Below are 130,365 nucleotides of genomic sequence, written 5' to 3'. Positions count from 1 at the left end.
AGAGAGAGAGCCAGTGAGAGAGGGAACACAAGCAGGGGGAGTGGGAGAGGAAGAAGCAGGCTCCCAGCAGAGCAGGGAGCCCCATGCGGGGCTCGATCCCAGGACCCTGGGATCATGCCCTGAGCCCAAGGCAGACGCCCAAGACTGAGCCACTCAGGCGCCCCTGCCTGCATCTTCTGAACACGTTCTAAGACATTATCATACAGACAGAAAGTACAAAACCTCCCCTCAAGAAAAGTTTGTATTTTGCTTTTGTTTCTGTGGTTCTTATTACGGTGGGACCCTGGAGCTTATGTCGAGAACCTCTGGAACTCCCGAATGTGTCTTCCCCATCACAGTTCTGTCAAGTCAACTGCTCCATGTTTGTGCAGAAGGAGACAAAGCTGGCCATGAGCCCAAATTGGTTCGAGTGATCAAGCCAAAGCCTGCCCCTCAAAATAATGAGCTTTTGAAGAGGCTAAAACTGTTTTTATTCTTACAGTGAGCAGCCTACTTAGAATGAAAGGATAACTGACTTCAAGTTAGGAGTCAAAGCTAATATCCACATCAAATGAATCTGCCATAGACAATTAGAGTTGCAAAAATTAGAAATGATTGTCATAATTTTGCCCTTAGAGTTTAACCATTTGTGACAGGGAGTTTCTTCAAGGTTACCCACTGTATTTTAAAGGATTACACTGCTTCTGTATAAAATGTTAAATGCTTTTTTTTTTTTTTGGAAAAAAATTGAACAAGATAAAATTCTCATTTTCTACATCTCATTGAGAAAAAGAGAACAAGACCATATGTTCCCATTAGCATAAAGAGATTTTCTTTTCAACTGCCCTCTCAGATCTCTGATAGGAGACATTATGTCTGGGACAAGTTATCAAGGGAGCATCAGAAGTATTTTGCAGCATGACATAAACAAAAGCTCGGCAAGCAGAAGGGAGAAGAAAACTGTAACCACAACAGCAATAATGAAACAACGTAACATTTTACTAACCTTTCAAAGTGTCCAAGATTCAGGAGTGGCTCTAAGCTAGTGAGTCATTTTGCTGGGTAAGATCAGAATCAGAGTATTTCCTAACAATTCTAAAGGCAAGTAAAACAAATTATGAAAACTTGCAATGATAGAAATATTAAAAATATCAAGGGAAAAAGAGCTGGTATTTGAAAGGGCACGACCTAAAAAAAAATTTATAGCTTCTGCCATTTTATATTACATATTATAACAAATCTGTCTTTATCTCGAAGTAGACTAGCCTGGATAATAACTTTTACCTAGCTCTAATTTATATGAATAGCATTATGGAAGGACAAGATTTCTAGAAGAAACCATTTATCTATGGGCTAATGTTTTCAGGATGGGGAATTTTTTTATATATACTTGTTGGGAGACAATCCTCTGTGGGTCTTTCACATTTCTGCACATACTATAAGCGAGGTACTGATTGCCTTTTGTTCTGGTCAATCTCAAAGATATTTGTGGAGTGAACACACTTGGAAAATAGAGACAGTGTTGCCCTTTGGAGCAAAGGGCAGATTTCCTTATAGCCCAGAAGAGAGATAGTATCAGCCGCTGGAGCAATGGGCGGGCACACGTCATATCCAGTATAACAAAGATGACGTCTCCCTCTGGAGCGAAGGCCAGGCATGCTTACTACTCATTATAAAAGATGCTGCCTCTCTAGGCTCAGGGTCTTTCTCCTACAGTGCAGTCACCTGTGTATGACAGCTGTCACCTGGCCCTCTTTATGTTTCCTGTGAGAGATGGGGCTCGGGGAACCCGCCCAGAAATGCCGATACCCTGGCTATGGCTATTGCTGTTCTTAAGCTCTGATACGGAACTCTGGTGGTTTCTGCCAGCATCCGTGACAATGCGGCACCTAACTTGTGAGCTAGCAAGCGGAGTACAAATCTCAGAACCCTCACAGTTCTTGACAGTACTCACATCGGTATTTACCTTGGAAACGTAGTGGTCTCTTCTCTGGAGTTCTGGTAGGTAATGAAAAATTTCATGTGTTTAAAATGGATGATTTTTCAGGATGTGTAGCATGCGGACGAGATACAGGTGTCTGAATAAAATCGGACTGACCAAGCCAATAGGCTCTTGCAGATTCAGAAATTCTATGCTGTCTGGGTCCGTGGAGTCGATGCAGGTTAGGGACTAACCAAACTCCTTTGAGTCTGAGATATAGTCCATAAGGCTGCTTTGTTCATTGATATAAAACATATTTCCAAGCAGATCTAAAGTTTGCTGGAAAAGAAGTGCCATGTCCCTTCTATATACACATCAGGTGTAATAATTACAGAGATAATGAAGTGTTCTCAAGGGTCAGTGTGGTCAAGTCTGATACATGCATGAGCACTTTACGTTTGATACCATGTTGACCATTCATTTCCATTAGTCAAGGTCTCTCTCTTCCGGGTAATGCTAAACACTGCAAATGTTTTTCTGAAGGATTGGCTTTTTCCAGAATCTATCCAGACCACTTCTTCTCTGTGGGTGGCTTTTTTTTTTTTTTCCCTTGGACACATTGCAATTCAGCTAATCAGGTTTCAACTTTCTATGTCAATATCACTTTCTAGTAATTCCATTTCATTGAAAAGAACAACCTTTGCACATTGGCCGGACTTGGTTGTTTCCCCATCTTGTCTGTCACACATTGACAGATAAAAAAAAAACAACTAGTTTCACCAGCTGTGTTTTCACTCTCAGAGAGCTCAGAGCTGTTCCACCTTACTTTCTAAACACACGGAGTTAGCTGTGGTCGTTGTGGTTTTCACCCTTTGGTTCTCAGAGAGAGGTGCATGGGCCGCCATCACCGCCATCACCACCATCCGGCATCCGCTGGAAATTTATTTTTCATGAAGCAAAATGGATATTTTTCAATAATTTTAACAACCCTCTGGAATTCGCCCTAACTACCCATTGGGATTTAGCTAATGTGTTTGAACGTACACCAGAATCACCTGGAGAGCACATTTAAACAAAGACTACTGGGCTTCTCCAAATTTTTTAAGATTTTATTTATTCATTGGACAGGGAGAGACACAGCAAGAGAGGGAACACCAGCAGGGGGAGTGGGAGAGGGAGAAGCAGGGTAGCCCAACGCAGGGCTCGATCCCAGGACCCTGGGATCATGACCTGAGCCAAAGATAGACACTTAACGACTGAGCCACCCTGGCATCCCAGGGTGTCTCTAAAATTTTGAATTCACTAGGTTTGGGCCAGAGTCCTAGAAGTTGCAGTTGTAATAAATTTCTCACGTCTGGCAGCAAGCGAGGTGCCCTAGGAAGCCCTCTGTGCTTAGTCACTGGCTGGGGACAGCCCAGGGCAAGTGTGTCCTCAGCTCATACACTGAGGTCCATCCAGAATGCGGGGCTGTCCATCAGGTCTGCACCCTGCAGCAGGACAACTGACCAGTGCATTTTCATGGCTACTGGAGTTTTCAGCCAAGTCGTTTCAAAAGCACAAAATGCATAACTGCGAAACCAGTATATGCCCCTTCTGTCAAGCTACATAGTCATCTAGACGTAGTGGCATCACACCTCGGATCTGCGACGTCGTCTTTCTCATACTTGGAAATCTCGGAGATGAATACAAAAAATGGTGACTAAGGTATTTGTAAAGTAATTGAGGGCTGAAGTTTTGGAAAATATGGGTGGATCCCAGAATATTGTAATATATCACGTGAAACAATGGGTGTAATAGCTTGCACATATTCAGTGCATGGGTTGCACGCATTGTCATTCTCATTCCACCATTCATATGGTGTGCTGTACACTATAGGACAAAAAGCCACAACCCCGGTCAGGCAGTGCCTTTCAGAGCTCTACTTTGCAGAGCTCTCGGGTGGACCCAGAAGTTCACATGAACGTCGTTAATGACTTTTTAAAAAAAATAATAGACTTCCTGTTTTAGAGAAGTTATCGGTTTGTGGAAAATTTGAGTGGAAAGTACAAAGAATTCACAAGTACCACTTCTCCTTGCTTCCCACCTCCATGGTTTCCCCCATTATTAGTGTCTGGCATTAGTGTGGTACAGGTGATGAGCCAGTCCTGATACATTATTATTATTAACTAATGTCCATAGTTCACATTTGGGCTCACTTCTCTGTGTTGTGCATTCCATGGGTTTTGACAAACGTCCAGTGACATGTGTTGACCATCATAGTAACATACAGAAGAGCTTCACTGCTATAAAAAAACCCTGCGCTCCACCCACTTCTTTGGCCCTTCTTCCATTCTTTTCCCAACAAACCTCCAGCAACCACCGACTGTTTTACGATCTCCATTATTTTCATTTTTCTAGAAAATTCTCACATAGTGGGAATTATATAGTGGGTAGCCTTTTCACATCGGTTTCTTCCACTTAGCAATGTGTGCTTAAAATTCTTCATATCTTGAAAGCTCATTTATTTTTGTCATTGTGTGAACGCAACCACAGTCTCTTTATCCATTCACCTACTGAAGGACATCTTGGTGGCTTCCATATTTTGGCAGTAATGAATAAAGCTGCTGTAAACATTCATGCGGCAGTTTTTAACTCATTTGGGTAAATACCATTAAGTTTAAGGGTTTAAACCATTCATATAAATACCAAGGAGTATGTTTGCGGGTTTACATGGTTAAGAGTATGTTTAGTTTTGGGTGAAATTGCCAATCTGTCTTCCAAAATGGTTGTACACATTAATGACTTTTTTCCCCCCAAATAAGAGAGCTATCGTGTGACCCCTTTAAAAGACAAAAATAATCCCTCTGTGAATCACCTGCTGTGATTTTCTCTTGAGGCAGTGGAAGGAAACGATAAAGTAGGGAGTTCAAACAGAGATTTTCGCTGCTCCATTCCAGACCCCCAAACCTTTCTAGTACAAAACAAGCCTTTAATCACAAGTGGGACTTTCTGGAAAGAACCGAGTCATTTATAGCTGTTTTCACTTTACCCTAAGCTATTAATTAACATCTTTTTGGCAAGTAAACTTTGAGACTCTGGCCTGAATCAAAGCCTGCATTTGCAAAACTTCTCGAATGGCATTGTTGGTTGTTTCTAAATACACGTTCCCTGAAAAAAGCAACAGAAGGTGATGCTGGATTGTAAGAAAGGTATTAATTTTCTTTTTCTAGCTTTTCAGCCAGTGAGGATATATTTTAAATCCTTTTCCAGCCTCTGAAAAAAAAAATCCCTATGAAGAGAAACAGATGGGCTACCCCACCTAGCACACCTGTTTTACTGGTTACTCTTAGGCAAAGCTTCAGACATAAAAGACTCACACTGATTTACTAAAAATAGCTACATAATTATAAAATGCATGTGCCTCTACACAGTGCGAGGGACTGAGGTGTTTTCCATTGTTAAAAAAGTACTATTGTCATTAATAAAAAAAAAAAAAAGATTTTTCCTGAAAGTGAGGAGAGATCGTCTGCTTTCTTGTTCAAATTATAAAAGTCAAGTATGTTCAGTGTAATAATTTTAAGAATGCAGAAAAATATTAAGAATATGACAAAAACCATGCCAGATTTCAGCACCTCCAGGTAATTGCTGTGCACATTTTGAGTAACATACTTCCAAGTATCTTTTGATATAGAGGCTTACAAAATTAGGAGAATACCATACAGATTGTGCTGTAATCTGTTGTTTAAAATCTGCATCGTGTTCTGTAAATCTTCCATGTTCAACACACATGCAATTCATCGTTGTTGTTTTTTTATGGCTGCGTGATATTCTGATGTATGACTATAGGCTAATTTATTTTACAAACCTCTTACTGATGAACCATTAGACTATTCTAAGGACTTGGTGTGATAGTCCCCCAAAATAATCTTGAGGATTTACTTTATTAGCTTCCTGAGATATCAAGTTAAAGCCTATGCAGTTTTTCGAGGTTGTTGTGTTTTGCCAGACTGCCTTCCAAGAGGTTTGTATCTATCTAAATCCTATCGACATTACAAAAGAGTTGGCATTTTTCTCTCCAGCCGACGAACCGTGGACATTTGAAAGATTTTTTAAAGGTTCTTGTAGGTGAAAAATTCTGTGTCAGTGTTGTATCTCCTTACATGTCTTTAAGTTTGAAGCAAAGGCTGTTTTCATATGCCTATTGGCCATTCGTATTCATTTTATCCTTCACCCGTATTTCTATTAGAGAATATTTCTCTTACTGACTGAAAATCTCACTATATATTAGCCTAAGCAAAATGAACGTATTGAATTTCTAAAGGAGCTGCTTTTTCTACATTTCTGTTTGGAAGCTTCAAGTGTAAAATGTTATCCCTACATGTACAGGCAAACCACTAGAATTCTGCTAAGAGTTAAAAAAACAAAGAAGAAGAAGAAAAAGCACGTTGCTAGGACAAAATGCTTTAAAAGGCTTTGTTTTCTCCATTCGGGAGAGAGTTCAAATGACAGCAGCAAAGAATAATTTCTAATAGTCGTTATGGAAGGAACTCGGTGAGTCCCTAGCAGTGAAAAGCAAGGCAAACCAAAGAACACAGAACCAATCTAGGTCCGCATCCGCCTGCTTTCAGGCTATGGTCCCTGTGAAGTCTTGCCTAGGTCTCTAAAATGGCAGGATGTAGTATCTCTCTCTGTCTCATTTACACAAAAGAACCTGAAACTCAAGAGGTAAATGAGGACAACGGGATGCCGCCTTTGTGAAAATCCTGTAGCCACCTGTGTCCCCACTTAGACTTTAATTAGGGGATCACATCACATCATGTCGGGAGACCAAGCCACCCTGAATGACTGCTGCTCCGCTGTTTCCCGAGGAACACAGTAAATTCAGACGCCCGCTAAGTCTCGAGGGTCTGCGTTGTGCCAGGGTCTCTAAAGAACGCGATGTAGAGGCAGACGAAAGGTTTTCTTATTCTCTCTGAGCCTTAGAAATCACCCTTCCAGGCTTTGCAGATGAGAGTCAAAAAATGGAAGAACAAAATATGTGGGATGTAATACAATGTATGCAGATTTCTTATATAGAAACAGTGAGTGGAGACTCGGGTTTAAATTCTAGGTCACCGAGAAACAGATCCACGAGAGAATTTCTTAGGCCACATCTCGAGGAGAGAGGAAGCATGTTACTTAATTTAGCTCTGTTTTCACCCCTTTCAGTGGAAAGAATGAGCTCTTCACTCCACGGTATGGCTTGACACAATACAGGTTCAAAGACAGATCCTTGAAAGGCATGGGATCATTCACGTGGTAAAGCCACAATAATGCAAGATGAAAAATGAAAGGGTGATTTTCTTCTGCCTTTCACTCTGTCTTTTAGAGAAAGGATGGGGAGGGGGACCAAACGTGCGTATAAAATCAGAATAAAATGCAAAATGTGCATGCGTACAAAATCCTGTCTTGTTCACAGGGTCACTGCTGGTTTTATAAGGATATCTTATTTCCTAATTAGATTGACAGCTCCTTTTGGGCGGGGATTTATCTCATAATTGTCTTGTATTCTCTCACAACATATAAAACAAGTATTTCTTTATAGATTGCTTTATAAGGCTTTGGGCAAATGAGCTAAAAGGATCTACAGTTGTGTGACACAGTTTACTTATAATTATGCCTTGAAGAATATATTATAAACTCCATCAAAGAATTCTGCCAGACAGGGTGGATTACAAAAGACTTGAATCAAGTTGCATTTAATAATTTTCAGAGAGTATAGTGAATCTCCTAAAAATAGGCCATTATGCATTTTGTGTGTATCGTGTGTGTGTGCACGCATCTGTCTGCTTTACGAAACTACCATGGTGGAAAATCAGTTCTGGTCCCAGATATGAAAAATAATCAACAATATAAACACCATTTTGTAACAGTTTGAATCCCAGGTAAGAACACATGATGAAAAACCTTTATTTTTTCTGCAAAAACAGCAACCAAACGGCCAGTTGACCATCAGCGATTTGTTCTTGCATGAAAGGCTGTCATTAGACATATCTCTAAAGCTAAACTGGAACTTCTAGTTTTGTTAGCCTCCCTTTGTAAGTACAGCCCTTTATAGTCAGAGGACCCAAGAGTGTCTTATGTTCCTGAAATATACACCCACACGCCCACACTTGCTTCAGATAAGAGCCGATTACAAGACATTTACTGCATGCATTTCTGTTACAGAGGGTTTCCTTCAGACGCTTATATAAATCGGTTATAATCTGAAGTTTTTGTAACAATTGTGTTAACGTCATTATCCCTTATGGACATTTCATAATAGATAAAGATGTGGAATGTTCCACTAAATACAAAATAATTGTAAAAACATTGAAATACATTGTGTGCTATAATAGACTTTTTTCGACAAATATATGCAATAGCCTATATATTGAATTGTGCATTAATTATAAACAAAATATGCCAACTAGATTTGAACACCAGAATTCTAAAATAAAAAAAAATAGACTGATTCTTATAATTACTACAGTATAATATTGTGAGAATTTCCAAACATGTTTTGGCTGCCAGGATTTCAGGACTTTTAAAAAGATTTTTATGTTTTATTTGAGAGAGAGAGAGAGAGGGTGATCACGAAGTGGGGAGGAAGGCTAGAGGGAGAGGGAGAAGCTGACTCCCCACTGAGTAAGGAGCCCAAAGCAGGACTCGATCCCAGGAATTATGACCTGAGCCGAAGGCAGACACTTAACCAACTGAGCCACCGAGGCACCCCAGGAATTCAGGATTTTTCAAAAATAAAATTGTACAAGGCACACGGGAAAACAAAAAGTAATGAAACCAATGATTTGTATGATCTCCTTTTCCCTAACACTCTATTCTCTGTCAATTAAACAGATTCGGTTTTCCTGTTATTTTAGAATAATTATAATGACATTACTATTTATTAGGCACTTCCGTGCTCTGTGCTGTGCTATACTGATCCCTTAAAACAGCACCGTGAAGTAGGTATTACTTCAGCCATTTTACAGATACAGAAACTGTGGCTTAAGAAGAGTCAGTAACTCGCCCGAGGTCACAGAGCGATCTGAACGACCTGGCTGAGATTTCCATCTAGCTGTTCTCGCTTCGCTTCGCAGTCTCTGCCCTTGGCTCTTATCATTGCTTCACTAAGTACTAATTGAGCATAGACTATGTGTCAAGCCCTCTGCTAGATGCGGAGGATAACGTAGTCAACTAAAAAATTCTGGATCTCAATGGGGATTAGCAAGAGGGACGAAAACAAAAAGTTAAAAAGACAAATGGTGAAAATAATCACCTCCGTGTGAAGTGCTCTAGCCCAGGGATCTCTGCCTCCTGGGAGGTGGCATTGCTGAGTCCGATCTTTCTCCGTAATAACACCGGCTCGTCGAGTTCATGCGGGAGCAGCTCATTGATAGTCTACTGCACCCTTGCAGTTCTTTTTTTTTTTTTTAATATTTTATTTATTTATTTGACAGAGAGAGAGACAGCCAGCAAGAGAGGGAACACAAGCAGGGGGAGTGGGAGAGGAAGAAGCAGGCTCCCAGCAGAGGAGCCTGATGTGGGGCTCGATCCCAGAACGCTGGGATCACGCCCTGGGCTGAAGGCAAACGCTTAACGACTGAGCCACCCAGGCGCCCCAGCACCCTTGCAGTTCTAAAGCAGGTTGAAGTAACAAATACAGAAAAATCTTTGATTCGTATTACTGGCCAATCTATCATCTGGCTCGTCCCGTCCCTTCCACCATGAAGGACACATATGGAACGTGTCTGGAGGGAAGATCCACATTCCATATCAGAGGCTCCCTGCCCACCTCAGGAGTCAAGCTTCCCTCCACGTGTCCAGACGGGGTCTCGGATCCACCTGGTGGACAGTCAGACTTTTAAAATGTGTACACCGGAACAGATGGTTATCAGTTGACAGAGACAATGCCTATCTCGTTTATGGATTATTCTATGATTTTACAGGGGCCATATTTTGGAATAAGTTCCAATTACTTCTTACGTCAAGGGCCACACCTCTGAGAACACGTCAGTCAGACTCAGGGCTCCCTTTTAACCTAAGACTGTTTCCTCCCTTGAAGGGCACACCTCATGACATCAACAACATTCAGGCTCGCTTTTTTTTTTTTTTAAGATTGTATTTATTTATTTATTTATTTATTTATTTATTTGAGAGAGAGAGCACACACAAGTGGGGAGGAGGGGCAGAGGGAGAAGCAAGTTCCCCACCGAGCAGGAGCTGGATGCGGGGCTCGATTCCAGGACCCTGAGATCAGGACCAGAGCCGAAGGCAGAGGCTTAACCGCCTGAGCCACCCAGGCGCCCCTATTGGATTGCTTTTAATCACTTGACAGGTACCTTGTCCATACGTCCCTAGATGGCCCCCCAATGCCTAATTCGCATTAGTAGCCTTCAAAATACCCATTACCACCCGGAGAACCCAATCCAAATGGTCTCCACATGTGCCCTAGACATTACGACCTTTGTAATAGTCCAGGAAACAAGCCACAGCGGTTGTATAAAATCTCTTTTAACCTTCGTCCTGCTCGGAAGATGCCTCAGTGTGCCGGGGCTGCCATATCGAAGTACCACAGGCTAGGTGGCTTGAACAGCAGGAGGTTACTTTCTCACGGTCCTGGAGGCGAGAAGTGCAAGAGCCAGGTGTTGGCATGGCCGGTTTCTTCCGAGGCCTCTTTCCTGGCTGGTAAGTGGCTGTGGTCTCTGTTTTCACGCGGTCTTCCATGCACGTGGGCCTGTGTGTTTGGGTCTGTGTGGGTCCCTATTTTCTCTTCTTATAAGGAAACCAGTTATACTGGAGTAGGGCCCACTGTAATGACCTCATTTAACTTAATTACCCCTTTATAAGCCCTATCTCCAAATTCGGTCACATTCTGAAATACTGGGAGTTAGGGCTTCCGCCAGATGAATTTGCGGGTGGGTGGGGTGAGGGCAAATTACAGGGACTAACAGGAGCATTGACAAGATATGAGAGCATTCCCTATCCAATCTGTTTTTCAGTTACAGAGTATATAGGATTTTATGGTAAGTCCTCAACTCCTAATACCTGCTAAGGTTGGCCTAGAGGTGGCATTGCGATATCCCCCCAAAGAGGTAGTCTTTACAGAGGAGGGCAGCTTCCTCCAGCACAGTGTTTGCTAGAGAGGATTGTATGCCACTGGACAGGAAGCTAGGTGGTATAAATAACGTTGAATCACATAGTGAAAGTGACCGAATTCCCTTGCAGCTCTGAGGAAGTCATCTGGCCGTCTTGAGTTTCTTGGTAATGTTTTTAACACTTGCAAATTCCTCCCTACCCATTGCTTCCCCCACCCACCCCCTTTTCCTTAAACAAAGAGAAATCAGGCCCCAGGCTCAAGAGCCTTTGGCAAGCCACAGCGCCCATCCCTAACTAAATACTATTTTTGTTGTGCGTTCGTTTTCATTGAATTGATGAGGTCACCCACCATTCCATTTGTGGCAATTCTGTTTTCCCATTAAATTCATGATTTCTTTTTTATGTTACATGAAGTCCTCAAGTTAAAAAAAGTGACTCAGTTGAAAGAAAAGTATTAATGATCATGCTTATGATAGACACAAATGGAAGGATCAGAAAGGCTGTTTACCAAGGATCGAAAATCTTAGAGATGCTGCTTTCACATGTAAGATAAGCAGAAATATCGGTCTTCCGGTTTTTGAGTTGTCCACGAGGGGACGCTCCCTAAGAGCAAAGGCACTTCTACAGCCAACCTGAGCCATCACTGTCAGTAGTGTGCTCAACGCTCGTTTCTAGGGTCCTGCTCCCCTCCCCAGAGTGACGGAGATAGTGGGTCACAGCTGTCTTCCCCAGCTGTTCTCTTGAAAACTCCCCTACCCTGGATCCACCCGTAGGGCACAGGTCCCCCCTCTGGATCCTTTCCCTACTTCAGTTCCAGCATTGACATCAGTAAGGCCCTCGTCTTCATAAAGGAGCGGCTCATAACAGAAGCTGAGTGCAGACGTGGGTAGAAGAAGCACCATTTCTGGCTTGGATCTGGAAACTTCCAGGAAATCCCAGCCTATATTGGATTCATAGTTCTTTTCCAAGCTTGTTCTGTCTCTTCGTCACACTTTTATCAATTGTGGTTTCGTTCCTCGCTTCCCTACCGGATTTCTGATTTCACACTAATTTTCGGACTCAGGTAGCTCAAAAAGGAGCTTGGCCTATGTTTGTGTTTGAGACCTTCTGGTTTTGTAAACTGTTTTATCTGCAAGAGTCAGATACTTTCCCCAGTTGAGGTTGGTGAAACAGTCTTATTTATATGATGGTTTTAGAAGAATTATGCATCCATGGGGGAAATGTATTTTAAACAAAGAGAACTGTTTACAAAACAGCATTTCTGGTAAAGTATTACTTTTTTCGAAGCACTCTATGTATACATATATTATATATAACAATTGATTCATAGGTAATTGGAAAACTATGCCATAATGTTAGTAATGGTTCTTTTGCTGAAGAGAGTATAAGGGTTTTTAATTTTATTCTTTATAGTTTCCTACATGTTCTCAGTTTTCTACATTTAATTTTTATTTTGTTTAAAATTTTCAAAATATTGGGTTTTTTGTTTTGTTTTTGTTTTTTTTTAAAGATTTTATTTATTTATTTGACAGAGACAGCCAGCGAGAGAGGGAACACAAGCAGGGGGAGTGGGAGAGGAAGAAGCAGGCTCCCAGTAGAGGAGCCTGATGTGGGGCTCGATCCCATAACGCCGGGATCACGCCCTGAGCCAAAGGCAGACGCTTAACGACTGTGCTACCCAGGTGCCCCTAAAATTTTCAAAATATTGTTAAATTTAAAACAGACCTCAGGCGGGGAAGCAAACAAACACTTCTATTCAAATGTTTCCAGGTCGAAGCCTCTACCATTCAAGGCAACGGAGCCACTGCTGGCCAGGCTCTCTGAGAAATTTCTTTTGCCCTCTGCTGAGAAAGGGATGGGAATGCTTTGGCCAGTCCTGAACCATTTTCTACCAAGAAGCATGGTCTTAGCTAAGATACAGGGTCAACAAAACAAAACACATTTGGCTGACTTTCTTAGCACTAGGATAGGTGAACTCTTTTTTTTTTCCCCCAACAGATGAAAAAACAGTCCTAGCTTTTATCACAGGATTTGTGAAGCCAAAAGAACAAGTGAATAGAGGCAGGCACATAGATAGAGTATCAATAACCAGATACTTTATTTTGTTTCTTTATGGACCATTTGTTTTGGCCTCCCACATCATAAAGGTCTTTCCGTGGCAACGGTTCTCAATCTTTTGAACCCCTATCATCCAGCAGACCCAACATGGATCCAAAGTGTAACTAATTTTCCACGAGGCAGGCAAGGGAGCCTCATAATGGTTGTAAATCAGAACGTGGAGTGATTCTACTTGGATAAAATTATTTCTAGTTGCTTCTGATATCTCCCCCCCCCCCGAGAATTACTGCTCTCTAGTATTTTGTTGCCTTTTATTGTATATTTATTAGCTCAACATCACCTATTAAAAAAAAAGCTTTGCTGTCTTCTGCTAAATACTGTTAGCGTTCTCCCTTCACGCTTCCTCGCTGTGTCCTTTTCTGTCGTGTCTCCAAAACCCACGTGCTTCAGGGAAAGGTGACTTCTTTTCCAGCCTCAGAGCTAGGCCTGGTTGATTTAAAGATAATCTCAAACCCTTGCCACAGTGACTGGTTTAGGAACAGGGCCTGGGCAATCAGCCGTGGCGTTTCCCCAGCCACGGGATTGCTCAGGAATGAGCAGTGGTCAAGGTGAGCCAATGGACTTCAGTGGGTTGGAAAGAATTTCCTTATTGTTAGGAGAAAGCCCCCAGAAGAGACAAGTTCTTTCTCTGAAAGGCATTTTGTGCAGCGGGGAAGCCCGGGATAATTTCAGGCTCTCCCCAGTGAAGGAAGCAGACAAGAAAATGAAACAATTCTAATTGAAGAACACACACGAGGAACTCACAGGGACCACCCCCAGCCTGACACCCCTCCTGCCGCTAAAGCCCCAGTGGCAACCATTCCTTTAGTCTGTAACCAGTGGGGGTAAACTTCTCCATCCTTACAGCTGAAAGCATCCTAATACTGATACGATGTACGTAATATTGAAGAATTCCTCAAAATACAGGCTCATGATTCTAGTGTGAACTGAGTTTCACTTTATAGATTGGAATGAATAGGGAAAGAGAAGCTGCTTTAGTCTCTAACTATCGATTTAAGTTAACCCCCTTAAATAGCATCTTAAATATTAATACTAAACGTTTCCATTAAATACAGCATAATAATACGGTTTGTTATAAGAAATGAGGGCTTTAGCATCACAAAATGCCGATGATCATGAAACAAATCTCAATAACAGGATTTGTGCTTAAACTATGTTTTACCTATAATGTCCTTGAGATCTAATCTTAAAATATCGGTGCCGGTAAGTGATTAAGATACATTTCTTTGTGAATAATTCATGTATCAGATCATGAAGTTGAATTACACTGAAGAGAGATTTCAATAACCATTTACAGTATCACAAAATAAGCCTTATGTTTTTTTAAGGTGATGTCTTTTCAGATCATTCATTCAATCCTTTAAGTTTATTGAAATATTTTAAAATAACAAATTAAAACTCTAAAAATAAAAGCAGGCCAACTTAAAAAAAACTCACCTTCTTCCCTCTTTGGTGAAATCATTTCAAAACTTGTGAGTCTAAGAAATCAGTACCTTTGGGGCGCCTGGGTGGCGCAGTCGTTAAGCGTCTGCCTTCGGCTCAGGGCGTGATCCCAGCGTTCTGGGATCGAGCCCCACATCAGGCTCCTCTGCTGGGAGCCTGCTTCTTCCTCTCCCACTACCCCTGCTTGTGTTCCCTCTCTCGCTGGCTGTCTCTATCTCTGTCGAATAAATAAATAAAATCTTTAAAAAAAGAAAAGAAAAGAAAAGAAAAGAAAAGAAAAAAGAAATCAGTATCCTTAAGTGCGTGGGAAGGACAGGTGATAAAACAAAAGAAAAACAACAAAAATAAAAACAAAAACAAAAACAAAAACCAAACCCAGATGCCAGGTAACCTACAGAATTCTTTTCTAGAAGAAACATAAGTGCATTGAAAGTGTATGTTTTTGAAGATTACTTAGGTACCAAAATAGTTGTGGAAATGCCGAGCTCCATTTCAATAGGAAATCTTCCGCCCTTCAAAGATGCTTATTTTGAGGTTTTTCCGCTTTTTTTCTCCGTTAAACTCAGCAGTATCTATGTTTCAGACTACAGATTCACGGGCACTTTGGCATTCATCCTCCATTATTTACTTATATTTAATTTGCTAGATTCGTACATTCCTACACATCCTAATAGCATGTGGCCACAGAGGAAATAAAGTATTCAGGCTGGCTGAATATTGACCATCTAGACTTAAATGGATTTCTGTTTTGCTGACACAAAAAAGTAGGAAAAAGAAAGAGCAATGCTGAATGAGAAAACCCTTAAATTAAGGGGGGAATGTATTAAATTAGCTCTATTTTTTTTTTTTTTTTTTTGTTTATGTGTGGAGGTTCATGTTTGAGACTTCAATCTGGAAAGCTCTATCTGATAGGGTCCAAACAGCTAACCTGAGCCTGTTCGAGGGTTTCTATTTACAAAAATTGAAAACAGTTTAATACAAAGACTTTCTTTCGGGGGTAGGACCTGCACACAAAATATCTTGATGAGTGAAATTTTAACCAAAGTGAGTAACATGTCTGCTTACTTATTATCTTTGGATAGAGCCGACCTTGATCTGAGAGGACTGGGAGACAAAAACGTATAGAATAATTTTGTCTTGCTCCTGGTACCAGACTGAAGTACGTTGTTTGTTTTCAATGGATTTGAAGTTAATGCATTCAAGGAACTGCTATGAATTCTACCTTTTCATATCAAAATGATAACATGGGGCACCCATACTCACGAGAACCAGGCTGGGTCGGGAGAAAGTTAATTGATCTAGCAGAAACGCTTTAGGGAAAGGACAAGAAGAAAAGAAACCCAGCATTTGTGTAAGATGAGCACTCCGTAGGCTCTCGTCTCAGAAGTGGTTAAGTTAACTCTTTGGGTAGGGCAATAATTGGGTCCATTGCAACGCATTTGTTACACCATTGAATGCTTTTTAAAAGGAAGGAAAGTGGAGTATCCGATCCCTTTTCCAAATCTTAAAAACTTACTTTAATCTTAAAAAAATCACCACTGAATTTGACGGAACGTAGATAAATGACAAATTTACTTAAGCCTTCTGATTAAATTCAGTGGGAAACTTTCCAAGATAGACAGTGATGTGAATTTGGATATTTGAAATTTAAAGAAACCCCTGGAGATCTGATGGTGTGTTTGGTTCTGTATTGGTCCAATTACGAAATAGGAGAAAGTCCTTGAAGACTTTTGATGTCTACATTTAAAACACGGAAGCTTAAGAGTTTGACAAAGGTAGAGAGCCGCTGGCCAAATCTAAAAAAATAATATAACGTTTTATTTTGAACACATGAATATTCCAAGAAAATGTTTAATATTTTTACATTTTTCTTTATAATAGAGGATATTAGTCAAATAGATCACGTGAGGTCAGGTTTCAAGTCCATCTACGAGCTAAAATCCATCATAGTTTTGCCCATTTGTGCAAGGAGTATTTATCGAAAGCCTGTTGTGTGCCAACTACTCTTCTAGACCGTGGGGATAGCGAGTTGAACAACCAAAGTCCCTGTCTCATGGAACTTCATTAATAGATTGTACTTTGTCGGCACTTGTGCTATTAACATAGTGAGTTGTTGATCTAAATAAGGATTTGGGATGCAACGTATCAAAATAGTGTTACAATTCCCAACCAGAAAAGAATAATGAACAAGTAATACAATGTCTTTTTGTCTTTATCCTGCTGAATAGATATCATTTTGGTGTGTTCATATTCCTTGATGGAGAGAACAGAAACTGGTTTGTGAGTAAACATTGTCTGGATGGTGGACAAAAGTATAACATCCCATATCTTGGTACGATGCAAATGTTATCTAAGTAAGAATTATCAGAAATGGCTGATGAATGCATACTGTTGCAAACTTATTTGGAAGATACTTCTCATTGCATCTCCGAGCCTTGGTTTAAATTCTGCAAAAGTTGAGATTTTTAAAATATTTCTTTCTTTGTCATTTTAAGTATCCTTCTCACTCCCTGATGAAGGAATGCTCTTTGTTTATCAGATTTCTGTAGCACTGCCAATGAGAATGCTGATGAAATATACAAGTTTCGTGTTTTATTTCTCTTTTTTCCTTTTCTTTCCTTCAGTTTTTCCTCTTTCTCTTCTGGACCCTTGTACAATAATCACATTTTTCAAGGTTAACCTACTCACTCTCATCCCCCATATCCCTGTAAAATCATCTGCTTATAGAACATCTTAACCTTCAAGTTTTTCCGAAAGTATCACCATAAATCTTTCTTTTCTCCTCTAGTCCAATAAATCACTTCTTCTCATTTTGTTAGCAAGTTTCTGAAATCAAATAGACTGCAAAGTGTTTCCTAATGCATCAGATAGTGGTTGGTACAATCTGAAAAGACAGTCTCGTAGCTACATTTCTTAATCTGCGCCAAATTATGGATTCACCTTTGTCCTCTATACACGCAAGACTCATGTCTCTATTACTATCCATCACTGGTGCAAATACAATTCTAACGTCGTTGTAAATTTGGCTTCATTTATTTAATGAGAATTTCTTGAGCCTCTGCTACAAATTTACTTAAGACACTCTTCTAGGTCCTAGGAGTATAGTAATGAACAAAATAGACATGTTCTCTAATTTACTGGAATTTGCTATTCCTGATTTTTGGGAGATTACATATTTCCGGCTAATGTTAGGATAATCCAGTCAATGTTGACATTGCAGATTTTTAGCCAAAAGTTAAGAAAAAAACAAAACAAAACAAAACACTGCTTCTTACCTTGTGATCAACTCTTGTCTGGGACATTCATCCTTTTACGATAAAAATTTGTAACAATTTATAGAGTACACTAACATCCTGTTATCACACTACAGGACCTCACAGCTAAACACCCAACCATTTACATCTGAAGTAAGAATACTCAAGTCAGCTTTCCTGAGAACTTCCTTCACCATATTGAAATGACAACGACTTCAACGCATAATTAGAAAGATAAAATTAATCTTCTCCAAACCCTTGGAGCACTTTGTGGAAGTAGGACATTCTTCCCTTTAGATATTGTCTTTCTCCCTTTCACTACCGTGAGTAGTGAAGAGAATCTGGCTCAAGAATGTTAGTGATGAGCTTTTCAGCAAGTCTACCAAATGACCCCTTAGCTGGAGAGGAGGGTTGACATTGATGGAGGTTGGGTGGGGAAAAGGCTGCAGATGCAGACCAAAACAAATTTCTTTGAAGTCTTACGTTTTTTCTTTTTTAAGTCCTGTAGAAATGTCTGTTGTACCCATATATAGCTTCATCTTTTAATTTCTTACCATCAACTAACATTGTTGTTCTCCGATAGGACATAGAAGTTTCTTTTTTTTTTTTTTTTTAAGATTTTATTTATTTATTCGACAGAGATAGACAGCCAGCGAGAGAGGGAACACAAGCAGGGGGAGTGGGAGAGGAAGAAGCAGGCTCACAGCGGAGGAGCCTGATGTGGGGCTCGATCCCATAACGCCGGGATCACGCCCTGAGCCGAAGGCAGACGCTTAACCGCTGTGCCACCCAGGCGCCCCAAGGACATAGAAGTTTCTACTCTAGTTTCCTGGCCCAGCTCCATGGGCTCAGGTCATATGTGCACCCCAGTTTGAAATCACTGGGGTAGCTTAACACAAGCTGGCAGAAGACCTGACCTCTCATTATTATCCAGTTGTTCCAGTTATCCAACTTCACATTTTCTCATGTGTTATAAAGTAACGAAATCCCTGCTTTTCTTTCCACAGTGTTGCTGGGAAGATTGGAAGACTTGATAGGATATTATTATTTTTAATTTTTTTTTTAATTTTTGTAATTTTTTAAGATTTTATTTATTTGAGAGAGAGAGAACACAAGCAGGGGGGAGGGGCAGAGGGAGAGGGAGAAGCAGACTCCCTGCTGTGCAGGAAGCCCAATGCAGGGCTCGATCCCAGAACCCTGGGATCATGACCTGAACCGAAGGCGGACGCGTAACCAACTGAGCCTCCCAGATGCCCCTATTATTTTTTATTATTATTAAATAACTGGTTTGTTTAACATTCTGCAATTGGGTCTGGGTCGAGGTACAGACAAAACAGTTCCATTTTTCTCTAGTTACTGCTCCTGCCTGTGCTCCGCTGAGTCCCCTCCCAGACCTTAATGACAGCTTGATCATAACTTCCTGATCACTCCCAGCTATTAAAATATAAGTTCAGTCCAATTTAACCCATTTTAAAAGGTCACCTCATATCTGCCTGAAGTCTCGTCTCTTCCCCTTTTCCCTGTTCAGCAAAGTTTCCACCTACGGGATTTGAATGGGGAAAGAAATGGAATCCACTTTTCACCCTCTCTCCTCCCTTTCTTTTGAGACCTTTACTCCTCCAAAGAATTGGGATCCAAGATGGAGAACAGCTGCAAATATCCCTAACTTCGCAGACGCAGGTGTGGTCCTGTCTCCTCGGTTGCTCTTTCTCTGTTCAAGATCTATCCGTCTCTGATGTCCTGTGAGTGGCTCCCAGATAAATGCTCTTTCTCCTAGGACGCACACGGGAATTATATCTAGAGACAATGTTAGTGGAGGTGGCATGAGGGGGCTTCCCAGTGCAGTGTGTTGTGTTCTGAAAGCTCTGCCCTCACTCAGTCATTTTTGATTCCTCCTGCTCAATTGCTTCTGGAACCCGATCAGTTCCCATCTTGGAGTCTACCCCATAGCTTCTCAAGGCTGCAGCCTCGTCTCCTGGTGGCTTGGCTCTTGGACGCCAGAATGGCTCAATGGACGTGACCTACCACCATATTCTTTTCATCCATGGGGATCTCACACATTTTTGACACAAGAAAATATGATGTAGGCTGCTAATCTCTCTCCCTCTCCCTCTCCCTCTCTCTCTCTCTCTCTCTCTCTCTCTCACACACACACACACACACACACACACACACTCACAGCCTCTTTCTCTCTCTTTCCTACCTACTTAAGTATCTGTGGTGAGTTGCTGATGGGCAAGCTCATCCTCTGTGAGAGATTCTTGTTGACTCATTCCTTTTTCACTTGGCCTGGGCTGAAGAGGGGGAGCACTTTCACCCTCTACGATGGGAAGGCCCTCCGGCTTATCCCTAACCACCCCTCCACCCATCAGGTTTGAACATAGTGTTAGGTACCTGTTTGGCTGATGGTCGTGCTGCACCAGCGTGGTCACCTCAGGTGAGGCGCAGGAGAGGCATCTGGGTCTTAATTGTCCTGGGTGCTCTTCCGAATGAAGGACATACGACACCTCTTTGTCATCCTTTGAGTCACGGGGGACAACTGCAAGGCAACAAAGTCCCCCATCCAATATCCTGTCACCTGGTACGCTTGCTAGACTCTGCCTGGAAGCGGACCCATTTTTGCAAATGAAAAATTCTATGTTGGCAGCAAAAACCCATACAATCATTTAGGAAGGACAGTTTACTGGTTTATGCAAGTGCCAAGGGATATCGGCTGAGCTATACCACTTGTGAAATGAGGTGACTAAGTATGCTAGCTGCTGGCTGTGGGGGCTGCTTATGCTATCACTCAGGGATGTGGGTGAGAAGTTGAGGGAGCCTTCTGTCTTCTCTGAATCCAGGCCATATGTTTAGAGCCTTTCTCTGAATTCAAGGGGTGTGGGGGGTGTGGGGGGGTAATGGGTAATGATTGTCTGTTGTTGTAATTCCTGGTTGTTCCTGGTGGCCATAACACAGACAGGCAGGAGATCATTTTCTACCCTTTGGGTGTGCTTGTAATATCATCATGAGCCCAAACCCCTGCTCCAGAGATATCTTAAAGTACAGAAGACTGTGTTACTGTTTCGTGGGGTCAGACTTCTGTGGCCCAAAAGCCCCAGAAGGCTGGGGAATGTCTCCTCCAGACAGCTGAGTAGGCTGAAACCAGCTCTTCCTCCACTATTGACTTCCATGTTTCAAGAGGAAGCTTTTCAGAAGGGAAAGAAATCGACACACATGAGACATTATGTAATGGGTGAATCAAAGTCCCACGGAGTCACAGAGCGTGTCTCCATGACACAGGGCCCCAGTGGCAGGGCTTTTTTCCAGCATAGAACATCTGTTGCATCCTTCACCCCTAAAATGGCGTCCTCTCAGGGCGCCTGGGTGACTCAGTTAAGTGTCTGAATCTTGAGCTCAGCGCAGATCCTATCTCAGGGTTGTGAGTTCAAGCCCTGGGTTGGGCTCCGTGCTGGGCTTGAAGCCTACTTAAAAAATAAAAAGAAAATGAAATAAAATGAAGTCTTCTCAAAAGTCTGCTGCTTCTAGTATGCAGGCATACTCCTGCATTCTCCTAATGGCCTCGTCTTTCCAGAGCAAACCTGAGCAGCACTTTCTGTTGGCCTGCAGCCCTTACCCACAGTTGCAGAACTATCTCTAGCTCTGTTCTCTATGGAGCAGGAAGCGTCCTCCCACCGTCTGCTCTGTGCCTTGCCTCAGAGAGAGAGCCACTGTGACACACACCACGACTCAGTGCCTCCAAGCCCGTTGCAGCCTAAAGGAACCCCACAGACCTTACTTCACAAAGGAGGGAGAACAAGAAATGTGGCTTTTCTTCAGACTCTTACATTGGACTGCAAGCTCCTCCTGCCCAGGCAGAAATTCCATCTCGGTCACCCCTGGGGTTCCCCACTGCACACACAAAATGTTGTATGAAGGCGTTTGGGTTCTTACATCGAGCAAATATTGGGGAGGGCTTGCGAGGTTTTGCCCTTCCCTGTTACTGACAAGTCATCCATCATCCAAACCTCCGGGGTCTCTTGACTTCTAGTGAGTTTGCTGATTCTGTGTCAAATTAGGGGCATAAGAACTTGTGCCAAGGATGATAAATGGGGGGCTAGGCTCTCCTTTCCCTGGGGACCCCACAGAGCTAGTCTTCGTTTCTGCCCCTTCAGAAGCTTCTGCCAAGGAGGGGAATGGGGGTCCCCAGCACATTGTCTTTCAGTCCTCTCCTTCCGACTCAGAGGGAATATCTTCTCCTTTCCAGACTCCTGTGCTTTTGCTGCCCTTCAGGGATGCCCATTAGAACCACCTTCCTGAGTGTAGGTCAGAGGTAACTAAAGTGTGTTCGGAATAAGTTTTGGTTGGCTCATGTAGTTGTTGTTGTTTTTAGCTGAAATTAGTTACCAGCATTTATTATTTTGTTAAAGATTTTCATTAGTTATTTGTCACAGAGAGAGAGCCCAAGCAGAGGGAGCAGCAGAGGGAGAGGGAGAAGCAGACTGCCTGGTGAGCAGGAAGCCAGACTCAGGGGGCTCCATCCCAGGACCCCAGGATCATGATCTGAGCCGAAGGCAGACGCTTTACCAATGGAGCCCGCCCTGGGCGCCCCCAGTAACCAGCACTGAAAAATCAAATGAGAGGGGCGCCTGCGTGGGTCCCTCAGTTAAGTGTCTGATTCTTGATTGGGCTCAGGTCATGATCTCAGAGTTGTGGGATTGAGGCCCGCGTTGGGCTGTGCACTGAGCCAACTCCCTCTGCACTTCCTCTCTCTCTCTCAAAATAAATAAATAAATTATGAAAATCAAAGACGTTCACATTAACCTCTACGATTCTAGCTTCTTAGGGAAATATAGAAAACCTGGCTTTTACCAGGTGGCCGTAAGCAGCTGGGCTGAGAAGGTCCGGCCTGCTTTGGGCAGGTGCGGCCCCGCACGTGGCACGGGTTAATTGCAGCCACGTGACCTGAACGAGCGGGTGACTGTGGGGCGCCCCGCTGTGGCCTTTCCCAGGGGCCAGGGAGAGACACTGTTTCGGGAGGGTAGCACCCTCAGAACATAAATAGAGGCCAAGGTGAGGGAATAGAAAAAAGCTGATTTTCTTTGCGGCACCACAAACGAAACATGACAAAATGATCCATCTGTCCACATCCACCATCCCAATGGCCATGACCTTCAGAGATGTCATCATGGCCCCGGCTCCTCACGGAAGTAACGCCAGTTAATCTTCACCAACACCTAATAACCCTGTTTCACAGATGGGGAAGCCGAGGCTCAGAGAACAGCGACATGGCCAAGTCACAGAGTGGAACTTGGAACACAGGTCAGTATGGCTCTTCACTACTGGGCCACCTTGCCTCCCCTGCTGTGGACATTAGTGACTCTTCTTTGGGGGAGTGGGGGCACCCAAATTCATTGCCAGGTTTAATGTTATCTGATGCCGATTAGAAGTCAAGTCTTGTTGACGCTAAATGAGTAGAGGTCATGGCCTCCATTCTCCCTCCCTCTGCCAGAAGGAGGGAGGTCAGGGTCTGGAGGGTCAGGGTCTGGCGCCGTGCTCTTGGACATCTCAGGTATTCAGTAAACGTGCTCATGTTGTTACTTCTACTAGCTTGTCTGACATTGTGCTAAGTGCACGTGTGTGTGTGTGTGTGTGTGTGTGTGTGTAGAGAAGGGACAAGAAGAGGGAAGGGACAGACAGGGGAACATAGCTCCTGATCCTTCCTGTCTTGAGCCATAAATGTTGCTGGATAGATAAAAAACTGGAGACCTACTATAACTAAAGTGTTTTTCAAAAATGTTACATAGCTTGAAAAAGAAAGACTTAACGTGAGTCAAAATCCTTTTTTTGTTCTGTTCTGTCGTTTTATTTTTTCGGTAGAAATCCATAGAAACAGAAAGCTACCTAATATGATAAGCTTCTAGGAGGACAATTTAAATTTGCATGTTTATAATCAATCTCACCTTGTCTATTAGACAACATTTGTGTATCTTATGAGCATTTATCTAAGTAAATTTAGGCTAAAATATGATGGTTTATGCTAGAACTGACGTTACTACTACTTAATATCATGTCTGAAAAAATTAGATTCTAGAATAACAGATAAAGAGGCTATGATGGAACAGATAAAGATGCTGGTGGAGTTATGATCCCATTTCTAGATGGGATGTATGTGGAATTTTATGGTATTAACTTTGTACAGTATGTAAAAAAAAGAACTCACTAAGTTGATGACTTCAGAAGCTGTGATAGGATTTTGAGAGTAATTGTGTTGTTCAGAAGAGTCCAGATAAAAAAAACCCTATGCAAATTTTACTATGTGAGAAAGTTTCCTAGTTAATTGTAATGGTTTGTCAGATTTTCTTTTCTGATTTGAGATTATTGTCTGACATTCAGTGATGGTTTACAAGCTAGCTTGTCAGCCTGAAATGTCGTAAAACAAAACAATGAAGGGTATTGATGGCAATTCCCTACTTCTTGTACAGCTACTAACTTAAGGTCTGTTACTGTTTATATAAAAAGATAATAACTAACTGGCATTTACTACGTTTATGTCCTGAACTAAGAAATTATGTATACTACTATTGTATAGCTGAAATTGAGGCTCAGAGAGGCTAAGTGACTTGCCTAGGGTCAGCTAGCATGTAAATGGTAGAATTAGGTCCTAAACTCTGATTTCCAGGGGTATGCTTTGCGTTGGAGACCCTTGGTCTCATTGCTTTGGTCTCCTTCTGTCTAGGGTTTAAACTAAGCAGTGTTTTACACCATAATAAGCTTGTATCTGGCTTGCTGTCGTTGATCCTTTTGTGGGTCTCGAGTATTGTCAATGTGGACCTCTTCATTAGACTGTTCAACAGGTGATATGTTAAATAATGACATTGGTCTTGTATCAACAGCATTTAGACTGGTAAAATCCACAGGGTACATGACCAATTTCTTTAATGAAGAGTTTTAAGGGGAACAAAAAGTGAAAGTGAGTACCTCTACTTGAAAAGATATGAAAGACATCAACCAAATACACTGTTTTGGAACCACTTTGGATCCTGATTTGAATGAAAACAACTGAAAAATAATTATTAGACAATCAGGGAAATTTGAACAATGTACACTTAAGGTTTTAAGGAATTATTTTTAATTTTTTAGGTAAAATAATGCAATTGAGGTTAAGTAATATATCAAGATGTTTTATGTTTTAGAGGTACATGTTGACAGAGATGAATTGATACGATGTCAGGGACTTCCTCCAAATTAACGGAGCAGATGAAGATTGGTCATCAATTGATAATTGTTGAAGCCGTGTTTTGGGTACTTGGTGTTTCACTGTATTATTCTATCTACTTTTGTGTCTGTTTGACATCTTACACATAAGAATGCATTGTTCAACGGTGAACCCGAAGTAGATCATTACTTTGGTTTTATATTGCATAATGCCTCATTTCCGGGAACTCCGAAGGGGACGGAAAGGGTCTTAGGAGTCGTCTAACCCCATGTGCACATCCTTCTCCTTTCCTTTTGGCACGAATGGGGGTGGGGTGGGGATCGTTTTTTCCTTCTCGTTCACCCCTCCCCACCCCCACCCCGCCCGAAATCCACTTTCAAGCCAGATAACCTCCAAAGGATTTCTAATCTTTACTAAAATAAAGCCTGAAGGTCGGGAGGGGGGATGCCTTAATTTCGGTCTTGATTGCGCTAATTAGTTACCCAGTTGTCAGAGGGGGCCGGAGAACCTATACTTTTAATTTCCCTGCCCACGTGACAATGTTTTTATTTCAGGGTAATTTCTAAAGTACAGGAAATTCTCGGAGAGTTTACGTCACCGCCAGCAGTTACAGTAATTACCGTATTGACGCTACTTGTTTTCAAAAACGTGAACGTTTGCGGGGCGGCGCGACTCCTAGCTAGGCATTTTTCAGTTCAGACTTAAATCGTTATTAAATCATTCTGTGATTTCATTTTTAAGCAGTCGTGACGCTGGGGATCTGAACGGAGCTGTGGGTGTGTGTGTGTGTGTGTGTGTGAGCGTGCGTGTTCTCCATCTCCATTGCTGTATTTCCCAGGTCTTGTTTGCGGGTGAAAAAGCAGAGAACACACCACATTCACACTCCTCGTAGTGGCGCTGCCGGAAGCGTTCGCGGCAGGAGTGCGCCTGCGCAGTCGGGCCCCGCCAACGTGCCTGCCTTCCCCCGTCCGGCTAGCAGGGGGCGCTGTGAGGCAGTGGACTAGTCTCCCTAGAGCTCTGGAACATAGCATAAAAGGGCAGGAGGCGAAGCGGGCGGAGGGGCGTTCTATCCGCGACTGCCCTGGTCTCTATCACCCTTTGTCCTCCAGCTTTCCCCCGGCACTGGGCCTGCGGGCCTGGTTGCTAGGCGGAAGTGGGGCGCCGCGGCTGCCGCTGCAGCTGCCCGGGCGTTTGGAAAAGCGGCAACGCAGGCGGCAAAAGGTCCTCTGGCGGCGGGCTCACCTCTCCCTGCAGACAGGCCGAGCGGCCTTTGCCGTTGCCTTGAGTCGGGGCAGGCTAGGGCTGGGCTGGCGGCCCGGGGCCGGGGAGCCCGGCGCGCTGCAGGAGGGGGCAGGCCCGGGCCGCGGAGCGGGGTCCCGGCGTCGGGAGCCGTGGGCGGGCGGTGGGAGCTCCGCCGGGAGCCCTGCTGGTGGTCGCGGGCCTGCCGCGTCTCACCCGGGTCCCTCTTCCCCCAAGCAGACCCCGCCTGCGGGCCGCCCACCGCGACCATGGTCTCCAAGTCCGACCAACTGCTCATCGTCGTGTCCATCCTAGAAGGTGAGCGGCCGGGGGCTGGCTTTTGCAACTGCTGCTGGCAGAGTTTTAACAGAGCGGCGTGCGACCGAGGCTTGGTTAACCTTAAGAACTTTGTCATCTTTGCTTTTGCGCTCCCCCAGGTCTCGTTCACAGCTGTGAGTCTGTTAGGTCTGTGAGGCCGTGAATTTAAACACCTCTAAGGGAGCATGAGAGCTATCAGGGATAGGTGGTATTTAGCGTGAGTAGCCAGAGCCCCAGAGAATGTAGGAAAGACGATTTCCATCAGAAGCAGCATGTTGATGACTTTTATCTGTGAGTTGTGTGGGCCTGCAAAGCACGTTCTGTTCAGCGGCCTCCTGGTGATACCATTTGTGAGTCGAATACAGGTTTTCTGCAGTATTGCGGGGGGCCATTCCCTTTGCGAGTCTTGATAGGGGACTTAGAGGACTAGAGTTGTCAAGACGGTCTGTTGTACGTGCCTTGAAGTCCGGTAGGTTGAATAAATGACATTTGTCTATTGGAGGCTCTTTGAGTGGCAGGCACTGTCCTGGGAATGGAAGGGTAGAACAGCCCTAGTCCTAAAAGCTCAGGGTATAGCATGGAGAATGTGTGTAATTCATCAGGGTTCGGAAGAAGGAAAGGCAAGCTCTCAGGATGATTTCTCAGCGGAGGTGACATTGATTTGGGTCCTAAGGGATAATGAGGTTTGTGTCTAGGGAAAAAAGGAAGGGAGGGCTTTGAAGAGCAGAGAGCACTTAAGGTATGGAAAAGCAAGGGCATTGTCTGCAATTGCTTAAATTCAGGGTGGTTGGAGAGTAGGTGGCAGAAAGTGGGGGGCATAGGAATTGGTAGGTAGAGTGAAGATAGGTTATGACTAACGTGACAACAGTCATCTTGAGTGGGCCAGAGGAATGGCTGGCTTTTTTTTTTTTTCCTTTTTTCTTTCTTTCTTTCTTTTTTTTTTTTTTTTAACCACCTAGTGGAGATCCTTTGTGGAGGCTTGGCACTGTTTGGGGGATGAGAGGGAATGAGTTGTAATGAGTTTTGGAACAAAACTGAGCAGAAGCTGTAAAGTGTTGGGTCATTTTTAACTGGTATATTACTGATTGTTTAAAGCCCGAGGATTGAAATCCTTATAATTTGGTTAATAAAAGCTTTTGGACTTGGTACTTGCTCCCTGTAGCATAGCAGCAAACCGACATAGAAGGCACTTTTTCCCTTCAGGGATGTGCAGGGAAGGGAACCTGAATTCACTCCCTTCTTGGGGAGATCCGATTCATCTGCAGGACACAGTATGGCGGAATGCTTTATAATATTAAAAACACTGGACGTGGGCCGTAAACATAGGTTTTGGGGGTGAGTGGGGATGATGGCTTAAGGGCTGTGAGTGGTAAGTAAGGATGGAAGAAAGTCCTTGCTGGCGGTTAGATAACCCAGGCCAGTGATGGAGTAAGTATGGTGGATGGAATGGTGAAGAAGCCTGCAAGATGCCCGGGGTCAAGGGAGGTGAACGTTGAGGAATATTCTGGTAAAATAAGCTTGTGTAGCTGGAGTGGATAGAGCTTGGAGGAAAAAGAGGGAGGCAGCCCGTATTCCTAAGTAGGAGAGCATTATTTGCCAGTTTCGTAGTGGTGTGCAGGGAGGGAACCTGGATTCAGGGATGTCAGTTAGGTGTTGCCACACACATAGCTACCGCTGGAGTGGGGACCTCCCTGCAAAGTGTCTCGTTTTGTTTGTTTCCATTCATCGTAGCCATGCTGTTGCCTTAAGCCCAGAACCTGAGTATCCTCATCTTCCTGGGTTCCTTCTCCAACCCCACCTTCCAAACTGAGTTTTGTTGGGTTTATTTTTAAAATAATACTGGGGGCACCACGGAAACTTCTAAATGAGAATTTTTCCGCTCTGAGCACCCTGCTTTGCGGCCTCGTTATGGACCCAATCTATTGTGGTTATCTTTTCAGTAGTCTGTTTCACGAATGGTTTGGTTTTCCTTCTCAGGGAACTTCTGCTCACAGTACTATCTAGGGTCATCTTTTGAAATGCAGATCCAATTGTCTTCAAATCCTTCGGTGTCCTAAAGGATAATGTCTATACTTTTTAGAACAGGATTCATGGCCCTTTACGAGAGACCACTTACCTACCTTTTCAGCTTGATCTCTTCTCCGGCCATATGTTCCTGTGTTCCCAGCTCTTTACTTCTATCGAGCTACCTGCAGGTTCTTGACTGCACCTCTAGAAATGCCCTTTATTCAAAAGAAAAGGATGAGATTTCTTCCATGACTAAAACTGGGGCTGTGTGCTGGATTCCAAGGGTGAAAAAGATGAGGTTTCTGTTCTCAGAGTATTGTCTTTGGAATGAGGCAGGCACCTGTTCGTTCTAACGCGTATTCTCTGGTCTCAGGCCAGTTGGAACTTAGGGTAACGTGGCTGACAATAAAGGTTGTTTTTTTGTTTTTTGACATTGATGAACTTAATTGGGGGAAGCTGGTGATCTTTTAGAGCGGCTCAAAATGATGACCAGAGAAAGGCCTCTGTGATTGCCTATTTCGAGAGCCGTGCCCTCTGTGCTAGGACTCCTAAGTGGGGAGTTGCAGATGAGAGCTTCAGGTAGAAAGTCACAGGCTGGCAATCGAGATCTTTCTGAGCCCTTCCTTACGTGTAGCTTGTTCCAGGGTGAGTAGCAGCTGGCATGTATTTACTTAACAGGGGTCAACGCTCGTCTCCTCAAAATGCCCCTCACCAGACCTGTAAACAGGTTGACTGTAAGATCCTTGTTCTTTAGTTCTTCAGCTTCCTGTTCGCAGCGTCTTCAGTTTGTCTCTTTTCACTAGACCTTCCATGCCTTGAGGGCAAGTACTCTGTTTGACTCTTTGCATCCCATCATTTGACATGGTTAATACCTGGCTCTGCTCTGCCTTCAGTAAACAGTGAAGGAGTGGAGTCAGGCAGTACCAAATCTGATAATTTACAGAATTGGCCTTGAGATTTGAGTGAATGAATGAAAACACGTGTCTGCTTTTCTCCGGCTGATTTGCTGAGTGTTCTCAACTGTGTAAACAGGAAAATTAAGATGCAGGTTGATTGGCTTTTGCTAATTTGATTGTTTCCCGACTCTCTGGATGACTTCACTGCTCTGTATTAACAGCTGATATAGTAATAGCTAATATTGGTGGAACCATGTTTTTGTTTAATTCTAAACGTCACTGAGATCATTGCTGCTCAAAGGGTGAATCGAGGACAACAGCATTGACATCACGTGGGTAATGAATGCAGCCTCTCAGGCCCACCCTAGACCTAGTGAACCAGAATCTATACTTTAACAGCGTCCCAGATGAGTCTTGCACGTTAACCTTTGAGAAGCACTAATCTACAACTTGAAGCCTTCAGTTTGATCCCTTTCCCGAGGACCATGAGTCTGTGTTAGTAGGTAGTGGAATATATACGTCAGCCTGACGCAGGTCAGTTTTTAAACCACGTGCTAAAAGATCCTATTTGATTTTTGTATACTTGTGATTAACCTGTATGCTCTTTTATTCCAGGTCGCCATTTCCCCAAGCGTCCAAAGCATATGCTTGTGGTAGAAGCAAAGTTTGATGGAGAACAGTTGGCTACTGACCCTGTGGACCACACCGACCAGCCAGAATTTGCTACCGAGTTAGCCTGGGAGATCGACCGGAAAGCCCTCCATCAGCACAGGTGACTCTTATTTTCAGTTGGTTCTGCTCTGTTTTTTAGGCTCCTAGAGATGAAGAAATTTATCTTATTAAATTATAGTAACAATGATGATAATGTTCGTTTAGTGGTTTTCTTATGTGCCAGGAGTTTTTCAAAGTACTTGGCAGTAGTAATTGATTTGAGCATTGGATCAACCCTATGAAGCAGGTGGTTGGATTTCCCCCGTTACAGGTGAGAAAACTGAGGCCTAAGAAGGGAAGTAACTTGTTGTAAATCAGTGAGCTGGATAGCAGTAGAGTTTAGCCACTCGAGCTCTGGAGCCTACATTTGTAACCACTACACCTAGCTTTTTCTGAGAGAATAGATATTCTAGAAGGGAATAGATATATTCTAGAAGGGCTATAATGATGCTTACCCACTATGAAATAAGGGTTGGAGTTTATGTAATTTCTATTACTTCATTTACTATCTACTTGGCCTGGCTTGCCAAGGATATATAGAGATAACGTTTATAGTAATTACATAGGGGACTCTTTCTAATTCATTTTATACTTAATTTTAGACATGAAAACACTTGGATCAGTACATAAAACAGGCTTAAAGTTAGAACATCTTATTTCATGAACTCCGATAACTAGAAACCGGCAAGAGTACAGATACTTGTATTTTAAAAAGCATTGAAAATACTTTTATTTGGGGAAACAAAATCATTCATGGCTGTGACTTAGGACTAGAGCAAATAAAATTACAAAGTAAAAATTCTTAGAGAAGATCAGAATTTTGTTTTCAGTGACTTCTGGAATAGTTTGTGATGTTTATGGTAATTAATTCCTAAGTTAATTTCATTATTTTAGTGACAAAAAGCTTTAGCTTATATATTTGTAGTTTTATGTTTGTGTGACAGTATAAGGAAAACATTTTGAAATCAATTTTGAGGATTCATTGTAGTTTTTTACTTTAAAAGAGGTCTTTATATTATAGAAGCTTGAAAAACACTGCCCTACAGCATAGCTTCTCAGATGAGAGACCAAGATTTTTGACGGGCTTTGAATATTACTTGGTATAAAGATAAATAGGCATAATTAATAGTTGGTGTCAGTGGAAGAAGTTTTCAGAAAATATAGAATAGTTTTTGGTTATCCAACAAAATAATTGTTTTGATAGTGGTGGGCAGCTTTTTCAAAGCTAACAGAACATCAGGAAATACTAAGCAGAAGCTACTTTATCCGTAATGTAAATTGTTACCTTACAGGTTGCAACGAACTCCTATCAAACTGCAGTGTTTTGCCTTGGATCCTGTATCTTCAGCCAAGGAGACTATAGGTTACATTGTTCTAGACTTAAGAACTGCTCAGGAAACAAAGCAGGTACTAGCCTCTTGATGTTTTGTTACTGATTCTGTTAGTTGACGATTTTTAGTAGATACCAGATTGATGGAAAGGACACGGAATACTGGACCTGAAAGGTTGTGGGGTGGGTGGGGTTTGAGGCAGCATGGTAGTTCTTAGGTTTCAGTCCCTTCCAAGCATGCAGGCTGGAAGTCCAGGAGTCTTCCTCCTCGCCTCCCTCTTCAGCCTCCGTAGCCCCCCTTCCCAGTTGGTGTCGGGCCTCCAGCTGCCCCTTCCTGATCCAGCTGCTGTTCTGTATTCTCGCCACCGCCCTCGCAGCCTGAGCCACTGTCCTTTCTTAACTTGGCTGTGGTAGTAGCCTTCCGATGGGTTTCTCTGCGTCCCGCTCCTTGCTTTCCTCCTGTAGCAGAGCAAGTGAACTTACCGCACTGCGCTTCGATGACCAAAACAGTATGCTCGCCTCCCACAAACTTGCACACGCGCGCATGCACATACACACACACGCACACACACACAGAAAGAAGGAAAAAGAATTCAGGGTCTTGATTCCTAGGTCAGTGTTTTCTGTTACTGAAAATGTCTCTTCCATCTTTTTATAATCTCTTCTAACCTTATTTTATGTTACTGACTTTGGAAATGCTCACTTCCAATTTTTGTTAATAACTTTGTTTTGTCACAACTCTCTTAAGAGAAGAAAGTGGAAAAAAACCACTTGTTTTTTGAAGTCCTTTATTCCTGATTGGAACCCTAAAGTAGGATTCTGTGCAGAAAAATGGATCTATTTACCAACGTTTTCGCTGCTGGTAGTCATGATATAGAAATGAGCCCGTTAGCTTAGCCCAAATTTGGAATCCTTCAAAAGAAACTGAAATTTTAAAAAATATTTTTTAAAAGAGAATCTGCCTCTCCTCCCTCCTTGGGTACTCCTCAGCTCTCTGTGCCCAGGTTCTGAAAAAGGTTTTCTTTCTTGAGTTTTAGCCCCATAACCATGGTTGTGCCCCTGATGTTGCCCTTAACTAGCTTTACTACAACTGGAGCAAGACTCCTGTGCGGAGGCTTAGGTTACAGACAAGGTGAATTGTCCTAGGGGTAGGATCCCTGGGAGGACGTCCTGCCTGGGAATGCTCTTGACATTGCCCCCCTCCCCCGCCCAGGCCCCGCCCCCAGGCCTATAGACCCTTTGTTATCATAATTGTTTTTTTTATCTCTATCAGAGATAAGGAGAAATGTCTCAGAACTTAAGAGTTTTAGGAAAGCCAGATGTTGTCTTGCTTTTTCTCTCCTGTTTATTTGCAGAAGTATTTGAATTGGTGAGTAGAATATAAGAAGTTCAAAATAAATTGATTCTCCATAAATGAACGTAAACACAGAAAAACCCAGATTTGTTTTTCTAGGTTAGGTAATGGAAAAATCAAAAATTTTCTGAGTCGCTGAAACTCTTTCTCAGGCCCATACTTAAAATATCTATCATAAAAAATACAGCAAGGGACTCTGAGTTTTTCCTTTAAAAATACAAAACAAAACCTTGGGTGTGGGTTTATTTAAAGGCTAGGGCCTAGTTCGTCCTACTTTACTTACCACGCGTAGCTGGATACAAAACAGCAGCTTTTGGTTTTTAATCTGTATAAGCACCGGTTTGCGTGGCTTTATGGAATAGCGCTCAGAGTAAGAACACTGTGTCCGTGAATTGCCGTGGTGACCCCGCAGGAGTGAAACACGGGGTCCTGGGCCATGATAGGGCAGGCTGGCTTGGTTACCAGAATTTCTCACAATTACTGTGGGAGGGTGGTGAGGTAATTTAGAATGCTTGATTCTGTGAGAAAGCCTTTATATTTTAGTCAGCTGTGTGGTTCATTACCCAGAACTCGACACCAGGTCTCTCCGCTTTTGTGTTTTGTTAGTGTTTTTGTTAGCGCTAGCTTTCCTTTTCCCTCATTGGATACATGCGGAACAAAGGAGAAATGGGGGCCCGCAGCAAAGGTATACCAGAAAAAATGAAAAGATGAGGGGTTAGGGAAATGGAAAATGGGTAGTCTAAACTTATTTTTTCCAAGAGGAAGTTCAGTTAGGTTCCTAAGTAGGATTACATTCTTTGGCAGAAAATGTGAAAAATATTTTAAAAGCAGAGAAAGTACTCAGAAACTACAGGAAATATATTTGGAACCTTCCAGAATGTTGCCCGCTGTCGTCGATTTCATATTAATTATTGAGGTGGTTTTGCTTTGTTTTACTCTCCAGGCTCCAAAATGGTACCAGCTGTTGAGTAATAAATACACCAAGTTCAAGGCTGAGATACAGATAAGCATTGCTTTGGAAACAGACACAAAGGCCCCAGTGGATAGTTTTAAAGCCAAAGGAGCCCCCCCTCGAGATGGAAAAGGTTTGTGCATCATCTCTAAGGACATTGTCTGAAAAGTTGTCACTGTGGACTGGGACTTCAGGAACGGTGAGCTACGGCGTGATAGGCAAACACACATAGGACCGTGAACCGATTTTACTCAAGCGCATCAGACACACGTGCGATTATTAAACACGCAGCACTTGCTGCTCTAAGCTCTTGTTTACAAAACCGAGAAATAAAGCAAGATGTTCTTTTCTTTATTTGGTATATAACAGAGGAAAGCAGAATTTTGTTTTCTTAAAAATTGATACTTAGGAAAATCTTCTTCCTAGAGTGAGTGCAGGAAAGCCAGAAACTTCGGCTGTTCTCTCTTCCCTCAGCTATTAACAACACCTTCCTTTTTTTTTTTTTTTTTTAAATAAACTTTATTTTTTAGAGTCTTTTGAGGTTCACAGCGAAATCGAGTGTGAAGTACAGATTGTTGCTGCATACCCCCATCTCCCTGGCCACAGAGCCTCCCCACCATCAACATCCCTCACCAGAGGGGACACTTGGTAAAACTGATGAACCGACGTTAACAATTCACGATCACCCAAAGTCCATAGTTGATACTAGGATTTACTTTTGGTGTTTGTATTACAGTGTGTAAGTTTAGACGAATGTGTAATGACACACCTGCGATTGTAGTGTCCCACGGAAGAGTTTGACTGCTCTAAAAATTGTCTACTCTGCTTCTCCCTCCCTCCTACCTAACTCTGGCAAACGCTGGTTTTTGTTTTTTAATTGTAGCATAGTTGACATCAATGTCCTATTAGTTTCAAGTGTACAACACAGAGGTTTGACAAGTCTGTTCCTTACGCTGTGCTCACAAGCGTAGAGCCCCTCTGTCCCCATACAAGGGTGTCACAGTACCATCCCTGCGCTGTACCTTTCGTCCCTGTGACTGACTCGTTCCGTGACCGGAAGCCCGTACCTCCCACTGTCCCTCATTCAGTGTGCCCTCCCCGGCAATCATCAGTTTGGTGTCTGTTGTATTTACAGATATGATTCTGCTAGGAATGTATTTTGCATCATCTGCCAACAAAGACCGTTTTATGTCTTTATTCCGCTCGGCACGCCTTTGTCTCCTTTGTTTATCTTCCCCCATTAGCCGGGACCTGGAATATGATACTTAGAAACACTGATGAAAGGGGATCTCCTTGCCGTGTTCCTGTAGGGTTTTTATGGATGTTCTTCGTCAAGTTGAGGAAGTTTCTCTCTACTTGTAGTTGGCTTAGGGTGTTTTATCATTACCGAGTGTTGGATTTTGTCACATGCTTTTTCTGCATCTTTCGATGCCGTCATGTGGTTTTTCTTCAGCCTGTTGATCTGACGGATCATAGTAACATTTTCCAGGGTTGAAGCAGCCTTGCGTACCTGAGCAAAATGGCATTTGGTTGTGGTACGTAGTTCTTTTCATGCATAGTTGGATTCAGTCGACTAATATTTTGTTGAGAATCTGTGCATGTATGTTAATAAGAGATAGTGGTCTGTTGTTTTCTTTTTTGTAATGTCTTGGTCTGGTTTTTGACATCAGGGTAATGCTGGCCTCTTAGAGTTAGGAATTATTACCTCTGCTTCTATCGTCTGAGAAAGATGAGAGAGAATTGGTATATCTTCCTTGAATGTTTGCTAGAATTCACCAATGAAGTCATCAGGGTCTGGTGCTTTCTGTTTTGTAAAGTTATTGATTCAATTTCATTAGAAGATACAGGCCTATTCAGATTGTGTGAGTTTGGGCAGACTTTGTCTTTCAAGGCAATTGGTCCATTTCGTGGAGGTTATCAAATTTTTGCGTGTAAAGTTGTTCTCCTAGTTTTCCTTCAGTATCCTTTTAATGTCAGTGGAATCTGTAGTGATGTCCCTTCTTTTGTTATTGATAATTTGTGTTTTCTCTCCTTTTCTCTTAGCAACATTGACTAAATGCTTAATGGTGTGATCGATGTTTTTGGAGAGCCAGCTTTTGGTTTCTTTGGTTTTCTTCATTGATTTCCATATCATTGATTTAAGCTCCAGTTTTTATTGTTTCTCTCCCTCTGCTGGCTTTGAATTTAATTTGCAAAAATTTGCTGCTGTTTTCTGTTTTCCTGAGATAGAAGCTTAGATTTTTGTTTGGTTTATTTTGTGTTTTGGTATGCCTTGTAATTTTTTTGTTGAAAGGTGGACACGATACACTAGCTAAACAGAAATGGGCCTTTAGTAACACAGGGGTAAGGTGTTGGGAGAGGGGAACCTTTTTGTAGTCCTGTGACTGAGTCTCAGTGTTCGGGTGAACCTGTCCCCCTGCACTGCTTTGGCTTGTCCGATGGCAGATTGAGGTGGTACATCTCCGGCGTGAATGTCACAGAAGTGATGCCCTGCTCTCCTCTCATCTTTGCAGGTGGCATAAAATTTTGGTTTGTCCCATTGCTGAGGATATGGTGATACTCATTTTGGTTACTTGATTAACATGTAGTGTGTATCTGTTTTCAACTTTCGCCCGTCTCCATATAATTCTTTGAGCTTTTTCTTGGTTTCTGGTGTAGGAAGACGGTACAGGCTGATGTTCTTTCCTATCTCAGCCCTGGATTCAGCTGTTTGTTTAGGGAACCCTGCTTCCTTTTAGCAAAGAAAGCTGTTTAGGAGTCAAGGTCCAGGTGCAGGGTATGCCAGTTGCTCTTGGGGTGTTCTGCTCCCAGGGCCTTCCAGTGAAAAAAGTGAGGGAGTAAGTTCATGTATGTACACACACACACACACACACACACACACACACACACACGAACATGGATATATATACACGCACCAGCCACAGTTACATATATACCTTTATATCCGTGTTTATCCATACGTTTAGCGAACCGTGTACATTCACATTGACACCTTCATTCCCTCCAGTCTTACATAAGGTTTATCCTAATTGTTGTCCCTTTCCATACCTGTAACTCGCTGACACCAGGAGACCTGTCATAGTTACACTCTTTGCACTTCTGAGCTCTGCTGACCTTACTATTTTATGGCTGTCTTTATTAAAGTGATAGATGCTGTGTAAGGGCTTTACTTTCATTATTTAATTTGATCTTCTAAACAACATTATAAAAGCTTTGCAGAACAAAAATGGGAACAAAAGGAAATCCTGTAGTTTCCCCGTAAAACTGGTAAATGGCTGAATTGGGATCGGAACCTTGGTCTGTTACTGGAGTGTCTGTCTGCGGAACTGTTGAGCTCTGTTTAGCCAGTGCTGCAGTAAGCTCATTTCTTCGGGGTTACCCCCGCGTGCTGCCCCTCCCCCTCGCCCCCCATCAGAGTCTGAGCTGCCCTTTCAGCAGCTGCTTAGGGAAATGTTTGGTTTTAAACTTTTCAAGCCAAACGTATAATTTCTCAGGCTGCAAAATAGGAATCTGGAGAGGGTTGCTTACTGCTGAGGGTTGTGTATATCTGACGTGTGCATTTTATCACGTCCCCAAATTGTTTCATGCTTTCCTCCTGTTCTTGGAAAACTACCTCAGTGTTTGAGCGTGGCGCGCAGGAAGGCCAGGTGTTGGGGCTCCGCTCCGTCTTCCTGCGGGTCAGTCCTCAGCCAGGAGCCCGCACACCACGCCCCCCTCCCCCGCCCCGTGCTCCTAGTGCAGTTCCTTCTGCCTGGAACACTGTTCTCTGTCTCCTCCCTTATTCCGTTCCTTCACCTCTCCCTTCTTAGCTGCACGGGGCTGATGTTTCAGTTCCCAGTTTAGATTCACTTCCTTCGGCAGACCCATGATGCCTCTTCTCCGTGGTTTATTCAGTTTTAAAATGTTAACCGTATTTTGACTTAGAAAGAAAATGGTGGTTAAGTAAGGTTTCTTGGGAGAGTGTGTTTAAAAAAAAAATTCACAGGAAACCTTACTGAGGTACTGACTATATCCGTGAGAACTGCCAAGCAAAATACAAAGCATAACCAGCTTTCAGAATCTTAGAGTGGTTTACGGCAAACTCTAATGTAGTTGAATTGTGGTTTCCCCCGTAAAGTACCTGCCGGCCTGTCTGGACTGGATCCCAAGGACATCGTGGCCGTGCTGAATGAGGAGGGAGGCTACCATCAGATCGGACCAGTGGACTATTGCACCGACTCCTTCGTTCTGTCGGTGACCATCGCCTTTGCTACCCAGCTGGAGCAGGTGAGACTTGCCCTCTGGGGAGTGAGTCACAAAGAACTGAAAACAGTGATTTTCTTTCTTTCCTTTCCTTTCTTTCTTTTTCTTTTTTTTTTTTTTAATTAAAATTTGCCTTTTAGGTATTAAAAAGATTTGCAAAGTGGACTTTTTTTTTTACACTTTTAAAAAGATGTAGAAAAATGTTTTCATTCATATCAGAAAGTATTTCTGCTTTAAGAACAGACTTAATTGGTATGATTTTAGTAGTAAGAGAAAAAAATTAAAATCTCTTAGGATTTAGAAGAAAGCCTGTCATAAACACTGTTTCCCACTGCGTGCTATTTTAAGGACTGGTCTGAAAGGATTTTTTTTCCAAGTGTTGAAAAAGTGACTTTTCGGAGAATTGTTCTATGTTGGGAACACTCGGTCTCTGTCATACTTCAATAGGTATCATCTGGGATTAGATTTTACCTTATTTACAAACTAACAAATTTGGTAATTACTGCTTTTTTGTTTTTTTAATGTTTTTTTATTATGTTAGTCACCATCCCCGCTTTCTGATGTAAAGTTCGATGATTCATTAGTTGCGTAGAACACCCACTGCACCATGCAATACGTGCCCTCCTTACTACCCATCACCAGCCTATCCCATTCCCCCACCCCTCTCCCCTCTGAAGCCCTCAGTTTGTTTCCCAGAGTCCATAGTCTCTCATGCTTCATTCCCCCTTCTGATCACCCCCCCTTTCTTTATCCCTTTCTTCCCCTACCGATCTTCCCAGTTCTTATGTTCCATAGATGAGAGAAATCATATGATAGTTGTCTTTCTCTGCTTGACTTATTTCACTTAGCATTATCTCCTCCAGTGCTGTCCATGTTGTAGCAAATGTTGAGAACTCATTCTTTCTGATGGCTGAGTAATATTCCATTATATATATGGACCACAACTTCTTAATCCAGTCATCTGTTGAAGGGCATCTCGGTTCCTTCCACGATTTGGCTATTGTGGACAATGCTGCTATGAACATTGGGGTGCATATAGCCCTTCTCTTCACTACGTCTGTATCTTTGGGGTAAATACCCAGTAGTGCAATGGCTGGGTCATAGGGTAGCTCAATTTTTAACTTTTTAAGGGACCTCCACACTGTTTTCCAGAGTGGCTGTACCAACTTGCATTCCCACCAACAATGTAGGAGGGATCCCCTTTCTCCACATCCTCTCCAGCAATTGTTGTTTCTTGCCTTGTCAATTTTTGCCATTCTAACTGGCATAAGGTGGTATCTTAGTGTGGTTTTGATTTGAATTTCCCTGATGGCTAGTAATTTTGAACATTTTTTTCATGTGTCTGTTAACCATTTGTATGTCATCATTGGAAAAGTGTCTGTTCATATCTTCTGCCCATTTTATGATTTGTTTGTTTCTCGTGTATTGAGTTTGAGAAGTTCTTTGTAGATCTTGCATACCAGTCTTTTATCTGTAGCATCATTTGCAAATATATTCTCCCATTCCGTGGGCTGCCTCTTAGTTCTTTTGACTGTTTCCTTGGCTGTGCAGAAGCTTTTTATCTTGATGAAGCCCCACAAGTTCAATTTAGCTTTTGTTTCTCTTGCCTTTGGAGATGTGTCATGAAAAAGGTTGCTTTGGCCGATGTCGTAGAGGTTGCTGCCTATGTTCTCCTCTAGGATTTTGATGGATTCCTGTCTCACATCGAGGTCTTTCATCCATTTGGAGTTTATTTTTGTGTACAGTGTGAGAGAGTGGTCAAGTTTCATTCTTGCATGTAGCTGTCCAATTTTTCCAGCACCATTTATTGAAGAGACTGTCTTTTTTCCACCGGATGTTTTTTCCTGCTTTATCAAAGATTAGTTGCCCAAAGAGCCGAGGGTCCATTTCTGGGTTCTCTATTCTGTTCCATTGGTCTATGTGTCTATTTTGGTGCCAGTACCATGCTGTCTTTGTGATCACAGCTTTGTAGTACAGCTTGAAGTCTGGCATTGTGATGCCCCCAGCTTTGTTTTTCCTTTTCAACAATTCCTTGGCGATTCGGGGCCTTTTCTGGTTCCATACAAATTTAAGGACTATTCCAGTTCTTTGAAAAAATGTCATCGGTATTTTGGTCGGGATAGCATTGAAAGTGTAGATTGCTCTGGGTAGCATGGACATTTTAACTATGTTAATTCTTCCGATCCATGAGCATGGAATATTTTTCCATCTTTTTGTGTCTTCCTCAATGTCTTTCAAGAGTGATTTATACTTTCTATAATATAAGTCCTTTACGTCTCTGGTTAAGTGAATTCCAAGGTAACGTATGGTTTTTGGTGCTATTGTAAATGGGATGGATTCCCTAATTTCTTTTCTTCAGTCTCATTATTCGTGTATAGAAATGCAACTGATTCTGAGCATTGATTTTTGTATCCCGCCACATTACTGAACTGCTCTATAACTTCTAATAGTTTGGGAGTGGATTCTTTTGGGTTTTCCATATAGAGTATCATGTCATCTGCGAAGAGAGACAGTTTGGCTTCTTCTTTGCCGATTTGGATACCTTTGATCCCTTTTTGTTGTCTGATTGCTGTTGCAAGGACTTCTAGTACTATGTTGAATAATAGTGGCGAGAGTGGGCATCCTTGTCGAGTTCCTGATCTTAAGGGAAAGGCTTCTAGCTTTTCCCCATTGAGAATAATATTTGCTGTAGGCTTTTCATAGATGGCTTTTATGAGATTGAGGAATGTACCCTCTATTCCTACACTCTGAAGGGTTTTAATCAGGAAAAGATGCTGTATTTTGTCAAATGCTTTTTCTGCATCAATTGAGAGGATCCTATGGTTCCTGAGTCTTTTCTTGTTGATATGATGTATCACGCTGATTGATTTGCGAATGTTGAACCGCGCTTGCATCCCAGGGATGAATCCCACTTGGTCATGACGGATAATCCTTTAATGTTATGTTGGATTCTATTAGCCAGGATATTGTTGAGGATTTTGGCGTCCATATTCATTAGGGAAATTGGTCTGTAATTCTCCTTTTTGGTGGGGTCTTTGCCTGGTTTGGGGATCAAGGTAATATTGGCCTCATAGAATGAGTTTGGTAGCTTTCCTTCTGTTTCTATTTTTTGAAATAGCTTTAGGAGAATAGGTATTATTTCTTCTTTGAATGTTTGGTAGAATTCCCCAGGAAAACCGTCCGGGCCTGGAGTTTTGTTATTTGGAAGGTTGTTTATCACTGACTCAATGTCTTCATAATTGGCCTGTTTAAAAAATCGATTTCTTCCTGTTTCAGTCTTGGTAGTTTATAGGTTTCCAGGAAGGCCTCCATCTCTTCCAGGTTACTTAATTTATTGGCATATAGATGTTGATAAAAGTTTCTAATAATCCTTCCAATTTCATTGGTGTTGGTCGTGACCTCTCCTTTTTCGTTCATAATTTTACTAATCTGGGTCCTTTCTCTATTCTTTTGGATAAGTCTTGCCAGTGGTTTGTCAATTTTATTGATTCTCTCAAAGAACCAGCTTCTAGTCCTGTTGATCTGCTCTACTGTACTTCTGGTTTCTAATTCATTGATTTCTGCTCTAATCTTGGTCAACTGCTTCCTCATGCCTCATTAGGCCTGTCCCTCTGTTGCTGTTCCAGCTTCTTGAGGTGAGAATATAAAAACTGTATTTTAGATTTTTCTATTCTTTTGAGTGAGGCTTGGATGGCTATGTATTTCCCCCTTAGGACTGCCTTTGCAGTATCCCATAGGTTTTGGACCGTTGTGTTTTCATTCTCGTTGGTCTCCATAAATTGTTTAAATTGATTTTTGATTTCCTGGTTTATCGAGTCATTCCTGAGCAGGATGGTTCTTAGTCTCCCAAGTGTTTGAGTTTCTTCCAAATTTTTCCTTGTGGTTGAGTTCCAATTTCGGAACGTTGTGGTCTGAGATATTTTGCAGGAGATAATTTCAGTCTTTTGGTATCGGTTCAGACCTGTTTTGTGTCCCAGAACATGGTCTATTCTTGAGAATGTTCCATGGGCATTAGAATAGAATGAGTATTCTTTGGTTCTGGGGTGTAGTGTTCTATATATATCTATGAGGTCCAACTCGTCGAGTATGGCATTCAAAGCTCTTGTTTCTATATTGGTTTTCTGCTCCGGTGCTCTGTCTGTTGCTGATAGTGGAGTGTTGAGGTCCCCTACTATTAATGTATTTTTATCTATATGTCTCTTTATTCTGGTTAAGAGTTGGCTTGTGTATCTTGCTGCTCCCCTGGTGGGGGCATATATATTTATAATTGTCATATCCACTTGTTGGATACATCCTTTAAGAATAATATAGTGCCCTTCTGTGTCCCTAACTATAGTCTTTAGTTTAAAATCCAATCTGTCTGATATGAGAATTGCTACCCCAGCTTTCTTTTGAGGTCCATTGGCGTGAAAGATGGTATTCCATCCCTTTACTTTCAGTCTGAATGCATCTTTAGGTTCAAAATGAGTCTCTTGTAGACAGCAAATGGATGGGTCATGTCTTTTTATCCAGTCTGCAACCCTGTGGTGTTTTATGGGAGCATTTAGGCCATTTACATTGAGACTGAATATTGAGAGAGATGATTTTAATGATGCCATGTTGCCAGTAAAGTCTTTGTTTCTATAGATTGTGACTTTCTGTTCTGTATCACTCTTGGGGCCTTTTTACCTTTATAGAACCCCCCTTCATATCTCCTGTAAGGCTGGTTTCGTGGTTACGAAATTGGTCAATGACTGGCGATTCTGGAAGGTCTTTATTTCTCCATCAATTCTGAATGACAGCCTTGCTGGATAAAGGATCCTTGGCTGCATGTTTTTCTCTGAAAGAGCTTTAAAAATGCGCCCCCCCCCAACCCTTTCTCTCATTCCAGGTCTGTGTAGACAGGTCTGACGTAATTCTGATACCTTTGCCTTGGTACGTGAGAAATTTCTTTGCCCTGGCCGCTTTCAATACTGTATCCTTGCATCTAATATTTGCGAATGCACTATGACGTGACGTGGCGTAGGTTTGTCGTGGTTGAGCTTGGGAGGGGTCCCCTCTGCCTCTTGGACACGAATGTTTGTTTCCCTTGCTAGATTAGGGAAGTTTTCAGCCACAATTTGTTTAAATATCCCTTCTAGACCTCTTGTTTTTCTCCACCCGCTCTGGGATGCCGATGATTCTGACATTGGAACGTTTCATTGAGTCAGTAATCTCCCGTAACCTACATTCCTGTGCGTGGATTTTTTTGAGCCCAGATTCTATTTTAGTTTTTTCTTCTACTAACCCATCCTCCAATTTGCCAATACGTTCTTCTGCCTCATTGACCCTGGCCGTCAGAGCCTCTAGTTTTGCCTGCATTTGGCTCATAGAATTTTTAATTTCTGCCAGATTCGCTCTCATTTCTGCCCTTAGAGATTCTATATTCTCATTAACATTTTCGTTAATACTTTTTTCAAGTCTGCACATCATCTTGACCATTGTTACTCTGAATTCCATTTCTGATAATTTGGTTATATCCATATCCATTAGTTCTGTGGCAGAGGCCACAGACTCATTGTCTTTGCTGGGGGGAGGATTTCTCCTTCTCGTCATCCTGATGAGGAGAGGTTGCGGGATTGTCCAGAGCCCAAATTATTGACCGGGACCCAGGCCGTGCGCCCTTGTTTTATAGGGATCTTAGGGATGTGGGCTTCTTGATTTTTCAGCCTGCCTTCTGGGGGAGGGGCCTGCCGCGCCGATACTCAGGCAACCCTGTTTGGGTAGAGTCTCCGTGTCCCCTGCGAGGGGGGATGGGGATGGGCACTCTCTGAGCCGGTATTTCCAGGCTTTTGTTCTCTGGCGGCTTTCCCTGGCGGTTTGCTGTGCCTCTTCTGAGAGTCAGAGCAGCAGTGGCCGAATCTCAGCCTCTGTCTCAGAACAGAGGGATCGCGGACCGTTCTCCACTGATGTTCTGGCCACTTTAACTCTGTTACTGTTGGTGCTGCTCAACCCTGCAGCGTCCCGGGATGTGCGCCCCACACCCGGCGTCCCAGCCCTCACTTCCAGGGCCGGCGCGTCTCTGTCCTTTGTGTTTCTAACGCCACCAGCCGCCCCGCGCGCGCTCCCGGATCTCCCGGTCTCAGTCTGGATCTAGTGAGCACACTGGGATTCCGGTGTTCCGCGAGATGCCTGGTGGCGCGCGCACCCGGCTCACGGTCTCAGTCTGCTGTTTTGCGGGTGCCGTCCGCGAGCCCGCCTGCTCTCCCGTGCAAGTGGCTACCGCTTCCCGGCGCCCGAACGCGGCGGCTCCCTCCCCCTTCCGTTTATCTTCCGATATCTGTGCACAGTTTCATGGCTCCCCGCCTCGTACCTCAATACTCAGCGCTGGAGATGTTCATTTGTAGAGATCCAGATGCATCTTCCTGTGTCTCAGGCTGGTTCCGTGGGTGTTCAGGCTGGTCTGGTTCCTATCCAGCTCGACTCGGGGGACCGGCTGAAAAAGGGGTCCCCTACTCCTCTGCCATCTTAACTCCTCCCCCCGACAATCACTTCCGGTAATTACTGCTTCTCGGATGGTGCCAGAAGACGGAAGGTTCTTGGGTCAGAGACAAAGGACTATACTACTCTCAGCACAGCAGACAACACGCACATCTGTATATTGTCTGCCATCTTCCTTGCCCCATGTTCCAAGGGTGACACAGAGGGGCCCAGGTGGCTGCCCCACACAGAGTGGGTTTGTGCCACGGCTGAGGAGCACAGAACTTGGGGAGTAGACCACTTGAATCGTAAACAGTCCTGGTCTCTCTCCGGTCTCTCTCCAAGAAGACGCTTAATTCCTCGAGCTTACCAGCTGCCCATGCAGCCCTGGGAAGCAGCCTGGGGGACAGTGGTCTGGGCCTTGCGATCTCGGTGCCTCAGCGAGAGGTGCAGGGACGCTCAGGACCCGTGCCAACATTCCCTCTTCGCAAAAATGGCTCAACACAAAATGAGCTGTTACTCCATGGTCTTTCTCAGGATCAAGCCCAGTTTTCTCGAGTTTATGTTGGTCTATAGCAATTGAAATAAATTAATAATTTCAGAAATAGAGAATTATGGCTTATGACTTACATTTTTTACCTTACTGTTGACTTTCTTAGAGGTACACAGCTCCCACACAGTCCACATTTAGAATATTAGGTAATGATTTTTCTCAGGAAATATTTACAATTTTGTCATAGCAAATTCATGCTTCTGCCTTTCTCCATCAGTTTCTCTTCTGCTTCATACAGCCCTGCTTATGGGTTGCCCCAGCTTACTATGCCGTTTGGCTGGGGTAAGGTCACATGTCCACTGTCCTCATTAACCACATCAGGGGACACATTAGATAATGAGGCCACTATACTTTTACTGTGTTATTAAGTAGGTGCAAGGCATCTTACATTACTACTTTATTGTTAGTTTTTTTCAGCTCTAGGGAGGCATCATTGTTCCTCATCACTTACTGTGTGTCCTGTTCCGTGAAGTAGGCATTTTGCTAACTACCGTGTTCAGTCCTCCCACAACTTTAGGGGATGATTATTTTCATTTTCAAGATCACGAAACCATTTCTTAGGAAGGTTGTACAGCTAAGTAAATGGCCTAGGTATTTCTGGAAATAGAGTCACTTCCCTTATTCTCTCGTTGCGGTATTAGGCTCTCTGCTCTCTTGCGCAGTTTTGGAGTACGATGCATTTGCGCGGGTTCTCTTTCTCACCACTCACTCACTGCTGACTAGCTAGCTCCTTCCCCTTCGGCACTGTAACCTTTCGGAGGCTTGAGGTTTTTCAGTAGTAGACTGGTGATAATACCAGCTTTCCATATAAGCATGAGGGAGGAGACAATGTAATCAGAATGTCTCCCACATAGTTTGTATGTGTGAAGCTACGTTTGTACGATAACAGCTTGTTGGGAGTAATTGGCCTATTGAATCCACAACTAACACTAAAACAGTTCTTGGTAATACAAGGTGACTCACTGGGACCAGTCGCTCAGTTTAGTTTTAAGAACTCAAAAACCAGATTGACAACTAGCTCTTGGCTCTCCCTGCTAAAAAGGAAGCCAGGCAGGTTTCTCTCAAGAGTAAACCGAATTACCATGGAACCCAGCAATTTCAGTGCTAGGTGTGAATCAAAAGAACTGAAAACAGGTGTTCAAATAAAAACGTGTACGGGAATGTACATAGCAGTATTCACAGTCTCCAAAAGGTGGAAACAACCCAGATGTCCATCAGTGGCTGAGTGGGTAAACCAGATGCACACCGTACGCTGGAATATTGCACGACTAGAACGGAGTGGGGTACTGTCAGGCGCTGCAGTGCGGGCAGACGTTGAACGCAGGCCGAGTGAAAGAAGCCAGACACTCAGGACCACATGATGTGTGACTGCACTTCTATGAAATCCACTAGCACAGGTGAACCCATAGAGACCTGGAGCAGATTTGTGGTTTCCTGGGGCTGGAGGAAGGGGGAAATGGAGACTGCTTCATGGCTGCGGTGTTTGTCCTGGGGAGGTGAGCGCCTTCTGGAGCCAGATGTAGGGACCAGTGCATGCACGGCCTTGTGAATATACTCACTGGTACTGAGGTGCTCGCTTTTTAATCGTTACAATGGTACATTTTCTGTTGCGTGTACTTTACAATAATTAAAAAATTGAGCCCAATAGTCTACTCATCTTTTGATATTATTTAATATTTGTTGTTTGCTTTTTTCATTATTTACAGACAAGCCAGGGGTCTTATAAATTAGCCATTTAGTTCTTTCCTCAAGCTAGTGAAAGGTACTAGGAGAAAGTATCAAGCAACAAATAAAGCTAATAAAAAATACTTTTTCAGATGCACATCAGTGACTTAGGACATGATGCTATCATGTTGTAGATTGGAGGAATGAGTTAGGAGCGGGGAGACCGGATGGTGATAATCTTGTGTGGCTCCTTTTCTTAAAAATTGGACATTTATGGTTAAAAAAAAAAACCTTCCAAATACAAAGACATTAAAGGATTTTTAAAGGAATCTTTTCTTAGTGGAAATTAAAATTAAATATACTATGAAATATTGGAGGGCCATCTTTAGTTTTTAAAATTTTTATTGCTTTCTGATTATGGAAGAAACCAAAGAAAAAAGTCTTGTCTAATTAAACTCAGAAAGTAAGGATACTATATTTTGGCCTCAGACATTTTCCCATTCATGTAACCGCTGAGTCTGTGCTGGGTTGTGGAGTTGTGCAGTTGAACATGTATTCTCTCTTTTAATCCTTCCAACGACCCTAAAAGAAATGGAGGGACAGAGTGATAGGGGAACTTGTTCGAAGCTTCTCAGTCAGCCGTTGATGGAACCAGGATTGGGGGCTTAATCCAGAATCTGTTAACAGCTGTAGGTGTGTAAGTGCTGGCTCTCTCTAGATAAATCTGATTAAAATCTACTCACGGGCAGTTTAATGTATGGGGTTGGAGTAAACGTTCACTTCACACATAAAAATATACTTTATATGACACACTAGCTATTGAGTATCTGCTGTATTATTTTACACGAAATGACGATTGAATATTTACTGCGTACTGAATATGGGGCTGTTTCATTCTAAGCAGGTAATTCTTTGATTTTCACGAACTCCACAAGCTGTGCTGTAGCTCTGCTTGGCCTGCCAGCATGTCTTAGATAGCAGCTCTGTTGTATGATAACTAAGATATGCTGAAGCCATCTTCTTTGACGAACACAAGAGCTGATTTTTAACAGCGTACTAGTGAACACTTAGAGTGTGTTTGGTGTTTTATGGGCCAGGAATCCATGTCTTTGCCATATGCGGCCATGAAACTACGAGCTTTGAGAAGTAACACTCCTATGAAAGGAAATAGCCTTTTGCAGCTGTTAATTTATAAGGTTCCCAAATTTGACAGAGTGGCTAGGAAGCGTTTTTCTTGAGGGCCTGGACTAAGGTGTCACATTTAATAGCTTGGATTACGGTTGTTTAAAACCCTCCTCTGATGACTGGAGAGGGTGGCAGAATAAGATGAAATAAGGTATATGGAAATAAAGCTCAGTTTAAAGTACTTGACCACTTTCTTCTAAAAGAACTTTCATGGACTCGTTCATGGATCAGATGAATAAAAAGTAAACTTGAAAATAACAGCAATCTTTAAAAATACTTTAGTCTCTGGGCTTTTCTAAGGTAAACCTTGAAAAATTAAACCAGTCATTTGGTTGTAATTTTTCAGAGATGTAGAAATTTTGAGTGAATTATTTCAAGACTTAGATCAGCATTTTGGCAAATATCTTGGCGTTCATCACACACGCATAAGCATGTATGATGGTTTACAAGTTAATGCTCTTTTCTTTTTCCTTGAATGTTTAGTTAATTCCATGTACCATGAAACTTCCAGAAAGACAGCCTGAGTTTTTCTTTTACTATTCTTTGCTGGGAAACGATGTTACAAATGAACCCTTCAATGATTTGATCAACCCAAACTTTGAGCCAGAGAGAGCATCTGTTCGAATACGTAGCAGCATAGAAATTCTTCGTGTTTACCTGGCTCTTCAGTCTAAACTACAGGTAAGTATTGCAGAAAATTGTTTTTTTTTTTTTTTAATTAGAGGTGATTTTTTTAGGCTTCAGAGAGGTACCTAAACCCTTACTTCAGTAGTGAAGATCATCTTTCTGCCACGTCATTTAATGTTTTAGCAATTACCCTGACTCGTAAAGGCCTAGCATAACTGTTACTTCAGAATTCTAGGAGATAAACTTCTTTACCTAGTTATTATGAAAAGAGGTGTATCAGTTGCCAGGCTTTAAGATAAAAAAATGGTTTGGAGCCTAAAGCTGTATGTGGGTTCAGGGAAAATTTCATCATTAACTAGTGGGCGTAGTAGCTAGGCACACACAGGTCACATGCTGGATTTTAGAGTTTATACACCTTATTGCTATTAAAAGCAAAAAACACAACTTTCTAAAGCCTGCCCTTGAATTCAGTACTTTGGTAAAGTAATTTTTTATTGGACTCCCTTCGAAAGTAAACCTTACGTAGTGAAAATGACTGTTTTATTTATTCCAATTGCTTTTAATCAGACTGAAAGGGGGTAGTTAAATAAAGGATTAGGTCGTCATTTGTTGAATGTGATCATTCATGAGATTTTGCTTGCAAATTTGGGTGGGAGGTGGGAAGGGGCATTCAGAAATTATAGTACTTATAGAACTATAATTTAGCGGTAATAGAAATTATAGAACTAGGGGGCGCCTGCGTGGTTCAGTCGGTTAAGCATCTGCCTCTTAATTTCAGCTCATGATCTCAGGGTCAAGGACTAAGCCCTGCTTTGGACTCCACGCTCAGCGGGGATCGGCTTGAGATTCTCTCTCTCCTCCTCCCCTGCCTGTGCCCTGTGCTCGCGCGCACGCGCTCTCTCAAATAAATACACCTAAAAAAAAAAAAAAATTACAGTAGAACTAAATTTTGGAGGTGGTTCTGCTAAACCCAGGAGACTAAATAGCCAAATATTATATAAAATGACGAACTTTTTTTTTTGTTTGTTTGCTGCATTTCATCTTTTCACATAGTTTTTAGCTTTCTAAAGATCTTGAATTTTTTTCTGTCTCTAACATACCAATCTTTACTGAAGTAATGACTTCTTTCTTAGGACTTAAATGTCCATGAGAATTAAACTAACAAATTCTTTCTCTCCAGCCCACCGCCAACATCATACCTAATAACATTAAAACTAAGCGACAGGTCACTGCCTACCTTGGAACTAAAAATAGTTTCATGTTGTGACTGCTTATTGTGCGTGTGAATGCCATGTTTGCCCATACAGTGAGGTAAAGTACTATAGTAGGTAAAAAACAAAACAAAAACCCAGTTTATACCGTATACCTGAACAGCCATTTTTTCCCCTGTGGTGCGTTTTTTTTTCCCCCTTAGAGATTTTATTTATTTGACAGCACAAGCAGGAGGAGCCTCACGCAGAGGGAGATGGAGTGGGAGCCGTATGCGGGGCTTGATCCCCAGATCCTGGGATCATGACCTGAACCGAGGGCAGAGGCTTCACTGTAACTGAGCCACCCAGGTGCCCCCTTTTTTCTATAGTTTCAGAAGGGAGTAATGTCGAAGTTTGATTAGGTATCAGTGATAAACAGTACAGCCCACCCAGGTATTCTATTTTACGTTGTACTGGTAAACACTGTTTTATATATAAAATCTAAAATCTAAAAAGCAGGAAAAGAGAAACACTGAAGATGTTCTATGGATGAATAAAACAAAATCATTTCAGGTTCTTTAGGGGCTGGATTCACTAACTTTTTTTTTTAATAACTGTTTAATGTTGAAATGGAAATAGAAAAAAATGCTTGAACTATTAGTTTTCTGTTTGCATTCGTGTATTCATGATATAGTTTGTGAAGCAGCATAGTAAAATATTAAAATAACCACAGCTCCTGAAAGGGAGAAGGGCGATCATGTATGAGTATACAGTAGTGAGAGAAAAAATGAAAGAGAATGGCTTTATTATGGAGTTCTTAGTAAATTCTGTGCCTTACCAACAACTTTAACCACCAAGTCTAAGAATCTATTACTCGCATGGACTCTGTGCTGAGCGGGAGTGTGGAGCCCGACACGGGGCTTCATCCCACGACCCTGAGATCGGGACCTGAGGCAAAACCAAGGGTCGGATGCTCAGCTGACCGAGCCACCCAGGCGCCCCTAACTTGCTGTGAAGTGTACGTGTTTAGGAGACAGGAGAGAATATGAAGCCTGTTTTGATTTTCTCTTTCACATTAGATCCATCTTTGCTGTGGAGACCAGTCCCTTGGAAGCACAGAAGTACCCTTAACTGGGCTACTGAAAAAGGGGAGTACGGAGATCAACCAGCGCCCGGTCACAGTTGAGGGTGCCTTTATTCTTGAGCCTCCAAACCGAGCCAAACAAAAGCTCGCCCCTATCCCTGTGGAGCTAGCCCCGACTGTCGGAGTGTCCGTGGCTCTGCAGAGAGAAGGCGCAGACGCCCAGGCAAGTAGTGGCCCCCCAGCCCCTCCTCCAGCTCCTGCGCGGTCACTCGGGACTACTCATAAAAGTTGAACTTGCTTGAGAAAGTATTTATTATTCTTAATTAGTGCCCTATATTATATGATACTTCCTTTCTGAAAAGTACTGTGACTTCCCAGCTATACTTCATTAAGTGTTTATACAGAGCCTTTGCATACAGTCTTTTTTTTTTTTTTTTTTTTTTTTTTTAAAGATTATTTGAGAGAGAGCGGGAGAGACAGCACGAGCAGGGCGAGGGGCAGAGGTAGAGGGAGAAGCGGACTTCCCGCTGAGCAGGGAGCCTGACACGGGCTCTGTCCCAGGACCTGACTCGAGATCATGACCTCAGCTGAAGGCAGATGCTTAACCGACTGAGCCACCCCGGCGCCCCCCCCTTTTTTTAAGGATTTTTTTATTTTTAGAGAGGAGGGGGCAGAAGGAAAGAATCTCAGGCAGACTCCCAGGTGCCCCCATATAGTCTTGTCATGTAGTAGGAACCATTCCCCCCACCCCCAACTCATGGTCAGTCATTGCCAGAAAAGAGACTCCTCTGAAAGAGAATGTTGTTAGACCTAGTTTCTGGGAATCTGCATTAATGGTAATGGTTTCGGTTGACTCAGCTGGAGCTGAGACAAAGTTCCTGGTTCATTGTTGCTTCGTGGCCCTAATACTCTCTTTAGGCAACAGACATGGGTATTTGCTTGGATGCATATATGTTTTTTGATTGTACGTAGCCCTAGAATCAACTTTCGTGTACTGTTCTTTTGAAGAACTGATCTTTATGTAGGTTATGAATTAAAGAGAGAAAAACAAAGTGAGAGTTTAAGTATATACATATATGCATATATTTTTAGAAGAAAGTTGAACAAAGGAGAGAAAGAAAGTCAGATACGTTTTTGTTTTAGTAACAGGCCTCCATTGTGTTTATGGCCTTGGTAATGATAACAACAACTATCCCCAAGGACACTTGGCCTGACTTGTTGTATCAAATATCCCTTCTTGCCAGTTAGGATGCATTTTGGTACTCAGCTCTGGATATCGTATTTCCTTCCTGTTCATCTTCCTTTTTCTGGTCCTAGATGCTATAAGAAAATTTGCAAATTATGAAGAAAAATAGACTAGGAATATCCAAACTGGGAAAGGAAGCTTATATTTTTAAAAAACAACGTCACGTTTTTGCTTAATTATGAAGGAAAGTGCTTTGCAAATTATACTTTATTTAAAAATTGTTTTTAGTCTTTAATTGACTTAAAGACCCAGAATGAACATGAGCTACAGCATTCAAAGAAGCGAGTTTTAACTCCTATAAAAGAGAAGACACTCACTGGGCCAAAGTCACCAAGCGTGTCCCCTGTTCCACCTCAAAACCCATCACCTCCCACAAAAGACGATGCAACAGGAAGTGAAGCAGAAAGCTTACAATATGATAAGGACACAAAACCAAATACAAAGGGTAAGATGTTCTTTTTACAGACTTTTTAGGTGTACATTTTGTAGCCATCTAACGATTAAGAGTTTTCACGGTTTATAAGTAAATTTTGAGCTTTTTTTTTTTTTTAAAGAGCCAATAATGTATGATGTAAAAAAAAAATTCAGTGTAAATTGAATCAAATTTAAATTGAGTCTATAACTTCATCATAGGATTTGCTAAAAGGTAAGGGAATTTTATCAGTGACTTTTATTTTAGAAACAGTAGCTTATTCAGAAGAAATTACAGAAAATAGGTCTTTGAAACATATTTTTAACTAGGAAACACTTAAATATTGTGAATTCACTGGAATTTCAGGGAGAAGAGCTACCGCCTATTGTAATAATCATTATACTCGTTTTTGATGCTCCAGTTAAGGGAGAGACTGAGAAAGGTTTTATCTGGTTTTATAAACTTTTCCCATCTGCTACATAAGGAACTGCAGTTACATTTCCTAGTGTAAGTAATTAGAATAGTGGTGGATTAGGAGTCGAAAGTTCGGGAGCAAGCGATCACTCGTCACTGAATAGCTGTAGGACTTGGGCTACTTGCTAAACATCTCCGGTCTGTAATAGGATTGGAATAGGTAGCTCTTTTTGTTAGACTATGTCATATGTGCCCAAACTACTTCTTAGAAAGTGCTGTAATTATTATCTGCAGAAAGTCTCAAGTACAGCCCTTCGAATACTAAGTTAAGTGTAGCTGCGTCTCGGCAGGAAGCTGGCGCCTGCCACGCTGCTGGCATACATCACGGCGTCGGTAACGTCCGCTTCTGTGTTTTGCAATCTGTGGGAAGAGTAAGCTCTTTTACACAGCTCTAAAGTGGGAATGAAAGCCTACATCATTCTGGGGAAGTCACTTAAAAAGTTGATGGCTCAGTTCATAACTTTATGAAAGTAAGTGATCAAATTCCTTGCTTGAAGGTAAATGATTTTTTTTTTTAAAGACACTGCCATATACTTAGCGTAAATGAGATATCTTTACGTGATATAAATAACTGAAGAGAAACTGTTACCAAGTGGAATTTTTTCGTTTGAATTTGTATGTTCATTTAGCCGTCAGCTCTTCTATACCTGCTTCCGTGGCCCAGCCGGTGCCTGCGTCCCATGCTTCAGAAACAGCCTCAGGACAGAAGATTGCTGTGCCAGCGACATCCCATCATTTTTGCTTTTCAATAGACTTAAGGAGTATTCATGATTTGGAAGTCGGTTTTCCAGTCAACTGTATATTAAGGTGTGATCTGCTTTTGTCTCCAAGTATTATTATTTTTTTTTTTTTAAGATTTTATTTATTTATTCGACAGAGATAGAGACAGCCAGCGAGAGAGGGAACACAAGCAGGGGGAGTGGGAGAGGAAGAAGCAGGCTCATAGCAGAGGAGCCTGATGTGGGGCTCGATCCCATAACGCCGGGATCACGCCCTGAGCCAAAGGCAGACGCTCAACCGCTGTGCCACCCAGGCGCCCCCCCAAGTATTATTTTCTGAAGAGCAATGCCTTTCCTCTCTTTGGGAATTACAGAGGGAAAAATAGCACCAAAGAAGTTCAAACAGTTGTTAAACCCATGAACCGAAAAGGGGGCCAGGCTCTGTCCTTATGGCTTTGAATTTAAACCAGGGCGGCATTGGTGGTAGGAGAGCTCATACTAATTGTAGGTATTTATGACAATTTATTCATGCTCCTTTGTAAAAAAACAAAAAAACCCAAAAAAACTAAAGTGACTCTTGAACCCGAAAGTTGTTGTTCCTAGAAAAGGTATCCTAGGTCAAAATAAGGGAAGTGTGGTCTCTGACTTTTCTATAAAACTTCATTACAGTGGGAGGTTGTATTCTAATACCTACACATGGTAACGGAGACCATAAGAACCATACTTGGTGAACTGCAAGTGGAATGTGTTCACTCTGTTCCGTATAAAAAATTGAAATACATATATATATTTTGATCAGCTAAATAACTTTACTCAATAGCTTGTTTTTAACAGTAATACATTTTCATCAATTTCTTGGCTGAAATGTATATGAAATGTAATACAGTAATGTTTTAGTTTGGAGTATTTAATTTTTCCTTATAAATTTCTTTGGAGCAATCATTAGCATTTCTAATAAAGTTGTTGCTCTTAATGTGGTTAAATGCAGAAATCTTTCTGTCATTGGGGATGGCCATTGGCAGGAATGTCAGCCGCTACACAGTGCTCCCTGCTGTTATTTAAGGCATACCTGCTTTTCAGATGCATACATTATACTTGTATCTCCTTTTTCAATTGTTGGATTCTTATCAAGCTATTTCAAAGCCCTCTGGGTTTTGATGTAAGTAATGGACAGAATCAAAGGGACCCAACACGGAGTCGGATTGTGAATTCACAGAACAGGAGTCTTTCCATCACAGCTTAAGTTTTGCTTTTTACCTCCTGTTAGAGGCTGAGAATCATTATGAAAATATTAGTTGAAAATTGAGGGCCAAAAAAAAGGCTTTTCTCTCACAAGGAAAGCTATTCTCAAAGGGTTTCTAGAACATCTCTTAATGGTTTTTAGAAGTATTTTTTACTTTCTATTTTAGCTTTTTGTCTTTCTCCCTCTACTTTTTAAACTGGGATCTCTTTACCGCTGCTAGTAAAGACTGTGATCTTAGGGTACGTAGAGATGCTGTTAGCCGGAAGTATAGAAATACTGGCATGATCTGAAATTAGAAGCTGGGAGGGGAAACCTTGTACCAGCCCACTTAGCAGGCACTCTTCATAGTTTTTGTGGTTCAGTCTTGTCCTGTGGGCCATTGGTTGAATCATGAAGTGCCTGCGTTATCCAGCAGTGTGCCTGGTATTAGGGGTTTATGGGCCACGTAAACAAAGAGCTCACCCTCGTGAAGAAGACAGATTGAGAAAGAAGGCGACGTGTGAGGAAGGCCAGAAGTCCAATTGGCAAAGAAAAGGGGGAAAGTATCATGAAGCAAGGACACAGCTGTGATTCACTTGATGACAAGGGCCACTGGTTCTGTCTTGGAATCATTTTATGGCATTTTTTAAAACACCGTGTAACTTTGAGTTTGATAAATTTTGTGGTGTCGTGCTCTCATGAGCTATCGTGAAATTGTAGTTGGCAACTGCATAATGGGATCTGTGAGATGACCTGCTTTCAGTGGATGTGTGATTATGTAGGAATTGAGTGAATGCACAGGATTCTTGTTGTAGGAAAAGCAGTTTTCTTTTTTTTTTTTTTTTTTAAGATTTTATTTATTCGACAGAGATAGACAGCCAGCGAGAGAGGGAACCCAAGCAGGGGGAGTGGGAGAGGAAGAAGCAGGCTCATAGCAGAGGAGCCTGATGTGGGGCTCGATCCCATAACGCCGGGATCACGCCCTGAGCCGAAGGCAGACGTGCAACCGCTGTGCCACCCAGGCGCCCCGGAAAAGCAGTTTTCACTACTAGGCTTTCAGCTCCAGTTTTCCTGACGAATAACAAGATACAAGATGAAACTTAAGCGAGCATTACTTCATTTTCACATTTGGCTTGAAATAGTAAGTTCTGCAGTAGTCAGGCATCCTCCCATTTGATCTGGTGTGGTTTCTGTGACGACAGGAAGAGAGTGCTGTTCCCCACGGATTCAGCTGCTTTCGTCCTTGATTCTCAAAGACTGAATACCAAGGGCGCACCCTTTTGACGCTGACTAGGAGTTTTTTAGCCCATAAACATCAAGACATTACTGAATAACGAAAATAAGTTTTGAAATTAAATTCAGCAGGTATTTCTTGAACGTTTACTAGGTGCCCCAAAGGGCTTCTTTGTTGCTGGGGGGGGCACGGATGGAAAAGGTGGGACCCGTGCCCTCAAGGATCTCCTGAACAAATGGCAGCTCGGTCTTTGTTCAGTAGCCTCATTGCCGTTCCTAAATCTTATTCTTACTTAGAATGTATCAAAATGATGATCTCTTCCTTATTTAGTGTCACTGCCTTCTGACTACGAGAGTTCTTCCCCGGATGGCCGTTCTAAGATCACTTGAAAGCAGCTTTGGGAACGCACGCTGTACACATGACGCATTTTGTCTAAAATTGCTCTAGTTTCTATATCAACACTCACAGCGTTTGCAGTGTTTTAAAGTTGGTGATAGGACTAAAACCGTCATGTATTTGTACCACGTACCTATTTTTAAAATTGCATTTGTTCATTATATTCACATTATACTTTAAGAAAACAGACTGTGAGTCTTCTCTGTCGTCCGTATCACGGGATGCTGTTTTTCTTCAATTCTAGGTACTCTTATCCATTCTTTGGCAGCGCAGCTCCGATTATGACTAATCCTCCGGTAGAAGTTCGCAAAAACATGGAAGTTTTTCTTCCACAGTCTTACTGTGCATTCGACTTTGCAACCCTGCCTCACCAGCTGCAGGACACCTTCTTACGGTAACATACACGCGGCGCGTGCGGTACATTTCTGTCTGTTAACAAGAGGAAGCCCTGGACTTCTGGATTCACAACAGTCAGGGCGCATGAAGACCCAGAAACAGATGTGCTAACAGTGTCTGTGATGCGTGTCCTTCCCCTAGAAAGTTTTATATAGTTACGGAGGCTCTTCGTCGATTTGGATGTTAGACCTGCGTTAACACAATCTACGAGAAAAGCAGCTTTGGAAAGCAGTCTTGTTTTTTCATACTACATGAAGAGAGATAGGAGCAAGCTGTTTAGTTTTGATTACTGATTCACCAATTGACTGTCGTGTATTATTTGCTTTTTCTGAGACGTCATCTGTACACGATGGAGGTGTTAATCCAGCTGTCTGAATTGGATTTGTGAAGAGAAATGAGATCTGAAATGTCTTTTTACTTTCTCAGGGTATCACCATTCAAATGTATATATTAATTTAAAGGGAAGAAGGAAGAGTAAAAAAGAATAGTATTTGAAGGTGTTTTCTTTATTGCACAGAAAGAGGTGTAGAAAACGTAATAGTGTTTTCTGTTTGTTACCTGTGGAATCGAGCCTTTCTGATCGAGGTAACAAAAACATCTTTGAATATATTTAGGGAACTTAAAGATGTTAGTGACTTAGTTCAGAACTGATAGATAATGAACACTTGTTTCTCTCTTCCTCAGGATTCCATTGCTGGTTGAATTATGGCACAAGGATAAAATGAGTAAAGATTTACTTCTGGGAATCGCCAGAATCCAGCTTTCTAACGTCTTGTCTTCAGAGAAAACCCGCTTTTTAGGTTCCAGTGGTGAACAGTGTTGGCGTCAAACTTACAGTGAAAGTGTGCCTTTCATAGCAGCGCAGGGGTAATGCATTTCCCAGAACTGGTCTTTGCTTGCTTTGTATTCTCATTAGCTGGGTACAGCCTTGTCCTTTCCTGTCACCTTTGTTCTCCTCTCTCTCCTTTGACCGATGGGGGCTATGTTCTAATTTGCTCTTTAGCCTTCTTAAGCTTTCTGGTACCACTGTACTGTACCCTATGGTGCTGTTAACACTTAGACTCTTAAGTATTTCCTCCCCCCTCTTAAGCCTGACAATTGTAAATTCTGGCCATTTTGTTAATTTAGTAATTCCAGGTCAAATTGATAATGTATTGTTACATTGTCTTGCATTGGGAATGACTGTTGTTCTGCTTGACAGATATTTTTTTTTTTAAGATTTCATTTATTTATTTGACAGAGACAGCCAGCGAGAGAGGGAACACAAGCAGGGGGAGTGGGAGAGGAAGAAGCAGGCTCCCAGTAGAGGAGCCTGATGTGGGGCTCGATCCCATAACGCCGGGATCACGCCCTGAGCCGAAGGCAGACGCTTAACGGCTGCGCCAGCCAGGCGCCCCTGCTTGACAAATATTTTAACTTCTGCTTCAAATCTAATTTCTGAGGCTGTTACAGATGTTCGGCACTTTAAAAAGAGTATTGTTTTTCTGCCCTGGGATTTATTGCCATAGTGGAAAACTGAAGTTCACACATGTCTTACCCAAAAGACATCTTTTGAGGGATCCTTTTAAATGTAGCAACAGAAGTTTAAACAAGCTTTAACATTATACATCACATGCCTTGATTTTTGAATTATAATTAGAATGTAGAAAGAAATCAGGCTCAGTAAAAAGCTGAGATCTAAAAGTAGTATTGAAATCCCTTCCCCTGTTCTTCCCCACCTCTAGTCACTTGAAAAAGTGAAGAGTGGAGTACAACTTTGACTCATTTGGAGCTCTGGGAACAGTATCAGATACTCTGCTGAACTGAAAATTCTTTTAAAAATACCATTCTTGGGGTGCCTGGGTGGCTCAGTCAGTTAAGCAGTTCAGTCAGACCTGCTTTTGGCTCAGGTCATGGTCTCAGCGTCCTGGGATCAAGTCCTGAGTCAGGCTCCTTGCTCAGCAGGGAGCCTGCTTCTTCCTCTCCGACTCCCCCTGCTTGTGCTCTCTCTCTTGCTCTGCCAAATAAATAAAATCTTAAAAAAAAAAAATGCCATTTTTTGGTCACATTAAGTAGAAAATCATGAAAATAATCAGATCATTACTTGTTATTTTAAATCTATGGGTTATGAATATTAACTTTTATTGCCCTGCTCTGTAGACAGAAAAGTTTTAGGAGACTTAGGTACGATAGTGCTTCATTTTGTTTTCTTCATGTCTTCTAAAATCTGTGAGATTAGAAGAAAATGTGAAAATTGGTTATTGAGGGTTTGCTCGTGTGGGTTCCATTCACTGAAGTTGTGTTTGACCAAGGATTTGTGGAATAGATTTTAGACAGAGCTACGTTTCTTGTAGCCAAGATTGTATTTTCTTCTAACATTTTAGTAAACACTCCTTGTAGTTCTCTGATAAATCCTCATTCTAATAAAAAAGTATATATAATTAACAAATTTTCAGGAATTACCCTGGAGCAACACTCACATCGAGTAAAAGATTTATGTACAAGTGCTTCATCCCAGGAAAAAAAGTAGAATAAGAATTCAGAATATATATAATCAAGATTGGGGAAATTGGTTTTTTCCCCTTAATTTGGCTATATAAATTCATTAGGATATTTTACAGGCATTGAAACTTACTTTTTTTTTTTTTAATATTTTATTTATTTATTTATTTGACAGACAGCCAGCGAGAGAGGGAACACAGGGGGAGTGGGAGAGGAAGAAGCAGGCTCATAGCGGAGGAGCCTGACGTGGGGCTCGATCCCATAACGCCGGGATCACGCCCTGAGCCGAAGGCAGACGCTTAACCGCTGTGCCACCCAGGCGCCCCTGAAACTTACTTTTTGAGTTAATGTTGATGACATGAGAAAAGTGGTCCAGGTGGAAATGGGAGAAAAAGGGACAAAATGGTTTGATCTTAACATAGATGAGTGCATGACCCTCTGCACATACATAAAACAGAGGAGAGGAAGGAAATGAAACTTAGGCAGTAATTACCTATGGGCATTAAGATTTTAAGATTCTCCACATCAACAGTGTGAGAGGTCAGTTTTTAGTAAATGTGGGTATGTACTAATGTGAGCGTTCGTGCTCAAGTAAGATCCTGTGTGTGGAAGGTCTTGAAGCCTACAGCACGTACTGCGGTTGGAGTAGCAAGAGTGCCAGGTTATAGGAAATGTGACTTGGTCACATGCTGCTATGGCATTGGGCAAATAAAGGGAAAAATAATAGAAATGGGTTTCTGTGAATTTTAAGTATTTCTGATTTCATCTGTAGGTCAAACAACAGGATAATGGATCTTTCTTACACAGTAACTCTGGAAGATTATGGACTAGTAAAAATGCGGGAGATTCTTGTCTCTGATTCATCTCAGGTCAGTATCAGTGAAAGTGAAACCTGACTCTTCACAGTGGATCTCACGCGCCACGTGTGTGAGCGTGTTTGTTTCAATTCGTTTCCATTCATGTCTCAGGGTTTACCTGCCGTGCAACAGAAGCCGTCTTCCGTTCCTCCAGCACCTTGCCCTTCAGAAGTCCAGATAGAGCCTCGAGAAACCCTAGAATACAGAGCAGCACTGGAGCTGGAAATGTGGAAAGAAATGCAAGAAGACATTTTTGAAAATCAGGTTCCTTTGTCTACCGACTACATTTCTTTCTTCTCCCTATGGCTTTTCTCTCTCTGTTCCATGGGTACCCTACCCAGTCCTTCTGAATAGCAAGGATGCTTTACTCTTACAGAAAACAGAATTAGAAAATACTCGATAAATGACAGCTGGGCAGAAGCCCTGCAGAGGGATTCCCCTAAACTTTCTCCATGACTCTGGGGCAGATTAGGACTGAAGGTTGGAAGTCAGAGATGAAAACTTGAATGTTTTAATTCCAGGCCCTTGTGCAGCCAGCAATCCTCCTCCTGGAGCCAGCCATCATCTGTCTTGAAACGAGAGTTAAAGAAGCAGTCTTGCCATTAGCTTTATATTCATATGGGCATTCCTTCCCTCAGGCCTTCTCTTCGTTCGGGTTAAGAATAAAAGAGAATTTCTGAAAGGAACATATCGGTGAACAGTATTGTTTACCGGAGAACAGCTGATTTGTGTGTTTGAAATACTGATATGTTTTCTGTGACTATTTGTCTTCCTCTTGTAGCTGAAGCAGAAGGAATTGGCCCATATGCAGGCTCTTGCAGAGGAATGGAAGAAGAGGGACCGAGAGAGAGAATCACTTGTGAAGAAAAAGGTAATAACTTCTATAGAAATCGAAGGCAGAAAGGAAAAATATTGATAGTGTCTTGTACATGCATTAAAGAAAATCTGTGGACTGTCACAGTACAATGGTTGTACACTGGCTTGGATCAAGTGGACGAATACGTCAGGAGTAGGAGGAAGGCCTTTCTCTGTAAGGTGTTTGGTGCTTTTTCGATTGAACCCTGCAAATGTATTATCTTTCGAAAATGAATACTGTAGGAAAAAGCCTACTTCTGTATGAACAAGGAATATAGCTCACTTAAGTATATATAAATGTTATAATTTGTTAATAAAAGAGCATCAGAAACTTACAAGCTCTTTTTAAGAATTTAATTCTGGAATAAATGACATCTTTAAAAATAACATGAGACCATCTGATCTTACTCCAGAAAGCAAAAGTTCAGTACTTACCTATTAACACTCAAGTTCTTGAGCAAAACAAAAACCCTGAAAATTAGAGTTGTTTCAAATGTTGAAATTGAACTTTCCTATTAGTGATTAGTGATGTACCTGTAAATGGGAGAAGACAACAATGGCAGGATGGTTTGCTATACTCGACCGAGAGATAGGAGCAGGGTGCAGACTAGAATATTCTTGAAAGTTATTTTCTTCTCTGACTTCAGCTACTTATATTTAATGGGTAGTTATTGACATGCTTGGGATTTTTTTGTTCTTGTTCTTTGTTTTGGGTTTTTATTTTTAGTATGCCTGGGTTTAAATCTGTTTTGCTCTTGGTTTTCCATTTGTTCCATCTTAGTTTTTTGTTTTTTGGTGGGTTTTTTTGGTCTTTTTTTTTTGGATTTATTGACTTTTTTTATGATCCCATTATATTTTTACTATTGCCTTATTGTATCTTTGTTTTACTACCTTTTTTTTTTTTTTTTGGTGGTTGCTTCAAGTTTTACAATACTCAGCTTTAATTTACCACAGTATGCCTCCAAATGCCGTTATACCACTTCATGTGCAGCTTCAGAAGTTTACAACAGAATGTGTCCATCACGTGTCCTTTGTATTGTTACCATCGTAGATTTTGCTTTTACATGTATTACCCTAAAATTTATTTTTGCTTTAAAGAGTTTTTAAAGAGGTCAAACTCTGAGGCAGTAGTCTTTTTTCATGAGCCAACTACATGACATTTCTTGTAGTATGGGTCTGACGGCAATAAATGCTGTCAGCTTTTGTGTGAAGAAGTGTTTCTCTCCCTCTCGTTGTGAAATAAATATATTTCACTGGGTATGAAATTCTGGTGACAATTTTTTTGTTTCAATCTTGAAAGTTGTTTCATTTGCATTTTGGCTTGTGTTGTTTCTGATGGAAAACCTCCTGGCCTTTTTACCTTGGGCCTCCATCTGTAATGTCTCTTTTTTTCTTTGAACTGCTTTTAAGATTTTTTTCTTTATCACTAGTTTTCAGCATTATGATTTTGATGGGCCTTGTGGGTGTGTGTGTGTGTGTGTGTGTGTGTGTGTGTGTGTGTTCATGTGTTCACCCTGCTTGGAGACTTTGAGCTTCTTGATTATAGGGTTTCCTCAAGTTTGGAGCAGTTTTGGGTTTTTACTGCTCAGAATTTTTCCCTGTGTCACTTTGTCCTCTTGTGCTTAGATTGCAATGTACATGTATCTTAGACTGCTTGACATTGTCCCAGTGAGAGGTGAATTACTTTTTAAGTCTTTTTTTTTTCTTCTGAGTGCTTCATTTTGGGTAATTTTTTTTGCTGTGACTTCAGGTTCGCCTGTCTCTTCTTAAGGGTCTAATTTGTCATGAATCCAATTGAGCATAATTTATCATTTCATATACTGCACTTTTCATCTCTGAAAGGACCATTTGGGCTTTCTTTTTTTTTTTTTTTTTAAATATTCTACTTTTCATCATGTTCGTGTCTTCCTCTGCATTTTTCACTATGTGCAATATATTTATAATATGTTATCTACTAGTTCCAACATCTCTATCATTTTGAGATCTCTTTCTGTTGCTTTTTCACCTGTTATAGGTTACATTTTTCTTCTTAGTACGGTGGGTAATTTTTGGTTAGATACCAGAAATTGTGAAGTTTACATTGTCAATTGCTGGATCTCGTTGTGACGTGAAGTTACTTGAGATGAGTTTGATCCTTTAAAGTTTGGCTAGGGTGAGTTGAAAACATCCCGTGGCCTTGCTCTCCGTAGCATTATGTAGATGCCTGGTATGTCACAGGGTCTCTCCCCTCGGACAGGGAGGAATGCACACTCCTCTCAGGCCTGTCTGAGCTCTGGGAATGCTTCATCCTAGAGCTTTCCAGTGGTAAAGGCCCCAGCCATAGGGGGTTTCACCTCAGACTGGAGCGGACTACTCTGCAGGTCTCTGGTGCTCTCTCTCTCTCTGTGTCTCTCCTCTCCTCATGAACTTGACTTGCCTCAGCCTTTTCAGTCTGCTGTCTGTTGCCTCAACTCAGCCAGATTGCGAGGTTCTGCTGGGTCCCCCCCTTCTCTGAACTAGAGTCTGGAAAGTGCCTCTGGGAAGTCCTCTAGAGTTCCTGGTAGGGCCTCATTTGTTTCTGCTCTGTCACGGATGATGGTCCTGAGCGGCCCATTGTCCAGTGTGTGAAAGCACTTGTTTCGTGTGGGTTGTTGAATTTGTGTGTGGGGGGGGCCGGGCAGTTAGTCTTGTATGGGTAGACTGAGCCAAAGCCCCCCAGGCCTTTGACTTTAAAGTAACTGTTTCAACTTTATCTCCCTTAATTCTCAACCATTAAAAATGTGAGAAACCAGTGAGATAAAAGAAAAATATAATAGGACCTCTCCAAAGCGTCTGTTCTTAAATACTCAAATAACCAAAATTAAAAAATTAGAGGCCCTCACACGTACTTAAACTTTATAGTAGTTGGACTAAATGTGACTTTTACATCAAGTAGCATTTATAGTTCTCAAGTTTCCTTTATGAATTGAATTTGAGTGAGCCATAAAATATTTAAAGTTTTTGAATTTTTCATTTAGCTTCTAAGGCAAGATGAGTTTATTGTTGAACCATTTTTTAAATGCTGTTGAAGCGTTTTCCGGGGTTGAGGTTTGCAAAAGTCAAATCTTGAAACATTTTTTAGTTAATAATTTTGACAAATCCAACTTGTGCCCTAATTGAAGTTTCAATTGAAAAAAAAAACAAAACAGAGTTTTTGTGTAATGAGTTGGGAAAAAAAAAGTCGAAGTGATTTTTGGTTGGTTGTCATTTTGCTATTATCTTTTCAGTTGACTTCCAATATGTACAATTTCTCCTACATTTCAGCTTGAATTGACAGCTTCTGACTAGTTAATAAGAACTCTGCTCAGAAAATGGAATATGATACCTGTCTAGTAAATACGGCTCAGCTGTTTATTTGACTTAGTCATGTCAAAAAGTACATTGGATGTTGCCATTTTATTTCAACCTAAATACATTTGAGAGTAACAAGTCATGCAGTGTAACGTGTGCTCTGTCTTGCAAGAATATGGCCAACTAGGATGAGATCTGTTTTCTAAAACTTGATAACAGTTACTGTAAAATTGAGTCTGTGGGGAGAAAAAAAGCAATTTTTTTCTCAGTAGGATGAAACCTTTTCAAGCTAAGTTCTCAGAGAACCTCACTGTACTATTTCTAGGTCTAAAATGTATGGAGCCTTTTCAAAGTTGACTTATTTCCACTTTACCTGTTTTCTTCAAAACAATGTATAACTTCAATATTTAGAAAGTTTACCTGAAGGAGTCTGGATAATATTGGTGGCACATTATGCAGACATTTAAATTTCTTTTTATTTCTGCTGTTCGGCACAAAGTAACTGGTCAGTAGTAGAATGGAACTCATTACTTCTTGTGAGGAGCTTCCATCTTGCCTTACCCAAAAGATGCTAATAGCCAATAGCCCCCCAATTCAGGATGTGGTAGTGAAGGAGTATCTGTAGTAAATAAAACTACATAGAGTCAGATCTCAAAGATACTAGTGTTTCATAATTATAAATTAATATTTTAAGCTTATGATAGGCATCTAATGATATATATCGTTGTGGGTGATTGGGTTTATTAATCTATCAGTTGATGTTTTTTGGTCATCTTTTGGGACCATTTTGGAGGGATTATTTTGTTACCTGAGAAGGGGCCTTGGCGGGGGGAAGTGAAATATACCAAATCTTTATTTCCAGAAAGCAGTGTATTGCTAGTGACTTGGTTGTACAGATTGATGTGCTAAACCCGGTTACTGTTAACTAACGAATGTGTCCGAAACTACTATATGAGTCTGGTACTTGGGTCCTGTCCTGCCTTCTGCATAGCTGAGATCATGTTTATTCTGTCTTTTACGTGACTTCCCATCAGATAGCTAAAGATTGCTAGCGTGCACCCACAAAGAAGGAAGACCTCAGTTCTACATGAGGGAGTAATATGAGGAAGCCTTTCACGGATAAGATTATGCTTTCATTTTGATAAAGATTAGTAGATACTTCTAGGTGGCCTCGAGGGACATTCCAAACAAAGAAGTTTGAAATAGGCTTGGCATTAAGAAAAGGACGTAGTTTGATGTGGGAAGAAGGGAGGAAAGGGTGTGCCTCAAGAAATAAAGCATAGAGCGTTTATGGAATTAAATGCTCTCCTGTTCCATTTTGAGGAGGTTAGACTTGATCCTGCACACTTTCTCAGCCAGGGTTTCCTGAGAGAATTAAGCCCTAGTGCCTGACAGCGTCCACTGTTGCTAACGGATTAACTCGATCCTACGCTTCCACGCTGGGAGAGGTTGTGTGCCATTTTAGGAGAAGACAGAGAAAATAATTACTTGAATAATTTTTTATGTTCTGTGGTTCAGCTGATAGCCCAGCTTGGGTAAGGTAGAAATTAGAGAAACGTATTTTTTTAATGAAGACTTTTACGTAAGAGAACAAGGAAATGGGGTTTTCTTGTTAGAACAGTCCTTCTGGTGGAAGTATAGTGGACACGATGGAGGAGGGTGAAGCTCAGGTCAGGAAGACCAGGCAGGCAATAATACATATAAAAGAAGACGAAGGCTGAAAAGTCAGAGCGGCGATCAGGTGGTGGAGAAAAGGGGATGGGAGTTGAAGGGAGTTAAGGAGGTGTAAGATGGGAAGCCTTCTAGGATACTCATTGCTACCCCCACTCCTCCTCCTCTCCCTAATCAGCTCATTCTCTCTCCAGAACAATCTGCAACCAACCCTCCGTCATCCTCACCCAGTTTGATCGTTCCTTTCTAAAACACGTCTCTGCTTGACCTCTCCTCCCGTACGTAATCCTTGTACTGTTCTACTGAACTCACTGCTCTCCCCTTCCCAGTTGTCCTGCTGGATCATTTCTCCCCCCTCAGCCCCTGCTGGGTTTATTGGCGTGCCCCAAGGCGCAGGCCTTGAATCTCTTTTCTGTTTTTACATTTCTTCACGTGTTGTGATCCACTTTCTTACTGTCATATACGAGTTAAATACGAGGATGCATATTATATATAACATATATGTATAATGTATAACATGTCTCTACTTGCATCTCCTGCCTCTTCTCTGGACTCTGCACTTGGCCGTTGGCACCGCCCACTGACTATCTCAGAAGTGACGCAAATGTACCCTGTCTAAAAACAAGCTCTGTATCTCCCTCCTGTAGAAATTTGTTCCTGTTGATTCCCCGTCTTAACAAGCGGCAGTACCTTTCAGTCAGCTCCTCAGGCCCCGAGGCAAGTTCTCCTTGACTCTCTGATTCCACATCTCGTTTAATAGCAATTCTTCGTGGCTCCACATCGAACATGTGTCCTGGAAACGAACCTCTTGCAGCCACCTCCTTCACGACTTTCGGTCTCTCCGTCACTTTTTCCCTCAGTGTCCCTTCCTCTTTCCTGACCCCGGTGGCTGGTTCTATCCGTATCAGCCAAGAGTGAGGCTTTTAAACCAGAAGTCAGATGATGCACTCGTCTGTCTAAAACCTGCCATACTCCTCGTGGCACATAGAAGAGAACTCACGTTTTCGACCAGGGCCTACAAGCTCTGTGTGATCTCTCTCCTAGCTTCCTCTGTGACCTCACTGCTGTCAGCCTTCTGCTACCGTCTGATCTTACCAACCTGTCGTAGTTCCTCGGACGTGCTAAGCCTGCTAAGCCGCGTCCCCACCTCAGGATCTATAGAATGTCCTTTTGTTAGAAGTACTTTCTGGTCTCGGTTCAGGATAATCTGAGTGGGGCCTTCTCTGATCATTATCTCCAAAATAGGCCCCCTTCCTTTGCTCCCAGCCACTAACTAGACACTCGTTCTGCTTATTTTCCTCTTGGCATTTACTTAGGATTGCATTACGTATCCACTTCCTTGTTCATAGTCGGCCTTCCCTCAGAATATAGGTATCACAGGACTTTCTTTTGCCTACACCTGCTAGGTTTCAAATAGATATTTGTTATTTAAGTGAGGATGGATTCCCGTTTTTATACATGTTTGAGTTGGAGAGATATCGGGAGTATTGCCACACGGAGCAGATCCTTGGGCTTAGAGGTCGGAGTCTCTGGAGGGGGTTTTGACGTGGCAGTCTGGATTTGGGAGTTCTCCGTATGCGTGGTGGTAGGTGGTTCGGGGCATCCGTGGAGGTCACGTAGCAGGAAGGGAGACCTCCGGAGACAAGGCTTTAGGAACGCACGCATTTGCGCTGCCAGAGGCAGAACATTGGAGTTCTGACTCACCATCCTGTTTCCCGATCTCTGCACGACTTTATAAGGAGGTAGGGCACACTTAGTTGTTTTGTTTTTAGATAAACCCCAAATAGGTGGTAGAGTTAACAGAATTCTTACGTAAGTGATCACGACTGGTTGGTATGTTGGGCCTAAATCACTGAAATGAAGCTCAACAAGGAGAAATGTCAAATTCTGTAGTCACGACAGTCTTTTGGACAATAGGTATGCGGGGATAGTTGTCCCAGATTTAAAAACAAAAGCCTTGGGGGAATGTCTGTGACATAGCAAATGGCGTGATTAGGAGCCCGAAATAGCACATGCGATTTCTGACAAAGGTAATGGACTTGCTGTTCTGGCCTCTGGCGAGGGACATTCTTTGGCTTCTGAAGTAGTGAGATCACATCTGGGTACCACATTTTTTAAAAGACTTAGTCTAGAACCTAGAGTCTAGATTAAATCCGAGATATTAGATGATGTGAAAATCATAATATGTGAATAATAGCTAAAACTCATGTTTATCTTGGAGAAGAAAAAAAACCAGGAGGATATATGATGGTTATCACCAGATTCAAATATGTGAAGATAGATTTTTTTTTCTTCTTTGGAGGGGTACAAGTAAGGTTCAGGAGTGGATGGGCCTGGGATCTGGAGAGTAGTTGGTAAGGGTAGAAAAACTGGTTCAGAAAGTCCTAGTGAAAACGATCAGTTAGAAATGAGAGCTAGGAAACTGTCAGAGTCCTCCATGCTGTGTAGGCTGAGGTAGCAGACCTCTCATTCTGAACGGGACTCACAGGGTCAGAGAGCAGAGCAGGACTGCAGGCCCAGGCAACCAGGGTGCTAGGCTTGGGACTGAAGCAGGGAGTGCGGCTTCAGAAGCAATCTGGAGGTCAGTTGTTGGAACTGCAGGAAGGAATCCGATCTGAACCAGGAGGAGGACGGACTTGAAACTGACTAGCTGATCCAGCACCAGGATTATTCTAGGGAAGGAGGGTAAGTGATGAAGGGGCCATCAGCGGAATACCGGGGTATTGACCAAGGCAGATTTTAAGGAGCTAGATGTTGACTCAACATAGGATTTTACTAGCAGTTGATTGTCCAGTGGGAGAAAGAGCTTCCTCAGGAAACTGAATGTCACTAGACATAGCCAAGCAGAAGCTAGATGGGCTTCCTTCCTTAGAGTACTAGAATGAATTTCTGCTTTGAATTGGTGGATGGAATTCGTGATTTTCCTGTTGGCACATCTTGTGTTTCAGTAAGTTACAGTGTATGCATCGTCGACTTTGTTCATTTTTGAATTTGGGGAAAAGGTAATTTTTCTTTTATTGTACTTTAGGTGGCTGAATATACTGTTCTAGAAGGAAAACTTCAAAAAACCCTAATTGACTTAGAGAAGCGAGAGCAGCAGCTTGTCCTCGCAGAATCGGAGGTAACTGTATTCCTCTATCGTACGTCTTCATTTCCCAGAATCTGTGTTCTAGGTACATACTGTTATTTTATCTTTCCTTTATGCTTATACAAAATCCATTTCATGGAAACGGTCTTGTAGGCATGATGGAGAAAAGTGCTGTTCAGTAGTGGGTCAGAATGTGAAGAGCAGATAGTGAAGTATTTATTAGAAATGTTAACTGCTACTCCTCCAGCTTTGGCTGATGTCTACAGTGGTAGAGACTTTTGGTTAAGTTTCCATTATGGGGAAGGGAGGGATAGTTGAACTACCTAGAGAACAGAGAAAATGTAGCCCAGGCTCAGTGGCCGAAGTAAGAAGGGAATACCCATCTTTGTTGCCCATTAAAGGTTAGAGCCAAAGGACGGATGAAAACCTCTGTTCCTGCTCCGCCTAGTTAGCGATTTTGTTAAGTCGTATTACGTTTTGCCCTAAATGTTGATTTAAATTGCTACAAAAGTCATTTCAAAAAAATTAGAATTTCTCCCACATTAAATTTATATGCCCCTTCCCTAACCACAGGTGTTTTTCAAAAATTTTCTCCACATCTCTCTCCAACTTTGTCCCCATAGATTTTCTGTAATTTCTAAATGGATTTGGAAACAAATATTTAAGGTCGAACATTAATACCAAGGCTCAGTCACCTCCTGTGTTACTAGGCAGAATGTAAGAAATTTTGTTTTTAGTAGGCTACACCCTGAAATCAAGAGTTGGCTGCTTAACCAACTGAGCCACCCAGGCACCCCCCCCATTTTTTTTAAAGATTTATTTATTTGAGAAAGAGCGTGTGTGTGAACAAGGGGGGAGGGAAAGAGAGAATCTTAGACGGAGTCAGATGCTTAACTGAGCCACCCAAGCATCCTCAGAATATAAGAAATTTCTAAAGAAGAAAAGAAACTTGCTTAGGTAATACAGTGGGTTTTATTCAAATAGCAGTTTTAAGTGACGACAGCCTTTTCAGTTGAATTTATGCAGGTCATATGTGGAGTTTTGGATATACTTTTTGTATTAGAATTAAATGAGGACAGATTAAAATGTAGAATTTCAGTACGTTTAAACGTTACCTCTCATAATGGAAAAGGCTGTGGAGATCAGTTTGTAAATATTCCACACACTGACTGTATACAAGGATAACAGACGACTGAACAGAGTCACGTAGCCAGGGGCAGGCCAACCTCTTACAGACGCACTTGTCGTCAGGTTCAAAGAGAAAGGAAGGAACTGAAGTTGGAACGTGAGCGGAACCTGCAAGAACTTCAGGACTCTATCCGGAGGGCCAAAGAGGACTGTGTCCATCAGGTGGAACTAGAAAGGCGGAGGATGAGACAGCTGGAAGACGACAAGGTCCGGCTACAGCAGCAGGTGGGGCTCGCGCCCGCGCACTCACAGCTTAGCCGTAGTCACTGAAAAGTGAGAGAAATACACCGTCATTCGAACTATTGATCGTACTGATCGCACCGAGATTCAGATATACTTTGTTTTCCTAAATCAAAGCTAAAGACTACAGTGGGATAATGTTCCTTCCGTTACCGTCATTCACATGAGCAGGAACTGAATTTCACTCCAAATCTTTTTTCCGATGAGTTTCGTTGTGGCCAGTACATGGTTCATGTGTCACTGGACCGAGCTCAGGTATGAGCCAGCCTTGGTAGCGAATGGGCTGTGCCCCCATCCCTCTCCCACTCCCCAGCCCCGTCACTCCCGCCAGGGGTCAGCGCAGCCTCCAGGGCCATGTCCCTTTCACTTGTCATCTGACTCACACTTACTTCCTCACTGGTGTTTGTATATCGTCTTCCCTCACCCTCCACACCACCATTCTCCTGCTTTGCCTCTACTTTTTCTGCAGGCTTCTTTTCGTTTTTCTAGCCATTCAGTGTTGGCCTCCCTCCAAGCTCAGGCCGTAGCTGGTACTGAACAGTCCTACTTGTGCCTGTGCCCCCAGACACACTGTGCTCCTCGGGGACTTTCGCATGTATATCCCAGCCTAACTAATCACCCTTTGACCTCTGTACTTGGATCTCTTACAAGCATTAAAAACCCAACCTGACGCTCCTGTCCACACGTTTCAGTCACACACCCCTCTGCTCTGTGCGTCCTGTTACAGCCAGCATGATAATTTTGAAACTTGGGAATCCTAACACCCTCCACTAATACTCTCCAATCTCCTCTTACTGCTCTGAGGATAAAGATGAGGGTGATGGGCTTGCCCTACAAACCTCTGCATCGTTGGGGACCCAGCCTCCCTCTCTCACTGGCTCTCCCTGTCCTTCACTTCTGCCGGAGGCTCTGCCGCCACTCTGTGTCCTTCGGTCCTCGGGCGGACTGTGCTCGCCTTCCCCGTAGCGTCTCGGTGTGCGCTCCTCTCCTGAGCCTCACGAACTACGCTCACCCTTGGGTTCGCAGCCGAAGCATCACTTCCCCAGAGCTCTTCCCTGACCCCTGTTCTCCAAGTCTCGGTCAAGTTTTTGTTCGAAGTTATAGCAGTTTGTTTTTATTTTCATTAGCGTGGTAATTTGATCAAGGTCAGATTATTAGCTCCATAAAATTCTTTTGGTTTGTATCTGTATGCCTGAAGCCCAGCCAGTCTTCCAAACGTAATCGGGGCTTAATAAATATTTGCTGACAAAAAGAAGGATCAAGCTGTTAAAAATTAAGCTAATCTTTCTTGAAAAATTTCAGCGCTGGTTGATTGGTGAATGTCTGTCTCCAAACTCTTGGGTAAATTCTGGCAGGAAGAATAGTTTCCATAGCTGTTCAGGGCCAGTTAAAGTCCCATTATTTAGGTGATTGTAAAGATGACTTTGATTGTTGTTATGGAGATCTCATTTAAAATATGAAAGAGTTGTAAAAGTGGGCGGTTGTGATGGGATTCACCAGTAGTGCTTCCCTTTTCCCACTTCTTAGGAAGATGAGCCTTCTAGAATAAGGCTTTTAACATGTATTAGAATCACCAGGGGATCTTTTTAAAAAACCCTTCTCTACCTTGTCCCAGACTGATGTAATTAGCTTACGTCCTTGTGGGAAGAACCTTTGTGGCACAGACTGATATTTTGGAAAGATTACCCCAGGCACTCCTCTAAAACGTGGTCTGAGACCTGGGGAAACCTGGCCGGGGAGTGGGGAAGGAGCTGTGGGGCAGCCCACGTGTCTGGGAGCTGAAATTGCTCAGCCCTATACCTGGGACCATTTCACAGTTTATATGAAAGAAAACAAACATTCTAGGCCCTGACTCAGAACCACATTCCACATACTCAACACACACTTCTAACTAACTAGACAGGTAGAAAGGATGAAAAGACACCTGTCATTGTGAGGTGATCAAGTGTCTGTATTCTAGTATACGAAAATAGGTCGCACAACTCAATCCACGTTGTTTGTGGACCACTTAGTCAAAGAAAAAGATCCCCTTATGACTCATAGCCTACTTCTCTACAGCCTGTTTGGAGCCACGATATTTATTTATGATAATGTCTCTGCATGGTGGAGAAAAGAACATATATGAAGTCTGTTAGCTTTCGTTTAAAACAGAAATAAATGTGCCAGATGCTTGAGAAAGGTTCTGATTCAAATTTAGAAATAAAAGTTCGGATATTCAGACAGGTCAACTTCAGTCCTATGTAGAATTTTTAGGTAACAGAATACCTCATTACCTAAAAATGCTAGATAAATGCTAATTAGAATTATTTGTATTTACCGTCATGAAATAATTTATTGATAAGTTCCATTTCTGTCACATATTTTCTCGGTATTTCAAATTCAGGTAAGTCTTAGGTCTTAGAAGATATGTGGGTTTATCAAATGATTGGTAGTCATATATCCTGTTTTTTTGGCTGGGGGAGTTGGTAGTTCTGAAACTGTTTGAAGGGGAATTATATATAGACTTGAGTCAAGGTGGTCTCTTTTTTTAATTCAAGGAAGTATCGTCCGCTCTCATCAGAGCATTAGCCTAGGGGAGCGGATCTGGATCTGACTGGCTCTTAGGCGCTGGCCCGTCAGTAAGCTTCTGCATCCTTCAAATTTCTTAGTCACAAAAATGAAGGGATTGGGCCGAATCACCTTGAAATGAGTTTAAGTTGTAATAATATTTGAATTATGAAGTTCTTACAGCTTCCAATAAAAATAAATACTGCACTATAAGTTTTTGTTTTCATCCGTCATGAGCTGGTATATTTATACTACACAGTATTTTCTTATATGTGACATCCTAATTCTGTAGTATCTGTATTTTTATAAGGCACATCTCGTGATACTGGTTCTAGAACAAATTCCGTACTCTTAAAAAGATTTTGTATGTTAATTTTCCTCGTTATACTTTAGAGATTTTTCTACTATAAACATGTTTTAGCATAAGAAAAAATGACACTGTTGAATTCTGTAGTATTGAGCTTAGCAATACTACAGGTGTTTTTTAATGGCTCTACTTTTTCTTTTTTGAATACAGCTTAGTGATGCTGAAAATAAGTACAAGATTTTGGAAAAAGAGTTTCTTCAGTTCAAGGATCAGCAAAGCAACAAACCAGAAATCCATCTGCAGTCTGAAATAAATCTCCTCACCTTAGAAAAGGTACCTATGTCAGATTATGGCAATTTAATTCTGATAATCAATTTATAACGTATTATTTGAATATAAAATGTAATAACATTTCACTGTAGTAGTGTTGTGATGTCAACTAGGAACAGAATTCTAGACACCTGACATGGTCAGTACTTGAATTTCTTGGCTTTTATCAGTTTTCTCAGTTCTAGCGTATACTGATCAGAGTCTTTGGTTGTAGACAACAGAAGTGACGAATTGTAGGAATAAGGAATCCCCCAAAACTTTGAGGAAGGCTACAGAACAAGTTTCAAAATAGGAGCAAGAACCAGGGGGAAGCGCAGCGTGTCCTGTCACAAAACCGTCTTCTCTTGCGCCTGTTAGTGCTGTCACTGCTGCGTCCCAGGATTTCTGTATCCCCCAGTTCTGGTGCTAGTCCTGCCATTGGGAATGCTCTCTGTGTATTACTACCCTGTAGATTCAGCATCCCCAATGGGAGCATTCATCACAAGCCCACACTCGCCTCGCAGCCTGCCAGAGGGGACATCCATCCTCTTGCTTCCTGTGGTTGGAAGCTAGGTCCTGCCTCTACTTCTTTGGGGATTCACCACCAACGGATGGTATGTTCTGGTTCTAGGGTCCAAAAGCCAACCTAAGTATGACAGTACATGCTCTTACCACATTTTTTCATTAGATGTTCTTTTGGCATTATTGAAAAGATACAGCCTCCAAAAGAAAATAAGGAAATAATCTGTCCAAGTTAAAGGCCACTAGGGAGCACCATCAGAAGATTGCTGGCTGGAAGGTGGGAAAATGCCAGGGTAGTTCTTTCTGTGTGTCTTTGTCTCTGTGCTTCCCTTATGTTCTCAGGTAGTAGGTGTATTTTATGGTTCCCTCTCCCACCAGACAGCCCTTCTCTCCGCTTGCCTTGGGCCATCCCCACTGTGGCTCTAGCTCCCTGGACAACCTCCGTTTCTGCGTTCTGGGTAGTAAGAACTGGTCCTCCGGGGACTTCCTGTATAGTCCCTCCTACCTGGGAGAGGTAGGGACCGGCTGCAGCTGTTCATCACTGGGGGGCCTCACCCTGTCCCTCTGGCATTTCTGCTTTTCCATGACCGGTATCACCAGTTGCCTGTAGTAAGTTAAACTCTTTTGAAAACCTAGAGTGATTTCTGGTTTCCTGGCAGGATGCTGGTGGATAGAACTGATTTTTCATTACCCAGCAACGTGCATGCTCTCTGACACTGTGCTAAATGCTATTCTGAATGATTAAAAAACGTTCAGGATAGAGTCACCTAAGTGACCAGTCATACAGAGAGGCAGGAAACTTACTTAGGTAATCAAAGGGTAAGGAGGATGATGGCTGGTACCATCTAACTTTGTCTTACTAAGCGCCATGAATGTAAAGGAGAGACAAAGCTACTTCTACCGAAATCAACACATGAAATGTAACTAAGAAGTAAGACTGGCTATGGAACCTAAAGGACACATGACCTCTTAATGGGTGAATGTGTTTGGGGAGAATACTCCAGAAAGAGGTATTCGAGCAAAGTAGAAAGGGTAGAAAGACTATCGCATATTTTGGTAATAGAACCTGATCCTTATCGTCATAGATGCAAAATAAAAATAGGCCTGATAAGAGAATGCTGGAAATGTAATTTTTGGTTCTATGAGGGGGAAGACCTTAGATAGTAAGTTAAAAAGAATTTGTATTTCATCTGCTAAGAAAAGTCAGAGATTACTGTCACGTTTATCAGATTGGCTTCATGGATCTTAATGGAAGTGAAGAATTTTCAGGAAGAACGTTTGAGGAGGTGGAAGTTGTAGAGCGCTATGGTTCTGGACATACTACACTTGAGATGCTAGCAGAAGAATGGAAGTGGAGCAGTTGACTGAGGGGTTAAAAATGGGAAGTATAGTAGGAAGAGAGAAAAGGGCTAGACATATAGATTGGGGAGGTAGTGGCATCAAGTGGCCGCCTTAGATGCAGATGCAGTGGCCTGAGGTGTGCTGGGGAAGGTCCCCTGAACACTGGGGGGTGGGGGGGGGGCGTACAGCCTCAGGGACAAAAGGAGAGAGAGGAGGCCAGAAAGATTCAGAGTCTAGTGCAGTGCCGGCAGAGGAGGCTTTCCGAGAATGAGGAGGTAGCGGTCATCTCTCATGAAGGGCCAGTGAAGAATGGTGGGCGAAGGGCCACGGGTGTGGCAGGTAAGAAATCACTCACTTTGAAGAAGCCAAATGGCGGGCGCTTATTGAAAAGTTTGGCATTGCAAAAAGAAAAAAAACCCAAGGGCTTCAGAACACTGTTGAAAAAATCTTACATGGCGGTAGGAAAATCTACAAATGTTTTTAATTGTTTATCCTCAATCTGAAAACAAGAAGAAATTCAGCTTTATGAGAGGAGGGGATGAGTGGACCATGAAAGAGTTTTTCTTGGGAAGTACAGATGCTTAATTTAAGAGGCAGAATAGGGGAATACATAGAAAAGGTGGGGACAAGAATTAGACTGCGGTTAAAAAAAATTTTTTTTTTTTGTTTTGGACTTGAAGCAGATATTAATTAACGAGTTTCTTCTGTTTCCAAACTCACTACATGTTTCCGTGGCCTGTCCACGGCTGTGCTGTCTTTGGTTCCCCCTCTTACCCAGCGTGACCTTGACTGCCCGGCCTGGTTGCTGCTGCTGCCTATATATCGGGACAATCTTTGCATTTTTCCATTTAATTTGGTGGCCTGTTCATTTGTCTCCCTGTGAACTTGAATTCAGCTAGACATTCTCAACCCCTCTTTTGATACAAACAAGTGTCCCAACTATTTCCGTGTTGACAGCTGTGGATTCTGTGGTACTTGCAGAAGATGGCTGACCTGCACAGCGTCTCAGCCCTTCTCACAGGCCCCGGTTCGCAGGTGTCAGGATTTTCGTTTTACCATTTTACCTTCAGAGACCACCTATCTATCTCAAAATTAGAACAGAAGCGCTATCTTTCCTGAATATAAACTTGACACTTCCCACCTTAGAAATACATTTTAAGTGATTTTCAAAATCCCCTTTTCCAACTCTACTTCTAGCAAAAGGATAAAAATCAGTCAGCATATTGCCAGTGTAAACAATGCCATGAAGTTGTGCAGAGCAAGGAGGAAAAAAAGACTAGGTCAGCTGCCCCTGCACCAGACCTAACGAATCCATCCAGCATGTGTCACTAACTGTTCAGTAAAACAAGGCTCCTCTGCTCTTATGAAAATCCTTGGTAAATTTTTTTTGGAGCCAGAAGAGGGCAGAATCTTATTTCTTATTTCTGCCTAATAACAAAGACCTAAAAGCACAAAAAGGGAGACCTAAGTGAAAACGTATCTGATTCCATACATAATTTCTGATTATATCTGACAGAGCGTTTTCTTTTCTGATGACCCATTCTCTTCAGTGTAAAAGAAGTATTTCCATTTTCATGAAATGGTGTAAAAATAAGATACAGTTTTACTGAATATAATTCCTGATTCCTTTTGTTATGTAAGAAGTCAGTAATAGTTTATGATTTGCTTTTCGGTAGGAATGTCTCTTACATGGCTTAAAAATAATTCGGTTTTTAAGTAAATGCAATATGGAAAACCGAATTCAGTAGGGCAGACTGAAGTTGAAGATAAACGCTGATGTCGTCTTATTTACGATCATGTGGTAGCTACTGCCCGTCCACCCATCTTAAGGCAAAGGGAAAGATGAGAGGGGAAAAAAAAGAGGAGAAAAACACATTATCCTTTGGGACCTCAATTTTAAGGAGTTTGTAATGAAATTGGGGAGATGACTCAGAGAGCCGTTAAGTGATTGTGTGTAATCGAGTACCAGGGCACGTGATAGAAACTCTTTGCCATTTAGAAAACAGTAGTTTTAAGACCCCTTCCGGAGGGTAGCTGAGCCTGAGGCCTCCAGTTTTAAGGAAGCAGAGAAGAAAAAGAAGTAAGTGGCTCCGGAAGTTAATGGGGCAGGGGATGTGGTCGACGGGACGCGGACCTGGGGGCTGAAGGGGGGAGGGCCTTCTGTTGAGGAAAACCCAGGAACTGGGTTCAGCAGGTAGGACAGAGGTGAGATTTTGGAACCCCTCGAAACCTAGACAGAGGAGTAGAGGCTCAAGACTGCGGGCACGTAGCAGCGACGGTAGGGGTTTTAACAGCAGAAAGGGAAGTGGGATGTGTAGGCAGAAAAGATTCGAGGCTGACGAGACCCGAGAAGAGGAGAGCTTGGGCTAAGGAAATGGGGAAGGTCACAGAATAGAAGCACCAAGGTTTTCCGGGGAGCAATCTCTATCGTTGCTTGCGACAGACTCGAGCTAGGGAGCGGGCCATCAGAGACCACGCCAGCGCCCGCCGTCTCGTAGCGCAGGACAGCGCTGGGCGACCCGTGAGCACGGTGTGTGCTGGCCGCCTGCACGAACCTCTCAACTGACTCCAGGTCCTGACGTGAGTTTGCACACCAGCTCGGGATCTAAGTGTGTAGGCTGGCTCGCGCCTCCCGTCTACTCACAGCGCGACGTCTTGACGCGAGGTCTGGGAACGCCCTGGGATTGTAGCAGATCTGCAGTCGTGTGCACGTTTCTGGGCGTTGGGTCCATACGTTTCTTGAAAAAATAAAGGTAGGAATCATTGATTGGGCCCAAAGACAATTAGAAAAGTGAGCTTTGTATCTGAAACCTGCTAACTAAATTTAAGCGTGAATAACCACGCAAATGGGAATGATTTTGATAGTCATGGCAAAAGTGAGAAAACCTTATCCCGCTTTCTCTGTTGAGTCAGTCCCCTAGATATACGTGATCTGTCTGGCTTCATCCCTGTCCTAACCCTCATCCTTGGGCCCATCCAGACTACTCCACCTTCTCTAAGACCCATGGACATGCTTGCTTTTATAATTAAATACTACCCTTTTATCTCAGAGCTATAAAAAATTTTTTCCTATTCCTCTGATGCCCTGTTGTTAAATTACCAAGTAATGTGTATAAATTTCGGGGGCATAAGCAGAAGAGATCATCTTTGATAATCTCACAGTATTATTCAATTTAAGACGTGTGAGTCTAGTTGTGAAATGTCAACACCTTTAAATCCAAGCACCAGGGATTTGTAAAGCAGAATAGACCTTGACTCCCTGAAGTCATATATTACTGCAGAGAATGTTCTGGTCTTTTGTGAAGGGAATTTGGCAATCAGCTTTTCCTTCCTTTTTATTTTCATTTAAGTTTTCTGGAGTTTGAATTTTGGGACAGTGCCTTTGGTTTTGTTTTCCTGCAAAATATGAGGAGTTGTGTGTATGGGAAAAACTAGACTTGATATAAAAAAAAAAACCAACACAAAACTTAGACCCGTTTAGAGTCACAGTATTTTACTGTAATTCAGGCATATTATTACATTATCACTTAAATAGTAAAACTGTCTGTTGGCTTCATGAATTTGTTTGGTACTTGGTTTGAAACACTGAGAGAGTACATTCCAGAACATAGCCAAGTTGGCTTCAGTTCATGCACAACAGATTGCCTGCTGCAAGTATAAATAACCCTTTTTTTAATGGAATCACTTTCATGTTTTTCTTTATATATTTGAGGAAAAATAGAAAATAAGAGTTAGATGAGTGCTATTAGGAGCATTATTTTTCCTACTCTTGGGTTTATTTTAACATTCTTAAAATACTTTGTACTCTTTCTCTTCGTAAACGGCTTTCTGATAAAACACTTCACTGTTTTTGCTGTGATTTTTGCCAAAATTTAACAGTGCTAGCTCTTTTTGTGAGAAGACAAGTTCCATGTCATGCTAGGCCTCCAAAAGGAATAACCTGGTTTCTCAGATTGAAAGTGTTGGCGGAATTGGAATGCTAACAGTGAGAACTGCTTTTTGTAAAAAATGAACGTGTTTTGCACTCTCTACACGTTTTAATACATTTATAGTAACTGTCTGGAGGTTAAGACTGATTCAGTTCCTTTTAGTATAGGCTGTTAGGCAGTAAAAATACGACTATATTTTAAACAAGAAAATGTTCATGTGCCATAATATTTATAGTCAATTATATAACAGTTTTAGATGATGTCGTATGTTACACTATATAAACTCTTTTCTTAAGCCAGACTCTCTGTATATATTATCTTTCAGTGATTGTACACAGTGGTGTAGTGTTTCACTTGATACGATTTTAATCACTGTTAGGTTGAACTTGAAAGGAAGCTGGAATCTGCAACTAAGTCTAAACTGCATTACAAGCAGCAGTGGGGCCGCGCTTTGAAAGAACTTGCCAGACTTAAACAGGTATGTAGTTTATAGCTGATGATGGATTGTTCGTTTTATGTCTTTTTTCCCTTGACTCTTTACAAGTATGCATATTTGGCAATATCTCTTATGTTCAGATGTGTCCACTTCAATTTCCAGGGCTATTTCTGACATTAAGAGGTTAGGGGCTTTTTTTAAAGATCTTTTTTTTTTTGAATAGCCCAACTATCCTCCCCACAAGAAATTGGGAGTAATTTATTTTACTTTCACTTACAAAATGGCCATTTTTTTTTCTTAGTATAAATTCCTTCCATTGAAAGTACCTTTCAGGAGAGAACTTCAAGAATAACTTAAGAAATTTAACATGTCCTCCAACTGAACAGCTTATTTTAAATGTTATTCTTAGAAGACACAGTCATTTATTCAGCGAAGAAAAGGAATCAGAGACAATTCTCGCATAATTTTACAAGAGTTTAAAAAGTGATACTGGTTTCCTGAATTCTTCTTACGTTACTTTTTTCCCCCCCCCTCCTTCTTATTACTTGTTAAGAAATGCCGTAAGCCGCAGGAGAAATTAATCTTATTTTGGGATGTAGTTTCCTCAGATGATTAAAATGAGGTAAAATGTGAGCAAGGATTTTTAGAATCCAACCTACTTGACCTAACACTTTTAAGGATCAATAATCGTTAGCTTTATTCTAACTTTTGCCTTTTCTTTAATGGTCAGTTTTATTCTGAAAGAAATTAGGCACATAGCGCCTTTCAAATTTGTATTCTTTATATCTATCTCTACGACCATTCAATGCTATTAAACATCTTTGTGGTATCGTACTAATCGCTTCCTGCCCTCAGAATTATGTCCAAGACCACAGGAGAATGAATAGTACAGTTTGCCTTAACGTGGCTCCTAGAAGAGTTGAGATTACACAGAATGACTATAAGAGTTCACAGGACTAAGGATAGATGAATGTTACTGGGGGCCTCCTGAATTCAAGGTATTGCCCTAGATTTTTTGATGTAGGTCAAACTTACGTCTTCCCCTCAGGGAGCTCGCAATAGAGTAGTAGGGAAGAAAACTACAAGTATTACATTTGTACTAAGAGTAAGAGCCCTGAGAGGAACCATCCAGAGTAGTCAGGAGGGGAAAGTACATCTATGTAATAGCACTTAAGAAAGGTGTTGCGGGAGAGGAGGTATTTGAGATAGACCTCTGGTGAGTGGGTTGTGATTGAGGGAAATGTTGGAAATAATACCGCTGAAATGATTATGGCAAACGGGCATGAGGTTGGAAAGCATAGGCTGTACTTGGACCCAAGAGGAGGACCCCTTGTAGTGGTCATGTCGGGCGATAAGGACTAGAACTTCAGCGGGAACAAGACACACAGATTCTTGTAAACAACAAACAAAAAAACCCAAAAAGCACAGTTTGGGTAGATGGTGTGTAAGACCATCTACCTGATTTTAATGCAAAGACGATGCCAAAGGCTCAAGCCTTTCTATCTGGAAATAGTTGCCCAGTATGGAAATGCGGTATGAAGACGAGAAGGAGATAGGACTTGTAAAGTTGGACGTTTTAACTTTTGCACAGAGAAATTCAGCAAGCAGTCAGAAATGTGGATCTGGTGTAGGGAGGTTTGACTGGGGCTTAACAGAGCAAGGACTCCCTTGCAGAGGTGAGAATTGAAGCTGTGGCAGACAGAACTGAGCATTCTTAGGTTTGCAGAGGACAGAGGAGAGCTGATCCTGGAAGCAGCAGCTAGAAAGAGGGCGATCATGACCATGATTTCCAGCCCCTCCCTTCTTGTCATTCCATCCTAAGCAAGATCCCTCTGCAGCAGGTAATTTTACGTCCATTTTCCAGATGAAAGACACGGAGACTTAGAGAAGTTATGACAGGTGCCCCTGCTCAGACGGATCATGAGCGAGCGAGGACTGGAGCTATCGGACTCGAGTCCAGGCTCTTTCCCCCCCTTTAGAATGTTCTCTTTTTATTCCCTAGAAGCCCAATAATGACAGAATTTCAAGGAGAAGAAAGTGAGCCAGGGAAGGCTCTAGGCATTTCTGACAAAGCTCTGAGGCACGAGGCACAGTTTGGCACACCCCCGCCAGGAAAATGGCATCACTTGGTGAAAATGGAGTGACTTCGGGTGGGGAGAAGCTAAAGTCACGATGCCACGGTCCTTAGGTCACATACGGTACAAAGAGGAGGAGTCCCAGGGCATTGGGACCAAGGAAAGAATGTGTTGAGAGTTGCTGTTAAAAGTAACGGGATCCAGATTCTCTGAGAGATGGCGCACAGGGTGGTTTGGGACATGGTCTCAGAGTCCCGAGAGGTGAGGTGAATCTTGGCTGTACCTTTTCACTACCTCTGTGACTTGGGGCATTTAAATTCTTTGATTTTTCACTGTACAAATGAAGAGACTACTTTCTCATCACACGTTCTTCTGAGAATTGAATGATTGATACAGCATTTAACACAGTGGTGGGAACATAGGTCGTGCTCAGTACGCGGTAACTGTTAAAAGGAGCTGAGCCCTAAATCTGTTATGGAGTGTTCTGAGTTTTCGTCAGCAGGGACCTAAGGGGTTGGTAGCTCTGGATATTTTGGGGACAGAAAAATATTGGAGGGATTTGTAACTACGGTGTTCTAAGAACTGGTAGCCACCAACAATTTCAGAGTCTACAGAAGTGGCAGGTGTGGTTATATAGCAGTAGGGAAGTGGGTAGGATATAGTTTGAGTAATAACAGTACTTTGTATTTACGTGGTAGTTTTATAGATGTTCTTTAGAAAACTGTATAGAAGAAAAAAAAACAAAACGAGACCTAAACTTGCAGATTTACACCCAAGAGTCTATCCCCAAACTTGAGGAAGTTCTGCAGAGTGCACTGAGGCTGTAGTTCTCTCTTTTCCTCTGTCAGCATGTCCTTACTGAGAGCCTGTGGCGCCCCTCGCACAGGACTAGGTGCTCCCCACAGAGCGGAGCTCCCCCCCCCCCATCCCACGTCCCCCGGGGTCTGGCGGGTGGTAAATGAAGTTAGCCGAAAGAGAAGAATAAGAGGACAATGGGCTTACCGTTGTATTCTGTCCCTCAAAGCTAAGGGAAAAACATTTTAAAGACAGTATTTGAGATACCACTATTAGATTTGCAGTCCTTTCCGGTCTTAAAACAGAGTCGTTGGGGAAGATGTTGCCTGCCGCTGAAGAAGATTTACCTAGTGAAGGCTCAGAGACTCAGAGCATGGCAGTTCCTTGGACGGCATTACCACAATCAGTAAAGAAAAGGTAGAAAAGTGGGAGCTGTTGGAGAGTGAGGACGGACACAGGTTCATCGGAGTTGCCATGCAAAGGCTGCCGCCCCCCTGCCCCTCCTTCCCATCTCAGGCATCCTTGTCCACTTGGGCTGGGTCTTGCTCTTCCCATTTAATCCCTTCTTTTCTGTTGACCCTTTCTTCCTCTGTCTTTTCTACCCTCTTGCCTGAAAACCATTGGCAAAGTAATTTGGGCTGTTTGTTCCTCCGAACAGAGAGGTTATTATCACAAGTCAGATGCTTCCCTTGGAGTTAGTTTATGTGTTAAGAAGAGAAGAGCCCTGCGTTACGGGTTCAACTCCGAACTATTTGCTCAAGAAAAGAGCCTCATTCTTTGAGTGCAGTGAGCTTCCTTGCAGACTAATTGTTCCTTACCCCCCAAACTTTCTGCTTTGGAAACAACACTGTCAACAAACTTTGAGGTCACTAGGAATCACTGATGGTCGACAGACGACTTTTGAGGCTCGGCACTTAAGAAGAAATGCGAGAGCCATACTGAATTGTGCTCGGCCCCTATTTTTGCAGGATTAAAATTAATTAACTTCATCAAATAGGCACAGTTCATATGTGTGAAAATACAATTTTTTTAGAAGTTTTTATTAAAAACACATTTATTGTGTTTGAATATAAAATTGGAATCCTCGCTCTGCTTTTGTGCAGAGGCTTGTTTGTGCAACTTCTTGTTTAAATTGGATTAGTCCCATGTTAATTTTACATTGCCTCTGGTGACTAGCCACGGGGCCATCATCTCTGCCAGTAATTTGTCACAGCAAAATCCTCTGGAGGGCCATACAAAACATTTGTGTAGTACGGATTAGACGGGGAAAGCCATATCTTAGATTGTTAATAAATGTTAATGACAAAACCCAGCTGGTAAAGCTTGGCAGTAAGATCTGATGCTTGGTGCCTATTGCCAAAAGAATGTTTAAACAGATTTCCATTACTCAAAGGTGACCCAAGTATAGTCAATTTGTGAATTTAAAAAATCATACTCTTCTAATGATTTAGGGAAAAAACCCTTTTCTTCTGCCTCACAACCATAAAAATCGGTGTTTGCAAGCTGTAATTTTGTGTTGTTGCTGTTGGTCTTTGCAAACTGGGGAGATAACCGCTGTAAAACAGAACATAAAATGGGTCTGAACTTAGAAAACAAGGAAATGAGCCCCAGACGTTCTGGATTTGATATCTTTGCTACAGTGTGTAGCACAGATCTTTAAAGAATTCTGATTGTTAAACAGTTAAGGGGAAATTTAGTTTTTTCCCCCTCCATGTCCCCAAAGATTTTTAACCCCAACACTTCATCGTTCTACAGATACTCAAGGTTGTCACTTTAACTTCTTTTTTCTAAATAATATGTTCACATAAGAACATTTCCTGTCACCTTAGAAAGTAATTGTCTAAATAAAAGCCACCACTTTTTTCAAAAATCAGTCATTGAGAGGTATGAATTTGTTGCTGGAGAAAATTGAACATTCTCGTTATGTCAGAACAATTACGAGGAGGTACGTTTGTTCCCGGGACAGGAACCAGAACGGAGATTTGGGGCAGGCTGTGGGTCCCTTACCATATTTGTGCACAGTAGAGCTGTTTAAAACTAAGCTCTGATGTATTTCGTTAAAACAACGCAGACCTCATTGGCTGACACCAGCGCTATCTTGTCCAGCCTCCTGCTTATCCCCTCGGGGTAATTAATTTGATTAATTTATAAGTAATTTAGCCAAGGATGGGATGTAAATCTCTGTTTAAGAAAACAGTTGGAGGTCCAAGTCTTGGTTAAAAACTGTGTCTTGAAACCATCCAGGCCCTCCTACTGACTTGTCAGCTCTGGGTTATTTTCAGAAAACTTGACTTGAGTTCCTGAGTTTCGTTGTAAGTTTTTCCCACAGACTTACATGGTATGTGTGAGTGGGAGAGTCAGTAGTGGCCACTTTTTAGCCGCTGTTTAGTCTAGCGGATGCGTGTTTACATCTCCTCTCTGGATTTATAGGCAGCTAAGGCAAAATAAAGATTATACTCACTTGATGGAGGAGCCTTTAACCCAGAGCACCTGGCAGCAGAGAGGGTTTCTCTCTCTAACCTCTAATTTCTGTGCGTGCATGTGCGATTGTTATTAATGCCATGCACTTGAAGAAAAATTCAAGGCATTTAAAGTCTTTTCTCAAATGTTTTAGAACTAGAATGTTTCAAGTTTCATAAAGTGACAATTTTGTAGAGTAAGCTCACGTCATAACTGGCGTGTAGTACTTTTTTTCCCCGCTTGTACTTACGCTTGCTTATTGTAAAGAAATGCACATCTCGCAACATTGCATAACACAGAGAATAGTCCTCCCCGGTCATCTTATCCCCTCCTCAGCCAGAGGTAACAATTTTGTGAAGTTTTCTTGTCCTTTTTTATTAATTACTTTCTAAAAGAAATACATTGTAACAGTCTCGGGGGGGGGGGGAGGAGGAAGATTCCTATACACCCAACCCCCACCTTCTATTTTTAAGAAACAGGATTATCAGCGCTTCAGAAACCCTCTGTGTGCCTTTTCTCAACTGCATCCCCTCCAGAGGTGACTGGCTACTTGCCTAAATTTGATATTTATTCTTCCTTTGCTTTTCTTTACTTTTGTGTGTTTTTAAACTTTATATAGATGGAATCATTCTGTTGTCTACCTTAAATTGCTTTTACGATTTAGCTGTAGTTCATTTTTATTGCTTTATAAAACAAATATATGAACATAGCACAATTTATCCAGTCCTTTTTCAGTGATTTTTTTTTACCTTAAAGCAAGACAACACTGAAAATTTTTGTACGTGTCCGAGTTTCTCTAGTATTTATATCAAAAAGTAGAGTTTCTGGTAACAGGGTTCACTGGTTTCTTCTGCTTTGCTAAATAGGGCCAAATTACTTTCCAAAGTGGTTGTACAACTTTTCGGTTCCCAAGAGTGCTGTGTAATTGTTACTCTTCATACCATGTTCAGCACTTGGGTCTGAAATAGTATCACTTTGTGGCTTGAGTTTCCAGATCCCTGATTACCTCTTTGGAGCATCTTTTCCTTTCTTTCTTACCCACTCGTGTGGTTTCACTGGGGAATGCCTCTTTAGGTCTTGGGCTCAGTAGAAGTCAGTCAACAGGTAATCCAGATTTTCAAATTACCAGCAGCCAAATTTGAAATAACTACTATCACTCTGTTCTAGAAAATAGGTGATACGATGAAGAATTATAGTAGAGAATTGGAATCATTTGAATGATACAGAAAAACTAGAAGTATTTTAAGTGCAATATAAGAATTTAGTAGATGAATTAACAGCATATTGGATATAGCAGAACCAAAGATGTACCAACTGAAGTCAATAAAAACCATCCATACTGAGAGAGAGGCGGGGAAAAAGATGGAAGATATAGCCAAGACCCTGAGCATCACGTGGGATAGATTATATGATACTGACTCCCTTTGGTGTGTAACTAAGACCCTGTCTTTGTCTGGGAGCCGTAGCAAAATACCACAGACTTAAACAACAGATTGGTTTCTCACAGTTGTGGAGGCCGGAAGGCCAAGATCAGGGTGCTGGCATGCTCAAGTTCTTTGTTCAGTGAGGGCCTGCTTCCCAGTTCATAAATGGCCGCCTTTTGGCTGTGTCCTCATGTGGTAGAGGGCCCGTAATCCATGAGGGCTCCTCTTCATGATCTAATCACCTCCAAAAGGCCCCATCTCCTAACAGCTCAAAATGGGGATTAGGTTTCATTACACACATTTTCCCAGCTACCTGGAAGTAGAGGGTTCCTGTAAAACTTCTTGGAAGTCGAAATGGCGCAGAGCAGAGAGTATCCCCCAACATTCCTCCAACTTTTGCTTTTATGAAAGATGTACATTAGTATAGGAATGGCTTTTTTTCTAGTAGTGGAACTCCTTTTTGGATTTGTTTAGCAAAAGCCGGGACTGATGTAGATTTTTCATAACAACGAAGCAGTGTAATACCAACTTTCAAAAAGGTGGGAAACCTGCCTGCATTTGGGGGAGACACAAATATTAAGCCTCTAGCAAGCCCTCAGAGGACAATAGAATGGGAGAGAAAACAGTATTTGAAGAGATACTAGGTGGGAATTCTCTGAAAGTGAAAAAGGTATCAATTTATGAAATCTAAGCAGGATAAATACTAATTGAAACCATACCTAGATTCATCATAGTAAAATTGCCCAAAAAGCAATGAAAACCGTAAGGGATCGGGGTACAGGAAGACATGGCCTTCATGGGAGCAACAATCAGACAGATGACTTCACCACAGCGGTGAAGGAATTCATAAGAAAATAGAATACCATCATCCTTGAAGTACTGAAAGAAAATAACTGCCAACCTCAAGTTCTGTATGCAGTGAAAACGTTTTTTGTAAATAACAGTGACATAAGACTGGGAGACTTTGTCATGGCAAACCTAGAGTAAAAATATAAGGTGTTTTTCAGGCAGAAGGAAAATGATCCCAGACGAAAACAGGAGGATAAACAGCAAGGAAATAAATATCTGACTAAATATAAATAGTTGATTGTAGAAAACAACACTCACAGCATTTGTTGGGTTTAAAATATACATAGAATTAAAATTCATGACAAAAATCTGGAAGAACTAAAGTAGAAAAGATACGAAGGAATGAATAGAGTTAAAATGTTAACAGTATGCTCCATTATTTGTGAGGCTGTCAAAGTCCTGATCTGTATTATTATTTCTTAAAGAAGAGTAAAAACGACTAAGAAGCGGATAGGGGGTGGGGAGAGGACAAAGGGTTAATCTAAAAAAAGACCAGAGAAAAGAATAACATCAAAAAGGTGGAACGAGTACAGCATCCTAACATGTAAAGATTTAAACCAATTATATGACCAACTGCTTTAAATACAAATGGACTAAATCCTGTCATTAGAGACAAATGTTACATGAATACTAAAAACAACAGCAGTATGCCACTTAGGAGGGACACGGCTTAGATGGAAGGATATAGAGTGGACACATTTGAAAGAGGGAAGAGCATATACCACATTAATACTAATCACAAGAAGGCCAGTCTAGCACTACTTTTGTCAGGCAAAGTAGACTTCAGGGCCAGAAGCATTACTGTAGATAGTTCATCTTCAGAAAAGGGTCAGTTCACCTGGAAGATGACAACAGTTCCACCTGGCTGTATACCTGGCAACAGCCACAAATTTATGTAAAGCAAAAATTAAGAGAACTCAAAGGGGGCAACCCTCTTGGGTCCCCTCCCTCTTCAGGAGCTTTCTACTATCACTCAATAAGAAACTAAAAGGAAAAATAGACAAATTCCTAATAATGGTCAATTTTACCATAACACTCCTGCGAAGTGATAGAGCCAACAACAACAAATCAGTAAAGATTGAGAAGATTTAGACACCACAACCATTGGTGTATCGATAGAATATTCATCAGAGAAGTCTAAAATACACATATTCGAGTACACAGGGACCATTTAGCCACAGTGCTCACATGCAAGCTACTACTCTCAATAAATCTCAGAAGATTGTAATTTAGAGTCTTCTGTGCACACGGAGATTAAGATAGAAATTAATAACGAAAAGCTAATATACTGAAAATTAAGTAGTACACTTCTAATTACCCATAGCTAAACTGAAAACCATAACTGACATAACACAGCATATCGACACAGGATATTTAATGCAAGCTGTGCTTAGCGGGAAATTTTATAACCTTGAATGCACTTAAAAAGTAAGAGAAGCCAAATTATTCTTTAAATATCCTTTTCAGACGATCAGTAAAAACAAGAAATAAAGGCAGTTAGGGATGAATAAAAATTAAGGAAATGGGGGAAAGTGTACAACAAAATCAAAGTGAAAAGTTCTTTCCTTGAAAAGGCCTCCTGCATGGCAGAGCGTTCAAGAGAGTATGCGCTAACTTCCAACATCAAGAATAAAAAAGGGGGACACAGGGTTATTGATCCCATAGTCATAGAAAGAGAGAAGAGAAGAGTAAAAAAAAATTTTCTGTAAACTTGAGAAACAGAACTTACAAAACTGACAAGAAGAAACAGAAAATACTCATTGGGTAGCTGTTAAGGAAATCGAATCTGTAATGAAAAACTCTCACATAAAGGCTCTAGACCTAGATGGCTTCACGTCTGAATTTTAGTAAAAATGTTAGAAAAAAATACCGCTGCTCTTAGACAAACTGTTTCAGAAAGTAGGCAGACCGAACACTCCTCTTTTTAAAATGAGACTGGCATAATCTTGGTCCCCAACTCTGACAAGGACAAAATAAATTGGACAGTCTCAGGAGCATTGATAAACCACTTATAACAAGCACAACAGAGTTTATTAAATGAAAACATGGTTGGAAAGGAGAAAATAAGACTGCTCTTATTTGTAGGTGACAGACTCAGGAAACTAAAAAGTATCTACAGATGACCTAATAGCATTAGTGAGTTTACCAAGTTTGCTGGAACCCAAAGCAGTACGTAAATGTCAATGTTACTTTTCTGTACTACAGCCAATTAGAAAATCAGAACTTAAAAACTCTGCCATTTACTATAACATCTAAAAAGAAGAAATACCTAGGGGCATATTCTAAGACAGTTGTTACCCTTAGTATATAGAAAAATATAAAATGTTCAGTGAAATTAAATAAGACCTAAGTAATTGAAGAAGTGTTCACTGATTGAAGAATCAATATTGTAAAGCTAATGGTTTTGGCCAAGGTGATCTAAGATTAAGCACAATCATAATCAAATCCGAGGAGCCTTTTTTTTTTTTTTCCCAGCCATGGAAACAGATTTCTATAAAAATGTAGACGACTTATGCTATCACATATCAAGATTTATTATTTTAAAAGTTACAGTGTTAAGGCAGTATGATTTAATGCAAAGGTAGAGAAATAGATCAGGTTAGAGAGTCCATGAACGAACCCATACGTGTATGGACAGAAGTGGTGTGGGAGTGGTGTGACTGCCAAGCAGTAGGAGAGACTATTTTTTTAGTAAATGTTGCTATGTCAGTTGGAGCTCCACAGGGCCGGGGGGAAGAAACTTGATCTCACATACTCGAAACCCAGTGCATATGAATTATTGACCTAAACGAAGCTTCAAGATGGTATAAAAGAGCATCTTCATAGAAGAGTCTCTTTCTTCAAGACCGAGGCAGGCAAAAACTGCCTTAGATTGGACATGGAAGGCACTAGCCAGAAAAGAATAAATTTGGACTATTTTAAATTAAGTCAGAAACGCCATTACAGAAATGAAAAGGTGAGACAAAACTAGTGGGAAATATTTGCAATTTCAATAATCAACAAAAGACTTACCCCTGTATATATATAAGGTACTATGAATATATCAGTAAGGAAAAATGCATAACCAAGTAGAGCAAAGTGCCAAATGGTTGAACAGGAACTTTACAAAAGAAGAATGCTATTAAAAATACTAAACCTTGCTCAACCTCCTTAGTCTGGGAAAACAACGCAAAATAAAATTACAGCGAGATCACCACCACATAAACCTATCAGAATGGTTTAAATGAAAAAAAAATTTTTACATTACCACGTACTGGTGAGAATATGGAGCACTGGAATACTCACAAGGAAGTAAAAATTAGTACTACTACTTTGAAAACAGTACTTACCAATGCTGAAATTCTCCTACCCGATGGCCCTTCTCTGAATCCTATATGCCCAATAGAAAGGCATACAAACATGGGCCCGTAGACACGTGCGATAATACTGACATCAGCGTTAGAGAACAAGACTGCAGACTAGCCCATGTCCCTCCACAGCGGGATGAAGAGATTGCATATTCATCCAGCGTAATACTGTGCAGTAAAGACAATCCTCAACTACCCCGAACCCAAGTGAATCTGCAAAACAACGTTCACTTAAAGAAGCCGCCCATGACGTCTCACATACAGTTCCATTTCTCTGAAGGTCAAGCAGTCACATCTCATTTGTGGTGTTAAAAGTTAGGGCAGTAGTTATCTTGAGGAAAGGCGGGGTGGTTCGTGGGTAGGAGGAAGCATAGAGGGACTTGGGCGTCGTGATCGCCACGGAGTAGTTTGCTTTGTAATATTTTACCACTCTGTACACTTCTTGTGTGTAAAGACTCTGTTTACCAGTATTCAAAACATGTGTATGTTGACAAACAGAGGACGACATCTACCTGCCGACGGGACCGAAGCCCCAAAGGGGAGAGCTCTAATGAAAGAAGAGCACCCGTGCCTACAGAAATGTGTACGAAGAAGCCTGAGCCGACTCTGTTCCAGGAGAGGGCGTTGGCAGCCCCGCCTGCGCTACCAGACCGTCCGTTCCTGGGAGGGGGTTGGATCAGTCGTGGGATAGCCATTCTGGGGAAGGCTGCACACTTGTTTTAAAGACCTTTTGTCCTCTGTGCAGATTCTGGTGTGAGCTTAGAGAAAAGAGTGGAAAAGCCTATTATTACCTGGCCAGTGCAGAGACCGTTCGTTCGGTTTTTCACGGTGTATCTCTGTATCATTAGCCGTTTCTTAGATGCTTTTTACCCCTGTCCTTGTGGCAGCTCACTGTGTTGACAGTGACTCTTCCTGCCTTCATCTTGGCTTCTCCTGTGGTATTTCGCTAACCTCAGTCACTGCCTGCGCCTTGAAGGACTGTGGCTGGCCGCGGGAAGACGGGACTTCCTAAGAGAACCTGGCCCGTTCCAGACACTGGGTCGCTCGGAAGGAGAGCGCGTGGCTGTATCACGGGTCCTGTCTAACGGGATTGTGATCACAAGTCAAAGTCGTACGAAATCTGTTTACTCCTCCCATTCAAGTGCTGGCTTGTTTCTTTCCAGCGGGAACAAGAAAGTCAAATGGCTCGTCTTAAAAAACAGCAAGAAGAACTGGAACAGATGAGGCTACGTTACCTGGCTGCTGAGGAGAAAGACACGGTGAAGACCGAGAGACAAGAGCTGTTGGATATCAGAAATGAATTAAACAGGTATAATAACCCCCAAAATCCCTTTTTCCCCCATACAGAAGTGGGAGTTGCGGTAGGAGAGCCTGTTCCTTAGCCATCGGGCCAGGGCACGTAGCATATCGGGGCTGTCCCGAAGGAAGGGCTCACATGTCACACGTAGTGCGTGGGCTGCCACAGCCGCAAGTCTACACTCACGACCGTCAGGCCCACGTTGATTGCTGTGAACGCAGCTGTGGTTCGCTTTTTCGTTTCTATTCATACCCTTAACACTTTGAATTTCATTTTTGTGTGACTGTTGTAGGATTGTTGCTACTACTTCAAGGTAAATGATTATACTCAATTTTTAATAATAGGCACTTCAAATCTAGTTATGTTATTAATATAAATAAAATAGCCCTTATTAAGCCCTTACTGTATGGCCAGGCGCTATTGTAAATGCTTTGTTTTTTTTTTTTTAATTCTATTCATTTATTCAACAGAGATAGAGACAGCCAGCGAGAGAGGGAACACAAGCAGGGGGAGTGGGAGAGGAAGAAGCAGGCTCACAGCGGAGGAGCCTGATGTGGGGCTCGATCCCACAACGCCGGGATCACGCCCTGAGCCGAAGGCAGACGCTTAACCGCTGTGCCACCCAGGCGCCCCTGTTTTGTTTTTTTTTTAATCTGGAAAGCAACTCTTTGAGGAAGATATCCCCATTTAGAGATGGGGAACCTACTGGTTAGACGTTTAAGTAGCCTTTCCAGGGTCACATAGCTACTAGAGCAGAGAGCCAGCATTGAAAGGTGGTTCTATGGCTGTGTACGTACTTTTCAAAGACTTTATTTATTTACTGGGAACGAGAGCATGCTCACGAGTGGGGAAGAGGCAGAGGAAAGAGAAAGTCTCAAGCAGACTCCCCCCTGATTGCAGAGCCCAAGACAGGGCTCATCGTAGCACTGTGATCGTGACCTGAGCTGAAACCAAGAGTCGGACGCTTAACTGACTGTGCCCCCCAGGCGCCGCTGTGGCTGTATTTTTAACTATTGTTCAACACGGGACCTCTCTGTAATGTCCTGTTCATCTTAGTGACGGTATCGGCAGTACCATGTTAGAAAAGCCATCATTAGAAAGCAGTATCAGAACAAATTATCTTCTTTTTGGAGGGGAAGGCTTTTTAACTTAGTTTATGAAGACACTCGTATTTCCATTTCAGCAAAGCCCACTGTCTTAGCTGGGCTGCCATCACTGTAGATTGGGGGGCTTCAACAACAAATGCATTCTCTCAGAGTTTTAGGGGCTGCACGTTCAAGATCAAGGTACCAGCACAGGTAGTTTCTGTGAGGACCCGCTGGCTGACCCATAGCTGCCTCCCGCTGTGGCCTGCGGTGTGCGGGAGGGAGCAACTTCCCCTGTGTCTCTTCTACTAAGAGCACGAGCCCCACCACGGTCCCCGCCCTCATGGTCTCGTCTAAAGCGCGTCCCCGGCCAAGAGCCTTTCTCCAGATACCATCGCGTTGGGGGTTAGAGCTTCAGCATATGACTTTGGGGACACAAAGGTCAGTCCATAGCGCATGCGGTGACTCCTGCAGTCACTCTATCCGGTATTTCAGAGCTGGATTAAACAACCGCATTTCCAGTACTCACGGTAGACGTATCGTTTGGAAAAGGTCGAGCGTCATGTGACAGGGCTCCATGTCTGCTCTTCCTGTGCGGCAGATAATCGGCGTCCACTCTGTTGTAGACGTGCAGGACGTTACAAATAACGCGACCCTTGCCTTCGAAAATTTTGCTGTCATGTACGGTTTTTTTTTTTTTTTTTTTTTTGGTTTTTGTTTACTTTAGCATGTAGGTCTTAAGCCCCTGCTGTTTGCTAAGGACTGTTGGTGGCTGGAATGCTGATAGCCATTTGGCTACCAAATTTGCAGATCGTGCAGATTTGAATCTCATCATTAATATCTTAATAAATTAGGATTTAGGGAGAACTTAAACCACTAAGTACATTAGAAGTAAAAGCAGAGTCTTCTGTATAAATTATAAGGCAGACCTCAAGAGTGATGGGAAAGACAGGAGCTGACCGTTGACGTGAGGAGGCCTGGGAGGACACAGTGTGACGTGGCTGTTACAGCACCGGCGCGTCAAGGGCCGTTCACGACTCCGCATCGGTGCAGTCACACCTGGGTGCTTGTACCGCTGTGCAGCACGTGTTCAGGTCCGTCAGCTTCCTAGAGAGCTTCCAGGGGAATATGACCGAAAAGGTGGTCAGGAGAGAGGGATATTGCACGTGAGAACTCCAGGGCAAAGCGTTAGCTAGCCGTCTTCGGGAATCTGGCCGGCCCCCGAGTTCAAGAGAAGTAGGGGCCCCTCCTGAACGGAATCGGAGCCAGCTGTTGGGAAGGATGGGGCTGCCTCCCAAGTTCCGTGTAAGAAGGAACTTTCTAACAGAGCACTTCCGCAGGGTCGTGGGTTCCTAGTGACAGGAGTGTGCAGGCGGAGTCCAGACACCGTGTCGTTCAGGGGCGTCAGGGGTACCTTGGGAACGTGGTGGGGTTCGTCACCTACGAGGTTCTAACATTCTACGGTGAGCCTGACCGGTGATTTGCATTTCAGTAAAATCACGGTAGGGATCACCTGTCACTTGTGTAAAGATTCTGTGTATCCTTCACGTATCAAGAGAGGACAAGAAAACGGCTGCGCTTTCTCCTACCTCGTTTGATGTTGTAGGTTATTAGCTTGCATTCAGGACCTCTTTGTCCAGGAAGGCTCCGAGAGTTAAAGTAGAGGGAACCCCCAGGGGAATCGCTCTAATTTGTACCCCTACCCTGTTAACCACTTGATTGTCACCCCCCCAAAGCACAGGGCTTGGACTACGTAGGCTTTTTCTCTGAGAACAATGGAAGTGTTTGATTTCCTTCTTGGACTGCGCAGTGCGGTTCCGTGTTCTTTTGTGGGGGATCTTCGAGGGTCGTCCGACCAAACCAGAGTGCACACTGTCAACAGTCCTGCACCGTTTCTGGGGCCAAGTCTTCCTTGTCTGTGACAGCAGGACTCTCCTCACTGGCTCTTCTGCCTCTCGCCCACTCGGCGTCAATTCAGAAGTGGGTTTGGTCCTCACTGGCATACTCATCCTAAAGACCGTTCAGAAGCAGGGGCTTCGACTCAACCGCTTCATCCTTCCCATTTATAAAGATAAAATTTAGGGGTAGTTGCAAATTTAAACATTTCTGTAGCCGCTTGCAGAGAGGAGAAGTTACCTCTTAATTGTACATTCTTAATTACATTAAAACATACTCCACTGTCCAAAGTTGGTATTACTATCACTTAGAAAAGGGTACTAAGTATACTTAACATTCTCAAGGCCACACAACTAACGGTATTCCATTGGAAACACCCAAGTCCCAGTCTGGTACCTGCTGTCCCTTCTCTGACTCCTAGATGAGGCATCACAAAGTCGTACAAGGTGCACGCCGTCTGAACCAGGCGCTGACATCGAAACAAGGTCACTTTCTACGAACACTGGGTGATATTAACTCTAATAGCAAAGAGTTTTCTTCTTGAGCCACTGCAGTACCCCCAGCACCCGGCACTGTTGGGTACATAGAGATCTTTGCTGAATGACTTAGGAAAATTTAGTTCAAAACAACAAAGATTTACCAACGACCTAAAGACCCACAATAAAGGGTGATTAAATAAGGGTACATCCAACTGAGGGAATGTGGTGAAGCCCTTTAGAAGACACTGGAACATGCAGGGGAACATTTTATCAGTAAGTGGGAAAGAGTAGCATACAGCCTTGCCTGTATCCTATATCAGTTCTTTAGAAAAATAATTAAGATACATATGCATTTTTAATTGAAAAGAATTACAGAAAGTTACTACTTAGATTGGTTATCTCTGGATAAGATCACAATTTTTTTCTTTTTTGCCCATTTCCAGAACTGCTACAGTTTTTATATATTTTATAATTAGAAAAACAAGTATTATTTTTTCAAAACTGTTTTTATGAGCCTGTTGACTCCGGCTAGCCAAGGAGAACGCTGGGTTTTGTTATCTCCCTGAAAGTAATGCTACAGGCATAATTTCCCATTGAATCATTTTTTGAAACAGTGTTTTGTTAACTAAAAAAACCAAAAAACCAAAACAGCACTTGCTGCCTGCTTAGAGTGGCATTTGTTCTTGACTTCTCAGGTTAAGGCAACAAGAACAGAAACAGTACCAGGATTCCAGAGAGATTGCGAGCGGAAAAATGGACAGCCCGCGTGGCAATGCCCTGGAAGAAGGTTTGGATGATTATTTGACTCGACTCATAGAAGAAAGGGATACTTTGATGAGGACGGGTGTGTATAACCACGAGGACCGAATAATAAGTGAACTAGACCGACAGATCAGAGAGGTTTTGGCAAAAAACAATGCCAGTAATTAATAACATTTGGAAAATCTTTACAGAGACTCCAGGCCTAAATATTAATTTCATTGTAAGACCCTCGAAAGAAGGGAAAATGGATGTTTTAAAACCAATTTTCAATTTTTTATAAGCAGAATTTTATATGTCACTGTACAGTATTTATTTGATTTTATTTACTTTATGCTACCTCTCCCACTCTGGTTTTATTTGTAATTGCATTTTATATACTCATTTTAAATGACTTTTCGGTGTTTCTCATAATTTATAATTTCATGGCCAGCTTTCACAACGGCTTTTCACAAGATCTGTCCTTATGGAAATGACTGCAGTAATTTCCGGTTGTATAATTTTTCATGTGGAGCCAAAAGAGTATATGTTGCACTTTAAAAATGCCGCGTCCTATTCATTTGAATACAGCTATCTCGAAAGTTGAGGCCAACTGTAAACAATTGTATTTAACTTACTTTAGACAGCCTGTGTTTTTAACTTGTAACATTTGCAAGTGACAAGTTTGAAAACGGAAAGCAAGATCAGTGCAGGGAAGCGCTAGGCTCTACTGAATGACAAACGAGGCATTTATTTAAATAAAATTCATACAGAATAAACTTGTCTCAACACCCATTGAATTTCCACATTTTCTGCTGTGCTCCTCACTTCCAGGAAGATGAAAGTCACAGTTTTACAAAGGTGCTCGTCTGCCCACTCGTGCCCAAGATCGTATTGTTCTGTTTTCTTGAAAACCCAAACCCTCTAATGTAATAGGCAAAGGCTTCTGCTGAGAAATTAGAGTGAAACATGACTATTTTTTACTCCCCCGAATTTTAATCGATTGGTTTGTAAAGTACGCAAGATGAGGTCATGGATTTACGCAGTGCCCTTCTCTGCAACTTCAGCGAATCCCTGTGCTTGGGCCTCTCCACAGCCAGGTCTGCCCTCGGGGCAGCTCTCTCCGCCTGCTTTTCCCGAGGCGCTCAGCACCTTCACAGATGAGGGGACTCTGAAAATATTAGTTCCAAATTTCTGACTCCCAAGTATAATAAGTTGAAGTCTATTTTAGGAAATATATAGTGTTTGCCGAGAACTTCCATAAAAGCAGAACAGGCAGTTTGGAAACAAGAAAATACTTTTCTACTATTTTCAAGGAGGTGTAGTTTTGGGGGAAAGGAAAGCCCCTCCACGCATTGTTTTGTTTTGGTTCCTTAATAACAAGGTCTTGATCTTCTGAAAACAACCCAGCGGTCCCTGAGACAGAAGGCAGCTACTGAGTGAGACCAACGGCTCTGTGCGTCGCAGCGGCAAGTGTGGTGTTAATCAGCGCCGGACACCTGTCGCAGGGTTCCCCGCACACGGGACGCCGTGTTGCCGTCGGGAGGGCTCTGCCTGTGCCGGCCGGGCTTTGCGTGCTGCGCGCCTGTTTTCCAACACTAGAGGGGGCCTCGGATTGCGAGACCCAAAGGACTTCCCCGCAGGTCGGCCGTGGGCTGCACTTGGCCTTCTGCAAACCGTCTCCGGCTCGGTCACTGACGCAGTAACACGCAGTGTCCTGCACCACGCGGAGCCGGGCGGTGTGTCCCTTCTGCTTCCGCCCGGAGCCCGCAGGGGAGCGGCGCCCCCGTCGCCGTGTGCCTGGGGCTTGAGGGGCTCGCGTGGCCGTACTCTCACCCGTCTGAACACGGGGGACATCTGACATTTCACCGCCTCCTCGTCCTCCCTCAGCAACAGCCCTTCCGTGTGCAAGGTCATTCCAGGAATTCAAAGTTATTCTCAGGGTCGGGAAGTGGAGGGACAGCGCAGTGGGTGACTGAAGGGGGTGGCCGCTGACTGCGCCGGCTTCCTCATACTACACCGAGCGGCCGGCCTGTCACCGGATGCTCTCCTCTGAAGTAACATCTACCTCTAAGACGTCTGGGGCTCCTGGACACGGAGACAGCCTAGTGTCCACGTCTGAGGCTGGCACGTGGTCGTGGGCAGGGCGCCTCAGGTCGCCCAGGTAAGCTCCTTTACCCCCGCAGGCCCGTGACTCCTACCAGACCCGGGCTCCTGCGTGCAGACGTGGGCGTCTGAGTCTGGGGCACCGCGCACACGTCTGCGGAAGAGAACCATCCGGTCTGACCACGTGGCTTTCTTGCCGACGAACGGCTCCGTCCAGCTGCTGCCCAGCCTGTCAGCTCTCAGTTCCCGGGACGTACTGCCTGTCCTTCCAGTCTGAGGATCGGTCCTCCGCTAGCTACGGGTAGAATTTTAAATCGGGCCTCTCACTACCACTATGTCCGCCTTCGTGGAACAGCTGACTTGATTCTTTTTATCAATATAATTCACAAAACTCACCTTTTTAAAGGATACAATTTAGGGGTTTTTAATACATTCTCATGGTCGTACAGCCATCACCACTATGTAATTCTAGAACATTTTCATCATCCCCCAAGGAAACCCCAAAGGGATTAGCAAGTCACTCCCCGTTCTCCCCTCTGCCCAGCCCCTGGCAACCACTAACCTACTTTCTGTCTCTGTGGCTTTGGCGATTCTGGGCATTTCTTATCAATGAAATCCCAAAGTCTCTATTTAAAACTGGAAATAAGACCTGAATTTTCTGTGTCAATCTAGTAAGAAGATACCTCCACTCTTACTATCCATTACCTACCATAGCAGGGATGAGCGCTAATATAATGCAAGGTGAAACACGTTCTGCTGTGACATCTCTGAGCATTCCTGTGGGGCCGGCAATGACGACTGATACAGGGCACGGGTCAGGCCCCCAGCATCTTACCAGAATTGCATGCCGTCCCCGTGTTCTCCCGAAGTTGGCAGTAATGGGAAGCATGGGTAACCACAAAGTAAGGTCAGGGAGGACACAGCACCCGTCTAGCTAACTTTCCGCCACACGCCAGGACTAAAATAGCGCCTGCCGGATGTACGCACTCAACAGTCGTATTCATAAAGAAATAAGAAAAGATTGCGTGTGGTCTCCCCGTCAAAAGACATACAAATTATCTACGATGGAGATGCTAGGAGAACAGGCTCTCCCGACCTCACCGCCCAGGTCCTGCTAAAGTCCAAGACTTTTCGTTGTGCTGTCGTGCTTTTAAAAATTGTGCTTTGGGACACCTGGGTGGCTCAGTCGGTTAAGCATCTGCCTTCGGCTTAGATCATGATCCTGGGGCTCTGGGATCGAGCCCCACATCAGGCTCCTTCCTCGGCAGGGGGCCTGCTTCTCCCTCTACTCCCCCCACCGTGCTCTCTTTCTCTCTCTCTCTGACAAATAAGTAAATAAATAAAATAGAAATTGTGCTTCAAATGCTTAGAGACAGAATGAGTAGAGATTACCAGCGGCTGAGGCGGGGAATGAGGATGAGTGAGTGCTAAGTGGGGACAGAATTGTTCGGGTGATGAAAAAGTTCTGGATCAGGGATAGTGGAAACGGTTGCATAGCCCTGTGAATATATTTAATGCCAGTGAATTATACACTTAAAAATGGTTACAATTTTATGTACGTGTATTTTACCACAATTTAAAAAAAGCTTGCTTGCTACATGAGTTGCCTGTCAAGCCATTCTGGAAGATCCTCCTGTTTTCTCATTCGCTGACAGTAGGAATGGGTTAGACACTTGGTTAGATGTTTGTTGTGCCCTTGTTAACAGAATCCAAGGTTACTGAAAATGGCTGCTTTTTCATTCTGACTTCTAAAGGTGAATTGCAGGATCCTTGAAACATGCTATAACATAACTGTGTTTTATAAAATTAAGGTCTTGTTCAACAACAGCAAAACCAAGACCAAAAAACCCCCAAACAACAGCAACAACAACAACAACAAAAAACCCACAACAGACTATCTTTCATTGAGTAGAGAGTCCAGACCACGGACACAAATCGGATACAGAATTTTTCACAACGGATCTCAAGTTGCCTAAAGCAGGCTCCGTAGTCTTATCGTGGGTTGGTGGTCTTTCCAAGGGACGAAGTGATTTGTGCGGGAGCGCTGGATAAAGTCTGCTTGAAGAACTGTTCATAGGGAATGACGCAAAATGTAAACCCATCTTTGATACTTGGGTTTTGGCAACTGTAGCACAGGCTCTGGAGCCCGGACTTCCCAGCATTCCCTCTTCTGCTACCTGCACTGGAGCAGTTCTTACACTTGCTTCCTCCTTTCCTCTTCCCTCGGCTTCCGTGACTCAGGGAAACCGAGACCTAACTCATCTATCTTGGTGTACAGATGGGAAATTGAGACAGAATTGTGTAAGCAACTGCATTTTTCACAAACACCAAAAGAACTAGACTGCTCACGGATTATATTATATAACCTCGCTTTGGCATCAAGTTCAAGTCTACTATTGTTAGGAATGTAACTGTAGAAAGGCTGCTATACACTTAAATCTCATTTTATTTGCTTCTCTGGGGGTTGTCTTCATGTTTTCATTAGAAATGTTTTTACAGATGGAGGCTCTTCAAATATAGAGTTGCTGAAGTGGAGACTCAGAAGTTTAGCTTTCAAATTAAAGGGCAGTGGAAATCTGTTTAGAAAGATTAATTTATAGATAAATAATTTACTGACTGATACGTTAATGTACCAGGATCCCTAGAGGCTTTTAAAGATGTAGTCATTATATTCTTAAGGTTTCTAAGAATGTTAAACCTGTCATTCATAACAGGAGAGAACTAAAATAAGGCCCATTTGTAATTTCTTCTTGGAAACATTTCATCCACACATTCATAGACAAATATTTTTTCTTTTCCAAATAACCTATCTAATAGTTGGACAGCACAACCCTTTTCTTGATTAACGTGTTAACTAGTCGAAAGCACGCAGATGCACGGGATGAATGCTGAGTTCTCCTCAATATTTTACATTAAAACCTGGCTAGAGACAAGAAGTGTTACTGCAAAATCTTACTTTGACATCATTGTAAATTTTAGTGAATGCTGACCCAATACTGAGAAAGTCTGTGCCTGGTAGGTTTGCAATGTTTTAAGCTCTTCTGCAAATTCTCCGCTTAGGGAACAGACTGAACACGATTAAAGCATCAAACAACTAGCTCCCTTGCTCTGACTCCTTTCTGTGACCTGAAAAAGCAACATTTGGTTGCTAACATTTCCATCTTTTTGCTTGAGAGAAATTCTGGATTGTCAGGCAAGGCTGGTACTGTATTCCTTGAGTTCGGTTCCGGTTTTGGGCAAAATCTGATGCCCTGAGCAAAGTATGGCAAATCAAGAACTTGAGGCCTAACTCGTGAGCGCCTGTCTTCAGCCGTGCTGTTCAGACTGGATGGGCTAGTGTAGCCGACCGCTGTGTTCACCTGACTGTGGCCTCGAGGAAGGAACTTGAAATTCCTCACTTAGCTTCCTTGTCGGCAGATGAGATGAATGGTCTTATCTTGGTTTCTGACACGTTTATTTAGGTAACTAACGGAAATTTGTAAAATTTGCACGAAGAAAAGAAAGGTACCAAATAGGAAATCATTTTATAAATAGTCTTCAGAAGTAATTTAGCCCACAGACTCTTTTTGCCAGTAAAAATCGTCCCGGCCAGCCCACATGCGGTCTTCCATCAGTGGCTCTATTGCCCACCCACACTTCTCCTCCCTTATCTCTCTGTGCATGTGTGTTTACCAGGAACAAATGACACGCAGAATGTGTCTTCAAAAGATTCTTTTAAAAACCCACAAAAAAAGAAAAGGCAAGGAAAAAGAGAAAGAGTAGAGAGAAGAGCTCACGCCCTGGTTTTGTCCTTTGGTCAGCCTTTTTCCTTCCTAAGGGCTGTGAGGTGCCAGCTCGTTCTGCTGGTTCTACTCTTCTTTGCCTCTTACGCTACGGTTTGAACCTCAGAGCCACTGTCCGGATCTACGAGCTACCTGTGAACGCAGCAGTGCACACACGCAGGAGTAGCAGACGTCAGCCCGGTCTGGGGCTGCCTGAAGCCCCGCTTGACGCTTGCTGCATTCACGCAGCCACCATCGTAATGCGACCTCCGGTGTGTGCACTCCTGGCACGTCCCTTGGGCGTGTCCTCCTACCAAATGAGAGAGAATAACCTGCCCATTCTGCTGACATCAGATGAACTGAGATATTCATGATTCTATATATTTATATATTTTTTAAATTTGTATATTATGTTTCCATATATACAAGCTGTGGAACTCCTTTGTTTAGTATGAAATTGTTCAGTTATATATAAGTCACTCATGCGGTTCTTCCTAGTATGCCACCTTAGAGATGATACCCTTCGCAGTTACTAGTGAACGGCGGTAAGTGACAGTGGGCCTCTCTTCGCTTCACAAGTCAACAGCCAAGAATGGACAAAAGACCATTTCCGCCTTTTTCTTCTCATCTCTTGTCTATACTCACTGTTGTTCCTTTCCTATGATGACTGCATCCTAGCTGTCCAAGGGAACAACAAAGTTTCCTATCAGAGGCTTACTAATAAAAGCCCTAATAATGCTTGTGTAGGTCAAAAGAGACTCTTCTCAGATTGAGAGTATTTTGATACTAAGAATAATATCAAACCTGTTGAAAACACATGCTCAGCTTAGTCATAAGCTCCATCCACTTAGCTACTAGTCACAATGAAAGTGCAGAGGTAACTATGGGAGAAGAATGGACGAAACACAACCAGTTTATAAGCCTGGGCCCCGAAGAGTTGGTGGTGGGGGAGGGGAATGTGGCAAACTCAGAATCGAAGATGGCCTTCAAATCCATAGGGTCCAAAGCTTTGTATAGCACGTGGCCATAGGCAGTCTGGGGTACAAACGAAAATGGTTATCAAGTGAGAAAAAACATTTATCAGAATCCAACATTCCTTCCTGATAAAAGAAGCCCAGGAAACTAAGAAGGGAACTTCCTCAACTTGATAAAGAACATCTATAAAAAACCTACAGGTAACCTACTTCATGGTAAAAGGTGAGGACATTCCCTAAGATCAAGAAGAAAACAGCATCTGTTCTCAGTATCTCCATTCGATACTGTATGGAAGGTTCATAACCAGTTAGATAAGGCAGAAAAGAAGCAGCTAGCAGAGTAGGAGCTACCAGTCTTCATCCCCCAACAAAAAAACAAGTAAACAACCGTCCATGAATGAAAATAGCCCTGGGAGGACTCAAGAGTCCAGTTACAAACCTATAACAACACCGTAGAGCCAACAAGGAGAATAACCACACACAAAGGATCTCTAGGGAGACTGGTATCACTGAGGCATCTAGAGACAGCCAGGAACAAAATATTTTAATATTTTAGCAGTGTGTAAAAAATTTAACTCTAGTATAAATATTAAAAGACAAAGGTAACATAATTATAGATATGATAATTGATTAATGCATACACAATGTAAGATGTAAATTGTGACTTCAGAAACAACGTGGGCGGAGAAAAAGGTTAGAGTTTCTGTATATGATCAAAGTTGTTATCAGTTTAAAACAGACTGTTAAAAGATATTCTGTGTAAGCTTTGTGTCAGAGCAAAAACCTACAGTACTTACACACAAGATAAGGAAAAACAAATTAACGCATATCACTACAGAAAATCGTCGAATCACAAAAGAACAAGGAAACTCCAATAGCCAGAAAACAACTAACAAGACAGTAACTGTCAGACCTTACCTCTCAGTAATTACTTCAAATGTAAATGGATTAAATTCTATCAAAAGACATAAAATGGCTGAAGGGATTTAAAAAAAGAAAAAAAAAGACCCAACTGTATGCTGCCTTCAAGTTTCACTTCAGTTTTAAGGATACAAATAGGTTGAAAATGAAGGGGTAGAAAAAGATATTTCGTGCAAATGTAAACCAAAAGAGATCAAGGATAGTTATAGTGCTATCAGACAAAATAGGCTTAAGTCAAATACTGTAATTGGAGAAAGAAGGTCATTATTTAATGAAAAAAGAGGTCAATTCATAAAGAATATAGCAATAATAAGTATATATTCACCCAATATCAGAGCACCTAAATACGCTAAGTATTAATAGAGCTGAAGGCTTAAACAGACAGCAATGCAATAATAAGGGACCTCAATACTGTACGATCAACCATGGGTCTATCGCCTGGACAAAAGCTCAATAAGGAAACACTGTATTTGAACTACAGCAAAGACCAAATGGAGCTGAGAGACTTATTAACAACCTACCACTCAACAGGAGTGAACACACATTCTTCTCAAACACACAGGGAACGTTCTCCAAGATAGAGCATATGTTAGGTCGAAACAAGTCTTAAGAAAACTAAAATCATATCAAGTATCTTTTCCAACCACAACAGTATAAACTAGAAATCACTATCAGGAAGAAAGCTGGGAAATTCGCAAATACGTAGAAATTAAACAACACATTCCTGAATACCCAACGGATCAAAGAAGTCAAAAGGGAAACAAACAAACAAAAAGACAACAAAAATGGAAACACAGCACATCAAAATGTATGGAATGGCACTAAAAGAATATCAAGAGGGCAATTTATATCAGTAGAAGCCTTCATTAAATAAGGATTTCAAATAAATGAGCTAACTATATACTTCAAGGAACTAGAAAAAAGAAAAAACTAGGCCAAAGTTAGAAGACAGGAAATAAAGATCAGAGCAGAAATAGAGAGTAAAAACACAGGAAAGAAGATCAATGAAATTAAGAGCTGTTTTTAAAAAAAGAAAATTGACAAACTGAAAACTGAGAAATGGCCCAAATAAAATCAGAAGTGAAAGAGGGAACGTTACAACGACACTACACAAATACGAAGGATCACAACAGACTTCTCAACAATTTTATGCCAACAAATTGGATAACCTGTAAGTAGGCAAATTTCTAGAAAAATAAAACCTACCAAGACTGAATCGTGAACAAAAAGAAAATATGAACAGACCAATTACTTGTAAGGATATTGAATCAGTAATCACAAACCTCCCAATAAAGTCTGAGACCGGATGGTTTCACTGGTGAAGTCTACAGAACATTTAAAGAATAGCAACTTTGCTCAAACTTCCAAAAAACAGAATACTTCCAGATTCATTCTACAGAAGGCGAGCATTAACCCAGATATCAAAAACAAAGGTACCACAAGAAAATTGCAAGCCAATATCTCTGATGAACCTAGATGCAAAAACCATCAACAAAATACTAGTAACCAAATTCAACACCACGTTAAAAGGACCATACACCACAATCAAGTGAGATTTAGCCCTGGTATGCTAGGATGGTTCAACAAATATAAATACATGTGATATACCACAGTAACAAAATGAAGGACAAAAATTCTACGATTGTGACGAGACATTAAAAATAGATCTACCCTGTGATCTAGCAATCCCACTTCTGGGTATAGATCAAAAGGGAAAAAACATAGTATCTTACAGAGATGTCTGCACTCCCATGTTCACGGGATCATTCACAACATCCAACATGAAAACAACCTAAGTGCCTGTCAACAAATGAATGAATAAGGAAAATGGGAAGTATACGTATATGTTTATATACACACACACAGTGGAGTACTACTCAGCCATAGAAAGTACAAACACGATACTAGCACTTATATGTGGAATCATAAAAAAAAAAATTGACCTCATAGAAATGAAAGAATGTCAGTCAGCAGGGGCTGACGTTTAGGAGAAATGGACAGATGTTCAAAAAGGGTCAAACTTTTAATTTTAAGACGCATAATTTCTCAGGATATAATGTACCACATGGCAACTATAGTTCATAACGCTGTACTGTATACTTGAAATTTGCTCCAATAGTGGATCATCCGCATTCTTACCACACGCGTGTGCGCGTACGCGCGCACACACACACACACACTGTGAGGTGATAGATATGGTAACTTGATTGTAGTAATCACTTCACCATGTATCTATCAAATCATTACAATGTACACTTTATATACAATTTTGTCAATTAAAACTCAATGAAACAGGGACGAAAAAGAAAGTCATCCAAGTTATAAAGACAGGAGTATCTGTATACAGATGACATAATGGATCACCAAAAAAAATCCAGTGGAATCTACAGAAATACTACTAGGACTTGTACGTGCATTTAGCAAGGGTGAAACCCCAACGAGATCAACATGTGAAATAGACAAACATCACCTGGATTTCTGTGTACTCCCAACAAGCAATCCCCAAAGCATAAAAAACATGCAACATTAAGGAATAAATGGAACAAAAATGTCAAAGACCCACACACAAAACTCTAAAACACTGTGGAGACAACCTAAATAAGTAAAGAAACAGGATATTCATAGGTCAGAATAGTCAATATTGTTAAGGTGTTACTTCTCTCCAAACCGATCTATAGGTTTAGTGTAGTTCCTATCAAAATCCCATCGTGTTTTGTGTTGTTGTTGAAATTGAAAACCCGAATCTACAATTTATATTGAAATGCAAAGGAAGACCCTGAACTCACCTCGTCCACCAACGCACCAAGTGCACACCCCTTATTAGAGAGCATTTGCTCCCGAAGAAGAACCGGAGGCTGACTGAACAGCTCCTGCACAATGAAGGAGAGACCCCACAGAGAACAGCAAGAGAGACGGAGACACAGCAATGGGGAGACACTCACCCCGATGCTGCCAACTGCGGTGGGGAGGGATAGTACAGACAGACACCGAGAGATTCGGCTGCCCTGGGGCACAGCAAAAACAAAACAGAACACAAAATAACAACAACAACAAAACCCATGGTTTAAAAGGGTAAGTGGAATGTCCAAGAACCAGCCCAAGACCCGGCCAAATGGCAGAGGAACTGCTGGCATCTCTCCGGATGAGAGGAGCTGGTAAGCACCGCAGCTTGCTTGCCCCCTCCACCTTCACGGTGCGGATGGGAGTGGGGTCTGGGTGCCCAGGCTGGCCTGCCACCTGGGTGAGTCCTGAGTCCCTAGCCCACACCAGCCCAAGCCATCCCACCAAGGGGGATCAGCTGATCCCTGATCAGCGCTCACTGCAGCTCCAGCTAGCCTGCCAAGGTCACACAGGCACCAAGGACCCCAGAGCACTCCGGATAACTTACTAGGGCATCCCCAGCACAGAGCACCCAGGATGCCCCAGCCTGTGCCCACCTTGGTTCCAGCCCCCTGCCAGGGTGTTCCCTGAACTGAGCATTCTGGGACACCCGAATTTGCACCCACTTCAGCTTCAGCTGTCCTGCCCCAGTGTCCTTTGTGCAGAGAGCCCCAGAAAGGCCCTGGCCCATGCCCATGACAGCTCCAATCATCCCACCAGAATAGCCCCAGCACGGATTGTCCCAGGACCCCCAGCTCACACCAGCCACAACTCCAACCAGCCAGCCGAAGTCACCAGACATACACAGTCTATGCAGGGGACCGCCATACACACATCATTCCTCCAAGTTTAGGAAAGTACCTGTTTTTCCTAATTCATAGAAACAAGCACAGAAAGTCAAGCAAAATAAGGAGACAAGAAGAATGTGGGCCAAACGAATAAGACAAAAGCTTCCAGAAAGAACTAAAAGGAACAGAGATAACCAGTCTACCTAGTACAGAGCTCACAGTCATGGTCATAAAGATGCTCACCAGGCTGGAGAGAAGACTGAATGAACCGGAGAGAAGGACTTCAAAAAAGAGATTTAAAACATATTAAGAACCAATAAAAGTGGAAGAATACAAAAACCAAAATGAAAAATACCCTAGAGGGACTCAACAGGTTAGAGGACACACAAGAATGGATCAGCCATCTGGAAGACAGGGTAATGGAAAGTACCTAAGCTTATAGCAAAGAGGAAAAAAAAAAACAACAAGGATGGGTTAAGAATCTCTTGGACAATATCAAGTGAACAAACATTAACATTTTAGGGATTCCAAAAGGAGAAGAGGGAAAGGGGCATAAAACTTATTTTAAGAAATAATAGCTGAAAACTTATCTAACTTGGGGAAGGAAACAGACATCCATGTTCAGGAAGCATGAAAGTACCAAATAAGATGAACCCAAGGAGGTCCACGTTGCATTTCAATTTAAAATGTCTAAGATTAAAGGGGCACCTGGGTGGCTCAGATGGTTACGTGTCTGCCATCTGCTCAGGTCGTGATCTCCAGGTCCTGGGATCGAGTCCCCAGTGAGGCTCCCTGCTCAGTGGGGAGTCTGCCTCTCCCTCTCCCTCTGCCTCTCCTCCTGCTTGTGCACTCTTGGTCTCTCTCTCTCTCTCTCAAATGAATAAAGTATTTTAAAAAATAAAATGTCTAAGATTAAAGATAAAAAGAATTTGAAAAGCAACAAGAGAGAAGTTACTAGTAAAGTACAAGGGATGGGCACTTGGGTGGCTTAGTTCATTTCAGCTCAGGTCATGATCTCAGTGTGGAAGCTGCTTGATATTCTCTCTCCCTCTCCCCTTACACACCTCCATCTCTGTTTCTGTCTCTCTCTCTCTGTAAAAAAAAAAAAAAAAAAAAAGTACAAGGGAAAACCCAGAAGACAATCAGCTGATTTTTCAGCAGGAACTTTGCAGGTCAGAATGGAGTGGCAGGATATACTCAAAGGGCAGAAAGGGAAAAATCAACACCAAGAATACTGTACCCAACAAAGTTGTTGAGAATTGAAGGAAAAAATAGCCAGGCAAACAGAAGGAGTTTTTCCCCCATTAAGCTGGTCTTAAAAGAACTGTTTAAAGGACTTCTTTAACTAGAATAGAAAAAGCCCTAATTATAAGAAAATAACAAAAGGAAAAAAATTTTATGAGTAAAAGCAAATATGCAATAAAAGTAGTGGAGTTATCACTTACAAAGTATAAAGGTTAAAAGACAAAAGGAATAAAATCATTGATATCTAAAAAATTGGTAAGGGGACTAACAAAATACAAAGATGTAAAAAAAAAAAAAAGAACATATACATAAAACATGGAGAGGGGAATAAAAATGAAGTTGTTTTAGCACATGTTCAAACTCAAGTGACCAAGTTAATACAGACTGCTAAGTACGTAGGATGTTATTATGAACATTGTGGTTCTCACAGATCAAAAACCTGTAACAGATACACGAAAATTAGAAAGTCAAGCCTAACACTGAAGTTAAGCACAAAGAACAAGCAAATGAACAGAGAAGAACGACAAAAACAACCAGAAAACTATTAGCAAAATGGCAATGATTACTTTAAATGCAAATGTTCGAAATGCTCCAATCCAAAGACATATACGGGGTGACTAAATGGATTTAAAAAACAAGACCCATCTATATGCTGCCTACAAGAGACTCACTTCAGACCAAGGACACATACACACTGGAAGTGAAAGGATGGAAAAAGATATTCCATGCAAATGGAAGCCAAAAGAACAAAACAAAACAACCAAAAGCAAGCAAGCCCTGGTAGCAATACTTTGCACAAAACACACTTTAAAACAAAGACTGTAACAAAAACAAAGTACATTACATAATAATAATGAGATCAATTAAACCAAAGGGATAACAATTTTAATTATCTACAGACTCCAACAACGGACACCTAAAAACACAAAGCAAATGTTAACAGACATGAAAGGTAATACGCTCACAGGAGAGGACTTGAACACCCCACTTACATCAACGGACAGGTTATCCAGACAGAAAATCGATCAACAGTATCCTTGAACAACACATCAGACCGGATGTACTTAAGAGATACATACAAAGCATTCCGTCCAAAAACAACAGAATACACATTCTTTTCAAGTACACAAAGAACATTCTCCAGGATAGATCCCATGTTAGACCACAGAGAGTCTTAATAAATTTAAGAAGAATGAAATGATATCATGCATCTTTTCCAACCACAACATTATGAAATTAGAAAGCAATTACAAGAAAAAAAAAGCTGGAAAAAATACACACACGGAGGCTAAACGACATTCTACTAAACCACCAATGGATCAACAAAAAAAGCTAAGAGGCAATTAAAAAATACAGGGAGATAAATGAAAATGAAAGCACATGGGCCCAAAATCTTTGGGATGCAGCAAAAGCCGTTCTAAGTGGGAAATTAATAGTGACACAGGCCTACCTCCAGAAACAAGAAAAGTCACAAGTAAACAAGCTAACTTTACACCTAAAGAAACTAGAAAAGAACAAACAAAATCCAAAGTTAGAAGGAAGGAAATAATAAAGATCAGAGCACAAATAAATTAGAAGCTTAAAAAACAGGAGAAAAGGTCAATGAAAACAAGAACTGGTTCTTTGTAAAGATAAACGTAAATGATAAACTCTTAGCTGGACTCATCAAGAACAAAAGAGAGAGAGACCCAAATAATAAAATCAGCAATTAAACAGAAGTAATAATCAACACCACAAAAAAAAAGGATTATGAGAGGCCACTACAGAAAATTATATGCAAACAAATTGGACAACCCGGAAAAAGTGGATAAATTCCTAGAAACATGCAATCTTCCAAAACTGAATCAGGAAGAAATAGAAAATATGAACAGAGTAAATGTAAGTAGTGAAACTGAGTCAGTAACCAAAAAAACCTCCCAAGAAACAACAATCCCGGACCAGAGAGATTCACAGGAAACGTCTACCAAACGTTTAAAGGAAAGTGAATACCCATTCTACTCAAACTATTCCAAAAACAAAAAACAAAACAAACAAACAAAAAACAGAAGAGAAGTTTCTAAATATATTCTATGAAGCCAATATTACCATTATACCAAAACCAGACAAAGACACTACAAAAAAAAGAAAACTATAGGCCAATATCCTTGATAAACACAGACGGAAAACTCTTCAACAAAATATTAGCAATCCACTTTCGACAATACATTAAAAGGATCATTCACCATGGTCAAGTGGGATTTATTTCTGGGATGCAAGGATGGCTCAATATTCACACATCAATCAAAGTGATACACTGCATTAACAAAATGAAGCACGAAAATCATATGCTCACGACAAGTGATGCAAGAAATGCACTGAACTAAATTCAACACTTTTTCAGAACAAAAACTCTCAACTAAGTGAGTTCAGAGAGAACATACGTCAACATAATCAAGGTCATATATGAAAAATCCAGAGCTAACGTCACATTCAATGATGAAAAACAGAGAGCTTTTCCTCTGAGATGAGGAATAAGGGAAGGAGGTTTACTCTTGCCCCTTGTATTAAAAATTGTACTTGAAGTCCTAGCCACAGCAATCACACCAGAAATAAAAGGCACCCAAATTGGTAAGAAAGAAGTAAAATTGTCAGTATTTGTAGATGACATGATACTATACATAGAAAACCCTAAAACTTCCACCAAAATACTATAGGAATAAATGAATTCAATAAAGTTGCAAGATACAAAATTAATATACAGAAATCTGTTCTGATTTTGTAGCCTAAAAACAAAATAGCAGAAAGAGAAAATAAGACAACAATTTCATTTATAACTGCACTGGAAATAATAAAATAGCTTGGTTAACCAAGGAGGTATAAGACCTGTGCTCTGAAAATGATAAAACACTGATGAAAGAAACTGAACGTGACTCAAGCAAATGGAAAGACATACTATGTTCATGGATTGGAAAACTTAATGTTGTTAAAATATCCATACTACCCAGAAAAATTTACAGACTCAATGCAATCTTTACCAGAATACCAACAGCATTTTTTCACAGAACTAGAACAAATAATAGTGAAATATGTATGGAGCCACAGCAGACTCTGAAGAGCCAAACCAAACTTGAGAAGGAATAAGAAAACTGGAGTTATCAATATTCTGTATTTCAAGATGCACTACAAAGCTACAATAATTAAAACAGTACGGTACTGATACCAAAATAGACACATAGAACAATGGAACAAAAGAGAGAGCCCACATATAAACCAATGATTTTATGTTCAATTAATCTAAAAAAAAAGGCAATAACATGCAATGAGAAAAAGATGGTATCTTTAACAAATGATGTGAAAACTGGACAGCTACATGCATGAGAATGAAACTGGACCACTTTCTCACACCATACACAAACTAAACTCAAAATGGACTTACATACCTCAGTGTAAGACCTTACACAAAATTCCTAGGGAGGAAAAAACAAGGCAGTAATCTGACATTTATCTTAGCAAAATTTTTCTAGGTATGTCTCCTCGGGCAAGGGAAACAAAAGCAAAAATAAACCACTGGGACTACATCACAGTAAAAAGCTTCTGCACAGTAAAGGAAACCATTAACAAAATGAAAAGGCAACCCACTGAATGGGAGAAGATATATGCAAGATAAAGGGGTAACATCCAAAATATATTAAAAAAACTTATACAGCTCAACAGGAAACAAAGAAAAATAATCTAATTTAAAAGAAGTAGAGGACTTGAATAGACATTTTCAAAAAAAGCCATACAGGTAAAAAAAAAAAAACACAAAAAAACCACAAAAACCAGACATGAAAAGATGCTTTTAACATCCCTAATCATTAGAGAAATGGAAATCAAAACCACAATGAGATACCACCTTAGACCTTTGAGAATGGCTAGAATGGAAAAGACAAGAAATAACAACTTTTGGTAAGGATGTGCAGAAGAAGGAACCCTCTTTCATTGTTGGTGGGAATGTATATTGGTGTAGCTGCTGTGGAAAAAACAGCCTGGAGGTTTCTCCAAAAATTAAAATTAGAAATACTATAAGATCTAGTAATGCCACTACTGGGTATTTACCCAAGGACAACACTAAATTGCGAAGATGTATGTACTCTTACTGTTTATGGCAGATTTACAATGGCCAAGATAAGGAAGCAACCCAAGTGTCCATCCACAGATGAATGGATAAAGATGTGGTGTATAAAATGTAGTGATCCGAAGGGGCACCTGCACCCCAATGTTTATAGCACCAGTGTCCACAATGGCCAAACTATGGAAAGAGCCCAGATGTCCATCAATAGATGAATGGATATAGATGTGGGGGGTGTGTGTGTGTGTGTGTGTGTGTATTAGTCATCAAAAAAATGAAATCTTACCATTTGCAATAACGTGGATGGAACTAGATGGTATTATGCTGAGTGAAATAAGTCAAGCAGAGAGAGACAATTATCATATGATTTCACTCCTATGTGGAATTTAAAAGACAAAACAGGACCATAGGAGAAGGGAGGGAAAAATTAAGACAAAATCAGAAAGAGAGACAAACCATAAGAGACTCTCAGCCATAGGAAACAAACTGAGGGTTGCTGGAGGGGAGGGGGCAGAGGGATGGGGTAACTGGGTGATAGACATTAAGGAGGGCAAGTGTTGTAATGAGCACTGGGTGTCATACACAGCTGATGAATCACTGAACTCTGTGAAACTAATGATACACTATATGTTAATTGAATTTAAATAAAATTTAAAAAAAGATGTGGTATGTGTGTGTATACACACACACACACACACACACACACACACACACACACATTACTCAGCCATAAAGAAGAATGAGATTTTGCCATTTGCAACAACATGAATGGAAATAAATCCCACAAAGACCATCATATGATTTTGCTTATATGTCAAATCTAAAAAATAAGTAAAAAACAGAAATAGACCCACAAATACAGAAACTGATGGTTGCCAGACAGGTGGGGGCAGTGGGATGGGCAAAATGGGTAGCGGGGAGTAGGAGGTACAGGCTTCCAGTTACAGAATGAGTAAGTCACAAGGATGAAAGATACAGCTGGGAATCCAGTGAGAGGTGCTGCAAGAGCCTTGTATGGGGACAGACGGTAGCAATACTTGCGGTGAGCACAGCATAAGGTACACAGTTATTGAATCACTATGTTGTACACCTGAAATTAATGTAATATTGTTTGTCAACAACACTTTAATTTAAAAAAATCCAAAATATGTAAGGAACACACACCACTCAACAGCAAAAATAGCCCCAAATAATACAATTTAAAAACAAGCAAAGGACCTCGGTAGATACAGGTAAAAAAAACAGGTGGCCAGCAGGTACGCGAAAAGGTGCTCAACGTCACTCGTCATCAGGGAAACGGAAATCAAAACCATAATGAGATATCACCTCACAGCTGTTAGAATGGCTTTTATGAAAACGATGAGAGATAACAAGCGTCGGCAGGGTAGTAGAGAAAAGGGAGCCCTTGTGCTCTGTGGGTGGAAATGGAAATTGGTGCAGCCACTGGGGGAAACAGTATGGCGGTTCCTCAAAAAATGAAAAACACAACCAACCATATGAGCCACAATCTCCATTTCTGGGTACATACCCAACAGAAATGAGCTCACCATCTTGAAGAAGTATCTGCACCCCCACGTTCACTGCAACATCACAATGGCCAACACATGGAAACAACCGAAGGGTCCATCAGTCGATGAATGGATAAAGGTACTATATACACGATGGAATATCATTTCGCCATAAAAGCAAGGGAATTCTGCCACACGCAACAGTGTGGATGAAACTTGAGGTTATTACGCGAAGTAAAATAAGTCAGACAGGGAAAGACAAATATTATATCATCTCGCTTATATGTGGAATCAAAAAAAGTTGATGTCACATAGAGAAGAGATTGGGTGTTGCCAGGGGTACGGGAAATGGGGGAAGGTGGTCAAAGTTCAAACTTCGTTACACGATCAGTAAGTTCTGGGGATGTAAGGGACAGCATAGTGACCATAGTTAACGATAATGTTTATTTGAAAGTTTCGAAGAGTAGATTTTAAATGTTCTCGCCATCCACAAAAAGTCATCACATGAGGTGAAGGATATGTTAGCAGTTAGCCACATAGTATTTGCCATATTGGAAAATGCTTATTTGAACCCTTTTAAAGATACATCTCTATTTCATGTATCACACCCCCTTTGCTTTTTAACACACAAAATACAGAAACCGAGAAATCTTTTTCTGTCACAGATGACACGGCGACAGGGGCGGCCCGGGTGGTAAAGCACCGTATGTGCAGTGAGCTGAGATAGGTACAGGTTTCTATTTGCTTTTCTGCACGAGGAATTTCAGACTGTTCGCAGAATGACGTTCAATTCCAAAAGGAAATATGTGACGGAAGTGAACAAGATGGGGAAAAAATAGACTGGGGAATGCTAATCCCAGGGAAAATATGAGTAAGGACATGACCATCATCAGGTATCTTGTAGAGTGCCCCAAACCCAGCTTGTCAGCTCCGGCTGCCGCGGGGGACACGTCACACCATATGTAAATCAAACCCCCACGCTGTGGGGCTTGCACGTACAGGGGGTGCACGTCAGCTACTTCGCAGTGAAACGGGGGGGAGTCTAGGGCAATGGCAGCACGACGCATACACATTAATATTCACTAACTTTAAACTTGAGTGGTAGTGCGGGTATCATGCTGATTAAAGGAACAGGATAACATTTATGCTTTTTCCCTAATTTTAATACACTGTTACAACTCAAAATAGGTATAGTATCAAAATTGGGTCTTCAGATCTGAGAATAAAGTCCCTTCTGGAAAACTGTATCATTCTATGACATTTTAGAACCTACATATACCTTGAAGATCATATAATTTAAACCATTTAATTATAGTATTAATAAGTAACTCTGGGGGCACTTGGGTGGCTTAGTTGGTTAAGCGACTGCCTTCGGCTCGGGTCATGACCCTGGAGTCCCGGGATCGAGTCCCGTATGGGGCTCCCTGGTCAGTGGGGAGTCTGCTTCTCCCTCTGCCCCTCCCCCATCTCGTGCTCTCACTCTTTCTCACAAATCTAAAATCTATATATAGATATATATCTATATCGATCGCTCGATCTATCTATCTAACTCTGAAAGGAAATACTCAGTTATTCCTAAAGATTATATAGTGAATTTAAGGTTTTTTCCTATCCCGGCGGCAAGGACTAGTAAAAACTTCTTGGATATTCATCTCAAATTGTAACACACAAGCACACATTTAACCTATGTAACAGCATCACAAGGAAACTAGAGCATTGTGTTGACTTGTAGTAAATCTCAGAGATGATTCTCTATTAATACTTAAAAAACTATCTCATTTTTTAAATGTGAAGCATTTTAAATAATGGTTGCAGATACAAATTTAATAAACGCTCTTTAAGATTTTATTTATTAGTCAGAGAGAGAAAGAGCGCGCACAAGCAGGGGGAGCGGCAGGCAGCAGGAAAAGCATGCGCCCCGCTGAGCAGGGAACCCAACGCAGGACTCGATCCCAGGACCCTGGGATCATGACCTGAGCTAAAGTCAGATGCTTAGCCGCCTAGACCCCCCAGGCATCCCAAATTCAATAAACACTCTTAAAGGCACCACCTAAATTTAACAGGTATTAACATTTCATTTTTTTTTAAATCTTCGCCTATTAAGAAAAAAATCAAATTGAAGAGCCTTTGGTATACCTTTTCTTAATCCCATCGACCCTCATCCATTGCCCTCTGACCATTCTCCTGAATGTTTACTTTGCTGTTCACATTCCTATCTTTAAAAAAAAAAAAACAACTCATTACATACAAGCGTTCCATAAGCAATCTGTAACATCCTTTTATGTGTAACAGATGTTCCGTAATGGAATTGTACCTGGTTGAGTAGTATCTATTCAATAACATATAAGCATGAACCCACTTCATTTTTCTACACTCAACTTCTTTTACTCTAAATCTCTCCTGTACATATGTACATCATGGGCAGATGTCAGAACTTTCTAGTCATCTGACACTGTTAAAAATCCTATTTAAAATGGGTAGTAAGGAGGGCACATATTGCATGGTGCACAGGGTGTTATACGCAACTAATGAATCATCGAACTTTGCATCAGAAACCAGGGATGTACTGTATGGTGACTAACATAATAAAAAAAACATTAAATAAATAAAATTCTAATTTCATTCTATTTAGAGATCAACTCATATTTGTATGGTACTTAATAGATAGTCTGTATACAGTAAGATTCACAAGTATCAAGGATGATATTAAGGCTTCCACGGTGCAATGAAATACACAAGACAGTGTGTAAATTATATAAAGGCATCGCTACATATGTATCCACCCAAGCGACCACCTCTCCTATCAGGACATAAAACGTTCCGATCACTCCCAGAAAGTTCCCTTATGTACCTTTTAAGGCAGGATCCCCTGCCCACCCACGCCAAACCCCCCCCCCCAACAAAATGGAAATGCTGTTCTGACTTCTCTCATCATAGTTTCATTTTGCCTACTCTGGTATCTCATATAAATGGAATCCTACCATGTAATGTAATGTCTGGCTTCTCTCACTCACATCATGCTTTTGAATGTTGTTACATATATCAGCAGCTCATTCGTTTTCTTTTTAGTACTGTTGAGTGGTATTTTGGTGTGTGAATATTCACAATTTGTCCCCTCCGCTGTTGACGGGGTTTGTGTTATTTCTAATTTTTGGCTATTAGGAAGAGAGCTGACATGAGTAACGTTTATAGTCTTTTTGCGGACATCTGCATTCAATTTTCTTGAGTAGATGCCAACAAATAAAAGTGCTGACTCATAGAATACTATATGTTTCACTTTGCTATAAACTGCCAAACACTTTGAAAGTACCTGTCACATTTTACACTCTCCACCAGTGATCTACGAGGATTCCAGTTACCACATTAATGTCAACACTTCGTAGGGTCAATCTGTTTTGGTTTTATCCATTCTGTTAGGTGGGTCCAAAGTATCTGACTGTAGTCATTTCCTATACTTTTAAGTGGAAAAACCAACATAGCTAACAATGACCGCATGCAAGGAATCTCTCTAGAACCTTGCCCAAGAATCTGAGCATGCTGACTTTCCCTTAGTGAGGACCGATGCGCCCTGATTTCGTTGGGACACTGGTATGGCAAGTCGACTTTTCACCCTGCGACCTTTAATTCCTTCTGAAAGTTAGACCATGGAAATGTATTGTGTACTGATAAAGGAATTTTTCAAATCACTCCATTACTCCACCATGAATGAACCTTCACCCCACTCCTACCCGACTAGGCTTGTGATGTGGGGGATTCTTAGAGTACCGTCAGGTAAGTTTCTAGTAATCTCTATCTCCTTCCTCTCCTTGGCTCTACCTCTTCTCATAGACCCAAAGACATGAGAGAGGGAATGGAAAAGCCATACTTATCTGTCTGGCTCCAAGTGCGTCTTCCTCCTTTGGGGGCATGGCAGCTTCTCCAACATGGCTGGCCTTTGACGCACTCCTCGTGGCAGGTGCAAAGGCAGCTCTATCCTGGGTCCCACATGTAAGGTCTCCTTATGGGCTGGAGAATGAGGAATTGGCGGGCCCTCTGTTGTGCTGTTCTCTGATATGGGGCATCCACGCCCAGCCTGACCTCCTTCAACTCTCCTCAACTCTGATCCCTGGGGTGGGGGTGGGGGCGGGGCACAACCTGTATCCTCTCATTTGTGGCCTTTCTGTGGGTTCCAGCAAGTTGGCTCAGGCCCAGCTCCTTTCTGCCTCCCCCATTCTGACCTGTAGGATGCTCGCACATCTGGAAGGGATACAAGCTGCTCACCTCTGTCCCCACTCTACCCTCTCTCACCAAGTCTCTCCCCATCCCTGCTCAGCAAGTTACAATTGGTGAGTCCATGGGTAATTTACCAGACATTCAATACAGGAATGAGCTAACCGTCTCTCTCCTTCTCGAAGGCACTATGAAACTTTATGAGTAAGTGCCCAAGAACCCTTCACACTTGGGTCCCCAGTCAGAGAGGGGAGGAGTAGGGAGAGAAAAGGGAGAGAAAAAAACCCAGTGCCTTCCTCTAGGTACATGGCTCAGAGTTCCAACAATTTCTTCTTCATGACATCACCAAAGCTTATTTGTGCACAATTATTTATACCACTATCTTATACCTTTTATTTCTAGTATCTTTTATTTCTATAAAACTATTAATGTCCTTTTTTTCATTTCTGGTTTTATGTATGTGAGTCATTTTTCCCCCCTCATCTAGCTAAAGTTTTCTCAGTTTTAGTCATTTTTTAAAGACACACGGTTTGCAAATTTTTCCCCTCACTCTGCGGGTTGTCTTTTTGTTTCTGGTTTCTGTTGCTTTAAATAAACTTTCTAGTTTATGCTTTTTGTTGTTGCTTATGCTTTAGGTGTCGTATCCAAACGATCATTACCAAGACCCATAGCAAGGAATTTTATTCCTATGTTTTCTTCTCGAAGTTTCATTTCTCATCCAACATTTAAGTCTTTAATTCTGGGGAGTGGCATGAGCTACAGCTCCATTTTTATTCTTTTACATGTGAATATCTAAATTGCCCAGCATCATTTATTAAAGAGATGACTTTTTCTCTGAATTTTTTCTTAACTCCCCCCCATCAAATATTATTTAACTGTATATATCTGGATTACTTTCTGGTCTCTCAATTCTCTTCCATTGGTCTGTTTGTCTGTTTTTATGCCAATACCATACTGTTTCGCTGAGTACACCCTTATCGTATATAAGTGGAAATCAGGGAGTATGAGGTCTCCTGCTTTGTTCTTCTTTCTCAGGATATCTTTGGCTATTCCTGGTCTTTTGTGGCTCCATATAAATTTTAGGAATCTTTTCTCAACTTCTGTTTTTAAAAAATGCCATTGGAATCTTGACAGACATTGCACTGAATCTGTAGATAGCTTTTCATAGTATTGGCATTTTTAAAAAAAGATTTGAGAGAGAGAGCACAAGCTGGGGAGAAAGGCAGAGGAAAAGGGAGAAGCAAACTCCCTGATGAGCAGGGAGCCAGATGTGGGGATGGATCCTAGGACCTTGTGATCATGACCTGAGCCAAAAGCAGATGCTTAACCAACTAAGCCACCCAGGCGCCCCAGACATTTTAAGAAAACTAATTTTTCCAATCCATAAACATGTATGCTTTTCTGTTTATTTGTGTCTTCTCCAATTTCTTTCATCATTTTGTTTCTGATCTTAGAAGAAAACCTTTCAATCGTTTACCACGGAGTCCGATGTTAGCTGTGGGCTTATCGTACACCCCCTTTACTATGTTGAGGTATGTTCCTGCTAGCCTAATTTGACAAGATTTTTTTTCATAAATGAACATTTGATTTTGTCAAATGCTTTCTTACACCTACTGAGATGTTCACATGATTTTCTTTCATTCTATTAACTTACTGTAGCACCCTGATTGATTTGTTAATGTTGAACCATCCTTGCATTCCCAGGATAAATCCCACTTGCTCATGGTGAACGATGCTTTTAATAAGTTGCTGGACTTGGTTTGCTAGTATCTTACTCAGAATTTTTGCATTTATATTCAGAGATATTGGCCTGTAGTTTTCTTTTCTAGGAGTAGCCTCTTTTGGTTTTGGTACTAGGATAATGTTGGCCTTATAAAAGGAGTTTGGGGGGAATCCCGCCTCTCCAATTTTTTGAAGAGTTTGAGAAGGATTGGGTTAATTCTTTACATGTTTGCTAAAATTCACTAGTGAAGGTATCTAATCCTGAGTTTTTCTTTGTTGGGCAATTTTATTACTACTGATTCGGTCCCCTTACTAGTAATTGGTCTATTCAGATTTTCTGAGATTCTCTTCCTGATTTGGTCTTGATAAATTGTATATTTCTAACAATTTTTAAATTTCTTCTAGGTTGTCCAGTTTGTTGGCCTACACTTGTTCATAACGACCTCTTATGGTCCTGTGTATTTCTGTGCTAATTATGTTTTCTCTCTTTTTCATGGTTATTCTACTTAAGAACTTATCAATTTTATCTTTTCAAAGAAACAACTCTTAGTTTTTAAATCTTGCCTGGTGTTTTTCTTCTTGTTCACTTATTTGTGCTCTTAAGCTTCATGATTTCTTTCCTTAGGTTAACTTTGGGCTTGATTTGTTCTAGTTTTTCCAGTACTTGAAAGTGTAGAGTTTGGTTGTTTGAGATCTTTCTTTTTTCATAATGCTGGTATTATTGCTACAAACTTTCCTCCTAGGACTGCTTTTGCTGCATCTTAAAAATTCTGTTATGCTGTACTTCCTTCTCAATATCTCAGGAGATTTCACCTTTAATTTCTTCTTTGATTATTCAATGTTCAGTTAACTGCTGTTTAATTTCCATGTGTTCATGAATTTTCCGGGTTTCCTTTTCTACTGATTTCCAGTTTAATGCCAGCGTCATCAGAGAAAATACTTGGCATGATTTCAGTCTAAGTTTTGTAAGACTTGTTTTGTGGCTTAACATAGGATTTATTCTAGAAAATGTTTCATGTATGCTTGAAAATAATGTATAATTCATTGTTTGGATAGAATGTTCTGTATATGCCGGTTAGGTCCACTGGGTCTTCAGTGTTATTCAAAATGACTGTTTCCTTATTGTCTGGATGATCTACCCATTTTTGAGTGGGTATCAAAGACCCTGAGTAGGACTGCATTACTGTTTATGGCTCTTACTGGCTCTGTTAGTTTTTGCTCTGTCTCTTGATGTCCAGCTCAGAAATATTTACAATTGTTTTATCATCTTGATGGCCTGCCCTTTAATATTATCTAATGACCTTCTTTGCCTCTTTTTACTGATTGTATTTTGTGTGATCTAAATATAGTTACCCCTGCTTCTTTCTGTTACCATTTTCTTGAAATGACTTTCTAATCCTTCACTCTTGACCTATGTGTGTCTTTTAAGGCTTGTAATTCTCTTGTGGGGAGACTATCATTGCATTTTTTTTTTTAATCCAGCCGGCCAGCCTATGTGTTTTGACTGGACAATGTCATCTTTTCAGATTTGAAGTAATTATCCATAGGTAGGGACTTAGTATGGTCATTTGGTCAATTGTTTTCTCATCATTTTCTAGATCCACTGTCCCTTGGTTCTTGTCTGCTGTCCTTTTTCATGTTTTGATGTCTTTTGGTATAAGTCTGCTTTAATTTATCATATTCTTCTATGTAATATTTTCCCCTTGTGCTTACCATGAGACTTACATAAAATCTTAAAATTATAACACTCTATTTGAATATGAAAACTTATCTTCAATTTATTTCCTAAACCTTACACTTTTACTTCTCCTTCCCCCACATTCGATTTTTGTAGAACGAGTTTTGACCTTGGTATCAGAGTCTTAAACTAATAGTGGAAAATAGACATTAATTTGTTCACAAAAATTTTGTATAATCTTAAGTTATAATACATATCCTATTTCTACAATAGACTTAATTTTCTGTTCTATTTAAAAATATTTAAATTGCCCTTTTTATTTTAGAGCTAGCTTTAATTAAGGTGTACTTGCATTCTGGTTTAGTATGCCCTGTATGTTAATGTCTATCCACCAAAGCCCTTCAAGTAGGATTATCCATCTACTATTTAAACCTTGATCACCTCTTACTCAATTTCACTTTTTGTGTCAAGCACTAGACTATAGTGACAAAAATGAGGACATGGAGCCCACCCCAAAAGGGTTGTAATCTAAACAGACACATACACAACTCACCACTCAACAAGGTATACCACGGTTTTAGTGCTACAACACATTGTTAAAATTTTTTTTTCCATTTTCCATTTTTGATTTAATGATGATCTTATTTTTTAATTTAAATTCAATTAGCTAACATGCAGTATATCATTAGTTTCAGATGTAGAATTCAATAATATTTCAGTTGCGTGTAACACCCAGTGCTCATCACAGCACGTGCTCTCCTTAATGCCCAACACAGTTACCCATCCCTCCACCCACCTCCCCTCCAGCGATCCTCAGTTTGTTTCCTAGAGTTAAGAGTCTCTCACGGTTTTTCTCCCTCTCTGATGTTACAAATTATTATAATGGTACTCAGAGGAGTATTTTAGAGCCGGAAGGTCACGGAAGAGCTAGCATTTGAACAGGCCATGAAAGATTCAAACAAATCTTAAGAATGCCTTTTTGTTAATTATTCCCTGTAAAATTACTGTTCTTTCGCAAAGTGCTCAGAAGTTGCTGTTGTTAATGCACTTATTGTAATTTTTCTCTATTTCTACATAAAGCAAAGTCATTTTTTTTCTGTAAATGTATACAGTACCAAAAAATGAAGGCAGTGATAATGAAAAATTAAGGAATCACAGCTGCAATATGTTTACTAACATTATAGAATTTTGGTTTTGGTCCTCAAAAGACACAACAAATGGACAAGTCCAAATAACATAATTCGTTCACTGGAGGACGAACTGGATGAAAGAGCATGCATGATATTTCATATTCAATACGTCAAAGTATCAGATAGCCGAGATCATAACAGTAGTGAGAACTTAAAAATCCAGCTTGTTAGTTGTGGAAAAATTCGCAGTCAGATAATATCAATGACAAAAAAACAGTCATAATGCTTTGAGGTTTGGATCAAATAAATTCCGTAAGAGAAACCCCCTAAACTTGCAATGTGTGGATCAGGGGAATCATCGAGGGCAGAGTTCTAAGTCATGGTTTTAAGTAACAACTCTGCCACTTAACCTTTCAGCACCTCTGCTTTCTCAGCTGTCCAAATGGTAATGACCCCAACCATACACCCTTCAAAGGAGTTATGCTGTAACCATACCCTCTGTTGGGTGAACATACTTTATGAAATATGATTCACTTATCAAATATAGTTGTTACTGGTCAGGTATACCTTAAGCCACCTCGAATTTTTCAGGCATATCCTAGAGAACAAAAGCTGGCAGCATCATATCATGTGTCCAATAAGGACTTCCCCATTTTTATTATTGCACTGATTAAATTTTGTGTAGAAAAAGTTGACGGGGGCTCCTGGGTGGCTCAGTTGGTTGAGCGGCTGACTCTTGATTTTGGCTCAGATCGTGATCGCGGGGTCATGGGATCAAGCCCCGGATCAGGCTCCTCGCTCAGTGGGAAATCTGCTTGAGAATCTCTCCCTCCCTCGCCCCCTGCTCCTCCCCCTGGCTCTCTCTCAAATAAATAAAATCTTAAAAAAAAAAAAAAAAAAAAAGGAAAGGAAAAAGTTGAGGAGTCCTTTCCATTCAGTCGGCTAGCTGTGGCATCTCAGAAATTCTCTACTCTGCTGAGGCTCCGTTTCCTCATCTGGGAAGGAGGGATCCTGCTAACATCTCCCTCCTAGAACGCTGTGTGGATTAAATAAATACCACATGTGAAGTGCCTGGCACAATGCCTTGCATGTGGTAAGAATACACTAAATGGCAGCTCTCATTATTACATTCCTGATATTCTGGAAGCAATGAGAGAGTACTTGTTGATACATTTATGTAAGTCCTAGTGGGGACACCAACTTTCCATAGGTTGTGCGTCTAGTCTGTACAACTCCTAAGAAGATGTAACATGGTGTTTTGAAATTCACGGTTCTATTAAATTTTTTTCCCTGGAATTATGCATTCAGAGCTTTTCCTACCAAGTCTCATTAAAAATTTTTAATTCTACATACTGATTTCTTCTCCTTGAAACATTTTCCTTTTATAATCCAACAGCTTCCTGTGCCCAAGGATGTCAATACTTGGAATGCCAATAAAGCCCCACCTTTGCTCCTACATATGGTTTGAAGGAGTATTCAGGTCAGTCCTGACTGACAGAATAACAAAATAAAGAAAAGAAAGGCCTATTGAAGGTTAACCAAGCTATAACTATTCCAAAAGAAATAGAGTCAGTTCAGTAAATGTCATACCATAGGCCAAAATAAATCCCACCAGGGAAAAAAGAGTTTAAAAAAAAAAAAAAACCCAAAACCTCAGGGTGCTAAAGGTCTTTGAAAACATAAAAGAAGAATCCCTTAAGGAAACGATTGATAGATTTAATTTCTTCAAGTCAAAAAACAACATAAATAAAACAAAAAGGAAAGCAACAAACCAGGGAAAATATTTGCAACACAGATGAAAGATTTATGTCTTTATTATAGAAGGAAATAATAAGAGTTGTGCGTAAGGATGTATGTGAAAGGATTTTACAACAGTGATAAATTAGACATTTCAGTTCGTAAAATGGGGATAGTTTATGCAATGGCCCAACTATGAAGTGTCTACACTTATCACAAAATTATGTCATAAAAGAGTACTTTAAAAGTGGTAACCTAAAATATATTTGAGTAAAGCACTTAAAGACTTTAAAAATGTTCAGTTATTTAAATGAAAATTGTAACAGTATGTTTAATAGGATACAAACTAAATATGTATTTGGACAAAATATGATTGATGGTGGAAGATGTGATCATACGTATTTCAACTTTTCTTTTGCTTGTTTTTTGTTTTCTAAAATTTCAACAACGAATCTTAATAAATACTATTTATTTTTTATAATAATTTTTTATTATGTATGTTAGTCACCATACAGTACATCCCTAGTTTTTGATGTAAAGTTCCATGATTCATTAGTTGTGTATAACACCCAGTGCACCATGCAATACGTGCCCTCCTTACTACCCATCACCGGTCTATCCCAATCCCCCACCCCCCTCCCCTCTGAAGCCCTCAGTTTGTTTCCCAGAGTCCACAGTCTCTCATGGTTCATTCCCCCTTCTGTTTACCCCCCCCTTCATTCTTCCCTTTCTACTATTTTAAAAACATTATCAACAGATTCAAAGTAAATGACAGCTGGGAAAACCTTGCAACATTTAACAAAAATTTAACATTTTTACCTTAGTGCTGCCTCATCTTTTCTGAGATAAAGCTCACTTTTACATTGTTAATTCCAACACCTGAATAAAAATGTCACCAATGTTATATTTATTGATAGATACCACTGAAAAAAATGAACAGCATTGATATAAGGGTCCAGCCACAGGGTTAAATAAAATTATGCTCATTCCAAAAATAGAATAATGTGCATCTATGAAATAAGCACATTTGAAAGAGTAACATTATCCTCCAAAAACTTGTGTAGTTCTCCAAAATGATTCAAATTACATCTTTCTTCAAATACCACCTTTTCTGTAAGGCTTTCCCTGATCAAACCACTTAGCATCATAATCCCGACTCATCTACGTGTTGCCTATAGATCCTCACTTCACTGGTAAGGATACACACTTATGAATGGATGGAAAAAGATGAAATGGACACCAAAATAAAGCTGTAGCAGCTCCACTTACACAAAATAGAATTTAAATGAAAGGCCATAATCAGAGACGAAGAAGGGCATTACACACTGATAAAGGAGTCAATCCAAGAAGAGAATATAACATTTGTAAATATTTATTCGCTCAACATAGGAGCACCGAAAAGGCTAATGAAAATAGTAACAGACCTAAAGGAAGAAACAGATAGCTTTAGAGTAATAGGAGGGGATTTTAATGCCCCTTTACATCAATGAATCGATCATCCAGACAAAAAACAAAACAGAAAACAAAAACAAAAAACAGTAAAGAAACATCAGCTTTAAATGACACAGGAGACCAGATGGACTTCAGACATACACACCATCCCACCCAAAAGCATCGGAACACACATTCTTCTCAAGCACACATGGACTGTTCTCCAGCATAGACCTCGCATTAGGACACACACACACACACACACATACAAGTCTTAACAAACCTAGTAACATTGAAGTCTTGTAAAAACCACATCGGCATCTTTTCTAACCACGATGGTTAGAAACCAGAAATCAATTTAAAGAAAACTGAAAAATCACATGTGGAGATTAAACAACATGCTACTGAACAGCCAAGTCAAAGAAGAAATAAAAGAGAAGTTTAAAAAATAACTTGAGAAAAATGAAAATGGAAACATGAAAGGGCAAACTTTTGAGATGGAGCAAAAGCAGTTGCCAGAGAGAAGGTGGTGATGTAAGTAAATCACTTTTATCAATAAAGGAGAAAAATCTCCAGTGAACAACCAAACTTTACACCTTCAGTGACTAGAAAAAGAAGAACAAGTGAAGTTCAAAGTTAGAAGAAAAACGTAGTAACAAAGATCAGAGTGGAAAATTTTAAATAGAGACTAAAAAAAAAAAATAAAGACAAACAGTAGGAAAGAACAATGAAACAAGAGCTGGTTCTTTGAAAAGATAAAATTGACAAACCTTTAGCTAGATGCATCAAGAAAAAAAGAGAGAAGTCTGACTTAAATAAAATGAGATATCAAAGAGGAGACATTACAACTGATCAGAAACAGAAAATATCTTAAGAGGCTGCTGTGCGCCAATATGTACCAACAACTTGGACAACCTAACAGAAATCGATGAATTCCTGGGGACATACAACCCACCACAACTGAATCATAAAAAACAAAACAAAATCAAAACCCCAAATCCAGAGCAGAACTACTAGTAAAAACTACTAGTAGATTGAATTAGTAATCATAAACCTCCCAACGAGTCAAAGTCAGAGGAGCAGACAGCTTCATTGGTGAATTCTACTAGCCACTCAAAGAATACCAATACTTCTCAAACTTTTCCCCAAAAAATTCAAAAAAGGAACACTTCCAAACCAACTTTATGAGGCCAGCATTACCCGGAAGCCAAAACTAGACAAGGATACCACAGGATAAGAAAATTACAAGGAACCCCTGATGAACACAGAACACTAAAAAAAAACTGAGCAAAACAAATTCAATAATACATTAAGTATATAATACACCACGATTAAGTAGGATTTATTGCAGGGATATAAGGATGATTCAACATCCACAAATTAATCAATGTGACACCTTAACAAAATAAGGATAAAAGTCCTATGATTATCTCAATAAATGCAAAAACACCATTTGATAAAATTCAACATCTTTCATGATAAAAAATGTCAACACAGTGGGTATAGAGGGAATACCTCAACATAAGAAACCACACATGACAAGCTGTAAAGCATGAAAAGCTGTAACTTTTCCTCTAAGATCAGAAACAAGGTAAGTGTGCCCCCTGCGTTCACTTTTTTCAACATAGTATTGGAAGTCCTAGCCAGAACAATTAGGCAAGAAAAAGAAATGAAAGACATCTAAATAGAAAATTAAAGAAGTAAAATTATCCCTACGTGAAGATCATACTATATAGGGAGAACCCTAAAGATTCCATCCAAAGCAAATGTTAGAAATCCTCAACAAATTCAGTAAAGCTGCAGGACACAAAAAAATCTATATACCAAAAACTGTTGTGTTGCTGTATACTATTAATGAACTATCAGAGAGACAAATGAAGAAAATAATCTCATTCATAATTACATCAAAAAGAATTAAAAATACCTAGGAGTAAATTTAATCAAGAAAGTAAAAGACCTGTATGCTGAAACCTACAAGACATTCATGAAAAAAAAAAAAAAAAGATACCAATAAGTGGCAAGATATTCCGTGCTTATGGATTCAGAGTATTGTTAACATGTCTATACTACCCAAAGCAATCTACAAATTTCAAGCAATCCCTATCAAGATTCCAATGACACAAAAGAAGAAAAGGTGGGAGGGGGGGCACCTAGCTGGCTCCGTCAGTACGTATATGGTTCTTGATGTCAGGGTTGTGAGTTCAAGCCCCATACTGGGCGTAAAGCTTACTTAAAAAAAAAAGAGAGAGAGAGAGAGAAAAGAAAAGATTAGATTCCACGGGCATTTTTCACAGAAACAGAATAAACAATCCTACAGTTTGTATGGATCCTGAAATGACCCCAAACAGCCAAAGCAATCTTGAGAAAGAACAGCAAAGCTGAAAGCATCATTCTCCCTGATTTCAAACTGTAAAGCAAAGCGTGGGTAGACGCATAGATCAATGGAAAGGAACAGAGAGCCCAGAAATAAACCTATACATATATGGTCATTTAATTTATGACAAAGGAGTCAATAATATACAAGGAGGGAAGGATGACCTTTTGAATAAACAGTGCTGGGAAAACTGGACAGCCACAAGCAAAAGAATCAAACTGGACCACTTTAATACACCATACAGAAAAATAACTCAACGTGGATTAAAGACTTGAATGTAAGCCTGAAACCATAAAACTCCTAGAAGACAACGGGATAAATTCCTTGACATTGGTCCCGGCAATGAATTTTTCAATTTGATACCAAAGTAAAAGCAACAAAAGTCCAAATAAGTAAGTGGGACTATATCCAACTATAAAGCATCTACACAGCAAAGGAAACCATCAACATAATGAAAAGGCAACCTCCTGAATGGGAGAAGATATTTGCTAATCAAGTATCTGGTGAGGGTCTAGTATCCAAAACATATAAAGACTTAAACAACTCAACAGAAAAAGAAAAAAATTGGACTATCCCAAATAGTCCAATTAAAAAGGACTGTTTTAGTCTTTTTAGACTATTTTACTCTAAAAGCCTGAAAATCTGAATAGCCATTTTTCCCAGGAAGACAGACAGTTGGTCAACAAGTAAATGAGAAGATGCCCAATATCATTCGCCATCAGGGAAATGCAAATTAAAATCACAAAGAGGTATCACCTTATACCTGTGACAAGGTCTAGTATGAAAAAGACAAGAAATAACAAGTGTTAGTGAGGATGGAGAATCAAGAGAAACCTGTGCACTTGGGTGGGAAAGTCGATGGGTGCAACCACTAGGAAAAATGGTACAGAGGCTTCTCAAAAAATTAATAGAACTACCATATAACACAGCTATCGGTCTTCCAGCTGTTTATCCAAAGAAAATGAAAACATTAACTCGAAACGGTATATGCACCCTCCATGTTTATTGCAGTATTATTTACGATAACCAAGACACGTAAACAGCTTGTGTGTCCCGACAGATGAATGGACAAAGATGTGGTATGGATGCACAATGGAATATTATTCAGCCATGAAAAGAACGAAATCTTGCCATTGGCAACAACATGGACAGTCCTTGAGATCATTATGCTAAGCAAAGTCAAGCAAATATCGTATTATCTCACTTCTACGTGGAATTTAAAAAAAAAAAATAAGAGGGAAATGGAAAAAACTCCATTTTTTTTGTGAGTTCAATATACAAAGAAAAGATCGGTGGTTGCCAGAGGTGGAGAGGTAGGTGAAAAGGTGGAAGGGGGTCAGAAGGTACAAATTTCATGGGGATGAAATGTAGGGCATGGTGAATATAGTTA

General features: G+C 41.4%; 1 protein-coding gene across 8 annotated transcripts; it reads left to right on the top strand.

Annotated features, from left to right (window-relative positions):
* Window positions 1–23,085: 23,085 nt before the first annotated feature.
* On the top strand, window positions 23,086–97,200 carry CEP120 (centrosomal protein 120). 8 transcript variants are annotated; one of them, XM_026507841.4, is made up of 21 exons: window positions 26,023–26,227; window positions 26,486–26,563; window positions 30,082–30,238; window positions 31,470–31,584; window positions 33,805–33,946; window positions 37,931–38,079; window positions 48,380–48,577; window positions 50,793–51,020; window positions 52,272–52,488; window positions 53,559–53,736; window positions 56,745–56,894; window positions 57,581–57,763; window positions 60,150–60,246; window positions 60,346–60,498; window positions 61,016–61,105; window positions 69,098–69,190; window positions 70,409–70,570; window positions 73,650–73,772; window positions 79,920–80,018; window positions 92,090–92,235; window positions 96,379–97,200. In XM_026507841.4, exons 2-21 carry the CDS (start codon window positions 26,515–26,517, stop codon window positions 96,611–96,613), a joined length of 2,964 nt encoding a protein of 987 aa, XP_026363626.3. In that variant the 5' UTR covers window positions 26,023–26,227; window positions 26,486–26,514; the 3' UTR covers window positions 96,614–97,200. The 8 variants fall into 8 exon arrangements, with proteins under 8 accessions (XP_044243286.3, XP_044243287.3, XP_044243288.3 ...); XM_044387351.3 differs by lacking the exons at window positions 26,023–26,227; window positions 26,486–26,563 and adding an exon at window positions 23,086–23,109; XM_048220726.2 differs by lacking the exon at window positions 92,090–92,235 and having other exon boundaries at window positions 26,038–26,227.
* Window positions 97,201–130,365: the final 33,165 nt, after the last annotated feature.

The sequence above is a fragment of the Ursus arctos genome, unplaced genomic scaffold, assembly GCF_023065955.2.
Source record: "Ursus arctos isolate Adak ecotype North America unplaced genomic scaffold, UrsArc2.0 scaffold_5, whole genome shotgun sequence".
NCBI classification, from domain to species: domain Eukaryota; kingdom Metazoa; phylum Chordata; class Mammalia; order Carnivora; family Ursidae; genus Ursus; species Ursus arctos.
This window is presented reverse-complemented; position numbering and strand designations above follow the sequence as displayed.

Bases quoted from the DNA above. Each gene is read 5' to 3' on its own strand.
- CEP120 (XM_026507841.4), top strand. From the start codon at position 26,515: ATGGTCTCCAAGTCCGACCAACTGCTCATCGTCGTGTCCATCCTAGAA. The intron at 56,895-57,580 runs GTAACATACACG...TCTCTTCCTCAG, and splicing joins CTGCAGGACACCTTCTTACG to GATTCCATTGCTGGTTGAAT. The intron at 60,247-60,345 runs GTCAGTATCAGT...TTCATGTCTCAG, and splicing joins TTGTCTCTGATTCATCTCAG to GGTTTACCTGCCGTGCAACA.